Raw genomic sequence first — 139,816 nt, forward strand, 5'->3', positions numbered from 1 at the left:
CGTAACATTGCCTCAATCAATTTAATTTGTTTCCATGTGATGATCTACTTATTAAAATCAATGGTATATACTTGTACTTTACTCATGTTACTGCATACTATTGCATTTACATTTACATGATATTATATACTGTATTATCTATATATCTGGAGCAGTAGTGCTAGCAGAAACACTATATATCACTCATAAATTCATGGGATTGAAGATAACTACGTAAATTAATTTGCACCAATAAAGTAGGTGTGGATTGACAAAGTTCATCAAAGATTTGTGTAAATCATTCTTCCTCTATCCCTATGTATTTGCCCATTGAAAAAAAATGGGCCGAATTGTATTTTTTTTTTTTTTTTACCAAATACTCGTAATCTATAATTGATTATATGATTTTGTGGAATCTTATTAGATTCGTCTCATTCTATATGTTATTACTATCTAATTTTTATAATTTTTACACGTACAGGATGGAGTTACGATAAAACTGTTTTAAGATATGTCTTGAAAATCATAAAAAGTTTAAGGGGACAAATTATTAGAATATTAGGAGGTGTTTGATAGGAGGGAGTTTGGGTGGGAATGAGAATTTTTATCACAATTTACAAAAACTCGCTAGTATGGTAGGAGGGAGTTTGGGTAGAAATGGGATTTTAATTATGTCCAACAAATTTACTTCAAATGGGTAGGAATGGATTTTAATTATCATTAAGGGTAGATTTTATTTCGACATAATTAAAATCTACCCTTAATGATAAGAAAGAAAAAATATACTACGTACTTCATATTGATAAGTAAGGCTATATCAGTAAATTTGTTATATATTCTCAACTTATTCTCATGATAAGCATAGAGTGTACTGTTATTTAAATTTGAAGTAGGCAATAGACAAATTATGTCAATAGTTATAAATGCTTCATCAGAATTCATATCAAGTGTGCGTAACTTAGTTGTAAGTTGTAAGCATGACCTATTCCAACCTCGGAAACTTAATAAAGTAACTTATGTCGCTGTTTGACTTGTTCATGAAATTACTTAGAAGAGTTATGGCTAGAGTTCGATGTTTTCCCACTATTCCGTCAATTCAATCAATAATGATAATTCTAGAGTTGATATGATAGATGCTGGAACAATTTATACCTCAAATTCATTAAAATATCACAACACGTTTACATAAAAATTGCAAGTGATTTAATTGTATGTAATGAAATGTCTACTTTTGCTACCTACATGCGTTGACGCATTTTTTTTTCTTCTAAAAATTAGAGTTTTATCTTAAATTAACAAACACAAGAATTTGACTGTAACAAATTTATTTCCATGACTTTATCTTTTAGGGAGGGATTATTTGTTCATCCCCGACAGATACATAGGATGATTGTGGTTACCACTGGTACGTTCGTTGTATGCACGTTTCTGGTTGTGGAAGTACGTAGGCTGATCGGACTAGATTTGTTCCAGTCTAGTCCAGTTTTGGACCAGTGCACAACCGCCAAGTCATTTTTAAAAACAAGGCTCGGCGGAAATAGTACAATACAGTCCTCAGTCTACTACACCCTGGCCGGCATAATTAAAGTTGTAACTTTGTTGGCCCGATTTTATAAGAAGAGTATTGATAGAGCTGTCAAAAGTTGACCTGACCCAAAATATCGACTCAAACCCGATTATTAACCGACCCATCTGAATCCGAAAAAATGGTGACCCAAACCCGACCTGAAACCAACCCTAGATCCGAGTTGACCCGAGTATGTGAGACCCCGAACCCAAACATGAACCTGGATATGACCCGATCCGAATGTAACCCGTAAATTATTGACCTGAACCGAACCCGACTTGAACCGAAATTGACCCAAACCCGTTTTAACCCATCAAAACCCGAATTTAACCCGACTTGTTACTAACCTGACCTGAAGTCAACCCGAACCGTTCCTAACCCGACTCGAACCAACCTGTTACAAACCCGACCCAAAATCAACCCGACTTGTTATTGACCTGACCTAAATTCAACCCGACTTATTATTGACCCGACCCGAAGTTTACCAGGCCTATTACTAACCCGACCCAAAAATTCAACCCGATCTGTTACTAACTCGACTCGAAATCAACACGACTTGTTATTGACCCGACCTAAGTTCAACCCAAATTGTTCCTGACCCGATTTCAAATCACCTTAAATGCAATATAGACCACCTTATTATTGTTGATCAAAACATTTTGTCTAGAGAGACCAAGTCGGTCCAGGCCAGCAAAAGAAAGGAGCATCATCCTTAAATTTAAAAGTTAAATAAAATATATATTTGTTGTATATATGGTCAAAGTAGATAATTATCTTCCTAAATCATAGACTATAGTTCCCAAATATATTGTCATATATATATGATAGTCAAAGAAAATAATTAGCTTGATAAAAATGATAATTATCTATTTATAGTAAGTTGAACCAGAATATGACCTGATTTGAAAATGACCCGACCTGATTGTAACCTAGCAAATTATTGACTTGAACATAACCTGACTTGCCTCCGAGAATGACCCAACTTGAAAATGACCCGACCTGATTATAACCCGCAAATTATTGACTTGAACCGAACTCGACTTGAACTCGAGAATGACCTAACTTAAAAATGACCCGACCTGATTATAACCCGCAAATTATTGACTTGAACCGAACCCGACACAAACCCGAGAATGACCCGACCTGATCCGTAAATATTGACTTGAACCGAACCCGACTCGAACCCGAGAATTAACCTAACCCGTTTTGACTCGACCTGACCCGACCCACTCTTACCGACTCAAACCTGACCAGTTAACCCGTATTGATAGCTCTACCCGAAACCTCCAAAATTTCTCAAAAAGCGTGGATATTAACCTTCAATTTTGGAATTTTTTGACTATTTTTCACTTGAATATAAAAATCGCCGAAATGTTTACCATGGTCCCTAATACCCTCCGGGAGTCCAATTGGCTGAGTGGAACCATCCAATTTGCATTTGGACGACCAATTTACCGGTTTACAATTGCACCGATTTCATTAACTCAAGCTTACCACAAACATTTTTGACAACATATAATGATCATATAAGGATCCAAACAACATTATATGACCCCGAGATATATCCCTAAAATCTCAAAACTTTTCAAAATCGGGCCCCGAAACCTTCAAAATTTCTCAAAAAGCATGGATATATTAGCCTTCAATTTTGGAATTTTTTGACTTTTTTCGCCCGAATATAAAAATTGCCAAAATGTTTACCATTGTCCCAAATACCATCCGGGAGTCCAATTGGCTGGGTAGAACCATCCAATTTGCCTTTAAACGACCAATTTACCGGTTTACAACTTACACCGTTTTCATTAATTCAAGCTTATCACGAACATTTAAGACATTAAATAATGATCATATATGGTTCCAAACAACTTTATATGACCCGAGACGTATTCCCTAGAATTTCAAGACTTTTCGACACCGGGCCCCGAAACCTCCAAAATTTCTCAAAGAGCGTGGATATTAGCCTTCAATTTTAGAATTTTTTACTTTTATTCGCCTGGAAAAAAAAATTCCGAAAAGTTTACCATGGTCTCTAATACCCTCCCGGAGTCCAATTGGGTGGGTGGAACCATCCAATTTGCCTTTAAATGGCCAATTTACCGGTTTACAACTTGCGTCGATTTCATTAACTCAAGCCTACCACAAACATTTATGACCATGTATAATGATCATATATGGTTTCAAACGACATTATATGACCCTAAGTTATATCCCCTAAAATCTAAAGACTTTTCGATACCGGGCCCTGAAACCTTCAAAATTTCTTAAAAATCGTGGATATTACCTTCAATTTTGGGATTTTTTTAACTATTTTTCACTCGAATATAAAAATTTCTGAAATGTTTACCATGGTCCCTAATACCCTCCGAGAGTCCAATTGGCTGGGTGGAACCATCCAATTTGCCGTTAGACGACAAATTTACCGGTTTACAACTTGTACCAATTTCATTAACTCAAGCTTACCACGAACATTTTTTACCACATATAATGATCATATAAGGATCCAAACAACATTATGTGACCCCTCGATATATCCCCTAAAACCTCAAAGCTTTTCGACACCGGGTCCCGAAACCTTCAAAATTTCTCAAAAAGCGTGGATATTAGCCTTCAATTTTGGAATTTTTTGACTTTTTTCGCCCGGATATAAAAATTGCCGAAATGTTTACCATTGTCCCAAATAATCTCCGGGAGTCCAATTGACTGGGTGAAACCATCCAATTTGCCTTTAAACGACCAATTTACCGGTTTACAACTTACAATGTTTTCATTAATTCAAGCTTATCACGGACATTTATGACATCAAATAATTATCACATATGGTTCCAAACGACTTTATATGACCCGATACGTATTCCCAAGAATTTCTAGAATTTTCGACACCAGGCCCCAAAACCTCTAAAGTTTCTTAATAAGCGTGGATATTAGCCTTCCGTTTTAGAATTTTTTTTACTTTTATTTTCACGGAAATAAAATTTGTCGAAAAGTTCACAATGGTCTCTAATACCCTCCCGGAGTCCAATTGGGTGGGTGGAACCATCCAATTTACCTTTAAACGGCCAATTTACCGGTTTACAACTTACGTCGATTTCATTAACTCAAGCCTACCACAACATTTATGACAATATATAATGATCATATATGGTTCCAAACAGCATTATATGACCCTAAGATGTATCCCCTCAAAATTTCTTAAAAAGCGTGGATATTAACCTTCAATTTTGGGATTTTTTGACTATTTTTCACTCAAACATAAAAATTGCCGAAATGTTTACCATGGTCATTAATACCCTCCGAGAGTCCAATTGGGTGGTGGAACCATCCAATTTGCCGTTAGACGGCAAATTTACCGGTTTACAACTTGTACCGATTTCATTAACTCAAGCTTACCACGAACATTTTTTACCACATATATTGATCATATAAGGATCCAAACAACATTATATGACCCCGCGATATATCCCCTAAAATCTCAAAGCTTTTCGACACCGGGCCCCGAAACCTTCAAAATTTCTCAAAAAACGTGGATATTAGCCTTCAATTTTGGAATTTTTTGATTTTTTTTGCCCAGATATAAAAATTGCCGAAATGTTTACCATTGTCCCAAATACTCTCCGGGAGTCCAATTGATTGGGTGGAACCATCCAATTTTCCTTTAAACGACCAATTTATCGGTTTACAACTTACACTGTTTTCATTAATTCAAGCTTATCACGAACATTTATGACATCAAATAATGATCATATATGGTTCCAAACGACTTTACATGACCCGATACGTATTCCCAAGCATTTATAGACTTTTCGACACCAGGCCCCGAAACCTCCAAAATTTCTCAAAAAGCGTGGATAATAAGCCTTCAGTTTTAGAATTTTTCTTAATTTTATTTTCACGGAAATAAAAGTTTCCGAAAAGTTTACCATGGTCTCTAATACCCTCCCAGACTCCAATTGGGTGGGTGGAACCATCCAATTTGCTTTTTAACGGCCAACTTACCGGTTTACAACTTGCGCCGATTTTATTAACTCAAGCATCCCACAAACATTTATGACAACATATAATGATCATATTTGGTTCCAAACGACATTATACGACCCCAAGATGTATCCCCTAAAATCTAAAGACTTTTCGACACCGTGCCCCGAAACCTTCAATTTTAGATTTTTTTTTACTTTTATTTGCCAGAAAATAAAAATTGCCGAAATGTTTACCATGGTCTCTAGTATCCTTCGGGAGTCCAATTGGGTGGGTGGAACCATCCAATTTGCCTTTAAACGGCCAATTTACTATTTTACAACTTGCGTCGATTTCATTAACTCAAGCCTAACACAAACATTTATGAAAACATATATGGATCATATAAGGATCCAAACAACATTAATTATATTACCCCGAGATGTATTTCCTAAAATTCAAAAACTTTTCGATACCGGGCCCCGAAACCTTCAAAATTTCTCAAAAAGCGTAGATATAAACTTTCTATTTTGGATTTTTTTTTTTACTTTTATTCTCTCGGATATAAAAAATGTTGAAATGCTTACCATGGTTCCTAATACCCTCCAGCAATCCAATTGGGTTGGTGGAACCATCCAATTTTTCCTTTAAACGACCAATTTACCGGTTTACAACTTACACTATTTTCATTAATTCAAGTTTATCACGAACATTTAAGACATCAAATAATGATCATATATGGTTCCAAAGGACTTTATATGACCTGAGATGTACTCCCTAGAATTTCAAGAATTTTCGACACCTGTTCTCGAAACCTCCAAAATTTCTCAAAAAGCGTGGAATACTAGCCTTTAATCTTAGATTTTTTTTTACTTTTATTCGCCCGGAAAAAAAATTTCCGAAATGTTTACCATGGCTTCTAATACCTTCCGGGAGTCCGATTGGGTGGATGGAACCATCCAATTTGCCTTTAAACGGTCAATTTACCAGTTTTACAACTTGCGCCGATTGGTCGTTTAAAGGAAAATCGGATGGTTCCACCCACCCAATTGGACTCCCAGAGGGTATTAGGGACCATGGTAAACACTTCGGCAATTTTTATTTTTGGGCAAAAAAAAGTCAAAAAAAATCAAAAATTGAAGGCTAATATCCACTCTTTTTGAGAAATTTTGGAGGTTTAAGGGCCCGGTGTCGAAAAGTCTTGAAATTCTAGGGGATATATCTCGGGGTCATATAATGCCGTTTGGAACCATGTATGATCATTATTTGTTGTTATAAACGTTCGTGGTAGGCTTGAGTTCGTTAATGAAATTGGTGCAAATTGTAAACCGGTAAATTGGTCGTTTAAAGGCAAATTGGATGGTTCCACCCACCCAATTGGACTCCCGGAGAGTATTAGGGACCATGGTAAACATTTCGTCAATTTTTATTTCCGGACGAAAAAAAGTAAAAAAAATTCGAAAACTGAAATCCACAATTTTTGAGAAATTTGGAATGTTTTGAGGCCTGTGTCGAATTTTTTTGAGTTTTTAGAGGATACATCTCGGGGTCATATAATGTCGTTTGGAACTATATATGATAATTATATGTTTTCATAAATATTCGTAGTAGGCTTGAGTTAATTAAATTGGTGCAAGTTGTAAACCGGTATTGGCCGTTTAAAGGCAAATAGGATGGTTCCACCCATCCAATTGGTCTCCCAGAGAATATTAGGGTCCATGGTAAAAATTTCGGCAATTTTTATTTTTGGGCGAAAAAAAGTAAAAAATTTGAAGGCTAATATCCACACTTTTTGAGAAATTTTGTTGGTTTTGGGGCTCAGTGTCGAAAAGTCTTGAAATTCTAGGGGATATATCTTCGGGTCATATAATGCCGTTTGGAACGATATATGATCATTATTTGTTGTCATAAATCTTCGTGGTAGGCTTGAGTTAATGAAATCGATGCAAGTTGTAAACCGGTATATTGGCCATTTGAAGGCAAATTGGTTGGTTCTACCCACCCAATCGAACTACCGGAGGGTACAAGAGACCATGGTAAATACTTTGGCAATTTTTATTTCCGGGCGAAAAAAAGTTCGCTAATATCCACACTTTTTGAGAAATTTTGGTGGTTTTGGGGCCCGGTATCGAAAAGTCTTGAAATTCTAGGGGATATATCTCGGGGTCATATAATGCTGCCGTTTGGAACCATATATGATCATTATTTGTTGTCATAAATGTTCGTGGTAGGCTTGAGTTAATGAAATCAATGCAAGTTGTAAACCAGTATATTGGCCGTTTAAAGGCAAATAAGATGGTTCTACCAACCCAATTGGACTTCCAGAGGGTATTAGGGACCATGGTAAATATTTCGGCAATTTTTATTTCCGGGCGAATAAAAGTAAAAAAATTCCAAAATTGAAGCTAATATTCACGCGTTTTGAGAAATTTTGTAGGTTTCGAGGCCTGGTGTCGAAAAGTCTTTAGATTTTAGGGGATACGTCTCGGGGTCATATAATGCAGTTTGGAACCATATATAATCATTATATGTTGTCATAAATGTTTGAGGTAGGTTTGAGTTAATGAAATCGGCGCAAGTTGTAGACCGGTAAATTGGTCGTTTAAAGGCAAATTGGATGGTTTCACCCACCCAATTGGACTCCCGGAGGGTATTAGAGACCATTGTAAACATTCCAGCAATTTTTATTTCCGGGCTAATAAAAGTAAAAAAATTCCAATATTGAAGGCTAATATCCACGCTTTTTGAGAAATTTTGGAGGTTTCGTGGCCCGGTGTCGAAAAGTCTTGAAATTGTAGGGAATACATCTCGGGTCATATAAAGTCGTTTGGAATCATATATGATACCTAAAAGTATATGAATGAGCTAAACCCGCCTCCCCCCCCCCCCCTCCACCAAGGTTTCTAAACCCTATACCTTAGAGGTTTGAAGTTGGTATGGGTTTGAAACTCTTAAAATCATAAAACAAATATAAGGTATGAGTTTAAACTATTCTAAACTCATACCTTACACCTTGATTATGTGAACCAAACGCCCCCTTATTGATTTGAAACTCATCCTTACCAATTAATGAACTAACCCCACTTAATTTTTATCAAAACAAATTTAATCACCACCAAATTATAAAATAAGAACCCTTGAATTCGTGTTTTCAATATGCAACGAACAATAGTACATACATAACAATGAATAATAATTGGTTGTTGGTGTATTGGTGATTGATTGATTGAGGTTGTACTTGGTACGGAACTAGGGACTAGGGAGGATTGTGTGTTTGATTCCCTGCAACAACAATTTGGAAGGAACTGAAATCTAACCCCCTAACCCCGAATTCAGATTAACCCAATTGAAATCCACTATCACAATTTTTCATTAATGTTGGATAATTTACAAGTGGATAGATAAAGCAATCTACGAAACTGGTTATAGAAGCAAAATAAATAAATTGATTATTCTTAAACAAAAGAAAGAAATTAAACAAGTAATTAAATTTAAATTTAATTAGGGAGGTTCATCCCTAACAGATATATAGGATGATTGTGGTGGTACATTCGTAGTACGCACGTATATGGTTGTGGAAGTACATAGGCTGATCGCGGCTGATGGTATATGACTAAATTCTGCATTTAGCTATCCTGGTTGTATTAAGGTCATTGCTCTGTAGTTGCACAGCCATTTGGTAGTGCAGAGTTTTTGACTAGGCCTTTTGCTATAACAGCATCCTTCACTAATTTGAGGGAGTCAACAATATCATCACACAATTGATGAGGATCAGGTATTGCATTTTCATCAACAGCAAGAACTAATGTCATCTTGTTGATGTAACTTTGGAAGTTAATCATCACTTCCTGTAAAATATAAATGTCACCAATGTTATAAACTTACAATGGGTCTAATTTACAAATAAATACATGATCATAATTGTACTATATAAGCTACATTAATATAGGTCAGGTTCAATGAACCAAATTTATTCGTCTAGTCCGGTTTTGGACCAGTGCACAGCCGTCAGGCCATTCTAGAAGCGCTAGGCTCGGCCTATATAGTGCACTATAGTCTTCAGCCTGCTACACCCTGGCCCAATTTTTAAGACTTGGGCCAACATTAAGTTGTAACTTGGCTTTAGTACAAAAATCAGAAAACATACATCTTTACATATTTATTAGCAAGCCATGATTTAGTAATTTATTAACAAATAGAATTATAGGTTGTACAAATTGAGGTATGCAACTTACATGTGGTTGTCCATATGAAGATGGGGCAAGAAAAGCCAAAGGATGACCATAAAAGCCAATTTCCTCCATAGGTCCAACTAAATTCGAGAAGGCGATTGTTGTATGAGAATTGATTTTATCAGATAAGGCACTTGCAAGTTTTGCACCAAACAACTTCTTTACTATTTCAGCAATGAAATATGTGTAAAAGACCTCTAGTGAATTCTTCTTTCTGTCTACTGTCACCTTGGCTTCTCGGATGTAATCTAAAGGATCATCGCGCAATCCAATGGTGAACGGAAGAAGCACGTAGCCAAATGAATTACCCCATTTTGCCTCTGTATCTTTCTCCATCATATCAGCTAATGCCTACAATTTTACATGACATATACGAAAATTGACTCATTTATGTTATGTATTGTTTTTACACAAAATGTTTGAATTGTAATGTGAAGAATGCCTCACTTGTATTCCTCCGCTTGGTCGAATATTGATAAGAAGAACAGATCTAAGACGAACATGATCATTTCCATTAATTCCTGAACACAAAGCATGAAGATTAAAACATTGATCAAGCTAGTACATTATATTAAATGTTATTCATGCTTGCTAGTATTGTCTTAATCGTTCCAATTCGACCCAAGGCCAAATTTTTGCAGCCTATATACGTCTAAAGTCTAAAAATTTGGCCTAGCTAGCTCGAATTTAATTTTAAGACCATTTTGCATATAGCCCGTTAAGTAAGTTTAATCGAACTTAGCTTGAAGTATTGAACCATAGTTTTCGGGACTTACATTGGATGAATATGTAACCCTTTTTGGGCATAACATGGCCCAACACATGACCAACTAGGCAACCATAGCAATTAATATGCTTTAGCTACAACTTTCTAGCTTAAAAAAATTTGTTGTAAAAGCAAAAGGCTTACCATATTTTCTGTTAAGATAACGAGATAAACCAGCTTGTGTGATTCCTAGTGCAACATCATTGACAGTCTGTATAATTCAATGCAACAAAATTCATGTATATTAGTTGAATCTAATGAATCAAATTTGACAAAAATCGCGATTAATAAAAGATCAAATGCGAAATACATGAACTTACTCCACCAATTGCAGTCTTGACGAATTTCATATCATCAAGGCTAAACGTCTTGTAAACAAAACGCCTAGAGGTATTCACTACACTTCCTCTAGAACTACTCTTAAGAGGAGATTTGTCCTTCAAAAAAATCGAGGTTGCTACAAACATCAACACATCAATCAAGGTGTTCCAAGACAACACTAACATCCACCACAAGGCCAAAATCCATCTCCAAATGAACAACTTTGGATGTTTGTTATCATCAACATACGTTTTTTGAGCAGGAATGGTAGGCAAGGCCGTTGGATCAGAGGTCTTACGCGTTAAGGCTAACATCAAAGATATGAGGGAAGTTCCATCGCCAAGTGAATGATGAATTCGGAATATTCCAATGCCCTTGACATCTTCTGAGAGCTTAAGATGAAGGATATGGATTTCCCAAAGTGGCCTAGACTTGTCTAAGGTTGTTTTGCTAAGGTTATAAACATAGTCTTCAAGATATTTTTCAGGTGATTCTATGTTTTCAAGGTCTATTTTTGGCACTATAAAATGCTTGTCTAAGTCCACTTCTGTTCTCACCCATTTCAACTCTTCTCCTTTACTTAAATCTCCTACCTGTAGGAAAGCAAATTATTAAACATAAGATTAATTCATTGATTATCAATTCAACATATAATTAATTAATAATCAATAATGTACTAAATGGTTTGTTAATATATACTTTTCATATTATATGTTTCTTGACTAATATTAGCTATCATGTTGTTTGACTAACATTTATCAAAAAAAAACATATATCATGTGATAAAATGACTAGCTAACATCTATTAACACAATTGGTCAAATATATAGCATAAAGCATAATTAATCCTTCGGTGGATATTGGGGTTTACAACATCTATCATGTGATTAAATGAAGAAAAAGTAAACTTGGTTTATCTTTTTATTAGACATTGGCAAAGAAAAGTTATTCAAGTAAACAAAACATCATAATTGAGCAACTAAATAATACTTTATCATTAAAGCCTACTTATTTCATAAGTCATTATTCTTGTGATACCGTACAAACTTATTCCTACTTCCAAATATTGGATTATTATTAAAAGGGGATTTTTTTGGAGATACAACTTTTTATTTGTTGTTTTTAAATAAAAAAAATCTCCCCCACTCAATCTAGTATCTAAATGATCTATATAGAGAAAAGAAATAATAATAAAGAAAGAAAGAACATTTATGTAACCTTATATGTCACTTTATGGTTGGGTTGTTTGCATTTATACCACCCTATATTGGCTAAATGTCACTATTTGATTAATTTGCTCACATAAGCAACATTTATATCTCCCTTTAACCTAATTTGTCATTTTATGCATGCGTGATTTTTTCATTATTTTATTTATTTATTTATTTATTTATTATTATTATTATTAATATTATTATTATTATTATTATTATTATTATTTTTATTTATTTATTTATTTATTTATTATTATTATTGATATTATTATTATTATTATTATTATTATTATTATTATTATTAGTAAGGATACTAATAAAGCATGGTTATATATCGTATATGCATGCATGTTTATGTTTATATTATTGTTAATGCACATTAAACAGATTCACAAATATATACTACCTCGTTAATTTTTTGTTCCACTCACTTAATATTCATGTAATTTTACTACATAAAAAAATAAATAAATAAAAAGGGTTGATTTGTATATAATTTGTTACTAATATGCATGCAACAAAAAAATATATATTACGTGGTTGAAGATAATAATTGGTCAAACATATATGTTGGAGACTGCACAAAATACAAGCATATATTAAAAGGAATACATTAAAAAGAAAAAAGCATATGTAAAAGGGAAGAAGTAAATAATTACCACAATGCTAGAGAAACGAGGATGCTTGAGAAGAGTATTGGGAGTTTTGGACTTACAAAGCTCAACATCAATGGTAGTTTTGCAACCCATCATTGCTAAAATATGTATATTAAAGTTTGGTTTATGAAATATGACCGAAGATGGACTTAATGGCTCTTCTTTTTCATAATCTTCCAAATTAATTATACCTTTATTAACCTTAATTGGTTTTATCACTCCTTTTTTCCTCCTAAGAGCACCCTCCATAATCTTTTGTATTATTAATCTCTCTTCTTTGGAAGCAAAATAAGGATAAGAAGAAAAGTGTAGAAAGTAGTAATGGTAAGGTGCAACAAAGATTATGGCCTATCTTTATAGACTACAAATAAGTTGTGTGTTTGTGTGTATCTTGTGACTTACTAAAGTAAAGTTGTCATCTTTGTAATATTGTTAGCATTTATAAAAGGGGGGTTGGGAAAGTTTATATTTAAAGCTTTGGTTTGATAGAAGTTGTAGAATTGGATATTGACACTAATTTATATGATATGTTGACAAGTGTGTTGAGGAATATAAACATTGATAAAAATGAAATAAAATTTGGAGGTGCGGGGAATCGAACCCCGTGCCTCTCGCATGCGAAGCGAGCGCTCTACCATATGAGCTACACCCCCACTCTTGTTATTTGTTCTTTGTTTTAACCTCATATTAATAAATTACTGTCATTTTCAATTCTGTGAGCTAACCATTTCTGTACATTTGCTGTATGATGGTTCAGTCATCCACTAGAGCATTTAAATCTTAACAATATCGGTTTTCAGAAAAAGAAAGGAAAAAAAAAAGTTTTATTAACAACGTAATTTCCCCGAATCCTGAATACTTCAAAATTAACAAGTACATAATAAAGTTATTGTTTGTAGCAAACTATTTCTAAGAGTTTATTTTTTCAATGATTTGATTGTTTTGATAAGTTCGTTATTAAATTTGAAATAACGATGAAAAATGATCGAAACAATTTTAAATGGTCAGGGACATTATCATGTGATTGAGGTCTAATTCATTTTTTCGATTTATTAAGAATTTTGATACGATACGTTTATAGTCGTTGTACATAAATTTAATTTGGATTTGGAATTTTGATAGAGAAATCCTCATAGTCCAAACAATAAATTATAGGAAATCTTTAGAAATTGGAATTTAGATAGAGAATAGTTGTTGTACATATATTTAATTTAGATTTGGAAATTTGATAGAGAAATTCTTAGAGCCCAAAGAATAAAATCACAACATAGTATTAATCACATCATAGTGTGGATAGGTTCATCAGTCTTCAAGCCAACTTATATTAGTGGTTCGCAATATATTAATCGCAATATATTCATCAGTCTTGAAGACTGATGAAATCTCTAATATTAATGGTCCGCAATATATTAATCACATCTTCTAAAAGCAATCCTACTCTACTTTCATCTTAATCTTCTCGTAACCTACCTAATGGTATAGAATTTGTTAAAACCATCTCAATTTTTAGGTTTCCGACTATCAACTTTTTTATAAAGTCGGAATGGATTAGAAAAATCTACTACCTAATGAAGTATTTTCAGAACCTCAATATTTAGCAAATGTGGTAGTCAACCACTATAAATAAATCAATAACTTGTACAGCAGATAGATTGAGACGCTTGAACACCAACCTGTGTTATGTAGCAATTGATATCATTTTCAATCATCCCTTCCCTAACTTTTATCCCAGCATTTTACACCTGTATATATTTATATACAGAATTTAAACTTTAAAAGCGACTTAATTTATATTAATGACGCATTTAAATTAAATGGGGCACATTCACATAATCACATCAATAGGGGGTTGGGGGTCGGATGAGGGTTAGTTAAGGTTTGACGTCGACAAAAAAGAGGCACCTCACTGCATAGAATTCTGTAGAAGTTCAAGCATCAAGGATGAATAAGACATTACAACCATCAGAGCATATACACATGCTAGTAGAAATAAAATTGGGTGTGACTCGTCGTCCCCTACAATGGCCTCAATCATGGATGAGAAAACCATGCTGTATATTTCTATATGAATCAAAGAATCACATTTTTGCTACAACTAGCAATTTGGGACGCACAAAGAAAGCGATTCTGCTCAGATGTCTCCCTTACTTGGACCAGGCAATAGCATCAATCTCTGACTGCGCAGTCCTATACAACTCCAACCTCTTTCCTAAGTTGGTACGCCTCTGCATAATTGCTGGATCCTCGTCCAACATCTTACCTAATACTTTTGCCTGCAGAGAGAAAGCAACACGAGGATGATTAGATTGCCAACAAAAAAAAGCATTTCGAGGGTTTAATTTAGTGGGGAAGGGAGGGGAGGAAGGACAACAAGATAGGAAGAGATATCAATTGGGGCTAGAACACCAACCTCTTTCCCACCCAACTCCGTAAAGAAAACATCAAGCAAGCTGCGCTTTGCATCACGTACTTGACAATAAACAATTGATTTAGGAATGGAATTTCTCAATGTAGCACAAACCAAGTTGACATATGACAAGACAGTTGATCCTGTAGGAAAATCAGAATTGAGAGATTAGTATCGTCAGTATGTTAGGCAACTACCAATGTAACATTGTAAGGAATCTAAATCTTAGCTAACTGAGACCAGTACTCTTGTTGCAAGACTCAGAAAAAAAAAAAATAATAAAAAAAAAAAGAATGGCTTTCCACAAATCAACATCTTCACAGATGAATTGCATGCATCGTTAGAAACAAAGACAGTGTAATGTTGCTTACCAATCCGACGGAGATACGAATCATTGTAACGGTCAAAAATTGAATGTGTTGGGTTGCCACCCTTCTCAACATCTTGAGGAAGCTTCCGGAAAAAATCGACAGTGAGGTAACCACACTCCATATCAACAAGCTGTAAGGTTGCTCTCTTGCTTTCATCTCGCATCCTCTCTAATGACTCGGAAGCAGCATTTGCAACTTCTACTCGTAGGGAGGGGTATTGTCTTAGTTCCTAAAGTTCAAAAAGAGCGTTCATTATATATTGCCTTCAGTCACGGTCCTTTTTCTATAATAAATGTAACACATGTTTTTATTAAAAATTTAAAAATTTAAAAATAAAATAGAGGACAGATAAGACCTAGAATGCTCAGTACACATAGAACATATTCTACATTATGCCATTCCCTTATGGAGCTTCATAACCATATGCAACTAAAAATGTAACACCATGAGCTTACCGCAGTTTCACTGATAGCCTTGTGAACAAGCTCCTTCAATATTCCATGAACCTAGAGAGACAAAATGCATTCTGTCAACAATAATAAACATAGGAAGACAGAAAAGGATTAATTTGTACCCCAAAGAGATGCAAAGACAACTTTTAGTTTATAACCCCTCCCCCTCTCCCCGAAGGAGAGAGTAATTGTTAAGAATAACCAGTTTATTTCACTTGTGGTCACATATTGAAAACACTAAACACAACAATTTTTAAAAAAGGCTTAAAGACTGTACCTTAACAAAAAGTGAATTAAACTCCCTCCACTCAACTATTAAAAGACTAAAATTGAGTTTCTTGCATCTCTGTTATATGTTTCAATTGCTATTTCAATTATTACACCAAGAACAACAGACGAATTACATAAAAAATAAAATAAAATAAATAAATAAAAACCCCATACTCCTATATCTAAATTACACAGACACATACTAACTTCTAAAAACTGGTGTTTTCAAGAAGACCCCGGCCAACCTAAAGTGTTCTATCAATATATAATATTAAGAACATACCGCATCAACTGCAGCCTCAGCAGGACCTCTAATGGAACCCAAACAAGATTCAATAAGTCGCCGATAACCTTGCTCGGGAGCAATAAGATGAGGTTGATACCCATCAGCTTCTGTGATTAATTTCCTCACATTCTCCATGGAAAATTGCTTGTCAAATTGCAACCTTTTCAATGCAGCAGGAAGCTGATTATCAAACACGCCATAGATTCTGTCACCACCTGGGCGTCTGCAAAACCACAGCAAATGCAGCTTAAAGACAATGACGGAGAAAAGGAGGATGAACTGAATGACAAGCCAAACTGAAATCTATCTATCTAATGAGATGCCAAACATTCAATTGAAAGAGTTTAAGGTAACATACACCCCATCAAGATGTTCTTTAAATATCTGGTCAAATCCTCGACATATTTCCATGATCATGTATAACTTGCCCTGCAAGAGCACAAGATAGTAGAAATAATGATCAATAAACTACTTTGACCCCTTATTTATTATGCATAAACAAACTCAAAACTCAGGTAAGGATTAGAATACAGTAAACTTGTCCAAGAAAGCCAGAAACAGACAGATTTGGACATACAGGCGCTCCATATCTATTTTTTTTTTTAAAAAAGTTTCTTTCCAGCATCAGGAAAGTCTATTGTCTCTAGATGAAGTCAACATGCTGCACAAGTCCCCCTTGTCATGAATGCACCAATAAATGTTATGAGCATTCCTACTAGTAGTAAAAAGGTAGTGCAGCAAGCAAAGAGAATCTAGAGACCCATCTTCCAGTCACACTCTACAGTGACTTTTGGTGTGTGTGTGTGTGTGCGTGTAGGTGGGGTAAATATGATAACATTATTTTCATCGCATTAAGTTTGTAACACTAAAGTAACCAAATATAATAAATAAGAATGCATTAATCTGTCTTAGTATGATGTGTGTATGATATCGTGACACTTCATTTATCCAAATCTTTGACAATATCGAACATAAATTTTCATCACGTTGATTGGAGTACATAAAAGAAAACCAAAGAAAATGAAGCTTTAAAATACTTACTCCAGCATCAGTAGCAACAGGCTTCCCAAGACGACTCAACTCTGATTCTAGTTCAACAATAGTTTTGTTGATAAGAGACTGGAGGCCAGGAATACGGGATTTGATGACAGTTTCTAAATGCTGGAAGATTTGAAATTTCAGGTTAGGTACAAAAGTGGATAATAATGAATATTAAAAGGTAAAATCCATGAAATATCAACATACCTTGGACATCATCTTAGCTAAGAACTCTGAACCCATTCTATGAGCAAGATGCTTATACTCTGGGCTACTGGACCAGAATTCTCGCTCTTTACGTCGAGCAACAATCATATCGACATTTTTATTGATATCAGCCTGTGATCGATTTACAACACCCACCCATGGATACTGCAACTTGTATGATTTGCCTTCCAAAATCTAGAAAATCAAGGATATTGAGTAAGGAATAAAAATGCAGGCTTCAAGTCTCCAATTATTTGTCTTCCTTAAGGAAATATTATTAGTTTAGTGCCTTTATTAAACTCTATTCCAAAATAAGAACCATTTAATAAATGTTTACAACTAAACAATCAGCCTAACATAGAAAGTACTTACATCAACCGCATCAGTTCCTTTGTCCATAAGATCAACCTTCGTCAAAACTCCAAAAGTCCTCTCTCCTAACATATGAGAACACAGTATCAACAAGTTAAAATATTAGTTTGTATACCATTTTTGTAGATGAAGATGTTCAGCTCAAAACAATTACCCAAAATGTCAACTGCTACCCACACAACTTGTGAAACTTGCAGTTGAAGACTTCTAGTAACCACTACCACCAACCCTCAAGTAAAAAATACAAAAAACTTTTACCCAAGGACCAATACTAAGACATTATTTCCTGGACAGGAACAATAATTTCCTCACTACCCAAAACTTCTCAACAAAATCCCTATATACAACAGTGGCTTCAAAATCCGTATATGGAAATCAGGCAAGCAAGAGCTAACAATATGCTTCACAATATATTATGAAACCACATTAGATGGACAAAGAGCAGAATTATCTCACCTTTGGGATCCACTTCACGAGAAATTTTAATTGCGTCAGAAGTAGCAAGATCTTGATTTGCGGGAGAAATTGCCAAAATAATACAATTGGGCTGCAACAAAGACAATGTATCAGATATTTTGATAAACTCACAATATATAGGAAATGAAGAAACACCAAGTGGATTTTTTTTTTTTTTGGGGGGGGGGGGGGGGAGGGGGGTTGAGGGGGAGACAACTTGTAAACACATTAATCGACAGATTGTGCAGCTTCTTTTTATATTACCTTCTCAATAAAGGAGCGAACCATATTTTCAATATCTTGAACAATGCTTTCAGGTTGGCCATCTGAATCAATGAAACAACAAAAATATATACAAAGCTCATCATCATATTATTAGCAACAAGATCATAAATAAGGATAAGTGCTTCAATGAGGACAACTCACCAATAGCCACTTTGGTAAGTCCGGGAAGATCAATCAGAGTAAGATTAACAACTGCCATAAGCCAAATTGTAATTAGTACAAACTGCCTTCAACAGGAAGTTCAAATAGGTAATTATTATAAATTATAACACAAATTAATCAACAACATGCAGCAAGACGAGAAATGAAGCCCTTGGATATTCAGCACAGAAATTAATTTAAGGAAAATGTTATACATAGCCTTTAGGGCTACATATAAGCATTAAATTTACACTTGAAAATCGTAAAATGTTAAGAAATCATCAAAATATAAACACTAATAACACTGATTTAGGCGTGCTTTTGTCATGAATTCCTAATTTTATACAATTTCCAAGAGTATTTTAATGCTTATATATAGCCCTTAGGGCTACATATAACATTACCCTTAATTGAAAGCCAAAAACAAGAGAGAACAGTAATACTAATTAATTGGCAACTACTAAGCAAAGATAGCATTTAGCAAAACCGGACCAAGACTTAGCCTGTCTATGAACCAGAACGTCCAAAAACTAAAACTAGTAACTAGTTCAGCCGTTGATTATCCTCATTCCTTATTTCACAGTCAATTACATTGTACATGATAGCTCAGATCAGTCCTAAAAAACCCAAAATCAAAGAGAACATGTAGGTTCATGAATACCCAAACCATTTTAGAAAAAGGAGAAACAGAAAAATAATGCTCTCAAGTTTCAAGGATTCAACCAAGCCACCTAAAAAGTTTCGTTATAATGTTGTGTTTACTGCATGAGCTTCTTAACTTATATGTACAACTAAGCAAAGTAGTAGAATAACAAATTTTTCCTACTAGTGTTATTATTACCTTCATCTCAAAGAAATAAAAATAAAATAAAGGGCAATTCTATCTTCATATGCTAAAAAAAACCTGCTTCCCAATTATCTCAAATTATTAGAGGATACCTTGCAAAGTATAACCAAAGTGGCTTCGTCACTAGTTTTGATTGTGATCATCGTTTAAGGTAATTTCTTTTGATAAACTAGCAGATTTATATAAAGTCAACTTTTAATGGGCATACCATAAAGAGTATACATGCAAAATAAACGATAAGCATAAAATAAGGTTATTCATGCAAACAAAAAATTGTCAACGGCATTTTTAAAAAATAAAATAAAAAATCTTCTGGCACGCGATTAACCTTACACGTGTAATTACTCCTTTATATGTGAAGGAAAAGGAAATTCAAGCGGCCAAAAAAAAAAAAAGAAAAAAAAAAGATATGTCTTACCATTGGGGGAGTATATGCTTAGATGAATAGGAACACTAGAGATTGCTTTACTGCGCCCAGTCTCTCTATCAGTCTCATCCGCTATCTCCTTCCGCACAGCAGCTGAAGAGGCATTATCCAAGGTTTACATTGAAACTTTAAATAGAAAAGATAACATGAACCAAAAAAAAAATCAAATCAGTGACCGTCTATGAAAAAATAACATACCAAAATCCGTGATTCGTTTCCTTGGAAGGTGCATAAATTCTGCCCATTCTCTATTTTCTTCAACCCTGTGTAACTGTAGAACAAGAGGACGCCTAGTAACAATACCTGCATAAAACATTAGCATTAATTACAGCCAAACAAATTAAAATATGAAATAGTTAAGGAAAAATTAATTACAAAAGAACCAAAGTATCCAGAAAAAGATCTTTACCAGATCCACGAGGCAAAAAGTCCTTGCCAACAATGCTTTCCAAAACTGACGACTTCCCCGAACTCTACAAATCATCAAAACATCCCAGGGGTAAGAACATACTGTACGATATGAAGAAGAGCAAGACAGTATACTAAATTTCGACCTAGTGCATCACTCTCCGTCCATCACACTCAATTCACCTAGAGATGATCAATACTTCATCATCACTCTAAAAGCTACCTATTCTTGGAATCAACAATATAAACATACAATCTAAGCATATAATTCTCATAGTATCCACATTTCTCTTATTCCATAAAACCAAGCCCTATATCGAGCATCATCTCCAACCAGAGTGATACACACAAAGCACATCCAAGAGAATCACTAAGTGATTATCAAGAAGTAAACAGCTCTTAAAATATAAACTTTACCAACAAGCTAAACTTTTGAAGCATCCAAAGTAGAATACTCCCAGCACTTTCGACCTTACATGATCACCATTCTCTTCATTTTGGTTTGTCAACAGTTTGATTACCCTAATTTATATATTTAAATCGAAAAACACAATCACCGACTCCGCTTTAGTGGGAAACCACAATGATTCATGAAATACAAACTATTCAAATTGCTTTTCTTTCATTAAAATTAAAATAAAAAAAAAATTAAAAAAAAAACAGTTCTTATACTTGGGGAATTTCATCAATATAAGGTACACAGAGCAAATTTCTGTAAAAATGTTGAACCGCCAAGTGTCAATGTCAATGTCGGTGATGGATAAGCATCAATGCCATAGCTTAAAACACTAAATCTATAAAAAAATGGCATCAATCCAAATCACAAATCAATTAAAAAAGCTAACATCCTATCATAATACGAACACAGGAAGCTACTCCAAACTACAAATCGAACAAACATCAAATCAAAAAATCTCCATCTCTAACAATCAACGATTTAAAAAAAGATAACCCTAATTACGAAAAGCAAAACAAAATGAAAGCAAATAAGAAGTAGGATCTGAGAAGAATCGAAGATCTGAGCAATACCTGACCTCCGACGACAGCGATGGCGGGAAGAGAATCCCAAAGAGTAGGAAGAGCGCTTTCATCACCATGATCGCCGAGAGCAGTACAAGCTCTCTGAATCTTGTTAACAAGAGAAATCAAGTTCTCCATTACTGGAAATCAAAGCACCGATTAAGATCGATGTGAGATTGAATTTTAGGGTTAGGGTTTTTCAAAAATTGAGAGATCTGGGAATTTTTGAATTTGAATGAGAAAATGGGGAGAAAAGAAGAAATGAAGGAAGACGCTGAGAAAAGATTATAAGAGAAGAGAGAGAATAAAAATGAAAAATAGGAAAAATAAAAGGTGATGCAAAAAATGTTTCAAAAAAAAGTAAGATTGCGTTTGGGTTGGCTGTTATTTTTCATTTTTGGTTTGTTTTTATAAATTTTTATTTGTTGTTTTAATGGACCCACTTTTTAGTGTAAGGATGTTGGAACGGCTATATTTTGTGTGCTTGGGAACGTTTATACAGTAATAAGGTTTGGATCATTTGAATGTGAATTGGTGTTCATGGGCCCATAAATTTGAATCTTGGCAGTTGGCACAACCTTCATCTTCTTAGGGAAAGAGGTTCTTTTAGTGATTCAAAATTTCAAACTAGTGTGTGATTTGAATCTGGAGAAATCGGAGGTGTCTTTTAGTAAAGAGGTTCCTTTACCGTCCAAGATCACTTTTACTCCCTATTCTTGGTATGGAAATGGTTGAGAATCATGAAAAATACCTTGGTTTTCCAACTGTCATAGGAAGATCGAAGAAAGCGGTTTTTGCTTACATTAAGGATCGTATATGGAAAAAGTTGCAAGGGTGGGAAGAGAAGCTTCTATCGAGAGCAGGGAAGGAGGTTCTTCTCAAGTCGGTTATTCAAGCTATTCCTACATACCTCATGGGGGTGTATAAATTCCCTTCGGGTTTGATTCAAGAGATTCATGGCATGATGGCTAGATTTTGGTGGGGTTCAAATGACAAAGGTAGGAAAATCCATTGGAGGAGTTGGGAGGCTTTATGTCAACCTAAGTTCTTGGGAGGCATGGGGTTTCGAGATCTGGGAGTCTTCAATGATGCCTCCTAGGTAAGCAAGTGTGGAGGCTTGCTACAAATGAGCATTCCCTTGTCAGTCGTGTGTTCAAAGCAAAATACTTCCCTCACTCTTCTATTTTTGAGGCAGCGTTGGGACCGATTTCTAGTTATTCGTGGCAGAGCTTATGGAGTTCTAAGGCCCTTGTTAAGGAGGGAATGTTTTGGAGGGTAGGAAATGGTAATAGAATTAATATTTGGTCCGATCCTTGGTTAATAGATGATGAGAGCCGATTTGCTACCTCGGCGAGAATAGATGATGGTTGTAATATGGTTGCAGAGCTGATTGATGTGAATAGTTGTTGTTGGAAGCTTGATGCTCTTGAGAGGACATTTAATGATCGTGATAAAGTAGTTGTTCTTGCTATGGGCTTGGTGAGCGCCTTCCGGAGGATACTCTCATATGGGCTTGGTCTAAAAGCGGTTGTTACGAGGTAAAATCAGCTTATCTTTTAGGGAAGTCCTTGAATTTGGATGGCTTTGAGCAATTCTGGGTTGAACTTTGGAAAGTTGATGTTACTCCCAAGGTCCGGCATTTTTTATGGAGGTGTTGTTCGAACTCCTTGCCTACACGTGAATTATTGGAGCATAGTGTCACGTGCTGACTAATTCCCCTAGTCTTGTGCACGCTAGCCTACTAACTTCCCTCCCTCGGATGCTAGTCAAGGCTTAACCCCGAAACGCTTCAAGCAAGAATGTGCAACGAAAGCTAAGGAAAGTTGAGAACACAAGAGGATATAAATATTTTGAATGCTTTGATAGCTTGAGAGAGAGAGTGTTTACAAGTTTTTCTGAGGTGCCTCCAAATGAAGGCCAAGTCCCCTATTTATAGGGTTCCAAGCATGGCCTAGAACCTTCCCTAACCTCCTCAAATGGAGGGTTCTAGATCTAACTCTTTCTAGAGTATTCTATACATTTCTTTAGTACATTCCTTCTATATACAAGGCTCTAGAATTATCTACTTAACTCTAGATTTACAGATGATTCAAGGATGTCCTAGGAGGTTCTAGAAGCTTCCGGATGCATCTCGAGTCTCCTTGAGTATTCTGGAACCTTCCGGACTTCTCCTTCAAAATCTAACACCACCATGGTGTTCATTGGGTCTGAATATGGTGGACCCCCAAATTTGGGTTCAATCGGACTTCATTTGGGTCCCTAAATAGCCCATTATTGTGTTACTGTCACTTGGGTGTTCACTAGGGTGACAGCACAGTAGCAATATAAAGCTCTTTAGGGGGAGGGTGTGTCTGGCCTAGTCAGTGTGCACCAAGGGCATTCCCCCTGGCCACGATTGTTGCCTCCCGTCCAATGGCCCTAGTGAGGGTGGAATGTGTGGGTCGTGACATGCTCCCCCACCCAAGTCTTGACGCCCTCGTCAAGATCCCGACTCGAATGCCTCGATCTTGTCCGCAAATTGCCATAGATCTTCTTCTTTTTCCCATGTGGCCTCGCTGTCCGGGAGACCCTTCCAACGAACAAAGTATTCATTGTAGCTTGGCACACCTCGACGCCTTATGACTCTCTTTGCCTCAATGCTCTCGATGTCCCTTTCAAATGATGCTACCACGGCCGTAGGTGCCCGTTGTGACTTTCCCCTGGTCTGATCTTCTAGATCGGCATGGTAGGGCTTCAACATGCTAACATGGAACACCGGATGTATTCTCAGCTTGGGAGGTAGCTCAAGCTTATAGGAAACTTTCCCGACCTTCCTAATGATCGGGAATGGCCCTTCATACTTCCGCACTAGCCCCTTATGCACCTTGCGGAAGACTTTGAATTGGTGTGGCAAGAGCTTCACCATGACTAGGTCGCCTTCTTGAAATTCTAATGGGCGCCTGTTTTTGTCGGCCCACTTCTTCATCTTCTTAGCGGCCCTATTTAAGTAAGCCTTGGTGATGTCGAGCTGCTCGTGCCATCCCTTAGCTAATCTGTAGGCAGCGGGACTGCTACCCGTGTAGCCCGATACAACTGCTTGTGGAGTCAAGGGTTGTTGTCCCATGACTATCTCAAAGGGGCTTTGCTGGGTTGCCTCGGACCGCTGCAGATTAAAGGAGAATTGGGCAATGTCTAGGAGTTTTGCCCAATCTCGTTGGTTGGCACTCACAAAGTGCCTCAAATAGAGCTCCAACAAAGCGTTCACTCGTTCTGTCTGCCCATCCGTCTGCGGGTGGAAGCTTGTGGAGAAATGTAGACCGGACCCTAGCAACTTAAAAAGCTCCGTCCAAAATTTGGCGGTGAACCTTGGATCTCGGTCACTGATGATGCTCTTTGGCAAGCCCCAGTACTTGACCACATTCTTGAAGAATAACTTGGCGGCTTGCTCCCCTGTGCAATCCTTATGTGCCGGTATAAAAGTCCCATACTTGGAAAAGCGATCAACTACTACCATGATAGAGCCAAACCCCTCTGACTTGGGCAAGGCAGATATGAAATCCATTGAGACGCTTTCCCATGGTTTCTCTGGTATGGGCAAGGGCTCCAAGAGTCCTGCTGGCACACGCTGCTCTACCTTGTCTTGTTGGCACACAAGACAAGTCTTCACATAGGCCTCTACATCGTCCCGCATGTGAGGCCAGTAGTATACCTCCTCTAAGAGCGCCATTGTCCGCTGTATCCCAGGGTGACCAGCCCATAATGAATCATGACACTCCTTCATGATGTCCCGCCTAAGGTTGTCCCACTTAGGCACATAGGTGCGACGTCCGACGGTGTAGAGTATCCCATCCTCTATCCAGAAGCGTCGGGTCTTTCCTTCGTTAGCCAAGTCCATCAAACTCTTGGCCATAGAATCCTCCTTTAAGCCGTCCTTGATTCGATCAAGGAGGGTGCTAGCTATGCTACTCACGCTAGCAAAGATTGCCTTGCGGCTTAGAGCATCAGCAACTACATTCACCTTCCCTGGCTTATACTCCATAGCGTAGTCAAAATCAGCTAGGAAGTCTTGCCATCGAGCTTGCTTGGGGCTTAGCTTCTTTTGATTTTGGAAGTAACTTGTTGCAACATTGTCTGTATAGATGGTGAACCGACTTCCAAGCAAATAATGTCTCCAGACACGCAAGCAATGAATGATAGCTGTCATCTCCTTATCATGCACTGGATATCTCCTCTCAGTGTCATTGAGCTTACGTGACTCATAAGCCACTGGATGCCCTTCTTGCATGAGAACTCCTCCGATAGCAAAATCTGAGGCATCAGTGTGTAGCTCGAATGGCTTTGAGTAGTCGGGTAGTGCTAATACGGGCTCTTTGGTGACGGCATCTTTCAGGTCATCAAAGGCCTCTTGACATTTGTCGCTCCAACACCATTGTGCCTTCTTCTTTAGCAAGTCAGTCAATGGCGCTGCCCGTGCTGAGTAGCTCATGATGAACCGCCTGTAGTAGTTGGCGAGCCCAAGGAAAGAACGTAGTTCCGACACGTTCTTGGGCTCCTCCCATTCCCTGATGGCTTGCACCTTGTCATGCTCCATCATTATCTTTCCGGCTCTAATATGGTGTCCCAGGAATGACACCTTCTCCTGTCCGAACGAGCACTTCTCTTGCTTCACATAAAGCTCGTTCTCTCGTAAGACCTGGAACACTTGTCTCAAGTGCTCCACATGATCTTGTAAGTTGTCGCTATACACGACGATATCGTCGAGATAGACGACTACAAATTTATCAAGGAAAGGCCGAAAAATCTTATTCATTAAGGTGCAGAAAGTAGCAGGGGCGTTGGTGAGTCCAAAAGGCATCACCAAGAACTCATAAGAACCATACCTGGTCACGCATGCCGTCTTCGCCTCGTCCCCTTCGGCGATGCGCACCTGCCAATACCCCGATCGTAGGTCCAGCTTGGAGAAGTATCGTGCTTTGCCGAGTCGATCGAACAGATCGGCGACTAACGGGATTGGATACTTGTTCTTGACAGTGATCTTGTTGAGAGCCCGATAGTCGATGCACATTCGCAAGCTCCCATCATGCTTGCGCTGAAATAGGACTGGTGCTCCAAATGGTGCCTTTGAGGGCCTAATGAACCCTGCTTCCAGCAGCTCCTTCAATTGCTTCCTTAATTCCTCGAGCTCTGGTGGGGCCATACGGTATGGTGCCATGGCTGGAGGCTTGGTCCCTGGCTCCAGCTCAATCTCATGATCCACCTCCCTTCTAGGAGGTAGTCTCTTTGGTAACTCCGGAGGCATCACATCCTTATACTCTTCAAGGACTCCGGAGATTTCTGGTGGAACCTCATTCCCATGGGGCTCCTCTTCCTCCACTAATGCAGCCAAGAAAGTCTCTTGTCCCTTTTTGATCCCCCTGGACACCTGGATTGCTGAGATTGTCTTGGCTTCAACCTCTTCTCGTGTGACAGGAACGGACCATGACCCTTGATCCCTTTTGATCATAATTGACCCGTCCGCTTCAAAAGAAACGGGCCTTACTGTGTCGATGAACTCAAGTCCCAACACCAAAGAGAAGTCGTCCATATGCACGACTGTGAGATTTATGGTGCCACTCCATTGTCCCAGACAAATAGGCACCTTATGCGCCACACCAAGGATAGGAACGGGCGAGGTGTTAACCGTCTTGATCCTCCCCGGTTCCTTGGTGTACTTGATTCCCAACTTCATTGCTTCCTTCTCCGTAATGAAGTTGTGTGAGGCACCACAGTCCACGAGTGCCTTAGAAGCTCTCCCATTCACTAATGTATCAACAAACATAAGTGAGCCCTTCGGGCGAGGTAACGTGCTTACCTGGACCACTTTGGTGCTCTCCTCAGCTTTTGGGGTGGCCCGTACGCTACTAAAGAGGCGCAACGACCCCATTTGTGCATCGTCCCCCGACGATTCACCGCCCGAAGCTATGATGGCGCTGAGCTTCTGTCTCCCAGGGCAATCCCTTGCCCAGTGCGGCCCTCCGCACAAATAACAACCCCTGTTGTTGGGCTTGTCATATGATGAAGAAGACGACGATGATCCCTTTGCCTTATCCTTTTTCACCGTCTTGTTGCTATTGGTGCTGCTTCGATCAGTGGGCTTGGCTCCCCCACCTTTTCCCTTGCTGCCGTTGCTACGCCCTTCCTTCCTTGTGTCCCTGTAATCAACCAAGGACTCTGCAGCCGCGATGGCCTCAGCAAGTGTTTGAACGTTCCTCCTTTCTACTTCTTGTTGAGCCCATCGTTGCAACCCTCCAATAAAATATAAAAGTTGTGCAGGCTCCGGCAAATTATCAATTTCGAGCACGAGGGTTGTAAATTGCTTGATGTACTCCTTGATGGTGCTGCTATGCTTGAGTTCACGCAGCTTCATCATGGAGACCTTGGCTGCGTCATGCGGGCGGAATTGCTTCTTGAAATCTTCCTTGAATTGGTCCCATGTTCGGATGGAACATGAACCATTCTTGATGTCTTGTTCACGCCTTCTCCACCACAGAATGGCATCATCTCCGAGATACATAGTGACAGCATTAATCTTGGAGGCATCCTCCTCCAAGTGCACAGCCTCAAAGTATCGCTCTATGCTCCATAGGAAGTTGTCAATTTCCCGAGCATCCCTCTTTCCATGATACTTTGGAGGCTTGGGAATTTCCACCTTAGGACCGACTTGAATGGTGGCGCCCCCAGCCATCGTGGTCCTTTTTAGTGATGTGAGTTCCTCCTTGAGGAGCTCGTTCTCCTTCTTCAAAGCAAGGAGTTCCCCCGTGAACTCCTCACGCATTTTTGCCATCTCGCCCATCATCTTCTCAAAAGCCTGATCAGCGAGTGATTGAGCATCAAGGGATACCTCCTCTAGACGATCGTCTAGTTCCCCTAACTGCCCTTTGAGCGTAATGACTTCATTCTCGACCTTGCCGACAGAATCCGTCATGTCGCAAGCAGCAACTTCGGCTTTGGCCGATCTCTCATCAACTTTATTCACTCGCTTCTCAAGCTTTTGGACAGCTTGAATGAGAGCCTCAGGCGCATAGCCCTCGGTTACTTGTGAAGCACTAGCGTCCTTACCGTCCTTGCTCTTTGCCATTCTCCCTCCTTCGCTCACAACTTGCTAACAAAGCTTAACAGCACTATAGTCCCCCGCGACCGTAGCTGCTCTGATACCACGTTGTCACGTGCTGACTAATTCCCCTAGTCTTGTGCACGCTAGCCTACTAACTTCCCTCCCTCGGATGCTAGTCAAGGCTTAACCCCGAAACGCTTCAAGCAAGAATGTGCAACGAAAGCTAAGGAAAGTTGAGAACACAAGAGGATATAAATATTTTGAATGCTTTGATAGCTTGAGAGAGAGAGTGTTTACAAGTTTTTCTGAGGTGCCTCCAAATGAAGGCCAAGTCCCCTATTTATAGGGTTCCAAGCATGGCCTAGAACCTTCCCTAACCTCCTCAAATGGAGGGTTCTAGATCTAACTCTTTCTAGAGTATTCTATACATTTCTTTAGTACATTCCTTCTATATACAAGGCTCTAGAATTATCTACTTAACTCTAGATTTACAGATGATTCAAGGATGTCCTAGGAGGTTCTAGAAGCTTCCGGATGCATCTCGAGTCTCCTTGAGTATTCTGGAACCTTCCGGACTTCTCCTTCAAAATCTAACACCACCATGGTGTTCATTGGGTCTGAATATGGTGGACCCCCAAATTTGGGTTCAATCGGACTTCATTTGGGTCCCTAAATAGCCCATTATTGTGTTACTGTCACTTGGGTGTTCACTAGGGTGACAGCACAGTAGCAATATAAAGCTCTTTAGGGGGAGGGTGTGTCTGGCCTAGTCAGTGTGCACCAAGGGCATTCCCCCTGGCCACGATTGTTGCCTCCCGTCCAATGGCCCTAGTGAGGGTGGAATGTGTGGGTCGTGACAATAGGCACTTAATTGATGACTCCATCTGCCCCTGTTGCAATTCGGCTACTGAGTCCAATATCCATGTCGTGATTACTTGCCCAAGAGTGCAGCAACTCTGGGTAAACAGTGGCTGCGTGAAAGCTCTAGAGCTATGTGTGTCTGGTTCCTTTGGTGAAGTGTTGATGGCATGGGCTAAGGACCTCGAGAAGGAGATGTATCAAAAGAGATTATTTCTCACTTGGTTTATTTGGTACCGTCGAAACAAATGGGTCTTTGAGAATAATCTAGAGCCCGATGTTGCCTTGCTTCTCCGCCATAGCAGACTTGTTTGTGATTTTGGTGAGTACACGGAGAAGATTTATGGTGGAATCTTGCAACCACAAACTCCGGCAGGAAGAATGGTATGGACTCCACCTCCTCCTAATGCTATTAAACTTAATGTTGATGCATCTATTGATGAGGCAGGATGGGTGGGTTTTGGGGCCATTGCTCGTGATCACAGTGGACAGGTGCTTTTCTCGGCTGTTCGTAGAGTCAAAGCGAGATGGGATGTTTTAATTGCTGAGTGTAAGGCTGCTCTGTTTGGTCTTAAAAAGGCAAAGGAACGTGGTTTTGACAATATAATTCTTGAGTCTGACTCCTTGCAGCTCGTGTCCAAGCTAAAGAAGAGTGCTTTCTTATTTTCTGATGTGGATTGTATTTTAGAGGATATTATATCCTTAAGCTCTTGCTTTACTTCTATTATATGGTCTCATGTTAAGCGTGATAGGAATTTAATTGTCCATCACCTAGCTAGGTTAGTGCCGTTGGGTTTTGAACAATGTTGGGACTATCTTGTTCCGGACGAGGTTGCCCCGTATGTACTTTTGGATACTCTCTCAATGAATTAATGCACTAACCGTTTTCTTCTTCAAAAAAAAACAAAAAAAACTAGTGTGTGGTTCGGGCAATGCCCCGGGTTATTAGTTTGTACTTGTTTAATTTGCTAATCAAATTCGACTGTTTGGATAGTAAGACTTGTTCGTTTCGAGTTTAAGTCTTGCTATAAATATTTTTTATTTGTCAAACTCAATCATTACATAATGGAAACAGATAGTATAATAAAGACACAAATTAACTTATGTAAGTCAACTATAATTTTGTTGGATAAAAAAACAAATTTAAGAAATGGTTAAGATGGTTAGACTCTTAACTTAAGACTTGTTGGTCTTGAGTTCAAGTCTTGTTATAAGCAAAGTGACATGTTATGTTTATAATGACATGTGGCGCATATTACTAACATGTCACTTGAAAAAGGTGACACGTGGAAACCTATTTATGACAAGTATATATGAAGCAAGTATCAAGATCCAAGTTTTTATTTAAAGCGTATTATGAATAGATTTGACACAACCGAACCTTTTTGCGTTCTCTTGTGATGAAACTTGATTGAATCGGGTTAATCTTATAACGGGGGCATGTTACTATTTTTTATAGCATTACCCACATGTTACCGTATTTGATGTCATCACCACCTCACTGACATGCTATTATATTGAATTACCAATCAAATTGAAAGCAAACTACTTGAGATAGACAAATTTCAAACTACTCACTCTGTCGTACTCTAATTAATTTAGATTTCATTCATATAGATAAAATTAACTCGACTGAATACCTACAACATGTATTATAAATTTGAAAATATGCTTATTTAAAACTCGTGAGTTGGATAAGTGAAGCCAACCATTCGCTTTGGGCCAATATCAGCAAGGCAACAATTTTGCCAACTTGGGACTAGGGATGGAAATCCAGTCAGGATCTGACCTTACTCCGCCCCGATCCGAGGTAAAAAAATCTGCTCCGAGTCCGAGAAAAAAGTAATCCGAGTTCGACTCCATTAAAATTATCCGACTCCGAGTCAGAGTCGGATCCTTAAAAAAATCCGAGAAAAAAAAACAGACTCCGACTCCAATAGATAGTGGATTTTTGTGTGCGCCATGGTGGCATTTGGGTGTGGGTTGTAAGGCCCAAATAGCCCAATTTCTCAAAGTATATTAAATAAAGAAAAAAAACTCGGAGTCGGATCGGATCGGAGTTGGAGGTTGGATATTGAAATTGGAGTCGGACTTCCGGTTGTGTCGGAGTCGAATTTAGCATAATTCGCTCCAAGTCTGACCCGTTGCCATCCTGAAACTATTACAATTTACAAGGCCTTCTCTTCCAAAAATGTATTGAAAATTGGCCTTTCTACATGTTTCCAAAAGACTCCAATTCAATCTCAATCTAAGATTTGAGAAACGTGAAAAGTTTTTGGTGTAATCTAGCATATTCCTATAATCTTTATGGTGCAAAAAATGATCCCATGTTACACAAACATACAAAAGTCTAAATAATTGCCCCTTTTTATGGCTCAAGTTTCTCAAATCCTAAGCTTTTACAAACAAACAAATTCCTTTAATTTCAGCTACCAATTAGCTCAATTCTTCTCCTCACACTTGTTCTGTTTTTTTTCCTCCCTCTCAATACCTCTCGTTTTCAGTTCTTTCTCGATGAACTCTGAAACTAAGTGAAACCCAGAAAATAGGATAAAAGATTGAAGCTTTTTTTGCAGTTTTTTCTCATGAAATCTACTGCGATAAAACCCTCTATACCTTCATCTTTTAATCAAAAGCTTTTTAATCCCAAAAACAACCCATATCAAAGAGCAATTTCATTGTTTTCTTCATCAATATTCAGGGCAAAACCCCAAAAGAGAGCAATTTGTATATCATGTAAACTTCCATTTAATGACCCTCCTCATAATAGCTTCAATCATTCAACACCCTTAAACCCCTTTTCATTATTAGTTCCAATTTTACAAAGTATAAAGAATTTCACAGCAAAAATTAACTGGGTTTCATACTTAAAAGACCCAGCAATTGATGAAATTACTAGGTTTAATAACGAAAAGACACAATTTTTGCACAATGGAGGAGTTGGGATGGCTCTATTATCCGTGCAATCCACTGCTAGGGACAGATTTAGCCCCTTTATCGCAACACTAGCCGCGAATCCAACGTTTGTTAGTGGATTATTGGCGTGGTTTTTGGCGCAATCTACAAAGGTATTGCTGAATTTTTATGTGGAAAGAAGATGGAATATGAGGATGTTTTGTGCTTCAGGTGGAATGCCGTCTTCTCACTCTGCTTTGTGTACTGCTATGACTACTTCTGTTGCGCTTTGTCATGGTGTTGCTGATGCTTTGTTTCCAGTTTGTTTGGGGTTTAGTCTTATTGTTATGTATGATGCTGCTGGAGTTAGGAGACATGCTGGTATGCAAGCTCAGGTAATATGTTTAAACCATTATCCATATTTGGTTTGTTCTACTAGTACCACTAGACCACTAGTTGTAGATTGTTAGTTAATACGTTCCGGGCTATTTATTTATCATACACGTGGATGTACCTAGAAATAAATAGGTATGTAATATTGTTGCACTATGTTATCAAATTTACATCCTATGACACAATGGTTTGCTATGGTACTAGTCACTAGTCATAGACTCGTAGTTAATATGATAAATCTATCATTCACTTGTGTGTACCTATAAATGATTACTCGTAGGTGAGATCACAACCAAACGCACATCAACACTGTAGAGCTTTTCACTAAGTCCTGGTTGTCCTGTCTCCTGTGTATGACTGTTAGTTATACTTGGTTCATGAATTAGTTGTCAAATTGCTATAATCTCCCATAATTAAGGGCATGATCATTGGATTCAACTTTTTTCTCATTTCATGATAGGAATATGACATATCCTGAGTATCATTGAATGTTCAGTATTAAGGAATAATATGACCTTGCTCTACCAAACTTGCATTTATTTCCTTTCTCATCGTACTCGTATTGTTATTGAATGTACATGTAGTAATTACAAAGTATTTTTTAAGCAGTGCATAGGACCACCGGTGTGCATACATTGTTGTTCTCAAACTTATTTTTCTTCTTATTATTATTTGACAACATACAAATTTCTGTAGCTCTCTTTGCTAGTTTGCTTTGAATTGTTTTCGTCATCCCATATTCCAGTTTAAATTCTACGTATTATATTCATGGCTCTGCAATGTTCCTTTATACACAAAGCGATTGCATGATTAACATCATAACAGGTTGCACTTCTGTGCTCAATTGAGGCTAGCTCACAAATTACGAAAATTTCAGTTGCCTCAACGGGGATTTAAGGCCAACTACTTGGTGTAATGTAAGGCCAAATGCTTTAGTTTAAAGTGATGAATTGGTTGTTTATGATGCATCTAGTTAACCTTTATGGTGTGTATGACGAACTCTACTGAAAGTGATAGATTAACTGATTAACTGAAAGGTGTTATAAGCTTAAATGATGTACTCGTATTTAATATGCATGTGATCTGATTTGATCTTTCTCAAGTCTTCAATTCGAACTGCAGTTTAAGTTTCTAATGATGCATTCATTTCCTCTGTCAAAATTCTTGACCTATTTTGATACTCCGTAGTTTTTGTATTTGTTGGCACCTCAGTTAACCTATGTAAAATTGCTAATATATTGGTTCTCTATGGGATTCATTCGACTAGGTTCTGAACAAGATCATTGAGGATTTATTCCAAGGGCATCCCATCAGCGAAAAGAAGCTCAAAGAACTTCTTGGCCATACTCCATCACAGGTCTTTGCTGGAGCTCTTCTAGGTATTGTAGTGGCTTGTTTTTGTTGCCAGGGTTGTTTGGTTCCGATATGATAAACTTAAGTTGCTTCTGAATGAAATCTTCTTCGGTATGAATGTCTGGCTGCTAATGCTAAACAAGTCTTGGCAATTGGCATACAACTACTAATCACTTCACGGTGATATCATAATAAGTACTGAAGAAGCTAGGATTCATTAGTTGCTTCCTTGAACATTTGTATCAGTATACATTTTTTGTAAAAAGTAGATCATCTCAATATAATTGTTGAGATGATGGTTGCTGGTGTAATTTGATTGGTATTGTAATTTGAATAATAATGATTAAATGTATGAGTTGCAATGTTTGTTGCTATTTTTCACAAAATTATCTAATCCAATTTGGTATAATCAAATACGTACTTCACACATTTTTTTTAGGTAGGATAAACTGTCCTATCGAATAAATGTCTCACAGGTCAACCCGACCAAATTTACGAGCTAAACACTTTAAGAATACTTGTATTGGTTAACCTAAGTTGTTTATGTGTATAAGCGGGTGGGCACGCATGTGGATATATGAAAAACGGATAACAGTAATAACACAACCTTAACAGGTTATGCATCTGTCAAGTAGTCAAGTGTTTTCTTGCAAAAAACGCTCTCGACTTCTCATAAATTGCCCTTGATTTGATACATATCAAGATTTCCAAGTGACAACTAAAAAGTCAACCTTTTCAGCTGCCAACATTTTTTTTTGACGGTCTCTATCAAAGTTAGTGTGAATAATCATATATGGCGCAATTTTATTGTCTCTTCACTCCTTTTTGTTTTCTACATTTTATACTTACATAACTTCGCATTTTTAATTGAGCAGCTGTTTAGTTTCTGTGTTCATAATTTTTCTTCTGAGTTTTGGGTTTTATTCAGAAGATCGTTGTTGTTTAAACTAAAAATTAAAAATGGGTTGTGGGAATTCAAAAGACGAAATGAAATTGTCTTCGTCTGATAATTTCTCTCTCCTTGCGGCAGATACTGTTTGTGAGTATTCTATCTTTTTTCTCTTTCAATTTATTGATTTGTAATTTAATATAAGATATGTCAAATGAATGTGTATGAGATTTGATTTTTTTTTTTTTTTTGAATGCTTGAACTTTGTTACCATAATTTCTTAATTTGGGATTTATTGCATATCAAGGATTTGTTTCTATGGTTTGGATGATATAATAAAATGGGATGGCTAGTCCTCAATAGCCAAGATTTCTATCGTGCAACCGGTTGTACAATGTGCACGGTACAATAAAAGGTTATTAGTCTATTACTCGTATTTGAATGCTCAAATGAACCCTGAAATACCATTGATTTGTACAGTACAAATGGAACTTTTTGTGCTTGTCATAAATTCATAATCTATGAAACAATAATTATTTTGCTTTTAACTTCATTATTTTCTTTGTATGTTTAAACAAACAACCATGAAGGTGTGTGAGTGTGACTGAACAAAATATGATCTTATTACTCCATATTTTTTGAAAGATTTTTCTTTTTCTTTCACAAAAGTAATGTTACATGCTTCTTTTTCGGTATTTTTTTTTTTAAAGAAGCTATGCCCAAAATTACCTAACTATTTTAGAGAAAATAAATATTTATAATTTGATAATTTATTGATTGTTTTTTGTTGCAGTTACTGTGGATGAAGTGGATCTTTTATTTGACTTATTCAATAAACTCAGCAACTCTGTTGTCAAAGATGGTTTTATTCAAAAGGTATATAAATATCCTTGATGTATAAGTGATACTTAATCTGTTTTATATGGTAGCAAATGAAGAGTTGTTATGTATTATATTATTGATATATCTAAGTTACTATTGTTTTATTGTTTCTTTAAGCTAATACAATTATCAATTATGATGATCAGGAAGAACTTCAACTTGCATTATTTAAGAATAGTATGAAGAGAAGCCTTTTTCTGGACAGAGTATGTGTTTCCTTTTTGTTGTTAGATGCTGATGTCCCATATTTCATGCAAAAATTTCCGATCTATAGTTGTTCACTTGTTCTTTTTCCTTCAGTTTACATAATACTGAAGTATTTTTTGCCTTACAAGATAAGTTGAGCAGTATTTATTAAGTATGAAATCTGAAGTTATATTACTTCAGAATTCAGAAAACTGGACAACCTTTTAGCAATTTGAACTGTGGGAATATCAGTGTATGATCTGAATCACTGATTGCTAGGTTTCACGTTTCGTTTTGGAAGCTGGACTGATATATATGGTGGATTTTATTACTATCTAGGGCCTTGTATATGCTGACAAATTACTGATTCACAACTGTTTTTGTTATATGCACTTCCCGGTTTTACTGACTGTATCCCGGCCATTTGCCCCAGCCTTACTAACTCGGTTGCATACTTGCAGATGTTTGATCTCTTTGATGTCAACCAAAATGGCTGCATTGAGTTTGGAGAGTTTGTTCAATCATTGAGTGTCTTTCACCCTAGCACTCCTGACAAAGATAAAATGAAGTGTAAGCGATACCTTATATTTAAGCCTGAAGTTCCTAGATAGCTAAATAACTAGTTTTGCCAATTGTTTCCTGCTAATGAAAAGCTTCCTGGCTAGTTTTGCCAATTGTTTCCTGCTAATGAAAAGCTTCCTGGCAGATGCATTTCGGTTGTATGACCTAAGAGGAACTGGCTATATTGAACATGAAGAAGTAAGTGCATAATTTACTTCTATATATATCCTAAATGCCATTACTATCCTTGCATCAAATGTACATTGCCTTACCCTGGCCTTGTGGTATCTGAGTGGTGGTATCCATTTCGCTTAGCACAAAGAATTAAAGTCATAACACCATTAATCTTCTAGCTTGCATGAAAAGACTTCATGCTCCCCTTTCAATAATTTAAATGGGATTAAAATCTGCCCTAATCCAGGGTGAAAGGCCATGATCAATAAACCTGATGACTCAAAGCTACAATATGATTACATGTATCCACATTATTAGCTGCAGAACACTGTGAAATCATCAAAACAAATTATGTGACCTGTGAAAAGTGAGGAAACGACTTATCAGCATGTCAACACGAACAAGAAACAGAATATGGTCTAGTCAGATGTATAATTTATGCTGTTTTAACTTGTTTGAATTATAAATAAAAATTTCATGAGAAAGAGTCTGTAAGTTATATTGTTCATTTGTTCAACTGTTCATTTATATATAGGAATCTAAAGTAAAGGTTGAGTATATATTTAGGTTTCAGTGAAGCTAATTTTGTTTATTAAGGTTTGTTCAAAGTTAACTGTTTTGTTTTGGCAGTAGTAATTTAATGCCCTTGATGCAGTGATTTTGCTTCGGAGATGATTTACAATAGAGCAAAAGTGTGGAGTAGTAATTTTTTACTTTCATTCGTGCAGTTGAAAGAAATGGTGGTGGCCCTTCTGCAGGAATCAGACATGCATCTCTCAAGTGATATCGTTGAAGCCATTGTTGACACGGTATGGACTTAAAAATTAGAATTGCTTTCTTGTTATTTTTCAATCTATGAATATTGATTGGGTTGGGCAAATATGGCTGCTTTCTTTGTTACCAGACATTCAAAGAAACAGATTTAAAAGGTGACGGGAAAATCGACATGGAAGAGTGGGAAGAATATGTAGCGAAAAATCCCAAACTGCTAACTAACATGACTCTTCCCTATCTGATGTGAGGATTTGATTTGACTTGCTCTTTGAATTTCAATATCTTTTTTAGTATCTGTATTTTGTCAGCATTTCTGCACATTTGCACTTATAAGCTATTCTTTGTGCTTTCAGGGATGTTAATCTTGCTTTTCCGAGCTTTGTGATGAACAAAGAAGCTGAATGCTTAGAGAGAAAGGGACCGGAGGAATAGACACAAGTTCTTTCCTTTGACATGATTCAAAGAAGCTGCGTGTTTATTGTTTAGTTGAAGCTCGTAGGGGAATAGAATCTCTGCATAAATGCAGGGGTTAGATGTACTGGTAAGATAGCTTTCATGACTGTATGAGCAATGGTGTTGATCCATTTGCGCACTGGACTAATGGAGTAATGGCCAGATTTGTAGCAGTCTAGCAGATGATGTGCATACTGCACGGATGCGTTATATGCTATGAGGTGTGAAAATCATACTCCATAGCATCTACATACTGCTTCAATGTAAATGGAACTTTTGTATGGTAACATTCACAAACTTTTCATAAGCAACCTCGCAGTTATTAGTTATCTGAGTATTTTCAAATCTTGACAGCACAATTACTAGTACATGATCGCAAATTCAGTCTGTCAGTCAATCAGTCATCATTTGGTCTTATTGTACTTCTGTAGCTGTGGTTATTCCGTTATTTGTATCTCATACTGCACATCCTGAAATAAATTCAGGAGTTTTGAGTCCCTGATCATTGAATGCTTCCAATCTTGAGCACGGCGAGTTCACTGCTGTACAACCTTATTTGCTGTTACCATACCTTGTAAAGCTAAAATACATCGTTTTCATTTCTGCAGCTAGCTAGTGTTATAGACAAAGTAAACTTGGATATACTTACATAGATACGCTCCACCCAACTGTGACGTACACGTTCATCGCCTCCTGTATTGCAGGCTGTACGACATTTAAGATATACCCAATTATGTGGTAGAGAAAACTCTGCCTAAGGCAACTTGTTAGAAGGGAGTTCTGTCATTAGTTGAGTACCTAAAATTGACGTTGAAAGCTTGAAATGTTTATTAACAAAGGCATATAGTCAATGAAATGAAATTTGACATTTGGACTGATGTACCAAGTTGGATCTCTTCATTTCTTGAGATTTAATCTGACTTAGATATTTTTTGTCCATTTCTTTGGTGTGCTACAAGTCTTCAACAAACGACACAACGTGCAATTAACCCATAATCTTCGGTGAAGAACATTTCTTAATTATTTTTTAAGTAAAGATTATATTTTCTCTTTTGATTATTGTTCAACTACACTATAATTGTACTGCCTTTTATTTGATTATAGATTTTCTATTTTTCTTGGCTTTGATACATTGTTCAGCTTTCACATGAAGATACTTAGTACTCTTGTATGTGATACTTGGTACACAAATTTAATTCAACCCTTTTATATAAAATAAGAGTTGATATTATTTCTTTTGAAAAAAAAAACATCTTCGGTACATTATTACACGTCTTATACGTGGTTTGGAGTAATAGACGAACTAATGAAAGAGTTCCTCCGTACATAAATATTGTAGATATCCGTTTTCGACTAGCAATAAACTATAAAGAGAATCGACCCAATTCAAAAGACTTCAATACCAAACACGACTCAACTCAAAGAAATCGGACACAACTTAAGCCAAACAAACAATTAGCCACTTGTGCTAAAAGTTAAAACCTAACGTCCTTTTGCTCACTAATTATCTTAATCAAGTACATGTACTATACAAAAGTATAATTTCCTTTTTCTTAAAATTTCAAATTAATTACTTTGAAGTTAAATAATTAAAAAATAATCCCGTATTAAAAGACGGTTGAATTAATTACAGAAAATCTCACCTTTCCAGCATTTCTTATGGCCCAAGACAAAAATAAATACAAATCTCCTTTATTTTTCTTTTTAATAAAAATACAAAAAATGGGAAACAACCCAAAAAAAAAAACTCACCGTTGCCAATAAAATGCCGTGGCTCCACAAGCTTTAACCAATCAGAGCTTCCCATTAACGTGTCATTCCATAATTTTCCCAAAAACAACCACTCATAAAATAATTATAAATATTTTATTTTATTATTTTTTAATAAAAAAAAGTGTCAACGTTACGAATATTAGTTAGCTACGACTACGCGTATATATCATCCTTCTCATCACTGACGTATCCTTCCTACCCGTTGCATTTTCCCCAAATTCTACTTTTCTTCTTTTTCGCAATTTCTTCGATTAATACCTCCTTTTCATCGAAACTTCATCGATTAATTGCGATTCCTTCCTCTTTCATTCAATGATTGATTGATCTTCCTGCTTTTTAAATTTTCAATTTCTGATTTCGTTACTCCTTTTTTGGGATTCTGATTTCCCGATTTCTGCTGTACTGATGCTGGTTTTTTGATACGTTTGGGGGTTTTTGTAAGTGTGATTCTCTCCGTTTCTTTTTTTTTTTTTTTTTTTTTTTTTGTATCTATGTTCTTATAACACTGTAGATACAGAAAATTTGTTGGGGGTTATGAATCTTTAGTGTTTAATTATTTTCGATTAGTTTTCTGTATATATATAGTTTAGATTCTTGAAATTCGATTGAATTTCATAACCAGAAGGGAAAATGTCGTCGGCTGGGATTGCAGTTAGTAGAATTAGGGCGGATGATCCTGTGATTTCGCCGCGATTTTTCCACAATGCTTTTGATTTGAATTTGGATGAATCTATAATGGTTTTCTTGAGTGTTTCTGGGAATATGATACCGTTGCGTGTGTTTGAATCGGACTCGATTGAGTCTGTGAAAATGAAGATTCAAAGCTTCAAAGGGTTTGTTGCCAAATCCCAGAAATTGGTTTGTGGAGGGAGGGAATTATCTAGGAGTAATTCGTTAGTTCGCGACTATGGAGTTGCTAATGGAAATGTTCTTCACTTAGTGCTTAGGCTTTCTGACCTTCAGACTGTTAAGGTTAAGACAGAATCCGGGAAGGAGTGGACTTTCGATGTCGGGCGATACCGGGATGTTGGGTATGTTAAGAAACAGATAGCTAAGAGGGCGAAAGGTTTAGTTGAGGAGGATGATCAGGAGATTGTTTATGAAGGAGAGCCACTTAAGGATCAGCAATTAGTTGATGACATTTGCAAGCAAAATGATGCTGTGATTCATTTGCTTGTAAGGAAGTCTGCTAAGATTAGGGCGAAGCGTGTTGCCAAGAACATTGATGAGCTTTCTGTGGAAGCAACGGGGTTGGTTAAGAGGCAAGCGTATGAGGTTAAGCCGGTCGATTCAGTATTGACATCAAGTTATCTCCGTGAAAAAGACTTTGTTTTCGAGCCAGTGGTTGTCAATCAGAAAGCTGAAATACCATCAGCGATATTGGATGTTATGAAGATGACTTATGAGGGATTAGATAGTGGGAATACTCCAATCAGGTCAGCTGAAGGTTCTGGAGGGGTTTATCTTATGCAGGATTTGACTGGGTTAGAGTATGTATCTGTGTTCAAGCCCGTTGATGAGGAGCCTAAGGCGAGGAACAACCCTCATGGTATACCTGGGACCCTTGATGGTGAAGGGCTGAAAAGGGGCACTCAAGTCGGGAAAGGGGCGTTTAGGGAGGTAGCAGCTTACCTCTTGGATCATCCATTGAATGGCAGACGCAATTTCTCAGGAGAAGCACTGGGATTTGCTGGGGTTCCTCCTACAGGTTTGGTGAAATGCTTGCATAGTGGATTCAATAACCCTGATGGCTTAACTCCTAAGATGGGATCCTTGCAGAAATTCGTTAAGAACGATGGAAGCTGTGAGGATATCGGTCCTGGTTCTTTTCCTGTGGGAGAGGTGCACAAAATCTCCGTGCTTGATATAAGGCTGGCTAATGCAGACAGACATGCTGGGAATATATTGTATAGCAAGGACAAGGAGACTGGTCAGACTGTCCTGATTCCCATCGATCACGGATACTGCTTGCCGGATTATGTAAGTGCCATCGCATTCTTCCTGTTAACACTTTATTTAGTACTATGTTTTAAATATGTGTTAGCTTCATTGCTTACTGTCATGAATGGTGCTTGATAGGGAATTTAAATGGTTTAGTTCATTAGACTACATTTTATTGATTGCCTGCACTTAAGCTTATTATCATCTTCTAGGCCTACATTTTATTGATTGCCTACATTTTATTCATTTTGTTTGAAGTGTTAAGTAGAGTTTTATGTATAGAAAGCAAATTGATTGACTGTGAGTTCTGGCTTTGTGTTTTCTCTCGGATGCTTGGATGATTGCTGTCCAGCAATGGCAGATGTAAAATCTCCTTGATTTGATGCTGATAATCGTGTTTAGTTTAAGGATATCGGTGCCTTGCCAATGTGGCCAAAATTTGATCTGCTTGAAAGATGCATTAGCTGGAGCTCTGAATTTGGTCATAACTGCTTGAGTTTAGCAGATGATTTATCATATCATTTGGTTTCAACTTTTGAACAGAGGTTTTGAATTGAAACAGGCTAGTTGTCTCATGTATGAACTCTGCTTTATGTATTATAGTTAGGGATTTCTTCTGAGTATTTGCTTGTTATCTGAGTTAATTGTGTTATTAGGATCCCTGTCATTTGCAGCATATCTTCTGTAGGATAAAATCATATCTAATACCAAATTTATCTGGGACTATTACAGTTTGAAGACTGCACATTTGAATGGCTCTACTGGCCACAAGCTAAGCAACCATTCTCTGCTGAGACTGTCGAGTACATTAGGTCTTTGGATGCCGAAGAAGACATTGCTCTCCTCAAGTATTATGGATGGGATCTGCCCGTTGACAGTGCCCGCACTCTTCGCATCTCTACCATGCTGTTGAAGAAAGGGGTGGAGCTTGGGTTAACTCCATATGAAATTGGTAGCATCATGTGCAGGGTGAACATTAACAAGGAGTCGGTGCTTGAGGAAATTGTCCAAGAAGCACTGGACTCAGCACTCCCCTGCACAAGTGAAGCAGGTTTCCTCGAAACTGTGTCCGACATCATGGATCGTCGCCTTGACGAGATTTCGGGGTAGTTGATAGTGGTACATACATGTGCATAATGTTAGGTACATAAAAAGTATGCACAGATTTAATAATAGGGGTTGATAGATAGTATCTTTTTCTTTTCTAGGCTACCCTCAGTTGAAGTACATTCTTTAATTCTCATCGAGTCAGTTCCGATTTCGCCGAAGCTTGGCAACCCTCTCAGCTAGTTTTGATGAAGGTTTTCATGCTAAGGGGGTAATCTTTATCCTGTTCAGTGTTTCCCACACCATTTCTTCTATCAGATCGTATTTCATCTCATACTGCTAGTTGTATTTAGATGAATCTAACAAGATTTGTGTATGAGTTTGTATCTTTGATTGTGTGGCTTGAGTGTACTCTCAGGTGGGAGTATTGCGTACTCGTTGGCAAAAATCTTGTCGTGATTTCCAAACATCAATTATTGTGTACTAGCAAGATGAATGAAGGCTAGTCTTGTTTTTGCAGTAAAAGATGGGCCCATATTTTGACAAAGTTGTTGGGGTTTTGAAGTCATATGTAGAACAAAGATATTTAAAATGCAAGAATTTGAATGAATTCAGAAGAGAATGAATCAGTATTAATCACTAATGATATAGAATAAGAGTTACAGTGAATTTAGTCTTAAAAATCCTTAAAATGCTCTGATTTGTGCCATACTTTTGGGTTACTCAAAGGCTTGTCTCTCTCCCTAACAATGCAAGGGACGTATCAGATATTTAGATGTAATAAGATATTTATGCTTGTAATTGCTGGTCTTTTGTGAATCACGTATTGTCTGTTTGTCACAATTGATATGTTTCTAGTCTCAAACTGAGATGGATAAGTTTGTTGGGAGGCAGTTATGTACATATCTCTATCACTTTTCTATGCTTCGTCTCTCCCAAATTTTACCCCCCCCCCCTCCCCCTCCAAGCTTGTTTTAGTTTGGAGATAACTGGTTAGGGGTCGGGCCTACGAATTCAGTTAGACCCCTTTGATTAGGAGCAATATGGTTCATCATGGAAAACTTAAAACGATGAACATTGACTGGACTAGATATTGATGGGATTTATTTTGAATAGCTCGAAATTTCGACTTGTACTCGAACATGAATGGACTTGACTCAAACCAAGCTAGAACAAGGCATTATTGCAACCTTTATTTGAACAAGTGACAATCCTCACAATTCACAAATTATCAAAGTGTCTAACCCACTAGGCCACTATTGAGGTTCAAATCAAAATCAACCCACTATTCCAAAATAAAAAAGTTTTCCTAACAAAAATAGTAAAGGGAAAAGTAACATGGACATGTTTTCCAATTTCCATCAAGCAAATAGCAAGATGCCACGTGTACACCATATTGATCATCCTCATCATTCACCATGTGGGCTCCATTTCTGACTCTAGCTACCTTGTTAGCACTTAGCAAAAAAACAAAGACACTTAGTTTTAGCTAAAGAAATCAAATCACACTTCAATTTCCTCACTCTTTCTCCCCACTTTTCTCTCCCACTCTCACTTCCCCCCCCCCCCCCCCCACAAATGTGCCCCCCACCATCTCACCCTCGGCAACTTCCACAACAACCACGCCAACCTCCACCACCTCTGCCACGCCAACCACCCCAACAACCACGCCAGCCACCGCAACAACCACCATCACCACGCCAACCTCCTCAACAATCACCTTCGCCACGACAACCGCCACAACAATCACCACGACAACTACCCCAACAGCAACCGAAGCCCCCAGCTGACCTACGCCAACCACCACCACCACCACCACAATACCAACCATCACCTCAGCAGCTACCACCATACCAACCGCCGCCGCAACAACCACCACAATACCCTCAACCACCACCGCAACAACCACCATCATACGAAGAACCACCACCACCGTACCCTTACCCCTACCACCATCACCCAAGGCCGAAAAAATCAAGCTCAACCTTAGCATCTTGCTTTTTAGCAACTTCTTTCTTGATCCTTCTTACAATCGCAGCTGTAATAACTTGCTTCATTCTCTTCCGCCCACAAAACCCACAAATCTCAGTTCACACCATGAAATTCCCATCTTTTACTCTCGTCAATGGCACTGCCAACTTCACCTTCTTCCAATACGTGGCGGTTCGGAACCCGAACCGCTACTCCTTCTCTCACTATGACAGCTCCCTGCAGCTCTTCTCCTCCTCTGCAGGACCCCTTGGATTCATGTACATCCCTGCAGGAAGTATAGCTGCTGGCAGAACTCAGTTCATGTCTGCTACATTTGATGTCAAGTCTTTCCAACTCCCGCCCAATGTCGGAAACGCAGGATCCGGGCCTGTTCCTGGTTCCGGGCAGATAATGGAGCTGGAGACGAGGATGAAGTTAGTGGGAAGTGTCAAAGTGTTGAAGGTGTTTGCACATCATGTTGAAAAAGGAGCTAAGTGCAGGGTTTCAATTCAGGTTTCAGATGGGTCTGTTCTTGGCTATAATTGCTGATCGATCCCAATTCCATTCCAATCTTTCACCTTATTTTCGGCCTTTTTTTCGAATTCAAGATTAGTAACAAGTGTAAAAAAGAAGGAATTTTGTGTGTTGTAATTCTAGGATGATGATTCAGTTTTTGTCTAGGAGATCAGCAAAATTATGTACTGTAGATTTTTTTTTTTTTTTCCTTTCTGTTGGGAACTAAGTTCTGCAATGAATGTGTTGTAATGTAAAATATGAAATTTTTAATGAGTTAATGTAGTTAATATGCAACAAGATTTGATCGGAATTTCCAAACTGGTATAATTGACAATGATTGCAAATTTGCAAGTTTATCTATACAAATAAGGAAAGAATATCCTCACATCATACAAGGGCAATACTTGAGCTGATTAATTTGGTGGGCAATCTTCATCCAAGCTGTTGTTTGAGACATTATGTTGTCTCCTCGTTGGCAGACTTCAATCTAATGCTACTCGATCTCATGATAGGCACCTGGTTGTTTACAAGTCGAACCGAGTAGTCGTAGTGAGACTGGTCTTGTATCTTTGCGCCGGATGATTCCTTAGAACAACTGATGATGGTGTTATTCTGGAGGACTTTTACTTTACAAATAATGATGTATCTTCGATTCTCCATATTTAATTCAGAATGCTGACCCTGAAAATTTAAAAAGAAGAAAAAGAAAAAGTAAAAGGAAAGAGTGGTAAGTAAAGCCGAAAAGGAAATGCAATTGTGACAGAAGTACTGGAAGGAACTGAATATTCAAGCTGATGATACCTGATTTAGAAATAATTAGCTGATGTAACTTTTGAAAGACTAGTGTTCATTTTTTGCTGGGTCTCTTCCGAGCTCGCTTCTTTCTTTTTCTGGATCATCAAGTCGTTCAGTTACATGAAATTGCAGCATGTAAATAGACTATTAAAGGAAATTTCGGGAATTTTCATAGTTGATCATACAAGCTGATAAAAGGAAATCTGAATGTTACCTCTTGGTGGGTGGACTAACGCCTAAGACGCCCTTCATCAGCGAGCTTATGTCAACAGAGCGCTCTCGCATGATCTTATCATGGTACATTTTGCTTCCAATCTCAACAATCAATTCCTCGACCTCTTCGAGATGTTGATCCACATTGAGCTTTATTTCCCCTTTCCTAATTACAGTGACATCAAAGCCATTTACTTTGGCTTGCCGAAAAACATCCTGTGAAGGTAGCAAAATTGACTAACAATATTAAAATAAAGCTAATATAACAAATGTGATAATACCCCACCCCCCCTAAACACACACACACACAAACAGGTCAAACACACTATCAAAATGCTTATCCCTCCAATCCTAAGTCCCCAATGCACACAAATATATGACCTTAAGAGAGGTTGAAAAACATAAAAGCACCTGCAAAAGGGGTAAAGAAGACTTGAGGAAGAGATAAGAAACACCAAGACAATTACCTTGGGAGGTTGTGGAACAATGAATGCTTTTCCCTTGCCAAGCATCTCCAAATGAGCTTGAATTATATAACAAAAATTCTTGCAATCACTAGGGTCTTCAAAGGCAATTACATGACGCGGCTTTGGTTCGAGCTCAAGATCCACACCCATTTCTAATGAGTAAAACCCAACCCTTTGGTCTTCACCTTCATAAGTATACATTTCAATGCACTGCAAGCAGCAAAAATAATTGATTTCTCAGTGGGGATAAGCAAACCGACTGTACGATTCCAGAGCACTTCTTAAAACATCAGCAAATAACAAATGCAATAAAAAAAAAGAATCACAAATATCATCATAGACAATAGCGAGGAATGGTTTAGATTCCAAAATTAAAGGGTGTGTAACGACTCCTTGAGAAACCAATTTTCTGATAAAGGAAATGCAGGAGTAATTTCGCATGAAAAAAAAAAAAAGAGGATTAAAACTGTATACCAGCAAATGAGGAAGATCTAACCACCACAGGTAATCTTCTTCCTTCTCTTCAGCATATTCACGATACTTGCTTACTACAGCTTGTGGTCCAAACATTTCCATTTCTCTCCTTAGTTTGCTTAATTTTTTCTCTATGATCTCCTTGCCTTTCTGAGGAATTTTATCCATCAAATCAGCTGCATCTTGAATTTCTTCCTTAGTAATCCACCTATCCAAATCCTTCCCTATATCCTTCATGACAGATTTCACTTCTGGATCAGTTTCTGCATTATAGGATTCCACAAATCCACGAGACCATTTCTTTGTGTGCTTCCAATACTCTTTCCCAGACTTTTTGCCAGGTTTAACTGAGCCATCACTTGCCTCAATTACAGTCTTTGAAACTTTAGCACCTTTTTCTCTAGGTAATGACTTTGAGGGAGAAGCTTTCTGGGAAGCCTCAACACTATCCATGTATTTAGATTCATTTTCCGTTTGAAGAGATGATGTCACCTGCTGTTGACTTCTGCTATTATTCAGAAAGTCAGAAATTGTATCCAGTGGTGGACCTTTCCATTTAGGTATAACCTTTTCCGGAGGATCATATAAGCTGATACCATCTGCAAAAATTGTGAGAATGTGAGCTTGCATCCAAATTCAGACACAAACTACCCAATATTGCAATTAAGATAACACAGCAAGTCAAAATGTGATTATTTGACCTAACTTCTATGTGAAAATAAACCCAAGCTTGAATCATATCATTGAGTAAATAGACTACTGACAAAAGTTACTCTGTACTAGAATACAAATAGCATTAGTAAAGCTGTGGAAGTGGCTCCATGATAAATTGATAGCTAGGTTGAAGAATATAGTACCTGCTCCATAGTCAATATTTTCAATGTTTGAATGTAGCCAATCATGCAGAGCTGCTAACTTCTGATTCTCCTTTTCAACTTTACTTTCTAGGCCAGCATAAAACGCAACTTTATCTTCAGGATCCATAGAATGGAACGGATCCCGTCCAGCCAACTCATTTTCTCGAACTTTGAAAACAATCTCTTTCAGTTTATCATCCTGCATCCACTCTAGTTCTGTGTTATCTGTTATACACCCAAGTGTCATTAGGTCCAATTCTGTATCCTCCTGGTTATTTTTCTCTCTAGCAACATTGTAATTTTCCCTGAATCCACTGCCTATTTTCTTCACAATGGGCTCTACTTCATGAAAATTCTTTTCTAACCAGTTCTCTTTATCAGCAAACAAAGCTTCCTCCCTGTCATCTACTGATTCTAAACTACTTCCAGAACCTAGTAACGTTTCAGCAGTCTCATGATTCTTCCTGTAATCATTTTCATTGTTTATCCCTCCTAGTTGAACTTCTTCTTTCACAGAACCAGAACTAGAACCATTTAGATAATTTCCAACACCAGCAGGGACAATTATCTCGCTAGGTTTAGAGGAATTCCGTGTTTCATTGACTTCATTAAGATTGAAATTACCATTGTCATTAGACAAATACACCTTTTCCTGCAGATTGGCATCATGAAGAGCACTTTTATGACGAACACCTGCTGCCTCTGTAAATTTACTACCATTATGAGATGCATTTTGGCCAGAAGCAGGGTCTGAAATTTTACTTAAATCAGTAGGCTTAGGCATAACACCTGTTTCTACTTTTTCCAAACTTTGTTCAGTTAAAAGGGGCTTATTTGCTTCCTGACTATCATCACAAATATCATTTTCACCAGGCATAAGGTCTAATCTTCCACATGAATCACTAATAGTGTCAGTACCTGAGATTTTAACACTTGGTGGATCAAAAGCTTTGTTCTGATTCAATATACTTTCTGTCTCTAGCTTTACTCCATCAATATCAGTTGCAAAAACTTCATTTCCTTTTGCAGAGTCATACATAACTTTTGGGGCTGGGATGGTATCGAATTTCTTGTCTGCATCAAAAGTCTTCAATGCCTCGCCATCCTCTTCCAGCCTCTTGCTGTAACTATTGTCCATTCCCTCGTCTTTAGAAGCAGCTGTGGTAGGAATATCACTAGCTTCAGATCTTTTATCATTTTTCTGCAAGAGATATTCCCTAGCTTCTTTTACCGAGCGTATGATTTTTGGCTTCCTTCTCACAGGTGTTTTTTTTGGTAGATGAAGTTGGCTCCTAGAAATGAAAGACTGACTCCCTTCGGTTACGTTTGATAAATCAGAAATATCATGGCTCTGAAAAGGACTACTTATATGGCTTTTTGTGTCACCTATAATCATTCCGTTTGAATTATTATGAGGCTCCACATCCTCAATACCCTCGTATACATCTTCACTGGTGGATTTGGAATCATCGCTCTGCATTTCTTGGGGGGTGCCTGATATTTCCATCCCTGGAATTCCGTTTAGCGTACTTATTTCAGCAAAAAATTTACTTAAAAGGTTACTCATGTCACCACCAGCATGTTCTTCAAGAGCGTCTTCACTGATGTATGGCAGTACATTTGAAGCTTGTATCTCTGCTTCATCAGTCCAAATTGAATTCTCGGGTACTTCAACAGTGTCTTTCTCCACCAAATGCTCCTCATTTGGTAATTGTCCATCCAATTCACCCCCTTCGCTTGCAGAGCCTTCTCCTCTCTCAATCTCCCGTGCATGTCTTGCCATCATCTGTATCTCCTGAATCCTAACATCCACATCAACAGAAGCCATCTTTGGAGCACCTGTAACATCAAGGGCAACCAGACCGTTAGTTAACCCTTTTGCCTCCCTAATTCTATTCAACACCTCATCCTTGTCAAGACGAGGCCTTTCAGTGAGCACAGTAGGCGTGTCAGCTGGCCCTTCCAAGACTTCCACACTACCCTTCTTCACCTTCTCTTTCTCCATTCTCGACTTCATCTTTCTCCTCAACATTTCCTTCTCAAAACTCGAAATTTCCTCCTCCTTTCCTCCCAAAGTAAGCAACCTTTTGATCATCCAAACAAAGACAAAACCACAAACCACAGCAATCCCAACCCTTGAAACCTTTGTTATCGACTTTGGTTGGACAATTACACTCCTAATTCTACTAACAAAACCTGATTCTTCACCAGAAACTACAAATTTAGCAACAGAACTATTCCTTGGGATTACATTCTTCCCACCCTCTACTTCTTTAGCTAAAAGTTTAGCATATGAAATCTTTGTTTTCACTTCATCAAAATCTTCTAACTCACTTTCCTTCCTAAAATACAATGGTTCTACTCCACTCCTCTTCAAAATCTCATCCTCATCAACCAAAACTCGCTCAACTTTACCATTACCATCTTGAAAAACAGTGAAAATTGGACTAGACCCAATTCCCCAAAACTCAATATCTTTCTTATACTGATCAACCCAACCCTCCAATTTATTCCACAAAACAGATTCCCCAAATTCCCTAGAATTCCCCAAATTACTAATTTCAGAATCAATTGTTCTTTCCAATCCATCACTACTTAATTTTAAATCAGAAACTTGATTATCAACTAAATTATGGGCTGGGTCAATAATTTTTTGAGGGTTTTGACGCACCTGTGAGTTGCCACCATCATCACCAGTGAGCTTCTTCCTCAGAGAGTTCCTGCGCTTCGTGGGTCTACCAAAACGAGCAGAAATGTGAAATTTTTTGGTATTTTGGAGTGGTAAATTAGTCGAAAATGGCGGGTTTGGGAAAGATTTGAGATGGGTTTTGCGGAATTTATAAGGGGTTTTCTTGGTGAGAGTCCTGAGTGAAGATGAAGGACAGAGAAATGAGATTGAGGAAGAAAATTGGGGTTTGGGTAGAAATGAAGACGTAAGAATCTCCATTGAAAGAGAAGCTGAAGATTACATGGATAGACAGAGAGAAAGAGAAAGAGTTGAAGAGAGGAATTTGGCTTAAACCCTGGCTTAAGTCCTATTGTAGAATGTTAAATTGCTATGGATGTCCCACATTGGTCTTAGGGAGGGTTAATGTTGGGTTTTAGATAAGACAATACGTTGTCCTCTCCTCGAGCTAGCTTTGGGGGATGGCTCTTGTTGTCCAATATAATGAAGGTGACGTCGGAATTGCAGTGTTCGCCCGGGGCTAGGGGGTTCCTGCCTAGCGCAAAGCCTATGGTTGAAGAGGTGATGCCGGCATTGCAGTGTTCGCCCGGGGCTAGGCAGCCTAGCGCAAAGCCTTGTTGGTGTTTATACTGGATAATGAGCTCTCCTCCCCTTGAGCTAGCTTTTTGCATTACAATAAGAGGAGCTATCAAAATATTTTATTTTTAGTAGGGTTTTATGACATTTGAAATTGAAAAGAACATTGGACGTGAAGTTTTCAACCTTAATTCTTCAATTTTATTAATCGACAAACGACAATTTGTGTTTAATGTTAGAGTATACAAGAATTGTCTTCCAGTAACTGCTTTCCTAGAGAATCGATAATGATAGTGTTAATAATCAAAAATGAAAATAAAGAATAGTAACGGAAATGAATAGCTTGGCTGAAAAGACAGCGTAATCATGGACATCCACATAAAACAAGCTATAAGAACCTCATTTATGCAAAGCAAGAAGTTAGTTGGCGAGTCGGGCACAATCTTGGAAGCACGAAGCTCTTGACAACATGATCCAACAAGTCACAAAGTGCAAGACAGACACAGTAAAATTATTAGCCATTTTCAATGGCGAAAGTGAATTGGTTAAAACAATCTTGCAAATCGGCTACATCTAGCATGCACTCATTCCACATCAGTAATTGTACAGCACGTCTATATATACTTGGTTAACCAAATTACAATCCTGAAGAGAAGAGTAGATAGAAGGGGTCAGCAGGCAAGAGAGAAACCAACTATTAGCTACACAGATTGGGAATGCAGGCTCCACCATCAGGGTTCGGCTGCTCCTTCCATATGCGCCCAGTGACCCGCAACTTCAGTTCCTTGCGGTCTCCTCCAGAGAAGAAAAGTGCCATGTTTCTTTGTATTATAAGACCATCGTGGCTGTCCCTAACTTTTCTGTGGCTGTCTCTAACACTTCTAGGGGTTCCCTCCCATGTGATTTTGCGGCCATAGCCCCCAACTTCAAGGCTGTAGCTATAATTTCTAGCTTCCATCTCATCCCCCATGAACCGAAGAAAAGCCATATAAACAGGAGCCATGCCAAGTTGAAAAGCTTCGAAATGGAGGCAGAAATACTGACCAAAACAGTGGAACACCTAGGAAAGGGAAGAGGGAAACATGTTATTTACATTGTAGTCCAAGCAATACCTATGAAAAGCTTATATGCATTTAAGGTGTGCCCTATGTTCTCAACCTGGCTTCAAGAAATCAAACCAAAAGCAAACTCCACCATTAATATTTTAGTGGGATGAGAGAGAGGGGCAGGAGGGAGAAGGTCATGGTGTAATGTTGATTATTGATAATGGTGATGCATCATGCTGATGGTGGCTAAATTAACTTACAGTTAGCATCCATGTAGCATTTTCCACCTCGCGTGGATTAGACTTCACATAACGATGATTGAATGTACATCCAGAATGCATGTCGACCTTGTGATCATCCCTCAAATGAGCCACCAGATAAGGTATATCCCCAGTAACAGAACACTCTGATCCAGCATACGGACAATTGTATGGCCTGAAGTTACATATGGTTTCATGTTTAACTTTGCTGTAGTAGGGAAATATCTCCGGGCAACCAAGTGAAAAATATTTGCAAGGAAGCTCAAGCGATTCAGCAACTTTTTCCAATGCTAGACATCTTATATCCCCAAGTTCTTGCCGACAGGTTGGACATCGATTTTGTACACGTGTTTTACAGGTGGAACAAAGTGTATGCCCATTTCGACACTGTAGAAGTCATGATGTTAAAATTTTCATAATCAATATTCTCACATGATTAAAATTCAGAAGAAAAACAATTATAACAGGCAAACACAGCAAACCTCCCTAACAATTTTAGAATAAGAAGCAATGGGATAATTATTACAGTAATACAGTGTTTCTCAAGCAGCTATATCACCAGGGAGGGAGAGGGCGGGGGGGATCACATATGGAGAATAGCAAGCGAATAAAATGGATGTGTCATTTATTCCCTCGTGACAGGGTGGTATCGAGGAAAAATGGACAAAGAACCCCATGAGATTATGAGTGTAATGCCAATTTCTAACACGACAAACCTACAACCAGTCAACCACAGATCTCAAATGTCTAACTTCCCAGTTCCAACTCTACTTGATGAATTAGGACCACGATTAAGGCCAAATGAGATTGATAAACCTATAGAAAATCCTAGGGCATGTTCTACATACAAGACCACTTAAAAGTTCAAACCCAGAGAGTATAGCTTTGTAATTGTCCTACAAATTCAGATCATAAACAGTTTGATTAAACAATTGACAGTTTCATCCAGATGCCCATATTTTGACCAAGTTGGTGACATATTACACACATCCATACTCCAGAACTGCACAATTGCAAGAACTAATACCAATATAAGCGCGCCTATAGTAGCAGCTCATTTTGTCTTTCAGGAAACCTTTAGAGTACTAGTAAAGCACTAGTGCTCCTATATGAGTGCATCTTGATGGACTTGATCAATTAAATCATTTCACTGTCAACTCCTATACCATATTTTGTGGATTTGTTCTGGGTATCCCTTTCAGTTTGCAGCATGGGTGTCTATGTACTCAAACCATTTTCACTAAACGCCAGTGGATATAAAACCTTCTGCAGATAAACAAACTCCAGAACTTCACCAGTACCATTCAGGTCCTTCTATACCAACTCGTCTGCATCCTACAGTCTACCCTCTCCGGGAAATACTAGGCATCATGTAGTCTTTTATAGGAAGCTACCACCTCAAAGAAATCATCTTGGACAAGAGCAACTAGTCGAGCAAATAGCAACTATACACAACAAGACTTTCTCTATTCTTACCACCTTTTTTCTTCATATAGTAGCACCACAAATTCTTCAAATGTCCCAAGATTAACTTCCCAAAATGCCACTTAAAAGCCAATAATCCAAAGTCTAAATCATGCTAATTTTTGCCATATTTTACACTGCACCAGGCACCAAAAACAGAAAGCAGTATTATTAGAAATATAATGATACAACTATATATCTTACTGTTCCAAGGATCTAGAGAGCAGCTTAACTCTAGGCTACAACCAGCCATTGGCAGAGGTAGAATTTTTCAGGAAAATAATTACTTGTTTATAATAAGGCTAAATTCAATTCTCATGATATTTAGGTTCAAAATTCAAGTAAAATAACATTAAAGGGTACCAACATTTTAGCAATTTCCTTAAACTTCTTAATCCAACAAAAAATGTTATTAATTTCAATAATTAGATCCTCCAGAGTACACAGAGCCAAAACCTTACAAATCAATACATAAAAATTTTGGGCAAATTCAACACCCCAACAAAATTCACACAGTTCTACCAAACAACCGACAAACCCCACAAAATCAAACAAACCCAGATAGAAAAACTCGTGAAAAAAATGGACAAAAAAATCCCAAAAAATAATAAATCAAGGAGAAAGGATAAAAGGAAAACCTGATGAATTGGAGGGTACATAGAATTGGTACAAACAGGACATTCAAGAAGCTCATGAACACTGGTAGCAGGGTGAATGTTGGGATTAAGGACACCATTGTTGATGATGTGAGGAGCTTTTGAAGATGAAAATTGGTGATGAGGTTGATGATGATGTTGCTGTATTATTTCATCTTCATCCATATCAATGGAAGATACACACTCTATGCTATCAATATCCATTTATAATTTTCAGAAAACACCACCAAATTTGCCCAGATCACAACAACCCCACTTGAAAAAAAACTCTAAAAAATCAGAAATTGAATTTCTGGGATTGAATGTAATTGGGTTTGTGATGAAACACTCACTCTCTCACCCTCCCTCCTAAGCTCCAATGGTAGTCAGGAGTAGTTCAAAGTTTGGGAAAGAAAGAGAAAGAGAGAGAAAAAAGGGAATCCCAAAATCCCTCATTTTGCTAAAACAACCATCCTTCCTTCCTTCCATATCCCCAGGTGCTTTTTCTTTATGGGCTTCTTTGGCCCATTTCTTTGCTTCTTTCCATTTTTTTTTTTACTATTCATCTTTTTAAAAATTATTTCTACGAGTATTTGACTTTTACATTATACACCTATTAATTTATGTTTGATTAAACTTTCTTTTATTAAAGTAATATAATACTATATCCTGAGATTTTCATAATTTATTTTGTTACAATTTTTAAGAATAGACAATTAAAGATATTAATGGTCAAAGTTATGTCTGGACAAATATACCGGTCAAACTGATGTTTTTTTTTTAAAAAAAAAAGAGTAAGTACAATATGCTTAATATTTATTATAAAGTATAAACGGATGCTACATAGTTATTTCTTTTTTAAGTTGTCATTTCTCTCCATCTTTCACCTCACCGCATGTTGCATGCACCTATATCTTTCTCGCTATTAAACATTTATAAACAAATTTTGCCTAAAAGTTTATGTCAAAACCTTTGTTGCACATAATACGGAGTATGATACAAAGGTAGTATTTTGAAAAAGTCATATTTTGATTAGTGCGTGTTTAATTAACCATTGCAAAATGAAGGAAATTAAAAATTTTATGAGATTTCCATGTAATGTGGGAATTACTTTTTTTTTTTTTTAATATAATGTGGGAATTACTTTACCCACCTCCTCTTTTGTAATTCAAAAAACCTAGAAATAGTAATTTCCCAAAAACAAAGCAAACAAACAAAAGCTTCTTTTTTTTTTTAGGAAAACTAAAGCTACTTCATAGGAATTAGATGAGGGAACTAATTTCCCATACAATGTAAATTATCACAGGAAGTTAATTCCCATTGCAACCAAAGAAGAACTTAGGGCTTGTTCTCATTGACTGAACTCAGCTGAATTGAACTGAATTGAGCTGAACTGAATTGAGCTGAACTGAACTGGACTGGACTGAGCTGAGCTGGACTGAGCTGAGCTGAACTGGACTGAAATGAATATTTTATAAGAAAAGGAAATTAGGAGCTGAAATGAACTGAACTGAATTTCAACTTAAGAGAACAGGCCCTTAGTATTCAGCGTGTATTGTGGTAATGCAAGATATATATACATTGCAAAAGAAAAACTAAATTGGATTTTTCAAAAGAATTTTTTTATTAAAAAAAAAAGTATAAGAAAAATTAGTGGTATAGGATACCACTCCGACACTCCGTAACTAGTTTCAGTATTTTATTATGATAAATGGACTGCTTTAAAAAAAATTGAATATTGAGATTTTAGATGGTTGTGGTAAAAAATAAAAATAAAATTGGCTCGAAGACATCATGACTTCAAAGCATTCCACCATAAATTACCATATTAGATGAATAAAATATGGGTATTGTATAATTTTTAAGTATTAATAATATTTAGTTAGTGTTGATTATTGTCTTATTGATCTGTAGTTGAAGTTTTACATAGTAAAACTGTAAGAGTTACCAAAAAAACGTGTAACCTAAAATTCATTATATCAGACATTGTATTACTGTATTTAGTTTAAACTTATGTTAATTAACTAATAGTGGGTAAGATACTTATTTTATTTAATAATTAATCAAAAGCTTTTAGCTTTAAGATGTCAAGGAAACAAAAGCGTTCATTTCGAATATCATCACATAATAATATAACTAAACAAGAACATGAATGTGCGTGTGAATTAGGGACTTGGTCTTGAGCAGACAAATGATGCCCAAATATTTAATTAAACACGTGAAAGAAGACAAATTGTTTAGCCGACATAAAAATAATAATCATGCCCATAATTCTATACTAGTGTCTATAAAACCCAACACTTGAGACTTGAAAGTTAAGAGAAATTAGTGGGTAATTTAATTAAACTTTCATAAATTATACACTCTCATTGAAGTAGATAGATGATTAGGTATGTCGTTGGTGCAAAATTAGATCTCTCACTATTATTGACTTATTGCGTAAATTTTCTCAAATTTGATTCGGTTACATCAATTATTGTGTGCCTAATTAATGACATTTTTCCCTAAAGGTGGTGGGTTGGTAATGTTTCCATTTCATATTTGATTTTCATACTTGTTGTCACACAATAATGTTTGTTTCCATTTGGTGATGCTTAGATTTTGATCATTGTTTGCTCCTATGGTCCTACTCACGTATTGGATCATTCTTTATAATAACGGAAGCACTTGACCTCGCTCTCAATTCAGTCATAATGTGATACACTAATCATGTATGAGTCCCATGGTCTAAGTTGTACGATAAACATTAAGAGTTTGTACTTCTATTTATTAATATTCATGTGACTCGTTACAACTTGAAATTAAGATAGATACCCCGTATGTCATATTACAAAAGGGTGTTCAATAATAACACTCGGCATAAAGTGATGACTTGAGTTGGAGGTCACTTGAAGAAGTCTAGCATAAATAAACTACTCAAAATGATACAAGAATGTATCAGCTTTCACCAAGCTCAATCAATATTTTACCCAAGAATGCTTGTTATTATACTTTTATGTCTATTCCATACTTTGTAGTTAGTAAATGCTTGTTTATTTGGGCCTAATAAGCCGCCTAACTTAAGAGATAAAAGGAAATCTTTGATGAATCTTTAAGGTACTTTAATCAAGCATTGTAATTAGTGGGTCTGCACTTTTTTATACTTTGTAAAATCTTTGATGAATCCTTCACAATTCGTTTTCTCCATAATGACAAATCATAATAGCAGCAAGTTACCATACAATTTTCAAGGAAGAATAGGTTGTCATACACACTCATTAGAATAATACTTTATTCAATCTTAAGGTGAGATCATTAGTCTCAATTATACAACATATCCTTTCATATATTATACAAGTAATATACAACTAATACAAATATTCTCAATTATAAAAGGTTGTGCACTTTAAGCTATCCAACAACTAGGTACAAAAGTGTATACTACTTGAATTACAACTAATATCATAACAACATTTTTCCTTTTTTTTGGTTGATGACAACTTGGAAGAATGCTTCCCCTCTTCTTTTGATCATCATCACAGTAATTGGACTTGGACTATTGGAGTACAATCAATAGTTGATTTCAAATATAACAAGGAATTGAAAACTACTGCCAAACTGCTGCTGATATGTGACTCAAAAAACTGTCTTTTCTGTCACTTGTCACTTGCAATAAGATTGTACATTCTATTAACATGTCGCGATGTGTAAATGTAAATGACAAAATTGTGAAATGGAATTGTAGATAAGAGAACACATAATTACAAAGCTACTAACACTATCCAGAATTCCAGATTACTACTTGAGAACTGACTGTTAATGGTCTGATCTTCTCGGCTGATTGAATAACAGGCAAACGTGATAATCCAGATGTACTTTGTCAAACCCGGGTTCTATAATGTTCATGCAGAAGTGCCATCGTTTTATTAAATTAAAAAAAAAACATTGCTACCACTGATTTGGGAATGATTCTCGGTACCTGGTGTCCTCGCCTTTAGTTAGCTGCTTGACAGTTTCATCTTTTGCCCAGGAACTCAAAAGCTTCTGTGCTAATCTATCTTTTGCTGTCACTTTCTTCCGCAACATAGATGCAAGAGTTGGCCCTTTATTTTTCTTGGTAAATCTCTCTCCCGTATTTGCAGGAACAACTTCCCCAAAAGCTGCAGAACTCGAGGTTGAAGCAATTGCAGCCTCCCGAAGAACTGCATCGTTGTGTTCCCGAACCTTTGCAAGTTTAGCTTTCTTGATTGCTCGTTTATCACTTTCTTTTCTCTTTATTTCCTCTTCATCCTTCTCTCTAACATTTTTAACAGCAGTTTTAGCTAGCTGCTCTGAAGAAATGCCCAGTCCATCAATATTCAACTCTTCAGTGGAAGAATTCTGCCTTATTGATGTACCTTTATTACCTAAGGAGATGACAGATTTCCCTGCATCATCCTCAGGGTAAATTGGATTTCCTTTATCATCACGCGGTATAACTGGTCCATGAAATGGACATACTCTCAAATCTTTCCTGTGGCAAAGATTTCCATTGCGCAAAGGAGCACGACATGGCTGAACTTCAGCTTGCTCTTCTTTGTAAAGGCTTGCATGAACATTTAGTTCCGCAATTTTTTCTGATGGTATAGCAGCGTCACTATCTACTCTGCCCCAATGACCATCAATCTCTAATCCCCTCTGATTCACCAACACATCCCTCTTCTCACCCCAATTATCCAAAGAGGATCCCCAATTAACAAAGGGAGCTTCAGCTAAAAGCTTACCCCGCAAAGGATTCGAATCACCAGCACTCACTCTACGTTTCACAACATCCTTCTTCTTTGCCCCACTTTTGCTGCATTCAGGTCTTTCAGAAGCATCAGTAGCCAATACTTTACGATCAACTGGTACCACATTTATATCTTTACTTCCCTCCACAGATTCAATTTTACACTCCTCCCAAATGTCATCATCTTCCTCGCTCTCCCTGATCTTAGGAAGGGCACAACCAGATTCCTCACATTTCTTCTTCACTGCAGTAATTCGATTCCGAACATCAATGAACTCTTTCAATGCAGAATCCCTAAACCTAACATCATCAACTTCAACCCGAATAAGAACAGAAATCCATTCCTGAACCGAAACTAAATGCTTCTTCACTAACAATTTATACAGCTCCCTCAATGCATCAAAAACTACTTTATTATCACTATTCTCATGAACCTTCTCCGCTTCCTTCAATGCATCAAGCCGAAGTTGCATCAACTCAGGGTTACGCATCCCCTCAAACTCCTCCTCCTCATCATCATCCAACAGTTCCAATGCCGCATTCTCATCATTAGCCCTAGCAATCTCTAAACACTCTCCAATCTCATCAATCGTTAATTTTATCTCTTCCTTCAAAGAAGGAAACCTCTCCCTCAACGTCTCGAGCTTGTTCTTCAAAATCAACTGCGTTCTCACCTCCCTCTCCCTCCTCTCTCGCTCAACCCGAGCAGCATTCGCTTGTAAATTAGGAAATTGATACCTAAGTGTGTTCTTCAAATAATCATATCCTAACCTAAGCTGCCTATAATAAACTCCAAATGACGAATTCCACTTTTCTAAAAACTCAATCGCCTTAGCTCGTAAAACCGATGCAACAGAAGATGGAGCTGGAAGAGGTTGATTTCTTCGAAATCCAACCGATAAACTTAACAATTGATCCAAATTCTCAGTAATTAGGGTTCTAAAAAGCTTCGAACGCATAAATAACTCATCAATTATCAATAACGCAAGATACCTAATCTGCAATTTCAGAAAATTTACAAACCCTAAGTTCAAAAATTCAACAATTATAATCAAAATTATTGCAATTAGTCATGAAATTAAACCGTGAAAAAAGAAAAACCTGAGAATGCTGTCGTTTCATGAGATAAATTAGGGTTTTATAGGCGAGTTTGAGCTCAAAATCGGAGTAACGAACAACCGTTTTAATGGCTTTGAGAAGACGAGGATCAACACCAGGTTCAGTAGAATTGGTTGCTTTCTCAATCAACGCCACAACTTTTCCAGGTTCTCTCTCCTCTTGTTCGCGATCTTCCGCCATTTTTTGTTCCTGGGATTTTTTTTTCCCGGAATTTTACATGTTTTGACGATTACAATTTTTTTTTTTGTACATTTAATCTGTTTGAAGATGCTTCAGAGTTCATATCTTCATTGGGCTAAAAGTGCTTAACAATCAATCAGTTGGCTTATGGGACTTAAGGTTTATAGGCCTATGGTCTTATGGCCTTATAGGCCTATTGCCTAAGAAATTAGAATCCAAAAAGAATAACAACGAAAAATTGAACATTAAGAACATGTTCTGATTTACTGAAAACAACTGAACTGAACTGATTAGAGCTGAGCTGAAGTGAACTGAACTGAATCGTTTATGAGAGAAGAAAATTAAAACTGACCCTTAGTCATTAAGACACTCTCCTCACAAGTGAATTTCAAGAGTATCATACTATAGTAAGAAAAATTAGATATGAATATCCAATGCCGAAGTTCACAAGGATCAATGAAAAGACTAGAGCTGTCAATTCGGGTAAATAGGTCGGGTAAAAGTGGGTCGGGTCAACTCGGGTTGGGTCAATTCAAGTTAATTTCATAACCTATGCGGGTCGGTTTTGGGTCGGGTCATGCTTGACTGGGGTCACGTCGAGTCATACTTCTTATCGGGTTTGGGTCAGGTTTAGGTCGGGTAATGACATGTCGGGTTACATTCGGGCCGTGTGAATAATAGGTCGGGTTTAATTCGGGTTTTCACGGGTTAAAACGGGTTAAGATAATTCTCGTGTTCGATTCAAGTCAAAGTCAATAATTTGCGGGTTAGAATCAGGTCTAGAAATGGCAACGGATCGGATTCAAGTCGGATGTGGCTAAATCCAAATCCGATCCGTTTAGTAAACGGACCCTGGACTCGGATCCGAATCCGATCCGACTCGTAATTTTCGGATCCGAATCCGGTCCGTTTATACGGACCTCCGAAATGATCCGAATATTTTTTAAATTTTTATTTTTTGTAATGTCATATACCTATAATTGCTTGTATTGTCATACCAATTAAAGTATAAACATAACATATTTAAATTATAAACTAATTTACATAACAAAATTTTGCTACAAAACAAGCAAATAATTGTCCCAAGTTATAGAGCATATGCTTATACTCTCGGATTCGGACTCGGATCGGACTCTGTCGGACTTTGCGTAGGGTCCAAGTCCGATCCACCTCCAATTCGGATTCAGATCTATTTTATCGAATTTGGATTCGGACTAATTTTAAACGGATTCGAATTGGATTTTTTTCCTTCGGATTGGATCGGATTCGAATCGAACTCGGATTAAATTGCCATCCCTAATCAGGTCGGGTCATTCTCGGGTTTGAGTCGGGTTCGAATAAAGTCAATAATTTGCAGATTATAATCAGATCAGGTCATTTTCAAGTCGGGTCATTCTCGGGTTCAAGTCTGGTTCGGTTCAAGTTAATAATTTACGGGTTATAATAAGGTTGGGTCATTTTCAAGTCGGGTCATTATCGGATTCAATTCAGGTTATATTCAAGTCAATATTTTTGCAGGTTACAATCAGGTCGGGTCATTTCCAAGTCAGGTTATATACGGGTTCAACTAACTATAAATAGATAATTATCATTTTTATCAAGCTATTTATTTCCTTTTACTATAATATATATGGCATTATACAAGGGAACTATAGTCTATAATTTAGGAAGATATTTATCTCCTTTGACCATACAACAAATATATACTATATTTAACTGTTAAATTTGAGGATGATGCTCCTTTCTTTTGCTGGCCTGGACCGACTTGGTCTCCCTAGACAAAATGCTTTGATCAACAATAATAAAGGTGGTCTAAATTGCATTTAAGGTGATTTGAAATCTGGTCAGGAACAATTTGGGTTAAATTTAGATCGGGTCAATAACAAGTCGTGTTAATTTCGAGTCGGGTTAGAAACAGATCGGGTTGAATTTTTGGTTGGGTAAGTAATGGGTATGGTAAAATTCGGGTTGGGTCAATATAAAGTCGGGTTGAATTTGGGTCAGGTTAATAACAAGTCGGGTTGATTTCAGGTCAGGTTTGTAACAGGTTGGGTTAAATTCGAGTCGGATTACGAATGGGTCAGGTTAATAACAAGTCAGGTTGAATTCGGGTTTTGACGGGATAAAACGAGTTTGGGTCAATTTCGGTTCAAGTCAGGTTCGGTGCAAGTTAATTAAATTGGCCGTTGTAAACCGGTCAATGCAAGTTGTAAACCGGCAAATTGGCCGTTTAAAAGCAAATTGAATGGTTTCACACACCCAATTGGACTCCCGAATGATATTTGGGACCATGGTAAACATTTCGGCAATTTTTAATTTCGGATGAAAAAAAGTCAAAAAATTCCAAAATTTGAGGCTAATATCCACGCTTTTTGAGAAATTTTGGAGGTTTCAAGGTCCGGTGTTGAAAAGTCTTGGAAATTCATGGGATACATCTCGAGGTCATATAATGTCGTTTGGAACCATATATAATCATTATTTGTTTTCATAAATGTTCGTTGTAGGCTTGAATTAAAGAAATTGGTGTAGGCTGTAAACCGGTAAATTGGTCGTTGAAAGGCAAATTGGATTGTTTCACCCACCCAATTGGACTCCTGGAGGGTATTATGGACCATGGTAAATATTTCGGCAATTTTTATTTCCGGGCGAAAAAAATCAAAAAAATTCAAAATTGAAGGCTAATATCCGCGTTTTTTGAGAAATTTTAAAGGTTTCGGGTCCCGCTGTAGAAAAATCTTAATATTTTAGGGGATAAATCTCGGGGTCATATAATGTCGTTAGGAACCATATATGATCATTATATGTTGTCATAAATGTTCGTAGGAGGCTTGAGTTAATGAAATCCGTGCAAGTTGTAAGCCGGTAATTAAATTAGCTGTTTAAAGACAAATTGGATGGTTCCACCAACCCAATTGGACTCCCGGATGGTATTAGGGACCATGATAAATATTTTGGCAATTTTAATTTCCGGGCGAAAAAAAGTCAAAAAATTCCAAAATTAAAGACTAATATCCACGTTTTTTGAGAGATTCTGGCGATTTCGGGGCCTGATGTGAAAAAGTCTTGAAATTTTGGGGGATACATATCGGGGTCATATAATGTTGTTTGGAACCATATATGATCATTATTTGTTGTCATAAATGTTCGTGGTAGGCTTGAGTTAATGAAATCAGTGCAAGTTGTAAACCAGCAAATTGGTCTTTTAAAGGCAAATTGGATGGTTCCACCCCACCAATGGGACTCCCAGGCAATATTAGGGAACACTGTAAACATTTCTGCAATTTTTATTTGCGGGCGAAAAAAAGTCAAATTGAAGGCTAATTATCCACGATTTTTGAGAAATTTTCGAGGATTTGAGTCCGGTGTCGAAAAGTCTTGAAATTCTAGGGGATATATCTCGGGGTCATTTAATGTCGTTTGGAACCATATATGATCATTATTTGTTGTCATAAATGTTCGTGGTAGGCTTGAGTTAATGAAATCGGTGCAATTTATAAACCGGTAAATAGGCCGTTTTAAGGCAAATTGGATGGTTTCACCCACCCAATTGGATTTCAGGAGGGTATTAGGGGTCATGATAACATTTCGGTAATTTTAATGTTCGGGGGGAAAAAATTTCAAGGGATGTTCCAAAACCTTATTGCATTGATGAAAAATATGTTGCCACCTTCAATGATAAGTTTTTCTAACGTTGCTCTCTATCGTAAGTGCTATGAAACCCCAGTTTTGGCAATGTGAAGCTCTATAACTACGCACTATGTAGGCACCAAATTTTCCTTGCATTGGTTAACAATTTTTTCCCCAAACGTGAATATTTATTTTTCTGACAAACCAAATTGAATATTATTCTGGCCATTCTAGATTTCTAGCTCTATCTTAATTTAATTTTAATTTTAAATTTGTATCTCAATGATTCATTTATACAGTAAAATTAATCCTTCTTGGCTCTTGCCTACCATGAAACTTTTTATCTAATCTAAATTAACTTTTGTTAAAGTAGTCCATAACTTGAAAGCTGCTTTGTTATTGTGTATTGTACACTATTAACTTTTGCTAGGAGTAAATATTAAGCAATAAACATACTTTGATAGCTATCATTTCATTAACCTTTATTATATGTAGAAAATGAATAAATAAAAAGACACCCTTTTTATTATTGAAAAGGCCAAAGGGTTTAGAGTTTAGACCGTAGATTTATAATTCGTATATCTCAATTTTTAGAGGAAAGATTGTATAGTAGTGAGAGATGGAAAGAGCCTTTGAGTGTGAACAATCCATAAAAGTATTTGATTTGGGGAGTACATTGTTTCACCTTTGATAATTTGGTCATATCATCATCAAATAAAACAGTTAAAGACAAAAAAAAAAAGAGGGGGGGGGGGGAGAGATTGGAAAACTTGCTATTCCCAATATAAAAATACAATGAGTAACAAGGGTATATTTTCAACCTTTTTACATGAGAAGTAGAGTTAAACTCAAACAAATAATTAAACCATCATCAACTTAAACAGCTAAACATTCTGTTTCTGTTTAAGACTACTGTTATGATTCATAGTTCATGAAAGATTTTTTAGAATGTATTCATGTTAACAATGAACAATATTACATTCACAATTGTGATAGTGTGAAAGGCTATTTGTTAAGTTGATTAGCGTTATTTCCGCACCCACAAATTGACTTGTTCCGACCAAAAAGAGTGACCAATTTTTTTCACATGACTTGATTTCACATGAACAAAATGCCCTCACTTGTGGTGGGGCCAATAACATTTATGTATACTTTTTTTTTTGTAGGACACAAATTCCCCTTCTCATGTGAAGCATTCTAGATAGTGGCACACTAACCCAACACAAGATATCTTTTTAATTTTCCACTATTTTTTACTTGCTCCCCTTTTCCAATTACAACCACCTTTTTTTTTTTTTTTTTTTTTTTTTTTTTTATTTTTTTTTTACCTTCCTAGCATCTTTTTTTTGCTTAAACAAATAAATTAAGAAAGTAAATTAAAAAAGAAAAAAACTCAAATCAAGTACAAGCATTTGGGAGGAATCCGACCCGCCTACTAGCAACATCAAAAGAAACCCGAATACCCTGTTGTTGGATATTTCCAATAATCGACAACCCGCTCATTGTTCCCGCAAAAGCAAAGCAAAACCGACCCGACATATCAACCGGTATCAAATAATTGTTAGCAGGTAATGAAATATCCGCCCCATTGAAGTGCATTACTACCGTGGGCACCCGGACCTCGGTTTTACCTGACAAGTCGAAACACGTATCGAACAATGAGAACCCGGAGGCGGTCTTAAGAGACGATGCCCCGACTCGGAAGGCATCCCTTAAGGCAATATAAGCGGGTCGGGTTAACCGGGTAACGGACGTACCCGAGTCCAAGATAATGCCACCATTACCCGTACGGTCAATCTTGAAAAGCTCACCCGTGATACCAGGAACACGGGTCCCACCCACGCTAAACCCGAGTAACTCCACGTAGTAAAAAGTGTCTAATTTCGGGTTAGATATTAATGGGGTAAAAACAGCGTTTCGAGAAACCGCTGATGCACCGAAAACAACTGATGACGGTTTACTAGAAGCGGATCGGTCTAGTAAACAGTAGGAGAATTTGTTTCCGAACCGGTTACCGGTTTGAGAAGGAAAAGATAATTTCCCACGCCCTAAACCGAGTAAACCGGCAGCACCAACAAAAAGACCTTCATTATCATGACCACAACCAAGCGCAACGTTTGGAACCTTTGTTCTCCGAAACGTCATCGTTTCACTAGCGAACTCTCCCATGGTAAACGACCCATCACCGTATGACACCTGGTACGCGCATCTGTTGCCACGTAGAGCACATCCGGGTTGGTCCAATTGTTGGCAGATCTTGGACCGGCAAGGAATGGTCCGGAATGAACCGGATTGGACCGGGTTGAAGACTTGGTCGGTTTGATCGTAGCATCTCTTACAAGGTGAACATTGGAGCCAAACGATGTCGCTTCCAGTGTCTAGAACCATGTACATGTACCTCGGGGGTGAGCCCACGCCGAGTCGGGTGAAGTACTCACCGCTCCCTTGGGCTAACCCCGAGGTTACGGAACTGCTGAAGCCGCTCCCACCAGCGGCTCCAGCAGGAGCGCGAGGGTGGCTCGCATTCCTCCCGTGGTGGGAGCCAGCGCGGTGTCTATGCGAGACACCCTGAGCCCGGGCTAGGATAGACTCCACCCGGGCCTCATCGCGCTTGAGCTTTAAGGCAAAAAGCTCATCCTGGCTCAAATGCGGCTCTAGAGCGTCCAAATGCTCTAGCTGCAGCGCCACGGTGCTATCTAAAGAACCCGAAAGCTCGAACGATGTATCTACGGAACCGAATAGCTCCCCGTTTACTTGTAATTGGGCTGTTAGGTCCCATTCCGTGTTCGGAAGAAGGGAGGAGGGTTTAGGGAGAGGGTTGAGGAGAAGATTTTGAAGTTCAAGAGAAGAGGAGAGAGAAAAAGAGAGGAAAATAACAAAAGAGAAGAGAAGAAAAATGGTGGGTTTTCCTTCTTCCATGTTTTTTTGGAAGAAAGGTGGTGAAATGAGGGTGCAGAGATTCACATGGAGATGAAGAGTGAGCTTATAAATAAATGTGAAGCCATAACAACAAAAATAAATAAAAAAAAGTAAAAATTAAATTAATTTTTTGAAAAGAAAAGGTTTTGGAGGTATTATTATGAACTTGTTAATCGGTGCAAGTTTGTAGTACGTATCATATGTATGTTGGGTTTTGTTGTTGTAACTTGTAAGTGGTAACCCGTGTTTTTGTTTTCTTTTGTCTTAATTTGGGTGCAAATAAAATTGGATATGGATAGCTGAATTCTTATAAATTAGGTGGAGTTACAACTCATACAAGATGTTGCATTGTCTCAAACTACATGTGATTATTTTGTTTTAGTCAATGCTTATTTAGATAGTTTAATCTATCTATTCTTAATTAGATAGTTAATCTAAATCTAACTATTTTTTAACGATATTTAGCTTTGTCTCTCTATATTTGATAATAAAGATCATGTTTTCCTCCTCATTGCTAAATTGAGAGATAAGCACTCTGTAATTTTGGAGGATTGACCATAATTGATACAATTAATCTGACCTCTTTAATAGAACCGGTCCCATCAAATAATTTGAAATGGGGTTATTAAACTTATTGAACATGACATATCTTAACTTAATTTACTTAAACTAACTAACCATTAATGAGAAATTGAGAATTGATCTTAATTAATTTATACAAGTACAAACTTATGTACAAAGTAATTACTCCTACAGTCCTACCTTATATGTTAACATCACAAAATCAAAATCCTACCTTATAAGAATTGAATAATGTTTTTAAGAGAGAATGCATTACAACAATGATAAAATTCACATATTACCAAATCAAATACGAAGTGGCTAGTAGTTTGTCAAGGACATGTTATTTTCTTCTCGCCTAATAAACATAACGTATGATTTAAAAATATTCTAATGCAAGATTAATAAGATTCTATAATAAAGTCTATTCAAGATCATAATCAAACAAATTACAATAAAATAAATTTATACTAGGTACAATATAAATAGAGGTAGGGTTTTGGTTAAGGAAGAGCATGACGATTGAGGAGGATGGGTATTAGAATAATATAGAAGAAAACAAAAAACGGTACAGATAGCGGGAGTAATGTTTGGTCTGGTGAAGGTTGATATTTCAAGTAAAATTGATGAGACTGGGTGTATTGATTTTATTGTTGGTTGGGTAGATAGTACGTACAATTATCAGTCAAATTATAAATACGGAAGACTAGTAAGAGAGCATAGGAATGTGAGCTTATTAGGTTCCATAAATCTTCTCACGAACCAAGGCGTTTGTTGGTTGATAGTTATGCGGCTTGTGCCTTATTTAATGGATCTACTGCTTCACTAATCAGGTTTCTCTGGCACTCAAACTTTTGTTGCTCATTTAAAATGACTATGAGTACACCTACTACTCCCTCCGTTATATTAAAATTGTTCCTAATTAAACTTATAGCTAAGTTATTACTCCTTTAAGGGTATGTTCTCATTGATTGAACTGAGCTGAACTGAATTAAATTGAAATACATATTTTATAAGAGAAGGAAATTAGAAGATGAACTGAACAGAATTAAACTGAACTTATTAGAGCTGAACTGAACTTATTAAAGCTAAGCTGAACGAACTGAAAATAATCCTATTAGAACAGGCCTAAGATTACCCCAGCTAGACTTTACTGTTTGTGTTACACTTTTTCGCTTCTTACAATAATAAATGTATGTAGGAAAAAAAAAACCTCACATAAAGGAGTATAAGAAGTAGAATCACAATATTTTTCAAGCCTGAAATTATTGAATATTCACATAAAGACGACATTAAAATTAAAGACAATGTCATGAAAATGGCATGATATGTAACCATTACAGATTTGAAGAAGCCAAGTAGGTCGATATATGTGGGATATACGAGGTGATGAAGCAAAAGAACTTGAAGGTAGCATCTTTAGCATGTTCTCATTGATTAAAGTTGTAAGGTCACCACTTGCCACCAGTAAAGGCTAAAGTTATGAGGACATTGAGCTAAAGTTTTCCCTATTCCTTTTTTTTCCTATCAACAAGAAAGAAGATGTCCCATGCGGCCATGCGTAATATGCATTACATAGAGTTGTAATTTACGAGTACAAAGAAACGGTCACGGAATATTACCCGCCTGAAAAAATACTTAGATGGTAATACATAATATTACTCCCTTCATCTCTATTTGGTCTTCCTACGTAACTTTTTAAAACTTGCTCGCTGTATGTAAAGTAATGAGTGTATATCTTGTAAAACTCATAATTAAGCATAAATAGGGTTATTACTATAATAATTCTACGTGGCAGGCTAAGAAGTGTCTATTATTTGGGGGAAAGGGCAGCATTCCAAAATTTCCCAGAGTTGCTTTTAGCTGTAGATCACAGTGACAACAACTACTTATCGAGTGGAAAATAGAATCCTATTTTCAGGCACTATATCAAGCATGTCGTCTACGTGGAGCAATCACAGTAGGATCCATCTAAATCCGACGGCCATGAGTAATTGGCACTATTAGCCAAAGATTGGAAAAATAATGATGCAATGTAAGTGGAATAAAATCACCACTTCATCAATCTCAGAGCTAATTACGGCGTCAGGGGCTGAGGCTAGCAAAAGAGACATGATATCTGAAAATTTTAACAGAACATGTTTGGATGATTTTGCCATTATAAATATTCTTAAATTATATAGGCACTCCGTATATGTAATCCTGACCTCCCGACTAAGAATAGAAACTTAGAAAGGTATAACTAGTACTCCGTAGTAAGATACAAACCCAAATATTGCATAACATTGTGCGACACATGGTTAGTGTTTTTTGCCATAAATTTCCCCATTTCACACTGCTATATAGCAATACGAAGCATCCTATTGTAAATACATAGTCCTAAAGCTTGAAATATTGCTCCTTAGAGTAATAATGATAGACTACTAGGTGATGGATTGTTGTAAAAAATACAGTAAAGCATAAAGTTGTACAAAGTGTGATTTGTAACGAGGTCTTTAGTGACCAAATAGAATACCAACACCCCTTTTTCATAATCCTAGACAGTGACCGAGAGAGTAGGCAATATTACACAAGACAATTGGTCTTTGGTCCCCTCAAATGCAGAAAAAACTTAATGTAGGTGCTCTTAAATGGGACAAATTTACTTATCTCATTGGCAGTGAAGCATCCTAGGAATACTGCAGTAGATCAAGATAAGAAAGAGCTCATGGTCCCTGCCACTGCGCCACATAAAATTTGATTAGAGCATCAAAACCATCTCAAAGAGGTAAAGATGAGTATGCAGTCGCTACTTACTGAGAGCCTTAGCATAACAACAACTCATAGCTAGGTTTGCTTCTCAACTAAATTCGTGTGTGGACTGCAATTCTATCATCCGGGACTAACAGGGTCATTAAGTAAAAATGTGGTGTAAACTTAAGTATTAAGGTCGGGACAATGAGATTGTTATTTCCAGGTGGAAGAAGTAATAATTAAGGCCTGCCTCAGGCACACACTGTGTAAGGTAATAATGAAATGTAGATTTAGCGAGAACAAGGAGGAACCTTTCGGTGAAGATAAGGGAAGACATCCTTCCCCACTTTTCATCCTTAAGCTAATGCCAGCCTATAAAATTCACTTCAAATGTTTAAAACCTTACCTTGAATGGCTTTTTGGGGACATTGTGAGCATGTCCTCTGCTTACGTACTATACCACTAAGCTTCGTATCTCACATCATGGAGGTAAACATATAAAGTCAACACTTCATATTAAAGATGATTATAGTATTCATAAGAAACAATTACATACCAAGTGTTTCATAGCTCGTACATTATTTTAGAAAATCACAAAATACCCACAGCCTTTCCAAAAGTAACAACGGTATTTTTTATTAAATTTCTCAAAACGCCCTACAACTGCAACATATAGCATGCACATGGCATCCCAATGATGTAAGAACTAAAGGTACATAGATCCAATATGTGTGCTTCACCCACCAACACCTAAGAATACACACACTTCTGTATAAACTACCATTGTGCGATGGTAGAATCCTTGTACTAAAGCTGAGTGATGCAGAAAGAGTTGAATGATCCAACCATTGTGATGGTCCATCTTCAATTATGAATGGTGAAAACAATGTGATAATTTATTTCTGAATGTAAGGGACTATCCAAGGCTGGAAGTGGGCCTATATATGAGTACTTGAGTCTAGAGTGATAATAACATCATGCTTAAGGACCAGACCTCATCATCATACTTTGTATTTATATTAATTATTAAGTACATCTTTCTTCGTCAAATCAAAAATGCATCCATTAGGCCAGAGCTGCCTCAGAAAGTCCTAAAATCAAGTCATGTAAGAGCTAATCTAGATAAACAATGGAGGAGAGCCTCCAAGGTGCTCCAAGCCAAAGTAAGAAATCACCACCATTGACAATCCTTTGCACCTTAGTTGTCAAGCCTGACACCAATCATAGTTTACATTGGACCAAAAACTGCTCCAATAAAAATCATTTTTGAAAACTTTAATGAAACTGAAAGGTGGTGATAAACTGTGACAGATATGAAACCTCTATTCCTCATCCCTACCCTTGCTAGTGTGTCAGTCAGATATATTCCCCAATTCCTCAAATTCCAATTATCCTTTAGGAGACCCTACTCTTTCACGCATACCCCTAAATGCTTCGTGTTTGAACCTATATAAAGTTAGGCTTCTATGTCTGTGTTGTATATAAACAATCCTGTATGAAACTAGTAGTTTCAACCACAGCCACCAAGTGCATACATGCATTCAAGATCTCAATATAATGTATGAAAAGAGGGACGGCATTAAAATGCATTAGGCTAATTTTTTTTTTTTTTTTTTTTTTATAAAAAATGGACAGACAAGTTGAAATGTGCAACTGGGAACAGAGATAACATTCAGTAACCATATCTTCTAATTATATTCAGTATTATCAGCATGGAAATTTTGCTTGCAAGTTGCAGCAATATAAGCACTAAAGCAATGTCTAGTTAGTATAACTCACCTAGTTGTTGAACAGCATTACTTCTCCCTGGACCAATCCCCACTCTTCCCTCCAGTTTTAAGCTCGAGCCTCACATTTGATATTTCAATATTTTTTGAGGCAGCCTTGCACATATCATAAATGGTTAGCCCAGCAATGCTGACAGCAGTCAGAGCTTCCATCTCGACCCCAGTCTTTCCCGTTGTTGAGGCTTGTCCGTGGATATTGACACTGTAATCCCGGTGATTTAAAGTCAAATCAACATCCACATGTGACAGGCTAATGTTATGGCAAAGTGGGATAAGGTTGCTAGTTTGCTTTGCTCCTGTAATTCCTGCAATTTTGGCCACACTAAGCACATCTCCCTTGGCTAATTGGTTTGCTGACACCAAATCAAACACCTCCTTTCCCAATACAACTTTGCCACTGGCAACTGCCGTTCTTTTGGTGTTTTGTTTGGGAGAGACATCCACCATTTGTGCCTCCCCTTGCTTTCCAATATGGGTTAGTCCACATACTTTTTCAGATATTTCAGAAGTTGAAAACCGAGTATCTTGAGTTACATCTCCAGAACCACTTGAACCTAAAGGGCCTGCTGATGAAGGAGGTTCACCAAATATGTCTTCCAGTTCCTAAACTCATAAATTCGGATAAACATCACTTAGTACACTACATGAGAAAGCATCCTAAGTTAAGTATCAAAAAGGAAAATAGTATTGCTATACAAAGAAGAAAGCATAATGATGTACAAATTTATTGAACATAAATCTCATCATATCAAACTACAATTCATACCCATTAATCATCCATTGTGTCAATTAACAAACCAAAAAAATCCAAAAATCTAGACATGGGAAATTGACAGCTCAATAGGGTTTAATTATGTTATTTATGAAAACAAAACCTCCAAATGTAATCTAATTTAATCAAATCAAACATTTTCATATAAATTTAACAAAAACTCTTTAACTTTCAATACATCATTCAGTAGAATTTTCTTCAAAACTATTGCACTTAATTACAAGTTAAGCAATCCAAAGTGCAAATTTCATATAGGATCAAATATATATTTGTTTAATATGTATTGTAGTAAGCAACCATATAGGTCATTGGCATACCTTATTGAACTCCGCAATGGAGGAGGCAAGGTCATGAGTGTTCTTAGTTGATAAGAATCTTTTAGAAAGAGAAAATGTAGTAGGAAATTTTCGCAGAAGCATCACCAACTCCAATTTAAAGAAGCGCAACCTCTACAAGTCAAATCCAAACAAAGCATTACAAATATAAATAGAGACTAGTAGTACAAGTATGAAGCATATAACATAGGCATTCTATACACAATACACTAGTGGTGGTTGTTTAGCAAGCAAATACTCGATATGCGGGTTTATAACATTACACAAGGGAAGTTCACAAGTTAATCCCTATATATATATATATTTTTTTTTTTTTTTTTTTTTTCATCTTGATCAAATTATTCGTATATAGAGAAGACGCCGAGACAGGCCTTGGCCTTTGCGAAATTTCATTTGCACAGCAAAACATCATCACTTGCAATACAAAAAGTGCTCTATAAATTCTAAACTCAGCAAAATGTATAGGTTTTCACAAGTAAACATCTTTTGTCCAATAAATATAATAAGTAATCAATGGAAAATCAACCAATTACAGAAAATCAAAGTTCTATACCATAGTTCAATTTACAATTTGAATTACAACCTACAAAATCAATTTCCACAATCTAGCATTTCACAATCAGCATATGTATTTGAATAATTACCATGTATACAATCTATAATCATTTGCAAAGTAATAATCATAATCATATTTGTAATGTAAAGAGTAATTAGCAAGTAAAACAAACCCAAAATCATAATTGTGTCACAAAACAATAGTCCCCCAAATCAACACCAAGAATCATTAGACTGTATTAAAGCAAAATTAGAGAATAAGATATCAAATACAAACTTTAAAGTATTCTAACCTTTTCCGTGAAGTATAAATCGCAACAATTTAGACAGTAGAAGAATTCAGAATGGCGGCAGCAGGGTGGTTGGTATAGCGGAGCAGGGGTTACCGGCGGCTATGAGAGAAGTTGAGGGGAAAATGCTCACAAGAGTAGAAAATTGAATAACTTGGCAACTCGCATTATAAGATTGACATTTGTTTTTCAATTTTTCTTTTTTTTTTTAAAAAAAAAAAATTGTCCATTAAAAATATTTATTTTGCAAATTGTAGTTTTTTTTTTTTTAAAAAAATTGCAAATTCTATTTTCCTCGATTTGCGTGTTGAAAATATTTGTTAAAGTTCTTTAGGGTTATTTTGTTAGATTCCAAATTGAGCTTGGAATTGGAAAAAAATTAACGTATAGGCCTCGTTTTAGGGGTCGGTTTCGTTGATGTTATGTTTTTTAATGCGCAAAACGAGGTAATTCGGTTAATTTTTATAAACATTACATTAATATTTTCAATATATGTACTATCCTAGAAATGGTTATTGTAATACCCGAGATTTTAAAACCTAATTTATTATACGCTAATATTTATTTTATTAGCTTAATTAAAGTTTTGTTTCTGTTTTAACAAGAACGAATGTTTTAATCTTGAATTTTATTTTAATATTATATTATTTCAGAAGCTAATTTTAAGGAAAGTAAATTATTATTTTACAGCTTATTTCCGGTCAGTAAAATGTTTAAAGATTTGTATCAAAATATGTATTTTTACCCGAAAAAAAATGACCAAAATGCCCTTACTTATCATAAGAGACAAAATCCACCTCCTAACTTCATCCCTTTTTCACCACTAAGAAAAGAATTGATAATTTCATTTCTCACTGTTTCCTTTACCATTAGTTGCCTAATTCTTGTGATAATCTTATCACTTAATAAACTTTTATAATCTTTTCTTGTAAGCTATTGATCCTTCACCGTTAAGAAACAAAAGAGCAAAGGATAAACTTTGCTTCATTCAACTAGAAAACAAAACCCACCTCTTGCTTCTCTATTCCCCTCACGGTTAAGAGCTTTATAATACAAAGTCTAATTTTGCCTTTCCATATAATTGGTCACTCAAAACCCCATGATTATCAATTTAGCAAATCTTGATCTTATCTTCTTCTTTCTTTCAAGTTCATTCTAGCAACCATATTACTCTATATATATATAAAACGTCACCACCGTTCACTAGTGTCATTAACTCATTATATACTTTCTTTTCTCCTTTCGTAAACTTTCTTGTCAAACTAATGAAAATGGCCTTCTAAGACCCATTACCTTATTGCTTCGTATACTACTAATTAGCCCAAGGTATAAGAAGTATTGTTTCAATGTTCATATTTATTCTTTAAAGAGAAATCTTGTTATCTAGTATTGTTTTTCTTGTAATACAAAAATAATTCTTATACTTAAATTAATGATTTAGTGGAAAAACTATGACTTCTTTGAGTCATAAAGCTACGTATGGTATTACTTGTATTTAGAAATAAGTTTGTTGATTTTATACTAAAATAATTAAAGAGTATATTTTTAATCATTTTTCCTACTAATGCAATAATTTATATTTTCAAGAAGAATCGGACCTCGGAGCTCAGTGAGAACGATAGAATAAAGGCTAACAGGAAGGTTATTAGACCGTAAATCGAGGTAACGGCTATTGCTAGTACCCGCAATTCCCTTCAAAATGTGTTTATAAAAGCATGATGTCAATTTTGAAAGTTAATTATATCTCTGGATTTATTGACTTGCGGGATGATGATTGTGTTTATTAATGTACTCCAGTCTAATGATTTATATGAATGATTTTATTGATAAACGTTGTTTTATTGATCTTTGGATCTTACGAAATTATGTCATGAATCTATGAATGACTTATGTAAAAGTTACACAACATGATAAATAACAGTGAAAAACCTAGTCCGTCTGGCAGTATATGTTTACAGGTTACTTTTCGGTCATGCATGTACCCATGGGGCATTAGCCCAACTATGTCGAGCATCTGCTCTATGTTATGGGCACCGGCCCATCGCGGAAGACGTTCCGCCATGTCATACTTGCCAGCGACTAGCATGTTAATATGAACGTTATATATATATCATTATATGAATTTTATTAAATGTTTTAAGATACTCTATTCTCCCTGTTTTGTTAACTAAAATGAATTGAAATGATGTTACACTACTAGAGTAGTTCGTTACTGAGTCTTCGACTCACTCGTTTTTATGTTTTTATGTTTTAGGTACTACTGGGGATGATGGAGACGAGTAGTAGCGAGGATTTTACTTTCAGTTATCACTTAATAGTAGTTATAGTTTTAATTTGTTTAATTTGAATAGTAAGACTAAGCTACTTAGTAAAGTTTGAGATAAGATAGGATTTTCTATTATAAAAATTAAGAATAATGTTTGTTATAAATAGATTACTATGTTTTATAAATCAAGTTTGTTAATTAAGTATGTTTGTTGCCTTGTAAATCTCGTGAGGGATTTACGGCAGTGACGTCCCGACCGTGTTAGGTTAATTCCGCTGCTAAGATTATCTTAATAATTGAATTAGAGGTCGGGGTGTTACAGTTATAAACTATGTGGATATGTTTCTTAAAGGGTTAATTTAAGAATTTATATTAAATTATGTGTCATTGATGTCATTAGTGCTTGGTTAATGCTTAATTTTACTTTGTCTTACTTTAGAAATTATTGTTGTATTTACCTTTTTTTTAAGCATAATGTTGGTCAAAATTATGTGTCCAGGTGATAAATAGACAAAGATTAAAACTAGTAAACAAAAAGGGGGGAAAAATAAAAACCTTGCAAAAGTTATAGTACTATATACTTCATTACTTCGTATATTTTTAACAAGGATGTTATGAAAATAAAAAGACAAAAATTATAACTAGTAAACAAAAGGGAAAAAATAAAATAAAACCTTGCTAAAGTTGTAGTACTAAGGATAATGTCATGAAAATAAAATTAATTAACCTTCCTATATATTAGAATCCTATAGGCATAGATGTATAACCAACTCCAATGTATAAACTATAAACGAACTTAATTTGACTTAATAAAGTTGTAGGTTGATTTTATTCTTGTTTAATACTCCATAAAATCTAAGTCAAAGCCTCAAAGGGCATAATGGAAAAATCTTAAATATCTCGCTTTTTTTTTTTTCTCAATTTTCATATTCCTATTATTTTATTAGATTGTTCGATCTTAAAATATGGTTCATGCACTTTATCTATTTCCTATCCACCCTTAATTTTCTAAGCACGCATAATTTGTTTCTTAACATCTTTATAGGAGATTTATTAGAATGCCCACTAACATAGCATGATCCATGTAGCCAGCCTTAAGAAAAGCAATCATCTTGATTTGAACCATTAAAGCTTTTAGTAGAGATGATAATTAAGTAACTATTAGTACTAACAAAAGCAATCATCTTGATTTGAACCATTAAAGCTTTTAGTAGAGATGATAATTAAGTAACTATTAGTACTAACAAAAGCAATCATCTTGATTTGAACCATTAAAGCTTTTAGTAGAGATGATAATTAAGTAACTATTAGTACTAACAAAAGCAATCATCTTGATTTGAACCATTAAAGCTTTTAGTAGAGATGATAATTAAGTAACTATTAGTACTAACAAAAGCAATCATCTTGATTTGAACCATTAAAGCTTTTAGTAGAGATGATAATTAAGTAACTATTAGTACTAACTATTTTTTATTTGATGGAGTTTATAACTATAGCAATAGTTTTGCTTTGTTCATATCTTGCTGCAAAGGTCATATACCAATGGCTTAAGCTCAACTTACATACACCACACAAGCTCCCACCTGGCCCACCAAGGTGGCCCTTTTTTGGAAACCTTCTTCAATTAGGTCCACTTCCACACCGTGACTTCGCCTCCTTTTGTGAGAAATATGGACCCTTGGTCTACCTAAAGCTCGGCAATGTGGGTGCCATAACCACTAATGATCCAGAAATCATACGTGAAATATTGGTTCGACAAGATGAGGTTTTTGCCTCTCGACCACAAACATTAGCCGCAACCCACCTAGCCTATAATAGTGGCGATGTGGCCTTAGCTCCAATGGGCCCAAAATGGAAAAGAATGAGAAGGATTTGCATGGAGCACTTGCTCACGACTAAAAGACTCGAGCTCTTTGTGAATCATCGAGCTGAAGAAGCCCAACATTTGATTCAAGATGTATGGGGTCGTTCCCAAGGAAATAAGGCGGTTAACTTAAGGGATGTGTTGGGCTCATTTTCTATGAACAATGTAACTAGGATGTTGTTAGGGAAGCAATACTTTGGAGCTGGAACGGCGGGTCCACAAGAGGCCCTAGAGTTCATGCACATAACACATGAATTGTTTTGGCTATTAGGCTTGATTTACTTGGGTGATTATTTGCCAATTTGGAGGTGGGTTGATCCATATGGGTGTGAGAAGAAAATGAGAGAGATTGAGAAAAGGGTTGATGATTTTCATACCAAGATAATTGAGGAGCATAGAAGGGCAAAGAAAATAAGAGAAGATTTGGGAGTAGATGATGGAGAAATGGACTTTGTGGATGTTTTGTTGACCTTGCCTGGAGAAGATGGAAAGACACACTTGGAAGATGTGGAAATCAAAGCTCTAATCCAGGTACCCTTGCCTTAATTGAGTAAAATACAGTAGTAGATTTGATAAGTAAAATACTGTTCCATTCATACCATGGGATCTACAAACGCTAAACTTAACAATTTTTTTAAGAAGAAAAAGTAAAATATCATGTTAAAAAAAATAAAAAATAAAAATATGCAAGCATAAAAAATTGATGATGATTTTGACTTATATAGTGAAGCAAAGAGAAGTTTATTTACTATCGAAGGAAAAAGATTCTAGAAAGAAAATTTTGTTAGTGGAGTTAAATCAATGTTACCAACAACAATAACATTAATCCAAATATAATTTATCAAGATACAATTAGGAGAATTAGTTTGAATGTGTATTCTTATTGCTCGACATGGAGTACATTTATCGTAAACATCTAATTAGTTTCAAGTTCCTCATTGTATCACCGCATATTTTAAAATCATTATTCACACAATTACTTGAAAATAGGATATGATAGCTGCAGCAACAGACACATCAGCTGTGACAAACGAATGGGCAATGGCTGAAGTAATAAAGCATCCACGTGTCCTTCATAAGATCCAACAAGAACTTGACACAATTGTGGGACCCAACAGAATGGTATTAGAATCAGATCTTCCACAACTTAATTACTTGCGTTGTGTTGTACGAGAAACTTTTCGCATGCACCCAGCAGGGCCCTTCTTAATCCCACACGAATCACTACGCCCCACCACAATCAATGGCTACGACATCCCAGAAGGGACACGTGTCTTCATCAACACACATGGACTAGGGCGAAACCCTATGGTGTGGGACAATATAAAGGAATTCTATCCAGAAAGACATTGGCCGTTGGATGGGAGTAGAGTTGAGATCAGTCATGGATCTGATTTTAAGATATTACCATGTAGTGCGGGAAAGAGAAGATGTCCAGGGGCCCCACTTGGAGTAGTGTTTGTATTAATGGGATTAGCTAGGCTTTTCCATGCATTTGATTGGTTGCCACCTGATGGAATGAAGCCAGAGGAGATTGATACCAAGGAAGTTTATGGGATGACTATGCCTAAAGCTCAACCTCTAATGGCTTTGGCTAAACCAAGACTTGCCCCTCATTTCTATCTATGATACATCTTAAGAGTTGCTCTAGCAATAGCTTCGCGTGTCTTTCTTTTTTTTCTTGTAAACATATAAATATTGGCTTGGACCGACTCCTATGCTTAAAAAGGTTACACTTTGTATGAAAATGATAGTCCTATAACTTGGTACTAGTTTTTTCGATTTACTAGAAAATTGTCTATGATACTTGACAATAATGCCGCTTTTCTCACAGTGTCACTACTAAGGCCCTATCTTATCAAATCACTTGAGTTTTGATTGAAGGTATCATGTACGGAGTATTTTTTTTATCCCAAAATTAATCGGAAAAGGAGCTTCATATACACCTAGGTGTATATAACAGACGAAACAACAAAACCCGAGTTCGAATCTAGGTGGGACCTTGTTTATAAATCATAGTTTCAAAATCGTCAAACCCTTTGATATGGCAATCTCTTTGATTTCCACCATCTTTCAAACTCAAACTGAAAGTCTGAAACTAAAACCATGAAAGTACAATACTTGATCCCCTCAAACCTGAATCTCTCTCTAACCTCCTCACACTCAGCTCCTCTACTCAAAATGGACGTTGAAACCGCCGATAAAATCCACGTCACTGTCACCGACATCCTTAATTCCTCCGACAGTGATTCCCTCACTGAGAAACAAATCCGACATCTTGCCTCCCTTAAACTCAACCTCGACCTCTCCGATTTGCCCCACAAATTTTTCATCCGACAAATCATCGAATCTTTCTTACGCTCTTCCGACCATCCTCAAAACGACACCGTTTTGCCCCCTAATTTACCCTCAACCTCCATTAATGAACCCCTCAAAGAAACTCCATTACCACACTCAGAAAGTAAGCTTTTTGATTCATGTCGAGTTATTTGCAAGGTGGGTTTTTTCGTTATTTTTCATTCAATTTCTATTTTTTTTTTTTTTAATTTAGTGTAATTTTGCTTTAAACCCTAATTTTGTACCTTAGATGTTAATTCAATGTTGCATTTTAATATCTGATTATATATTATACATTTTTAATATTTAATTTTATCTTATGTTATATATATATATATATATATATATATATATATATATTTTATTATGATCATAATCCTAAATTTTGCAGAAATTAATGTTGAATTGGTGATTTATTATGCACTGTTTAATTTTATAGTAATGTTGAATGTATTGTAGTTGTCACAAAAGAGAGATTTAGCAGTGAGAAATTCAGGAGGGAGAACAGTTGTTTCAATTGGAGAGTTATCTATGAAGGATGGGAAGGCCATTCCAACCCCAAATAAATGTAATTATAAACCTCCTCTTCCATGGTAAGCTGTGTTGTGCATTAACATTCAGATTGATAAGATATTATGTTATTTATGTACATTGTTGATTTGTACAGAATTTTGTTGTGTTCTTTGTTAAAGGGAATATACTAGGTGGACTAAAGTTTGAGAATTTTGGTTATCTAGTTGGTTGTTCTGTAATGTATTCATTTAAAGAGGTCGAAAGTTTGAACCAATTATTCGAGCATCCTTTTGTTGGTTATTGAGTTTTCCATTTAAAAAGTTTTCCTGTTGAATGTGAGTGTTGAAGCTCTCTTTAATTGGGAGGATAAAGAAATGAAATTTATTGCAAATACTTGTGCCAATTTACAAGATAATGAAGTGAACTGGTTGGAACTTACGGAAGGAGGAAAGTTTTATGCCGAACTTATCTAGCATTATTATGCATTCATATCTTTTTTTGTATCTCGTTTGCTTGATTGTTAATCTATGGTTTGAGGAGTGGAGGGAGATTGCATTGTTATGGATCAAAAAGGTGTTCCATTTGTTCCAAAGTAATAGCTCGAGTGTCAAACCTAGTCGAGTTTTAACTAGAATGTCTGGAAATGGTGATTTTACATCATAATTCAGTACATAACTTGACAAAGTACCTTTCAGAGTTTGCAAAATTGACCTAAGAAGTATATTGGAAGTTTGGAACATAGGGAGTATATGTTACACAGTTCATAATAGTCTCTTGATCTTCATTATCTTTTTTATTATTACTACTATGCTATGCATGTCATTAGTTCCTGCTGTTAAGCATGTGTGGTTGATGTGGCTGTCATAGATCTCGTCCTTTCTCTTTCATCTAATTTGTGCTGATGTGTTGCTAGGCATCAACTTATTTCCTGACCAATGGTCACTTCTCCGAAAGGGCATCCCTGCAGTTGATGAAGCTATAATAGAGGCTGAATCAAAAATAAGGTTGGTCCTTTTTCGGTTTAATAATCTTTTAGATTATGAAATTGTATTTCTCCAAGGCTTTTCTTTTTAGTCTTCCTTACTGCATGTATATATGGCTGAAATGACGATTGACATGGATGTCATGATGTATTCTGTAGATCTGAACTTGAGAGTAAACAAGGTTTTGATAAGCTTGATACATCTGCATATAGAAACAAACAGAATGGTGGAGAACACTTTGGACAAAGTGGAGCTGAATCAACTAAAAAAGATGGTGCATACCATAGAACTAGACTTATGGCCGCTAGAGAACATACTCAAGATACTTCAACTGTGGCTTCTACGCCCCTAAGACTTGTACCTATTGAAGTCATTCGTTTTGATGGTAAGAATTACCAGCAATGGGCTGATCGTATGGAATTATATCTGAACCAATTGAAGGTTGCTTATGTGCTTTCTGAACCATGCCCTAGTGGGCTGGGAGTTGCAGACAAGAATATTGCACAGACTTTATCTGCTGCAGAAAGATGGATGGATGATGACCATATATGTCGTCAAAACATCTTAAACTCCCTATGTGACAATCTTTTAAGACATTATTCTGAGAAATCAGGCACTGCTAAAGATCTTTGGGAAGAACTCAAGCTTGTCTATCTTCAGGAAGAACATGGAGCTAAAGTTTCTCTGGTTAAGAAGTATATTGATTTCCAGATAACTGAAGAGAACTCGATCTTTGAGCAAGTTCACGAGTTCCATCAGATTGCGGATGCACTTATTGCTTCGGGTATGTATGTTGAGGAAAAGTTTCATATGAACGTCATCATTTCTAAGCTTCCCCCATCTTGGAAACCCTTCAGCATCCAGTTGATGAAGGAAGACAACTTACCTGTATGGATGTTGATGAATCAGCTAAAGGCAGAAGAGGAATCTCGTCAGAAAGGTCATAAAGGTAACACTCTTGTTCCTAGGGCCGACTTTCCTGTGCTTCAGCCCCACAAGAAATTCGGACCCCAGAAAATTCCAATGAAGAAGCCTGGAGTTCCTCATGCTAGTCCTGAAGCAGACGGGGTTAAGAAGTTTAAGTTCTGCAACATTTGTAAGAAGAGGGGGCATTACATGGAGCAATGTTGGTTCCGGAAAACTGAAGGGATGGATAATGCAAATGTAAAGGATAGTGTCACTTCTACAAATGTTGTTGTTGGGAGCAATGGGGCAGACAAAGATGGAGCTGTAGGTGATAGTACTAATTAGGTACCTCGCTCTCCTCCTTAAACTCAAAATTATACTAATTATTCGTAATTAAATCATCATGTCTTTTGTGAACCATGCCAATGATTGGACTAGTGGAAAGGTTTTGCTGGCTAGGTAGGAATATGTAAAGAACCCTGAGGCAAGGGACAGAATATGGTGCGATGATCTTAGATTGTCTTATATGAAGTAATTTTTTGCTTTCATTACTAGCTCTTGGCGGGTATTATTGATTTGTAAATTTTTGATGGATCAATAATTTTACAAAAAGCCAAATAGAAAGCGAGATTTTATTAAATTATTATAAACCTAATACATAATCAATTTATAATCCGCAACAATTTGATGAAACCAAAAGAAATAGCATCCAACTGGTGAAAATCATTAATTTTCTTTCTCAAAGGATCTATCTCCCCTACCCTCTCCTTGATCTTATTTCCGCAAGTGGTAGCAGCATTTATGGCTGCACTTACCCTTGCACTTGTTGCTGTGTCAAAGTCTCCTGCTTTTATAGCCTCAAGACCTGCTTCTAGATCACCAGGAACTCTCGAGTAGATGCCCTGGCAATCTTCCAATACATTTTCTCCTATAGGACCGGTTATGTTGAGATTTAGGATCGTGCCAATGGTTGAATTAATGGCTTTGGCACTTGTTATACTCAACTTAAAGGAGATTGTAGCTAGTTGTGGGGCAGTTGATGTGAGGCTGCGAGGATCCGACCCAAGTGTTGATATGCAGGATTCGTAAGTGACATTTATCGGGTCAGCTTCAGAGATGTCCTTGCAGACAGGGAGTAAAAGGCTGGTTAAAGCAGCAGTTGTAAGTAAGCAACAGAGTACACTCATGACAAAGACATGAAAGATGTTTTTATTCATATTTGTTGGTGCTTTTAATCTGTGAACGGCTGTAGGCTGGCGCTGGAAATTGTTCTTTTTTGCGATTTTGCTCCCTTTTTTTTTTGTTCATGTATGCTATTGAAAATTTTTCGTCAAAGCTATATGGAGGTTATAGGGTGTTCTTGGGTCATACAAGAGTCAAATAGAAACGTATAACAATAATAACATGCACATTTTTATTCATGCATCATGAAACAAGCAAAAGAAACGTTATATTATGAAAATGTTAACACTAAAAAGCCTTTGCATGAGGGAAGACTGATGACCAAAGCCTGTGCTACATTATAATCAAAACACCTCATGACAATCATGACCTTAACATGAGAAAGTTTCGGGTTTATTACAACAAAATTTATTTCGAACCGAGAAAGTTTCGGGTTTATGACAATCAATCTAATGTGTAATACACCATGAATTATTAATTATTCATACAAAAACGTTTTAAGAATTATTTTTTCAAGATGACAGTAAAGGCAAGAAAAATATCAGCTAGCTTAAAATACTCAGAATTCTCCTTAGTTAAAGGAGACGCTTCTCCTTCCTTCTCCTTAAATGTATCCTCACAATCTGGACCGCTATCCATGGCTGCACTTATTCGTACATTAGCTGTCGATAGATCCTTACCCTTCAAAGCATCAAGCCCCTCTTGCAGATCACTCTGAGCATCCGAATACAGGTCTGAACAAGTTCCCAACGCGCTCTTGGCAAATGGGCTCAACTTAGGGTCTTTCCGGAGTTTAGCAATGGTTGTTATAATGGATTGTGCCTTAGATGAACTTAACTTAAAGGATATCTCTACTAATTCATCAATGGTTGGATTTGTGCTCCGACGATACGATGTCAATGCCTTGACACAGAAATCATAATTGATATTTTTTGGGTCGGATTTTGAGATTTTCATGCAAGTATCCGGTATAAGGTTAAGGTTTGTAGCTTTTGCTTGGGAAAAAGTTAAACAACCGATGAATACTACTAGAGACATAACGTAACACTCCATTTTTTTTTATTTTTTTTTTTATTTTTTTATTTTTAAGTTCTTTGAAAAAGGTGAACAAAGAAAATTAAGATCTAAGTATTACTAGGAAAATGGTGGTTTAAATAGAGGAAGAGTGTTCTAAAATCCAAATTAAGTTAGTGTACGATAATTAAGGTGGGAATCACACATATATGGTTATTATTCAATGCACTTCTTTATTCCAAGACATTTAAGCTCAATCATTGTTGTAAAAATGTAAAATATTACGTCCGTTTTCAATTCATACCATATAAACCAATCAATGTGATCACATTATATAAATGTATTCTATAATCCACTCATCCTCCATGTTTTTAGTTAATCGTTTTGACCTATGATATGATTGAAATTAGAATGATATTTCTTTTTTCATCTTTTTCTTTGAGCACAATTTCCTTGAAGTCTTTCGGTTTTGACCTCATCACTAATCAAAAAGGTAAAAGTTTAAAAACAATATAGTGTATTGTTTACAAGTTTAAAAGTCGTCCTTTTAAATGTTACACCTTCACATAATATTTAACATAAAAACTATCGGAGAAGCCAAACCTTTTATTAGAGGTGTCATTTTTGGGGACTATTTTGTCATAAAATCGTGTTAAATTAATTAATACTAGTCGGTTATATTGTAATTAGAGCTGTCAATTCGGGTAAATGGGTCGGGTAAGAGTGGGTCGTGTCAACTCGGGTCAGGTCAATTCGGATTAATTCCATAACCTATGCGGGTCGGGTTTGGGTTGGGTCATATATGCTTGAGTCAGGTCACGTCGAGTCATACTTCTTGTCGGGTTTGGGTCGATTTTAGGTCGGGTTACATTCGGGTCGGGTAAATAATAGGTCGGGTTTAATTCGGCTTTTCACGGGTTAAAGCGGGTTAGGGTAATTCTCGGGTTCGAGTCGGGTTCAGTTCAAGTCGATAATTTGCGGATTAGAATCAGGTAGGGTCATTGTTGGGTTCGGTTCAAGTCAATAATTTGCGGATTATAATCAGGTCGGATCATTCTCGGCTTCAAGTCCGGTTCGGTTCAAGTCAATAATTTGCGGATTATAATCAGGTCGGGTCATTCTCGGTTTCAAGTCCGGTTCGGTTCAAGTCAATAATTTGCGGGTTATGATCAAGTTGGGTCATTTCCAAGTTAGGTCATTCTCGGATTCAAGTCAGGTTATGTTCAAGTTAATAATTTGTAGGTTACAATCAAGTCGGGTCATTTCTAAGTCAGGTCATATTTGGATTCAACTAATTATAAATAGATAATTATCATTTTTATCAATCCAATTATTTTCCTTGACTATAATATATATGACAATATACTAGGGAACTATAGTTTATAATTTAGGAAGATAATTATCTCATTTGACCATACAACAAATATATACTATATTTAACTCTTAAATTTGAGGATGATGCTCCTTTCTTTTGCTGGCCTGAACCGACTTGATCTCCCTAGACAAAATGCTTTGATCACCAATAATAAGGTGGTCTAAATTGCATTTAAGGTGATTTGAAATCGAGTCAAGAACAATTTGGGTTTAATTTAGGTCGGGTTAGTAACAAATCGGGTTGAATTTTTGGGTTGGGTAAGTAGTAGGTCTGGTAAAATTCGGGTCGGGTTTATAACAAGTCGGGTTGAATTTGGGTCAGGTAAATAACAAGTCGGGTTGATTTCGGGTCGGGTTTGTAACAGGTTGGGTTAAATTTGGGTCGGGTTAGGAACAGGTCAGGCTGAATTCAGGTCGGGTTAGTAACAAGTCTGGTTAAACTCGGGTTTTGACGGGTTAAAACGGGTCAGGGTCAATTTTGGTTCAAGTCGAGTTCAGTGCAAGTTAATTAGATTGGTCGTTGTAAACCGGTAAATTGGTCGTTTAACATCCAATTGGATGGTTCCACACACCCAATTGGACTCCCGTAGAATATTAAGGATCATGGTAAACATTTTGGCAATTTTTATTTCCAAAGAAAAAAAGTCAAAAAAAAATATTCCAAAATTGAAGGTAAATATCCACGCTTTTTTAGAAATTTTGGAGGATTCGGGGACCGGTGTCGAAAAACCTTGAAATGTTAGGGAATACATCTTGGGGTCCTATAATGACGTTTGGAACCATATATGATCATTATATATTGTCATAAATGTTTGTGGTAGGCTTGATTTAATGAAATCGGTGCAAGTTACAAACCGGTAAATAAGTCGTTTAAAGGCAAATTGGATGGTTGCACCCATGCAACTGGACTCCCGAAATGTATTAGGAACCATGGTAAACATTTCGGCAATATCCCCGTTTTTTGAGAAATTTTGGAGGTTTCGGGGACCAGTGTAGAAAAGTCTTGATATTTTAGGGGATACATCTCGGGGTCATATAATGTTGTTTGAAACCATATATGATCATTATATGTTGTCTTAAATGTTTGTAGTATGCTTTAGTTAATGAAATTCATGCAAGTTGTAAACCGGTAAATTGGTCGTTTAAAGGCAAATTGGATGGTTCCACCTACTCAATTAGACTCCCGGAGGATATTAGGGACCATGGTAAACATTTTGGCAATTTTTATTTTCGGGCTAAAAAAAGTTTAAAAAAAATTCCAAAATTGAAGACTAATATCCACATTTTTTGAGAAATTTTTTGAAGTTTCGGACCCGGTGTCGAAAGTCTTGAAATTTTAGGGGATACATCTCGGAGCCATATAATGTCGTTTGGAACCATATATGATCATTATTTGTTGTCATAAATGTTTGTGGTAAGCTTAAGTTAATGAAATCGGTGCAAGTTGTAAACCTGTAAATTGGTCGTTTAAAGGCAAATTGGATGGTTCCACCCCCCCAATGGGACTCCCGGACTGTATTAGAGATCATGGTAAACATTTCGACAATTTTTATTTTCGGGCAAAAAAAGTCAAAAATTACAAAATTGAATGCTAATATCCACGATTTTTGAGAAATTTTGGAGGATTCAGAGCCCGGTGTCGAAAAGTCTTGAAATTATAGGGGAAATATCTCGGGGTCATATAATGCCGTTTTGAGCCATTTATGATCATTATATGTTGCCATCAATGTTCGTGGTAGGCTTGATTTAATGAAATCGGTGCAAGTTGTAAACCGGTAAATTGGTCGTTTAAAGGCAAATTGGATGGTTCAACCCACCCAATTGGACTCCCGGAGAGTATAAGGGACCATGATAAAAATTTCGGCAATTTTTATTTTCGGGCGAAAAAAGTAAAAAAATCCCAAAATTGAAGGATCCATGTTTTTTGAGAAATTTTGGAGGTTTCGGGGCATGGTGTCGAAAAGCCTTGAGATTCTAGAGAATACATCTTGTGGTCATATAATGACGTTTAGAACCATATATGATCATTATATGTTGTCATAAATGTTCGTAATAGGCTTGATTTAATGAAATCAGTGCAAGTTATAAACCGGTAAGTAGGTCGTTTAAAGGTAAATTGGATGGTTGCACCCACCCAATTGGACTCCGAACATTTCAGCAATTATTATTTCCGGGCGAAAAAAGTCTAAAAAATCCAAAAATAAAGGCTAATATCCACGTTTTTTGAGAAATTTTGGAGGTTCGGGACCCGGTTTCGAAATGCCTCGAGATTCTAAGGAATACATCTTAAGGTCATATAATGTCGTTTGGAACCATATATGATCATTATTTGTTGTTATAAATGTTTGTGGTAAGCTTGAATTAATGAAATCGGTGCAAGTTGTAAACCGGTAAATTGGTCGTTTAAAGGCAAATTCGATGGTTCCACCCACCCAATTTGACTATCGGAAGGTATTAGGGACAATGGTAAACATTTTGACAAATTTTATTTTCAGGCGAAAAAAAAAAGCAAAAATTTCCAAAATTGAAGGTTAATGTCCCGCTTTTTGAGAAAATTTGGAGGTTTTGAGCCCCGGTGTCGAAAAGTCTTGAGATTTTGGGGAATACATTGGAGGTCATATAATTTTGTTTGGAACCATATATGATCATTATATATTGTCATAGATGTTCGTGGTAGGCTTGAGTTAATGAAATCGGTGCAAGTTGTAAACCGATAAATTGGTCGTTTAAAGACAAATTGGATGGTTCCACCTAGCCAATTGACTCCTGAAGGGTATTAGGGACCATGGTAAATAATTCGGGAATTTTTGTTTTTGAGCGAAAAAAAGTCAAAAAAGTTCCAAAATTGAAGGCTACGAATCCTAAGATCCACGTTTTTGAGAAATTTTGCAGATTTCGAGGGCCCGGTGTCGAAAAGCTTTTAAATTTTAGGGGATACATCTCGGGGTTATATAATGTCGTTTTGAACCATTTATGATCATTATATGTTGTCATAAATGTTCGTGGTAGGCTTGATTTAATGAAATCGGTGCAAGTTGAAAATCGACAAATTGGTTGTTTAAAGGAAAATTGGATTGTTCCGCCCACCCAGTTGGACTCTCGGGGGAGTATTAGGGACCATGGTAAACATTTTGGCAATTTTTAATTCTGGGCGAATAAAGTTCAAAAAATTTTAAAATTAAAGGTTAATATCCACGCTTTTTGACAAATTTTTGTAGTTTCGGGACCTCGTGTTGAAAAAGCTTGAGGTTTTACTCGGGGTCATATAATGTCGTTTGGAACCATATAAGATCATTATATGTTGTCATAAATGTTCGTGGTAGGCTTAAATCAATGAAATCGGTGCAAGTTGTAATTCGGTAAATTGGCCGTTTAAAGTCAAATTGGATGGTTCCACCCACCCAATTGGACTCCCACCGGGTATAAGGGACCATGGTAAAAATTTATGCAATTTTTATTTCCGGGTGAAAAAAGTCAATAAAAATTCCAAAATTGAAGACTAATATCCACGTTTTTTGAGAAATTTTGATGGTTTTGGGTAAAGCTGACAGTTCGGTAAACGGGTCGGGTTTGGTTCGGTAAGAGCGGGTCGGGTCAATTCAGATTAATTCCATAACTTATGCGGGTCGGGTTTGGGTTGGGTCATGCTTTAGTCGGGTTACGTCGGGTCATACTTCTTATCAGGATTGGGCCGGGTTACATTCGAGTCGGGTGAACAATAGGTCGGGTTTAATTCGGGTTTTCACGGGTTAAAACGGATTAGGGTAATTCTCGGGTTTGAGTCGGGTTCGGTTGAAGTCGATAATTTGTGAGTAATAATCAGGTCGGGTCATTCTTGGGTTTGAGTCGGGTTTAATTTAAGTTAATAATTTGTGAGTTATAATCAGGTCGGGTCATTCTCGGGTTTAAGTCGGGTTTGTAACAGGTTGGGTTAAATTCAGGTCGGGTTAGTAACAAGTCGGGTTTTGACGGGTTAAAACGGGTTTGGGTCAATTTCGGTTCAAGTCGAGTTCGGTACAGGTCAATAATTTACGGGTTACATTCGGGTCGGGTCATCTCCAGGTCAGTTCATATTTGGGTTCGGGTCTCACATACTCGGGTCAATTCGGGTCTAGAGTTTGTTTCAGGTTGGGTATGGATCACCATTTTTTCGGGTTCAAATGGGTCACTTAATAATCGGGTTTGAGTCGGTATTTCAGGTCGGGTCAATTTTTGACAGCTCTAATTGTAATCTCTAAAATAATGAATATAATTTGAGAAAAATAATATAAATATGTTATTTAAAATCCAGAAATTAATAAAGTTTAGATAGGCCATCCAGAAATTAAGATTATTATGCATTTATGCTAAATGATTAATTAGTTCGTTCCCTTTAATAAATCGGCAAAACCAAGTGCAATGGAAGACAATTGAAAAAAATCACCATTCTCTTGTGTCAAAGGAGATTGCGCAGAGAGAAACTATTGCCCCTTACCAGGTATAGGCCCCCTGTCCAATACCCTAATAAAAAAGTAATATTTGCAAATTAAAAAAAAAGATAAAATAAAATTGGGGGTAAAATGAAAAAGGGTTGGGTAAAAAAAAAGGAGGAGAGAGAAGTTACTTTCCCCCATTTAGTTGTTGCTCTTCCCGTGAAAAATCAGTCGATCGACGCCGGTGGTGTAGCTGAAGGTAGCTCAGAGAGGGGAATTTGGCTAGAACTTCCACCTAAATTTGGAAATCCACCTTAATCGGGGTAAATAGTTGGGTAAACCATTTCTCCATGAAAAAAACATTAGAGGATTAGATGGAGTTCTCAAAAATGGCATCATAATTAGTGGCTATTCACCCAAGATCTGGAGGAGATTCCAAATATGGTGGCTATTGATCGAAAATCTCGAGGGAAAGTTGAGCTCCCTTGTGGAACGAAATTAAGCGCAAAGCTCTGATCTATTTCCATGGAATTTGCCAGCGTTTGTAGATAATATACAAATCAGGTAGGATGATTATTCATCTAAGCTTTGGATGTTTGGGGTTGAAGTCGACGACGAAAATTATTTGGCAGTCATAACTATTATTGATTTTACATAGTTATTGTTAATTGTTATATTGTTATTTTTTATTAGTATACTGTTATTTTTATTAGTATACTGTTATTGGCTGATTAGTATAATTAAAAAGTTATTTTATTTATCTGTAAATCAGGGTTTATATGCTTTCTGTTTTTTTGGAAATTTCATGGGTTTGATTTAAATGTTATCGTTTTATAACTTGGTTTAGGTTAAGTTTGTACTGTTATTGTTAATTAATAAACTGTTATTGTTGATTGTATACTACTACTATTGATTTGTATACAGTTATTGGACATCCGATAGTGGTGGTGGTAAGGCGGTGCAATAATCTAACCATCATGTAATTGATGAAGAAGATGATGATGATGATAATGGTGTTTTCTTTGGTTTTGGTGGTGGTGTTAATGGAGGAAAGCGACAATGACAGATTGACAACACTGGCGGTATCTTTTCCAAAAGTATGAGAGAGAAACTACTTTTTATTATTGTCAACTCATGTGGTAACTATTAATGAAGTTTCTATCCAATATATGTTGAATGACAAATATACCCCCAGGTATTGGGCATGAGAGTCCCTACCTGGTAGTGGTCCATCATGCCTCATTGCGCAAACTTATTTTGACAAGCAGTAGGGTTATTATGTGCAGCACTTGCTTTATTACTAGCTGTCAAATAATCCCCACTTGTAAAAGCCGTTAAACCGTCTTGTAAATTCTTTTTAGCATTCGTATAAATCTCAGTACATGCCTTCAAGCCCTCTTTTGTCGACGGGTCGGTTTTTGGATCGTTGACAATGGTGTCAATTTTTGAAAGTATGGACGTGGTGTTGGATATGGCCATTTGTAACGCGATGGTTCCAAGTTGTGCAACGGTTGTGTTAGCACTCTTTGGATCCGACTCGAGTACTTTTACACAAGTGTGGTACTTGACATTTGCATCATAATGTATGATTTTTTCGCAACTATTTGAAATAACATTAGCAGCATTGATCAAAGAAAGAATGGTAAAAATTATAGTGAGGAAGAAAAATATTGGTAGCTTGGAAAATGGACTGTTGGAATGCATTTTTTTGAAATTTGCCAAGGAATATATGAAATGTGTATATTTATTTTATATTGTTTGATAGATTGGATCAGCAACATAGTCACATTACTTATATAGGTGGGTATGCGTACCTTTGTATGGATTGCAGACCTTTGCGGTCATAACTGGTAACTTACACTTTATTGACACCAAAGCATCAAATCAAGGTGGATATTTTTTATTTATGGCAACAAATTGTACAAGATACATGTTGCAAAAAGAAAATAAAAACCAAAACAAAACAAAAATCATATAAGATGGAAGTTAAAAAAACACACAAATCATACAGGATCACCGTAGAAGTTTTCTTGTTAAAAAAAAATCATACTAGGTTAAAAAAAATACACACACAAATCATACAAGATAGGAGTTAATTTTATCCGTATGGTAATATATCATCCTATAGAGTATGTATCCCCGCTGATATTATAAGTCATGAGTATTGATATTACTATTGTTGCTTGATTTCATAGGCAAGAAAGCCTAATATTTTTTTCACTGTGTTTAATAAAAAAAAACTAACAAATATGAAATTAAAAAATCACAGTGTTTTATATCACGAGTACTACATTCATTTATTTTTTGTTATATCCCGAATTTTGGCATTATTCACATATTTGACTCTAACCAGTGCCGGAGACTTATACATTAGTAGAAAAAAAAAACAATCATGTGAAATTTCCTTAGAATTGTTTAACTACATAAGTTCCAAATACGTAGTATCTTTTTAAAATTTTTTTTTTTATATTTATAGATGGCTAAAGAAATTTGTACTTCATCTTTATTTAGGGTGCTTACAAAAACATAAAGAGTACTCTCTATTTATCTACGGGAAAAATACAAAAAGGAAATATGTATTTTGATGAAGATTGTATAACATACCTTCCCTTTAAAAAAAATGTGTATAACATACCTCTAAACAGTTTGGGCTAAGTTAAGTTCATTTGCAAGCAAAGTCCCACATCGGAACAAAACAAGAAAACTAACTCTACGGAGCGATACATAAACATTTCTTCAATGACAGAGAACTCATACCTTTCTCGGCCTTTTGGCTAAGATCAAGTGTAGTATCTGTTCTTATCAGTTTAATATCTGATACGTGGGCCAATGGCCCACAACGATATTAAATTTATTTTTTAAGGGGGAAGTCCCATCACAGTAGCTTGCTACTGGGGTCTTCAAGCGTCGCCCATGCGTTGCACTATTGCACGGGCCTGGCGCATCCCACCAATCCTCAGTGAAATTTTTACAGTAAATAATGATCATAGTAATGATGCATTTGATTAGATTAGAATAATTGTTTAATTTACATTGTTTTGAGTACTTGAGCTTAGAGCATGTAATCCTATTACTTAGACAGTTAGACCTTATATTACATCTGAGCTTAATTACTGTGATTAGAGAGAGGCTTTGACCGCGACATAGTGACAATTGCCTTGTGAAGCAACGTTAAAACCATTTTGATCTAGAAAGAAGAAGCATTAAAACCATTTTGATCTAGAAAGAAGAAGCAAAATATTTTCGTTATGGTTTGCAGATAGATTTGAGTTTGAGATACGGAATGCTCATGGTTTGCACGATTTTGAGAGCTACTTTCTGTAAATTGGTGAGCAAACTTGTGTATACATGCAAAGGATTAGAGGAAATTAACATGAGCTAAGCTAGGAAGGACATGTGATTTCATATTTTGATTTAATGTGGGATTTTACCACTGTGCTGCATTATAGTCCAGACTGATTTTTATCATATGCTACAAAAATTGAAGCAAAGACAATTGAGATCACGACACTGGAAAGAACAATGTTTCCAGTACAATGTCTCATCTGCTCTGCCTTGCTTATTATGTTTTTTCGATGTTGCATTGTAAGTCATGTAACTTGGTATAATTAAGGAAATGGACAATCTACCACCAAACATGAAACAAATGGCTCATAGTAGTTGGCTCTCTATTGAAAGCAGGGATTTTGTAAGAAAGGCAGAATACATTACGTGGGTACACTTACATCAATGATGGAAGCTTGTACTCGGTTCCTTATGAACATGATGTTGTACGACTTGTTCCCGTTACCAGGTGAGATATAAGTTAAATGATATACGGAGTAGAACATAGCATATGAATGATGAAATTGACTAAGAATATGTATCCCACATCGAAATAAGAAGGCATAACTACCGGAAGCGAAAGATTAAAAAGAAAAGCAAAGCCACTGGATAATATACTTACCTGGACGGGGTCAATGGGCGATCAAGAAGGCCCATGGCCTAGGGTGATGGCCTCCATTGCACTTCGGAAGCGCATCAGCCTAAGATCTCCCCAACGGGGAGAGTCTACGTCATAATTTGTGATAGCTGGGGCCTGCGTTCGCGCGGCCCCTGTCTAATTCTACTCTTTAAATTTCATGGCTTAATGGTAAGAATTGCGCATTGATTATAGTCTTGGTAATGGTAATTAGTTGACTCGGCTTAGTTTAATTTTATTTTAATATGTTTACTATTTTTTTCTAGTTGGTAAGCTATTTTGGGGTGACTTAAAGTTTTATAAACTCACGTTGCAAGCTCGTTAGGCGTTGGACTGCATACGAAGCAACTACAGGTCTACATTGTTAATGAAATTCGCTGTTTGTTGACCTTCTAAGAACACTTAGGACGACATTGTTGGTAATTAAACTAAATTAATGGTAAAATAGAATTGGGATTTTTAATGTAGCATGTACTTTATTTGATCTTATTATTACTAATGAAAATACGAGTTTTTTTTTTGACAGGAAAAAAAAAAAGCGTTTAATTGTATGAAATACTTTCTCCGTTTTCTTTTACTTGCAACACACCTTTTAGGCACGCAATTTTAGGAGATGATTAGTGAGGGTAAACGAGCTATTTTATCAATATAATTTGTACACGAAGATTAGAATAGGGTTAAGTATCATTTGTAAAAATTATAATGAATAATTTATCCGTTTACATTACATAAACCCGACCTCAAAACACGTGCCACAATGCTGTGTTGCAAGTAAAAAAAACGGAGGAAGTATAAGATAACGCCAATAATTAATGTGAAGTGACAAAGATAATTATAGACAGCAAGAATTACTTCAACAAGGATCTCATTTTATAAGAATTCTTTTGAAAGTAATTCCATGGATACTACATTACAAATATCATGTTCAGTTTGAAAGAAAATATTTCCAATTTCCAATTCTAATTTCAGAGCAATACTATTTTTTATTCCAAAAACAATTAAAAAAGCGTGGACGGCAGGATTCGAACCTGCGCGGGCAAAGCCCACATGATTTCTAGTCATGCCCGATAACCACTCCGGCACGTCCACCTTATTTGTTATTTTGAAGTCAATTATTTTATTTATCCCTTTTTTTTTTATTCTCTGTTTATCAAGAAATAAATGTCGTTATTTTGGCCTTGTATGATCAAGGAAACTTCATTTTGATAGTAATTCAGAAATTCTGCTAGCTTCCAACAAGAAGAATACATTTGAATGCTCAAATATAATGAAATGAGGAAAGTTCATATGAAGTAAATTAGCCAAGTACAAGTAATTTTTTATGGGTCCATATATCTATACTTTTTTTTGATAAGATAAGATATAGCAAATTAACGTATATGGGAATATAGTGAAATGGGGTATCATATTTTTCATATTCAAATAATTCATATTTTCTGATGCCATCAATCTTTTTCTTATATTGTACAAGTATTTCATAGATTGAAATCCTATATTCCCTCATTGCCGTTCTTAGATTTGTTATTTTCACTTATTTTAGAGTTAATAGGTTCGAATAAAACTTATAAGAAAAGTTCATATAAGCTAGTGCAAAATATGAGTGAAAAAAATAAATCTTTTTAAATTTTTTTTGATGCCATCATTCTTTTTCTTATATTCTGTAAGTATTTTATAGATGAAATCCTATATTCCCTCGTTGGCTCATTGCTGTTCTTAGATTATGTTACTTCCACTTATTTTAGAGTTAATAGGTTCAGATAAAACATATAAGAAAAGTTGAAATGAGCTCAAGTATAAAATATGTGATTGGAAAAAAAAAAAGTTATTAAAATTTGTAATTTTTTTTTTTTTTTAAAGTTAAGATATAAGAAGTAGTTCATAAAATTGGCAAAAGTAAAAGTGTTACAAATAATTCACAACTGTTAAACATGTACTCCATTGAATACATACATAGTTTATTTAATTTATCATGGTAATTATTAATGATTTCAATTTTTTTGATTTTGATGATCAGAAGTTCCATGACTTAACTAAAATAAAGTACAGTTGTAAGCCAAACTTTGCAAGCCCAATTACCAGTATAATATGGCCTTCAACTATCGAAATGGGCTCCATACAAAGCTGATAACAATGTAACAAAGAGAATCCTAAAGGAAAAGAGTTAATTGAGTGGTCTCTAGGTTTCTATAAAGGGGTACTATACTAATTACTAGTATGATGTTATTAGCGTACTTAACAGTAATATTCCCCATCAAAGCTTACTTAACATACGACTTATTCGAAGCCCCTTTATCTTTTAACTCCCTTTTTCTTCCCGAAATATCAGACACAATCATCGTTGTATGATCAACACGTTAGGATAATTTCACTTTTAACCTTTAGTAAAAATGATTTATATTCTTGACTCTTTTTTAGAGATAACGGAGTTGTATATTCTCTACTCCATCCCACGTTAGGAATAAATCTTTGTACTAGTTTAATTTACGCATAATATTGTCATGATTTATATGGTTAGTAACATGATGCTTAATAATATACCAAGCAAGCTAATTATTTCTTTCAATACGTCAAGCATTAACGCCATCACCTTAACACGATTAACATGATTTGTGGACCCCTATATAAACGTGTCTTTCATATATAGCTTCAACTATAATTATAATTTAACTGTTACTTATTAAAACAGAATTTAATGGGTTCATAAACATGAATTTATTTCAGTCTGAAAATCACCAAAAGAGAGTTGGACATATTGACCAAATTGGTTGTGTTAATGGCCCCCTCCAAAAAAAAAAAAAGGGTAGAAATAGTGGGGCAAATAAAAGTATCAAAGACAAGTCGTAGATGGGTGTCACATTAATCGCGTACAATTTTCTTTAATTAGACAAAAAACTTTATAATTCACTTGGGGTAAAACTTAAAAGGAATATTGTTGTTAGTACTTTGATCGAGTATGAGCCAAGTTCAATCTGCTTTTTGGAAGGTAAATTGTAAGATAAAAATTTTATGTCCTAGATGTTGTCCCAATAACTTGAGTGTGAAGTCCGGTAATTTCTACATGAATAACAACCTTAAATTAAGATCAAATAATTCAATTGTCACCTCTGCGGCTCTGCCTATATGGCTAAACACGTTGCACATAAGTACAAGAACATAATTGTAAGATGAAAATTGGAATAGCGTCCACAAGATGTTATAGTGTGGTATAGTAGAGCCAACAGGCCCATCACACACCCAGTAAGCTAAAGAAATACAACATTGAAAATGGAAGGACAATTCCCATTTTTGCAGGTAAACAAAATTGGATAGACAACGCATTCATTGATTTCAATTTGGAATGGTATTAACTAGACATATTTTCATGACATTATATGGGAGGTAGCGTAACACATTTTATTTATTTGCTTGATCGCGAAACACATAATTATTTGTTTGTGAAAAGGGGCAATAATTATTAGAAAATTTGACAAGAATGATAAAAAATTTAGTCCTTAAAACAAAAATAATCTCTAGATTTAACATATTCAAGTTCATCACACTATCAAATAATTGAAACGATAGATAACAAGAATTCAATTATTAAACAAAGTTAATTTATTTAAGCTTATTTTGTCTTAAAACACAATAAGTTCAAATAAGATTAACAGAGCGGACCAGAGGCACGGACTTAAACGAAGCTCAAATAGAGTGTAATACTTTAATGATAACAACAAATTACCAACTACCCACCCAAAGAAGAAAAGGGCACAATATAGGAGTGCTAATTTATACAGTCAAAATTAGGTAATGTACATGTACAAACTTTTCCCTTTTAATTAATTCCATATAAGATAAGATTTAGAATAAATCTCTCTCTCACACACAAAAAAGGCAAGCATATAATAGCATGATCCCCATTTCCCTATTTAATATCCAACCTTTAGTTAGTTGAACCCCATAAACATCATGTGAAAATACTCACTTTATTGAGTAAAATCAACAAGGGTATTTTATATGGTTTTTATCATTTAATCAATCAATTTCATGTTCACGAAAACACAAAGAAAAACTAGGACCCATATAAACAGGGTCCAAGATATTTATGGGTCCCATTTTTCAAGTAGAATCTGAGGAAAAGAAAATTAAGGAGGAAAAAAAATAATAAAAAAATTTGATGATTAAAATAAGAATTTTCTTAAGTTACTATGATGATATTAATAACATTTGACATAACAAACACAGCAACAGCAACGTGAAATGAATTGCATAATTTGGGTGCTTTTGAAAAGAAAGGAGTTTATAAACAACTGATACAAGTAATTATTGATTCCAGCCAAGATTTCTGTAGCTCAATTTCGGATTTCATGTGTTTATGTTAAACGTGTGTTCGTTTCCTGACCAATGGTTATCCGACAACCGCGACAAGTTTAAATACGAGCAGTGTATAATGAACATGGCAATTTGAAAAGTCTGTTTAGTTATAAGTTTATAACATACCTTTCATAAATTGCAACCTTACCTTAATTGTAACATGTGATAATGAAGATCATCAATTCATCATAGCGACTGGAACTAGGCACTGCCGCACTGGCATATTGGCATTGTCGCGCTAGGGAGGTTTCCGTACTCTGTATGTTATTCCGTAGGTCATATGTTACCATTCGGAGAGGATCCTCTTCCGTAGCTCTAACATGGTCCAGTCAGTCGATTGAGAGACTGGACCATCTCTGCTAAGGGAGAGGATCTCATTGGTTACTGTCTGCGTGCATAACTACTGGAAAACACAAACATTTCTTTCCAAACTTTCAATAGGAATTGAACAATTTCAACAATTTAAAAAGGCAAAGGAGTGCTGAGAAAGGAAATATGATAAACTGATTATGAGATACAAAACTCATGAACTATTTAGGAAGATATTGAACTTACACAATTAATTCACCTTGCTAAAATACTTCAATATGACAAAATATGTATAACTATGAACAGAACAAAAACAAATTTGCGACGACTCTATTGCTGTCAATTGCTGTTATTCTACTTCTAATGGACATTTTTTGCACCACCTATTCCTCTTTAACTCGTCCTTGCTGCAAAATCAAAACCTCTGCAGAAGTCATCCAATGGATTCTTTTCCTCTACTTTACTATCCAATTACACCCTACTAATTAAGAGAAAACTACATGCTCCTATTCACCAGTTGATGGAGGAGCTTGCAAAGACTTTGAATCATGCGAAAACGCTGCCAACACCTTTTCCTTAGTCAGTGGTTCGGAACCCTGAGACTTTATAACAAAAGTATGAAACACGGTATCTGTACCTGCAGCAAGTTTTGAATCAACAACGTTGATCTCCGAGTCTTTGAATGCCCGGATAATTCTGGCCACAGGATGAGAATCCAGCGGACAGCTTACTTTTATCACGACCTCGTCATGCAAAGCCTGAAGTTCTACTTCAGGAGCTTGTCCTTGCACCTCTGCAACAGAGTTGGCTTCCGTACCAGATGTCTCTCTTGAAGTGCTGTTATGCTTCTCTCTTTCTGCTTCCATATCTTTAAGCTTTTTCTGCAACTCGGTGATATAAGAAATAGCATCTCCGAGCAACGAGGCTTTATCCATCTTGGATATGTTAGGGACAACAGCTCTCAATGCATAAAACCGCTGATTCAGTTTTTCCCTCCGTTGTCTTTCTGCCTCAACATGATTAAGTGGCTCTTCTCTGCCATTGGCCGGCTTGCGCCCTCTTTTACGAGGCTTTCTATCATCTGAAGGGCCTGATCTATCATCTCTACCAGACACTTCAGGGTCTGAATGCTCCGACTCAGCACTACCTGGCTGAGAAGCCACTGTAGGCCTAGAGGTTGCCCCTGTAAAATCGATTTCCATTTGGGCCGGCTTTTGCTGGTGAAACTGGTTAAGCCGGTACTCACTTCGTATGCCATTCACATACTCCTGAAGCCTCGTGTTCTGAGGGCTATAAAGCTCCGTCGCAGTCGCATGTTTTACACCAGGAATGTTAGCCCAATTCGTACATTGAACTGATTGAATACCGTTATTCCTGGGGCTTTGGCCTGTAAAAGAAAGCTTATTCCCATTGGCATAGCCATCCCAATGTCTATCTTCCATCCTTTTAACAGCAAGTTTCTCCCTGAAGGGAGGGCGAACTGTGGTATTTAGATTCTGCCCAAAAATTTTATGAACCCCATCTACACCACGATCAACAAGCCTTGCATTCGAAAAAGGACCAGATACTGGTGCAGGGGCAGTAGTAGGAACAGAAGCAGGAGGAGCAGATGCAGGGGCAGGAGCAGGAGGAGGAACAGACACGGGAAGAGGAGCAGGAGCAGGTGCAGGGGCAGAAGTAGGAGCAGACACAGGAGGAGGTAATGGAGAATTAAGAGGAACAGGATCTTCTTCCTCTATCTTATGGACAACCATAGGGAAAATCGAAGTTGGTTTAGGACGAACCACGGGAGCAGGAGGAGGTGAAAATGCATACTTCAACGCCTTGAGTACATTGTGGTTCTCACCAATCGCCCTTACTGACCCCAATTCCACAACACCAGACTCAGTAGGAATCAAGATAACAGTCTGAATCCCAGCAGACTTAGCCAGAAACGACCGAACACAATAATCAGATTTGGCCCTCAACAAATCCGACTCCCACACATGCTTCCCGGAAGCAAAACAACTCCCCGGTCCTCCTTCGCCTCGAGGAAACGAGAAGTACATGGACACCAAAAAGAACATCTCCATATCAGTAACCCTATCCAACCTACAAGCCAAGTTATCATCATCAGAGCCTCCAAACAATGTGTTCAACTTCTGAAGTACCCTTTTCCTAATCTTCTGGTGAGATTCATCCTCAAGCCGAAAATTCAATAACCGGGTAGCTTCCGATTCTTCCCCTTCCCTCGGCTCCCTACAATAACCATCCCCCCAGCTCAGAACCACCTCCCCCGATTTCGCCCTCGAAATTTGCCAGAAAAACCCATAATTCCAACTAAAATTAGAGGCATTTGGCCTCTCAACAAGATCAGATAACTTATTCTGGATATTCTCATTGTTCTCAAGACTCACCAAAGAAGTCTCAGCCGTAAATGGACTTGATATCAGGTAATCAAAAGCTCGAGTACCCAATATAGAGGCGATCATTGCTTTATCTTCTTCATTCCACACTACCCCTCCTCCCATACCCAGTTCAATATTTCTCATTTCTTTAATTTAATCCCTAATTTTATTATCCCCTTTTAATTTTACTAAAACCCCAATTCAAATCTCCAACAGCAAAGTCAAAAACCCTAAATTACAAACAAATGCCCACCACTTCATTTCTACCCCTTTAATATTTCTATATATAGTACAAACAAATCCGTCAAAATTCAATTAACAAAGTACCCACTTATTCTCAGATCTTATAGATTTCCTTTTTCAAATTACCCAGAAATAGTCAATCAAACATCAATGATACAACAACAAAAAAAGATGAAAACTTCAAAAAAAAGTACAATATTTCAAAAATAGATGAATACAAACCAGGCAGCTTGAGAGAAGATTTAGAGAGAGAAAATGAGTTTCTGGGCAGCACACCCAACAGTGGAGGATTCCAAATACAGCAAAAGCTCAGAAATTAAATTGAGATTTTCCCCAGAAAATGACAACAATCTCTCAAATTTGAGAAGAATTTATTGAAGAGAAGAAGCTTTATTTGTTTAATTTTTTTAGGAAAGAAAAAAAAAAACACTTAGATTGAGAAATGAGGGTGGGAGGAGAGAGAGACGAAGGGGGCGATATTAGAGAGCTCTCTTTTCTCTCTCTGTCTTTCTTCACTTTCTCTCTCTTTCTAAACTTACCAATCTCGTGCCACTAACTATAGTTCCTATTTCTATGGTTAACATGCTAACTATGGTTTATTTTGGGATGCTGTTTTTTTTTTTTTTTTTTTTTTTTTATGGGATAGATTTGTTGTTGTACTTCGAGGTAAAGTTTATTGTTTATTACAGTACGGATTAGTAGAGTACATAACTCTTTTCCTTTTGGAATGATTGACAGTATATTTAGTACGTAGCTTGATTTTGATCAGCATATATGTCAATGCATAATTGTAACCAATAATATTTGTTATTATGTATTATTAAAAAGTATAAAAGCTTGATCTAATGAAACTAATCCAAAAATATATTACATGACAATATATGTCATAAATAAATTGATAAAAAAAAAAGAAGTCATAATAAACATATAAATAGTGCAAAAGTCAAAGTGTTGTAATTATTACAACAAAAGAGGGAGTACTATTTAAAAATACACATTACATTAGTAAAATATTATAAAAAGTTGATACAATTAATACGGAATACTAATTTAATAGCACTTTACCTAATATAATTAAAACTCGTGATATATGGTTAAAGTTAATAGATATTACATAAAGTCAAATCGTATCTATTATTTTGAAACGGAAGTGATAGTTGTCAAATAAATAAGAAGTTGCACATCTTAATTTCCACTTTCACAAAATGGAGAAAGTTACCTGTCTAAATTCAGTGTTTTTAATTTGTAAAACTCCCTGTAAGAATCGTAACCTACTATGCATTTTAAATATGAGTATTAAATGATTGGAAGTACTCCACTGCCTAGGATACATACCACATCACTTCACAATGAGATGTAATAACAATTTAACACACTAAACATGTTTTAAATTTTTATGCAACCCAACACATCAGTATTCTTTTCTAAACAACTTACATCTCATGCTTTGCATGATTTAACAACCACTAGTAGTTGCCTTGTACTTATGTGATTATTAGTCAGCCATTAATCATGTTTTTTTTTTCATTCAATGGAAAATTCAATTAAGCATACACAATAAGGTCGTATTGAAACTGCCAAATCTTAACACCCTTGCTAATTGTTGTTACAGCACAAAATATTTTACCATCTTATATTAGTAATCCGTACTAAATAATTAGTGCTATAAATAAATTGAATAAGTTAAAAAAAAAAAATACTAATGTTAGTTTGTAAAACAATGTTGACTGACAAAACCCTTATTGATTATCAACAGTGACGCGGGCCCGCGGCTGGGCGAGTGGACAATGTGAAATTAAGTAAATAGTGTGTGTGGGTTGGATGTTATTTGTCTAACTATAGAAAGTGGGGTTTTCCTAAATTAGGAATGCATAGGTATAAACTTCTCCACGTCGATCAAATCCTGCCTCTAAATTCAATCTACTACGGAGTATATATGGAACTCAAACCCATTTGCCCCTTTATAAAAATTATACATACATGTGAAATACGGAGTACTATTATATTCTAGTGTTAAATGCAGAACTCGTTAGAGTAACCTTTTATTGTACAATCAGTCACACAATATTTTTATTATATGTTTATAGGAGGAGTTTAAGAAAAGAAAATTTTAAAAGGTTGTAACATATACATGGTATCATCGATTGTACAGTGAATAATTAATTATCTGGTAGCAAATTCTCTGTTGTATTGCAATTTAACAGTAAAATTTCAATAAAATATACTACTGATAATTGATAACATACTAAGGGCCTGAATTTCCTTCTCTTATTAAATATTCATTTCAATTCAGTTCAGTTCAGTTCAGCTGAATTCAGTAAATGAGAACAGGCCATAAGTACTAACTTTGTTGGATTTGTTTTATCATTATTCATACGAAAATGAAGATATCACGTTTTAAGATTCATTTTAGTTAAAAGTCAAATAAAGCAATCATCAAATAACAAGAAAGTGGTTTCAGTCCGTATACATATGGGAGTAATATTTTTAAATGTGTCACATGTAAGTATCTAGAAATCAGTCCAATAAAAGGCAGGACGGATAATAATAATAATAATTTATTTATTTATTTTAAAAGGGAAGGCCTCGAACTTGGTTATGCAACTTTTTTTTTTTTTTTGGTCCATATGAGGAACAAGTCCAAGAAAGAAACAGAAACAAAAGAACAGAAAAGCAAAATAAAAGCAACCCTATGGAGGAATTAAGCGTGGGAAAGATATTCCCCTAGCATCCTCACTTATAATACTACTAAGACCAAACGGAATATAATTAAAAATGACTAAATATGTGTCTAACAAGACTCCGCGGTTGGCCAACCAATCCGCCGCTCGATTCCCTTCTCTGTAGATATGATTAACCTTGATTTCCCAGTTAGCATCCCTTAGCTTCGAAAGGCAGTGATTTATATCATGAGCATTCGCTCCACTACCTGCTTCTCCATTACGCATGAGTTGAACACAAGCTAAGTTGTCTAGTTGAATTTCGAGATGTTTAATCTGGAGGTTTTGAGCAAGGTCTAGAACCCTAGCAAGAGCTAGAATCTCAGCACGAAAAGCATTGCAATGTCCAAAATTAGCAGCAAAAGCCGAAATGAATCGACCCTAGTGATCTCTAATTATTCCACCCCCACCTGCAGGACAAGTATTTTTTTAATGGTATTAACAAGTATTGCCACCGGTTAACCGGTGGCAATAATGCCCATAAAAAAATAAAATTGCATTTATTTCACTTAAATTGTAGTAGAAACTATATATATATGTAAAATACATAAAAACACATATATATTCATCAGTATCTAGTAATTGTACACTTTTTAAGAGTGAAAAAACTAAATTAATAACTACAACTAAATTACTCATACAACAATTCCAACTTAAAAGAACTAAATTAATCAAATTACACAAGACTAAAATTCCAACATTAAAATCAAAAAAAAAAAATTACAATAAAAAACCAAAAAAAAAAATTACAACATTAAAATTAAAAAATAACCCATATAACACCTAAATCAATAATCCAGCATCTTTATTCTTCGATTTAACATCTACATCTAAATCAATATACTTGCATCAAACAAAAAAAATCGATTAAATAAAATAAATAAGCTGCGAAATAAAAATAAAACCAGACCAGTATGCATGGTACCCATAAATCGATTTAAATCGGTTAAATAAACCCAGAAAAAACACACAAAAATATAAACAAAACCCAGAAATTAAACAAAAACCCAGAAAAATAACCCAGAAAACTAAAACCCAAAAAAAAAAGAAAAAAAAAAACAGAAAAAAAATTTAAACAAAATTCCCAGAAATTAGTGAAAACCCGAGAATTAAATCGAACTAAATAAAAAAATCGAACTAAAAAAAAAACAAATTGATTTTCACGAACTCAAAAAAAAAAAACCATAATTAAATCGAATGAACCCAGAAGGAGATCGACTTAGAATCGATTAAAATCAATTAAAAATCGAATTAAAATCGATGAAAACACTCAAAAAATCCAAAATCGACTAATTAACCCAGGAAAATCAATAACTAGTAATGAAACAAAAACCTAGAAGAAAACCCAGGAAAAAAAAATTAAACAAAAATAAAAACAAAATCCCAGAAATAAGTTAAAAAACCGAGGAAAAAAACAAGAAATTGATTCACGAACTCAAAAAACAAAAACCCAGAATTAATTGATTAAAATCGATTAAAAACCAAATTAAAATCGATTAAGAAACTCAAACAATTCCAAAAACGATTAATTAAACCCAGAAAATCAATCAATTAAACCCAACAAAATCCGATTAATTAACCAAGAAAAATCGATTTTAAACACAAACCTCGTGCATGTCTTCGTGGTGCATGTCTTTGTGGTTTATTGGTGATGGGAGACGAAGGAGAAGAGGGAGAAGGAGACGAGCAAGAGAACAGAGCAGTCGAATTGAAAGAGAAATAAGAGAGGGGAGAGAAAGAGAGAGAAAGAGGAGAGGGGAGAGCAGGAGAGAGAAAGAGGACAGGGGAGAGCAAGAGAGAGAAAGAACGGCTGAGAGGGAAATGAGGTAGGGTTTGGGGTTTATAAGGGGGGCGTTTTTTTTTTAATTGATTATTGCCACGGGTTCAAACCGGTGGCCTTTACCATTTATGCCACCGGTTCAGTTTGAACCAGTGGCAATGTGAATTAGCCTATCCCGCCCATTTTTTAAGCCACCGGTTTTCAAAAATCGATGGCCATAGAACGGTGCCTTTTTGTATTTTTCTACTAGTGGAATGTGCTATTTAATTCATCAGGGAACCCCTTACCCTCTAATATTGGAATGATTGTAGCATATACATTATTAGCTACAATATCCCAATTTTTTTGATAAAAAAGGGCTTGAAATCCATCGGGGCTCGGGGCTTTAAGAGCACTCATCTCCTTAATAACACTGTCAATTTCCATCTTTGAATATGGTCTACAAAGAAAATTCCAGTCATGCGCCAAGAGTTCGGGAAATACATCACAAGGAATATCCAAAAACTCTGGTTCTCCTTCCTCAGTGAAAAGAGTAGAGAAATATTCTACTATATGATTTTGAATATCCCCTTTATCTTGAATCCATACCCCGTTATTATCTTTAAGAGCCACTATTTTGTTCCTCCATCTTCTGACAATGGTACTTAAGTGGAAGAATGTAGTGTTACGATCACCATCCTTTAACCAATCAATACGAGATTTTTGATACCAAAGAGTCTCCTCTCTACTCAAAATTTCATCAAGTTCTCTTCTAAGCTTTGCTTCCAATTTTAATAAGCCCCTATCAACCCGAGTAGCTAGAATTTTCTGCACTCCACCAATACAAGCAAGCAATGACCTTTTCTGCTTGAAAATATTCCCAAATACTTCACGATTCCAGTTTTGCAAATCGCTAGAGAGTTTAGAAAGAGCAGGCATGAGGGGTCTGTTTTCTTCCCATTTGTCTTTGACAAAATTCTGGAATTTTTCGTGTAAGAGCCAGGATGCTTGAAATTTGAATGGACGGTGAAGAGATTGGAGGGGAGAGAATCCATTCGGAGAAATAAATATTGGGAAATGATCCGAGTAAACTGCCGATAGATGTTTCATGGAATCCTTCTCAAATCCTCAAAGCCCAATGTTCATTTCATAGTGCTCGATCTAGCCGACCACTCCTCCTTGTTTCAGGATTTAAACCACGCGCCCAAGTATGAGCTGCTCCGGAGAATTCAACCTCTAATAAGTCCATATCCTCAATCCACGCATTAAATTTTTTAGACCTTCTCGTGGTTTTGGAACAGGAACTATTTCTTTCGGAAGGGAACCTTGTATCATTAAAGTCACCAGCCAACATCCAAGGTTTGTTATGAGAAGTCGCAAACTTCTTAAGATCCTCCCACAATTCCCTTCTTTTCAATGGATCAGGGCTCGCATAAATAGCCGAAAAATACCAAGGAGTAGCGCCCACTCTAGATATTTCCATTGTAATATGTTGATTATGTTTTATGATGGGGCTTACAGTGACAAACTCAGGCCGCCAGTACACCCAAATTCCACCGCGAAAACCCATGGCATCAACTCTTGAATGGCCAGAATAACCGAGAATGGAAGAAATCTTAAGAGCTTGATCCCCTCCCATGTGCGTTTCTACCAACACAAGTACATTAGGCTAGTTAGCCCTAACTAAGTCCTTCAACGAAGAGATAAAATTATTATTCCCTGCACCTTGCACATTCCATACTAAGCAGGTTATAGGTAAAGAGTCCGGAGCCAAATTAGGTAGTCTTTCTTCCATAAAAACAGGGATAGAAGTAAGAGTGGTCATGTAAGCTTGACTTAACAGCCTAATCAATTGATTAATTTCATTGGTTGGTTTCATTGTCATCACCAAGTCCGGGGGATCCGAGATTGGGGGTAGGAATGAATCCATCTGGACTTCGAGTACATGAATCAGGGGGTTCGTGGTTACGAGGTATGGTTGCTCCAGCACCTGTCCCATACACAGAATCTTCTCCAGAGGTACCGTAAGCTTGATTGGGAATGGAGTTTGAGACATGGGATATAGAGTTGTCTAGCTCAGGAAGAACTTGAGAGGGCTTGCTGTTGGCCTGTGGTGTGATTAAATTGGCTTGAGGCTGTGCTTCTTGATTTAGCTTAAATAGAAAGGGTGAATTTTCTTTTCCTGTATTTGAAGACTTGCCACAAGTAGAAGCAGGGACTCTTACATTAGCATCAATTTCTTTAAGAGGGGCGTTGGTATTCTGTGAGGATTTTACTCCTTTTTCTTGATAAACTTTGGGGAGATTTTTCCTCTGTTTTGACTTGAGTTGATTGGAGTTGATATTTTTTGCCTTTACAAAAGATTGTGTTCTATCAGTTGGTTGCAATCTTTGAAAAAAACCTCCCAAGTTTATCGTACTAGGAATATTTCCATCCATATCACTCTCAATATTATCTAAATCCTCTGTTACCATATTTTTTTTCCTTATTTCCCTCAACTTCTGCCTCCTCTTGATTTTGAAGAACCAAAAATCTCGAGCCAATCCCCGGATTATTGTCAACAATATTTGTAGGAATATTGTTTCCGTTTTTACCCCCTTCCATCGAATTTGAATTCCCTGCCACCTTCACACCACCCAAATTGGTTGTGCCACCACCAGAACCACCCTTATCCACTTTTGGATTTCTTTTTCTCATTGGTTTTTTAACTAACATCCAAGATCCAAAATCTCCAGTCTCCTCTGGTTTATGAGATTGATTGTGAAGCGGGTTCTCATGAATTATCATCTCACCTTCTGTATTAGCAATCTCATTGGTATGACAAGCATCCTCTGAATGACCTAATTTTCCATACCTAAAACAGACCATTTTGATTCCTTCATATTGCACTCGCCATATCCGACCTTTCAACTAGAATTTTGACAATAAAGGCTTGGTTAAGTCAATCTCAACACTTAGACGAGTAAACTGGCCTCGTTCCGCTTGTGCAGTTGTTTTGCCAACTCTCAGCACTTTTCCAATTTTAGAACCAATTTTGCTCAGGAAATTTATGTCAAAATATTCCACAGGAAGGTTAGGAATACGCACCCAAGCGGTCAACACCGTAATCGGGGTTTCATCAGGGACAAAATTAGGAATCCATTTTCGAATGGTTAAATAATTATCATCGAGGAAACAAGGTCCCTGAGTGAGCACATAGGAATAATCCGCTTGATTTGTAAATCTTGCAATATAATAATTGCAGCCAAAATCAGTTAGCGAAAGCTCCCCTCTAATGTTCCATTTTATCTTGAGTCTGCGCATTAAACTCATGTATCCTAATTTTCCACTGAACATTTTAATTATTAGGGAATCCTTCCAAGGTTTACGCAACCTTCTTTTCTCCTCCTTAGGATAATTGGATGACAGGACACCGTTCATCATTTTGAATTTCATCAGGGATTTCTTCATCATCAGATATCTATTCATCCTCCTCTTCATCAATTATATTGATATCATGTGAATATACCTCAGCCTGTTTATCCCTTTGCATGATATCTCTGAACGACATGGATCCTCCAGGTTGGATGATTTTCTGATTCAATTGGGGAGGAACCAGAGGATTTCCATTACCCCTATTCATTCCATTTTCAGCATCTGCCATTTCCTCATCATCTCCATTAGATGGATTAGGAATAGAATTTGTACTTTTACGTTTTGGTTTTTTGTTTGATCGGATCAATTGATCCTGTTCTTCAGTATAATTTTGGGTTTCATCGAGTTTTTTTGTGTTTTCCATGGTGAGAACTTTTCCGTACTCCATATAACACTATAATTGTATATTGGTTATGCAACTTATGCTTGTGAACCACTTCATTTCTTCAAACAAGTTGGAGACCGAGACTTGGTGCGCAGCTGTTTAGTTAATGGGCTCTCAATCTTCCATAGATATTATTCCCATGTGGAGATGGTTTGGAGATTCTTATTCTTTTTTTTTTTTTTTTTTTTTTTTCTCACTATTTTCTTATTTATTAAAAATATTTATATTATTTATCCCATATCCAAGAAACATATGCTTATCAAGCCACCCTAGTTTCAACTCATTCATAAGATTTTTTATTTTTATTTTATTTATTTATTTATTTTACATATAATACCAGGATCTAGTGTATGGCTTTGCACGCAATATATATCTAAACAGTAACAAGTTTGTTATTTTTTTATTATTAGATAGATAAAATACATCAAAATTAATCTCTTAGTTTTATTTACATTAGTTTGAAATTAATTATTGCACTAATCAAACTACTTCTTTCATTTATTTCAGTTTATATTACAATTAACATAAAGTATGTGAGTATTAAAATAGTCAACAAATTGTATTATACCTAAAACAGAGGAAGTATATGTAATACAGAGTAAATGGTAAAAGTTGTATTAGAATATTGTATGTATATTCTGCCCGTTGTAGAAATAAGCTAATAAGTAATACGGAGTATTATGAACAAAACAAATAAATACTTGTATGTCATAATAATTAATTGATGACAACATTTATTGATAAGTTTTCTCAATGTAACACCTACCTTTACTTTTATTGTTGAAACAATTTCCCTTTGAAATAATAATGGAATATTCTTGGCTTTAGATTTAGGTATTCATCATAAAATATAGAGGATGAGACAATTAAAACATGAGTTTAGTTAAAAGGACTTTGTCAAAAAATGCTTAAAAGTTGACCAACATGGTGGACATTACTATATTATCTCTTCAAATTATTGAAGATTGGTTGTGATTGCCATGATTAACATTTTATATTGATCAATTCTATAAAGAGTTATACTTTGCATGTATATATGTTATGTATGTAACACAATTAGTTATACTTTAACATCTTATATATAATTATACAATTAATGTTTGTAAAATTGTAAAAATAAGAACATATTCATGATTTACTTGAATAAATCAAAGAGTTATTTAATTTTAAAGATTGTATGTCACAGTTAACTTTTGAAAAAACTGTAACTTTCACAATCATTTTTATACAATGTTGAAAACTAGTTGGTGATATAGAGTAATACACTGTATATTTCTCAGATTTAAAGATCCGAGTGATAAGAGAGGAAGAGCTAATAAGAAAATTCTTGACTTAAAAAGTATACCATGGTAAAGTTATTTTATTTATAACATGCTGGTAGTACTGTAATTAAGCTAATCTAGAGGAACCAACCAAAAAAAAAAAAAAAAAAATACAAACAAGAAGCAGATTAAAAAAATCCCATATCGAACGGAAGTTCCGAGAAGTATATGTTGGAATCTTTGACTGGCCAGTATTTAATCGACGGCTTAGATTGCTTTACAATTTAGCGATTAGTATTATAATTGGCATTAATTATTGAGACCAGCAGTCGCCAAACACCCATGCACTATTCATCACGTTGATTAGCTGGAATAATATCCCAATTTTATGCTATATTTGGTTGCTTTCCATGTTTAGTAATGAGTTGCTTATCATAATTAATTCATTTAGTTTGAGGATTTTAACTTCTATTTGGTACGAGTACATTGTCATCATCTACCATGACCATTGATTGGCTTAATTATTTAGAAATTAAAATAAACATCACCTTAATATAATGCAAAATTCAAACCCTATGATATAGATATTCAAGGTCTATTTATAATTAAAACAAAGTGAAATGGTCAATATTATAAATGTAGAGATAAATTTATATATAAATAAAGAAAAAAAAAATGTGGTTTAATACAATTATTCATACTCATAAAAATGTGTACTTTCAGCTAAAGTTGTGATTTTACTTTACATATTTCTTTTGAAATATTAAATTAGATAGGTCACCAATCAACATCTCATGAATTAGTAATGACATATTGTGTGAAATGAAAAATATAAGAGGTAGACCACATAATAAACTTGGTCCAATATAAAATAACAAAGTTATCAAAGTGATATTTAAAGTGTGTTTTATTCACTAAATTACTGGTATACAAAATATAAAAGATGTCTAAATTTTAAACGTTTAAAAAACCTAGGAGGTATATACGGAGTATTAGTATTTATACTCGTACTCCGCAGTACCAGAATGATACGGGGTACGGGAGCAGTAACATTATAATTGTGCGCTGCATATGCCTAAGAAAAAGTAGAATTTGATCAGAAGTCAGAAGCCAGAAGTGACGAGAATTCCGTAGCCTCGTATCAATTTCATCAACCTAAATTAAAAAAACTACTTTACTGCTAAATTTTTTAACCAACCCCATTATTAAATTAAATAAAAATAAAATAAGGTTTTAATTTCATCAACAATGAAAGGTTGCACGGAGGCCTTTTAAAGGGAGGTTTGATAGGTACTTGTATATACATATCAAGGGGTATTTGAGACATTTTGTATGAAATTTACCCATCTCTCTCCTCCTTTTCTCTTACCCTCACGTGCTGGATTTAAGTGTACCACTGGGTGATTAATAGTATCACTAGATGATCAAATAGTATCATTGAACATTCAGTGGTACTATATATTCATTCAATGGTACTATATATTCATTTAGTAGTACCAACTACGCATAGAAATAATATAACTACATATTCAATGATATTATATAAGTTTTTAGTGGTACATTTAAAAATTGGTCCCACTTGTTAATCTCTCTCCTCCTTTCTCTCACCCCCATGTGCTTACAATACTTTTTAATATTTTAAGATTTGATATGTATTTTCATTAGTACTTCCTCAAGTTGCACGTGGTAGCGCGGCAAATCCTGAGCCACGTGTTTCTAAAAACCAGTGACTATCGCACACGTGTCGTATATAAAACATTTAATATTAAGATTAATTCGGTCATGTACTTCCTATTATTACAAACTACAGTACAAAAATATTGAAGATAATAATATTTTAATGGCACGTCAAGAAATAAATAGAAAAATAATAATAATGGAGCTCGTGACGAGCACGTGAAGGGTGGAGGAACTGGCGGCATTCGGCAGAAGAAAGATGAAGAGAACCAAAGAACGTGACTACCATTTAATTTTATAAAAGCAACGCAACTCTTTCTTGTAACGTGTTAGGCGTGTTTCAGTCTTTTTCTTCTTTTTTCCTTCCTGTATGTGTACAAATTCTACCCTACTACTTAGGTCACCTTGACGATTATTATTTTACGGATTACTCGACAAAATTGATTGAGTATAAAATATATTGCAGTCCTTAATCAACTTAAACTTCTACAAATAGGTGATACCAAATATAAATTATAAATGGCATAACTCCAAACTTTTCAATCAAGAAGCAGAGGGCAGATGTATGAACTGATAAGTAATGACGTAATACTAATTCTGTACAATCTAACTGCTTAATTAAAGGCCAAATCACTTGAGTCACACGGGATTTGGTTTCAGACTCAGTTTTTTGTCAACTTATTTTAATTTGTGCCACTTCTTATTCCGCACGGTTTACCCGTGCACCGTTTACACATACAAACATAGAAAACAGTTTTATGAAACCAAGTACTTATAATAACAACAACGCGGTTGTACCATCTTTTTTAGATGGGACTTGTAACTATAATCTCCTCATTTTCAATTACCATTAATACAAACTATGTTATTCTTATGACACTATGGTCAATGGTTGCTTTAATTTATGACGGCAAATGAAAAATATGAAACTTTTTATGAGCAATTGTATCATACTATGTACATACGCTGATAAATTTTTATTTTTATGGTGGAATGATGTAAAGGAATACTTCCTTCATTTCTAAATATTTTGAATTTTATTTTGATTATATACTTGTTAACGTAAGGTCTGTTTACATTTACTGAACTGAACTGAACTGGTTGGAGCTGAACCGAACTGAAATGAGCTGAAATGAATATTTTATGAGAGTTGGAAATTAAGAGCTAAATTGAACCGAACTGATTGGAGCTAAACTAAACTGAAATTAAGGGTCTGTTCACTTCAACTTAATTTCAGCTCAACTCTAATCAGTTCAGTTCACCTCGATTTAGTAAATGTGAACAGACCCTAAGCTGAAGTGAACATGTCTGTAGATTACGTTCTCATGATTTATTATTATTATGGGAACATATATATAGACTATGAATATAAGAGTAATAGTAAAAAGTAAATCAAATGAGGAATAAAGTATGAAAGGAATTAACGAAATCCTTAAAACTCAAAAAAGAATGAATTAAAAGAAAACAAGGAATATATAACTCAAAGATTTGATGGGAGTTGAACATTACAAGTGTAAAGTTATGTTGATTAATTTATTTTAATGATAAACGATGATACTTGACTTGTGCAATCTTCAATCATATGGAGTATTTTGAAGGATGCATGGTAATTCGAGGTTGATTTGGTGGAATGACAATATTTTTTTTTTGTTTTTTTTTTAAAAAAAGGAAGAAAGAAGCTGATATAAATAGTTTGATTATATTCTTTATTTTTTTAAAGCTAAAGTCAATGTATAATAAAGTATTGGAATATGGATTAAACACCACTTTGGTATAAAGATTATATATATGTGTCAAAACTTGAAATTTTTTAGGGGTGTTGCTCACGAAAGTAGTCACTGTCATTTGAAAGGATGGTGGTGCTACAAATTTAGCCAAACACAATGCATTAAAATCTTAAATAGTTAACAAATTCATTCATATTTATTAAACACATTTGTTTAATAAACACTTCTTTTGTTTTTTTTTTAAAAAACTTACAATGTTTTGATTTTTGCTTTTTTTTTTTTTTTTTTTTTTTTACATATTATAATTGGACATTTTTTTTGTATCTTCAAAAAAAAAAAAAAAAAAAAATCGTTAACACGTAGAATAATATAATTAGTTTCATCTCGGGTCTACTTTTATAATTTTATTTATAATTGATAACAGAAGTTGATAATTACATTGTATTATTTCATTTTAATATTATCTTAAAATAAAATGAGAGGTAAAACACAAGGAGAAGTTGGGGCATGTCGACGTGAAGTGCATTATTCTTGAGAATGGACCACACTGTTCACGTGGTGGTAGGGCTGTTAGGATAATTTCATGTTTGCTATTCAAAAGTCACACCATACATAATACCCCATACCCTCAAGCCTAGCACGAGGAAACTTGTGTGCACATTATTTTTGTATTTTTTTGAAAATTTTAACACCAAAAATATCTTCATTGAAAAGGCATATACTTATATATTTTGTCAAAAAAAAAAAGAAAAAAACCGTGTTAATGTTTTGAGTATTATTTTAAAAAAATATATTGATGTTTTAATTTTTATTGATCTTATTGTTATGCTCGTTCTATTTTTTCAAACTTTTGTAATATAAAATGGATTACTAAAAATTGTTAGATATTAATATGTAATTAGTTACTTCCTTCATCCCTTAATTAGATTCCTAATTCTAGCATTTATTCCTTACATTATGAGAGAAGTAGGAATCTAATTAAGAGACGAAGGGAGTACTAATTTTGTTGTTCTCAAACTCAGTAAGAATGTTTTTACAAAGTTGAATAAACATTAAATAAGTACGTGTGAAATATTATCAATGTATGAATGATTATAAGGGGTAATATGTTCCAATACAGATTTTTGTATGTGAATTTATAGTAATACAGTTTCATTTCATTGTTTTCTTTAAACCCCTTATTTTGGATGTTGAAATTTCTTTTAATTTGTGCCTAGATTTAAGGGCACAATGATGTTTGGTACATACATAAAAATTGCTACTGTAATAAAATGACTTCATAGGAGTTACCCAATGATTAACATGAAAGGTGCATGTGGGAACACGAACACAATTTTTCAAGCACTTGTCTATATATAATAAGTATTTTTTTTTAAAAAAAATTCTATTATTATACGGAGTATATGTTTGAAAGTCCATGGAATTTTGCTAGATTGGTCAAGAGACTTTCAAATATTCTAACCAAGACTCTAACCATTTCATACATTATTATTCTATATTTAGATTTATGCTACAATTCTACAATACCCATTATCTCTCCTTTGAAAGTAATCAGAAGAACCATATCTTTAAAGGCCTTGAAGTAATTGATTCTTTCATGAAAATTTGTAAATTTTTCATTTTGAGACATCAATTGATGAAAGACCAGAGAGGGGGATTCATATATAGTATACCCTGACGTAAGGTGCATTTATGAATATTTTTGAAAAAAATAAAAAATGTGGTGCACCTTGCACCTGGATGTATACAACAATTTTTAATACTCCGTACTATTTAATCCCTAACAATCGTAAGGAAATTTCTTGAGAAATATCACTACATAGAAATAGTAAGAAAAAATGGACTTATATCCAGAATATAGAGAGTACAATTGCATACAAATAAAGTGGATGAGCGATAAATTAATGATACATGTATTTCTCCATCATAGTTAATGTGTAAATGTATTCTAAATCTAGATATGATTCAGAAGAGTATTGAACGACCCTATGTCTATTGGGCATCATAAGATACAAATTGTCATGTTGTATATATAACCATATGGAAACATGGAGTGATGGAGTAGACAATTTATATCGATTGTCTACATTTCCAAGATGCGTGTAACACTATAAGAGTATAACACTATAATAGACCATTGATTTAACGACTCTTCTTTATAATTTTATAGATAGAATTTTTTTATTAAATTTTCCCCTTCAAGTGTAATTATCATAAACCTTAAAGTTCTTAAGCTACAAATTATCTAAATTTTGAAAATTGAAAACACATTTGACATTACTTTTAAGTTAATTCCTATAGATATCGAAGCTAAATGGATCTATTTACAGGCCCAAGTTGAATAATTACATTTGGGTTACTGGACTAATGGACTCCCATATTCAAAATACCGCTGCTTGTGTTTTTAGGCCCAATAAATGAAGTCACATTTCATAGAGGAAAACACAATCCTGGACTTCCATACTTTTTAGTAGTGAGTATGATCAATCATTTATTCAGTATTCATGGATAAAAACACCACACGGTGATGAATTTGCTAAAACCACAAATTCACCAAACTAGCTACTACTATTAGGAGTAAGCTATATAACCCGTGAATCCATGAGATTAACTAGATTTGTCTAAACTTATTTGAACTAATGTTAACATATTTGATCATCATATAATTATGAACTTCTCAAAGCTTATTTAAATTGCAGATGATCATAACTAAATGATAGAGTATAAAACATATTCCTGGGCCTCAACCATTAGTTTAAGCTTTTGGTTGAGATGGTCCTCTTACATAGTATCAGAGCCAGCGTGACACAAAGGTCACGGGTTCGAATCTCATCCGCCCCTCCTTCAAAGTGGAACTAATTCGCACAAGGTATGTGTGGGCCTGTGTTGCATCCACATTTCAAGCCCAAAAAGCCTTTCATGTGATGGGGAGTGATAGAGTATAAAACATATTCTTGGGCCTCAACCATTAGTTTAAGCTTTTGGTTGAGATGATCCTCTTACACTAAATAACCTTTATTAACCATTACAACCCATCCCGAGCTTATTTTTACTTAATTGGACTAAAATGGACCTCAAAGCAATTCAAGACCAACTTGATGTTTCAAACTAAATAAATATAGATTGTAACATTTTACCTTGCCCTCAACTTCATTAAATTTTTTTTTTTTTTTTTTGGGTCCATATGAGGAACAAGTCCAAGAAAGAAACAGAAACAAAAGAACAGAAAAGCAAAATAAAAGCAACCCTATGGAGGAATTAAGCGTGGGAAAGATATTCCCCTAGCATCCTCACTTATAATACTACTAAGACCAAACGGAATATAATTAAAAATGACTAAATCTGTGTCTAACAAGACTCCGCGGTTGGCCAACCAATCCGTCGCTCGATTCCCTTCTCTGTAGATATGATTAACCTTGATTTCCCAGTTAGCATCCCTTAGCTTCGAAAGGCAGTGATTTATATCATGAGCATTCGCACCACTACCTGCTTCTCCATTACGCATGAGTTGAACACAAGCTAAGTTGTCTAGTTGAATTTCGACATGTTTAATATGGAGGTTTTGAGCAAGGTCTAGACCCCTAGCAAGAGCTAGAATCTCAGCACAAAAAGCATTGCAATGTCCAAAAATTAGCAGCAAAAGCCGAAATGAATCGACCCTAGTGATCTCTAATTATTCCACCCCCACCTGCAGGACCAGGAGTCCCCTTAGCAGCCCCATCGCAGTTGAGCACATACCATCCCAAGGAAGGAGAATTCCATGCTATATCACATTGTTGCTTTTGAGTTGTACTCGAGTTGTCACCTAGGATTTGCTTCATATTGCTGCGACGAGTTTCATCAAATCTGATGTGCAAGAATGCATTAATATCAAGAGGGAGGTCTTCCTTTCTGTCAAAAACATAACTATTTCTCCACCTCCATAACCACCAAACAGTGATACCAAATTTCATATCCCGATCATCAATTTCCCCAACAAAGGAATTTTTCAGATTTTTTGTAATCCAATCCTTCAGTGTACCACGAAAGAACTGAGTTTGTTGGATGGGATTGAGCAATTTTTTCCATATTATCTTGGCTATTGGGAAATCACGAAGGATATGTAGTGTACTCTCTTTAGGGTGATCACAAATGTAGCACTTTGGATTCTTTTCCAAGTTGCGCTTGTATCTATTCAAATTACCCATCACTCTGTCATGACAGGCCAACCATAAGAATGCACGGATTCTCTGTTGAACCGGAGCATGCCATATTAAATCCCAGCATTCCTCATCAAAAACATCAGTCTCATGGCGCATTATACTCATGGCAGACTTAATTGAAAATTTGCCTTTGGAATTACCTTTCCAATAGATTAAACCACCAATGTTTGGGTCTTGTCTAACCTCATGGTTTCTGATTAATTTGAGAACATCTTGGCTAAGATAAGGAGCAAAGACAGTCCATTTCCAACCGCATCCTTCCTCCCACATCTCTTGTACTGTCGCGCCCAATATGTCCTCAGGAATCGGTTGAGAAGCAATATCACTAAGGGGTTTATCAGTCACCCACTTATGGTCCCAAAACAAGGTGTTTGTTCCATTTCCAATAGCAATTTGCGTACCTTCTCCTAGCAGTTTGGCGTTGTCCGTAATACCCCTCCAAACATTCGACACACAAGCCTTAGGGACGAACATATCGACGTCACAACGCCCTTTACAATACTTAGCCCGCAACACTCTAGACCAAAGAGAATTAGGCTCAGTGAGCACACGCCACCCCAATTTCGTGAGAAATGCAGAGTTAGCCTGTTTTGCCGAGTATATGCCTAAACCATCAACATTCTTCGGTTTTTGTAGCACCTCCCAAGATAAGAGATGAACCTTGCGTTTCTCTTCATCCCCTCCCCATATGAATCTCCTCGTTTTCTTATCGATGTCTTCACAGATCGATCGAGGAATCTTCGCGGTTTGCATCGAATAAAGAGACATGGTTGAGAGAGTAGACTTTGTCAGAGTAATTCTGCCTGCTAGGGATAAATATTTGGATTTCCAACCTGCTAGGCGGCGGTCTATCTTCTCGCAAAGATGACTAAAAGTCTCTTTAGTAACCCTGCTTGTGAGCGTAGGCATTCCTAGGTAAAGACCAAGGTCCGATGTAGCTTCCATTCCAAGGGCAGTGCTAATGTCTCCCTGTACATCTATCCCAACGTTTTTAGAGAAGAAAACGCGGGACTTAGATAAGCTAACTTTCTGTCCTGATGCATTACAAAATCGATGCAAACAAGTGTGAATAACCTAAGCTTGGTCGATAGAGGCTTCCGCAAAAAGCACTATATCGTCTGCAAAAAACAAGTTCGAGAGGAGGGGGCCATCTCTACTAGCTCGGATGGGTTTCCAGTGACCATTAGCAATTGATGACTCAATTAGTTGGTAAAATCGTTCCATACACATCAAAAAGAGATAGGGAGAAAGCGGGTCGCCTTGGCGGACTCCCCTACTTGGCTTAAAATTTTGAGATGGTTCCCCATTCCAAAGCACTTGAAGTGAAGCCGTTGAAATACATTCCATGATTACATCAATCATTGTGATGGGTAGGTTCATTTGGATTAAATTATCTCTAATAAAAGACCAACGAAGCCGATCGTAAGCCTTTTCAAAGTCTATTTTAATCGCCATGAGACCTTTTGATCCTTGTTTTCGACCCATGGTGTGGAGAACCTCTTGCATTATAACAATATTATCAGTGATTTGGCGACCCAGGACAAAACTAGATTGAGTGTTGGAAATCAATTTGGGAAGAACAGGCTTCAACCTATTGATAATCACTTTGGTGATGATTTTGTAAGCCACATTGCAAAATCCTATTGGACGAAATTGTGAAGCTAACTCAGGACGTTCCACCTTTGGTAAAAGAGCTATGAATGTGCTATTTAATTCATCAGGGAACCCCTTACCCTCTAATACTGGAATGATTGTAGCATATACATTATTAGCTACAATATCCCAATTTTTTTTGATAAAAAAGGGCTTGAAATCCATTGGGGCTCGGGGCTTTAAGAGCACTCATCTCCTTAATAACACTGTCAATTTCCATCTTTGAATATGGTCTACAAAGAAAATTCCAGTCATGCGCCAAGAGTTCGGAAAATACATCACAAGGAATATCCAAAAACTCTGTTTCTCCTTCCTCAGTGAAAAAAGTAGAGAAATATTCTACTATATGATTTTAAATATCCCCTTTATCTTGAATCCATACCCCGTTATTATCTTTAAGAGCCACTATTTTGTTCCTCCATCTTCTGACAATGGTACTTAAGTGGAAGAACGTAGTGTTACGATCACCATCCTTTAACCAATCAATACGAGATTTTTGATACCAAAGAGTCTCCTCTCTACTCAAAATTTCATCAAGTTTTCTTCTAAGCTTTGCTTCCAATTTTAATAAGCCCCTATCAACCCGAGTAGCTAGAATTTTCTGCACTCCACCAATACGAGCAAGCAATGACCTTTTCTGCTTGAAAATATTCCCAAATACTTCACGATTCCAGTTTTGCAAATCGCTAGAGAGTTTAGAAAGAGCAGGCATGAGGGGACTGTTTTCTTCCCATTTGTCTTTGACAAAATTCTGGAATTTTTCGTGTAAGAGCCAGGATGCTTGAAATTTGAATGGACGGTGAAGAGATTGGAGGGGAGCGAATCCATTCGGAGAAATAAATATTGGGCAATGATCCGAGTAAACTGCCGATATATGTTTCATGGAAGCCTTCTCAAATCTCAAAGCCCAATGTTCATTGCATAGTGCTCGATCTAGCCGACCACTCCTCCTTGTTTCAGGATTTAAACCACGCGCCCAAGTATGAGCTGCTCCGGAGAATTCAACCTCTAATAAGTCCATATCCTCAATCCACGCATTAAATTTTTCAGACCTTCTCGTGGTTTCGAAACAGGAACTATTTCTTTCGGAAGGGAACCTTGTATCATTAAAGTCACCAGCCAGCATCCAAGGTTTGTTATGAGAAGTCGCAAACTTCTTAAGATCCTCCCACAATTCCCTTCTTTTCAATGGGTCAGGGCTCGCATAAATAGCCTAAAAATACCAAGGAGTAGCGCCCACTCTAGATATTTCCATTGTAATATGTTGATTATGTTTTATGATGGGGCTTACAGTGACAAACTCAGGCCGCCAGTACACCCAAATTCCACCGCTAAAACCCATGGCATCAACTCTTGAATGACCAGAATAACCGAGAATGGAAGAAAATCTTAAGAGCTTGATCCCCTCCCATGTGCGTTTCTACCAACACAAGTACATTAGGCTGGTTAGCCCTAACTAAGTCCTTCAACGAAGAGATAAAATTATTATTCCCTGCACCTTGCACATTCCATACTAAGCAGGTGATAGGTAAAGAGTCCGGAGCCAAATTAGGTAGTCTTTCTTCCATAGAAACAGGGATAGAAGTAAGAGTGGTCATGTAAGCTTGACTTAACAGCCTAATCAATCAATTAATTTCATTGGTTGGTTTCATTGTCACCACCAAGTTCGGGGGATCCGAGATTGGGGGTAGGAATGAATCCATCTGGACTTCGAGTACATGAATCAAGGGGTTCGTGGTTACGAGGTATGGTTGCTCCATCACCTGTCCCACACACAGAATCTTCTCCAGAGGTACCGTAAGCTTGATTGGGAATGGAGTTTGAGACATGGGATATAGAGTTGTCTAGCTCATGAAGAACTTGAGAGGGCTTGCTATTGGCCTGTGGTGTGATTAAATTGGCTTGAGGCTGTGCTTCTTGATTTAGCTTAAACAGAAAGGGTGAATTTTCTTTTCCTGTATTTGAAGACTTGCCACAAGTGGAAGCAGGGACTCTTACATTAGCATCAATTTCTTTAAGAGGGGCGTTGGTATTCTGTGAGGATTTTACTCCTTTTTCTTGATAAACTTTGGGGAGATTTTTCCTCTGTTTTGACTTGAGTTGATTGGAGTTGATATTTTTTGCCTTTGCAAAAGATTGTGTTCTATCAGTTGGTTGCAATCTTTGAAAAAAACCTCCCAAGTTTATCGTACTAGGAATATTTCCATCCATATCACTCTCAATATTATCTAAATCCTCTGTTACCATATTTTTTTCCTTATTTCCCTCAACTTCTGCCTCCTCTTTATTTTGAAGAACCGAAAATCTCGAGCCAATCCCCGGATTATTGTCAACAATATTTGTAGGAATATTGTTTCCGTTTTTACCCCCTTCCATCGAATTTGAATTCCCTGCCACCTTCACACCACCCAAATTGGTTGTGCCACCACCAGAACCACCCTTATCCACTTTTGGATTTCTTTTTCTCATTGGTTTTTAACTAACATCCAAGATCCAAAATCTCCAGTCTCCTCTGGTTTATGAGTGATATACAAGTTTTATACATATATCTTCCCAACTTTTCATTACGTTTTTGCATGGTTTTGGGCTCTTTTGAGCCATTTCCCGCTAACAATCTCCTCTCTAGTGTGTTCGGTGTATTTTTATAAGTTTTACAGGAATTTGGAGTTTTCCGGACAATTCGGACATGTTTAGAGCAATTTGGAGATGTTAGTGGACGAGGACGTATAAGCAAGCTAAACAACGAACCAAGACTAAGGAGAAAGGAGGAAGAAAAGCAGCAATTATAGCTGTGCCCGACCGGGTTAGGCATGCCCGGTCAGATCGGGCGTAATAGAGGAAGTCAGGCTAATGGCAGTCAAAGCAATCATCTGAATTTGGCAATCTGTGCCACGCGCCCGATCGGGCAACCCATGCCCGGTCAGACCGGGCGCATGGTAGAAGAAGCTTGACATTGCTACGAAGCTCAAGAGAAGGCAGCAGGATGATTTTGGTCTCGCGCCCGATCGGGCTCAACCTGCCCGGTTGGACCGGGCGAAGAAGAACTCCAGCGGAAGCAATTTTAGCAACTTTAATCCTAAGTGCCCGATCGGGCAGGCACAACCCGGTTGGACCGGGCACAGTTATGCGACACTCCGTATTATTATTTTCTTATTTTTAGGTCATTAAGGGTATAAATACCCCTTGTAATCTTCATTAGAAAGAAGTTTTAGTTTTCCATTATTCCTCTTTCTCTCTCTAGAATTCTAATTTATCATTTTGAAGCAATTTTAAATACTTGCACAAGATTTGAGCATTGTTCTTCAACAATTTAATTCCTTTCAATTAAAGAATCCTTGGTATTCACTTCTACTTCATTCTCTTTCAATTATAATTGCTTTTCAATTATGTTTTCCATATTTATGATTGTTATTGTTTCTTTCAATATGTGTGAGTAGATTTTCTATTCCAAGATCTAGGGTAACCCAATTATGATTGATGCATGAATTAAAACTTTAAATTCTCTAATGACTTTTACAATTGCTATGCTAATTTGATTGTGATTATGTCAATACTAGGTTAGACGTAATCTTAGTATTGTGATTATTCCATTGTTTCTATCACAACGAGAGTTGGATTTAAACGGATTTGAGTAGATCAATTTAGGGTTTGATTTTCAACATGAGAATAGTTGGGTTGATGATTGGGAAGTGAGAGTAATGTGTTTAATGTCTCTAATATTCATGATACCATGAGAATAGGCTTGATTGTATGTTAGGGAAGCCATTGATACTCGAGAGAGGTCCTTGGTATTGATTAGGGTTTACTTTTCCCCGTTCAATTGGAATTGTATGTTAGGGGTAGAAATATAATTGCATCATTCGTAATTGTGGTGATACTTGATCTTGGATGTTTTAATTATTTGATTTCTTCATATTCTTTAGTTTATTTTCGAATTTTCCATACAATAGTTCTTTAGTTAATCGATCATTGTTGAATTCTGCTTAGTAATTACTTGAGCCTAAATAGTTATTGGTGAACCATAGTCTCTTGGGATTCGACCCTTACTTGCCAGTTTACATAGTAGTGGTTATTTAGGTTATTTTTGCTAGGTACGCGACACGCCTATCAAATTTTGGCGCCGTTGCCGGGGACTAACGGTTTCATTAGATTATTTGTGATTCGTTTTTGCTGGGCTTATTTCGTTGCTTCGGCTATTTTCTCTTGTGTTTTTTGATACTCTTTCTCTAGTTTTCTTGTTGCATGCCCACACGAAGCTCAGGTTCGGAAGATCTAGTACCTTTTGGTTCTGAAATCGAAGCAACCGCAAGAAGACGGGCAGGTAGAAGAAGAAGGAGAAATCAAACCAGTAGAAACATGGTAGACCAACCAACGAAATCCCTTCTGGAGTACGGTATTCCTGATACGACTACCGGAATCCTTTCTAGCATCGTAAGACCACCTGTGACGGCTCAGCACTTCGAACTCAAGCCGCAATTCATCCAGTTCATCTCCAATGATTCATTTGCAGGGCTATCATATGATTGCCCAGTAAGTCATATTGATAGCTTTTTGGAGAAATGTGATACCATGAAGATGAATGGTGTTACAGACGATGCTCTTAGACTTCGCCTTTTTCCTTTTTCATTACGGGATAGGGCGAAGGAATGGCTGAGAGATGAAGGTTCTGGCTCATTTGACACATGGGACAAATTGGTGAAGGCTTTCCTAGTCAAGTTCTTGGGACAGGAAAAGACTGCAAGGTTGAGAAACGAGTTATCCACTTTCAGGCAGTCAGATGATGATTCCCTATATGACACATGGAGGAGATTCAAGCGTTTGCAGAGACAATGCCCTCACCATGGTATTCCTAAATGGATGTTGATCCAAACTTTCTACAATGGCCTAACTCATGAGTTCTGAATCTACATTGATGCTGCATCTGGGGGCTCTCTCTTGACAAAGAACCCCACTGAAGCAAAGGAGCTTATAGAGAAGATGGCAGCCAACGATAATTATCATCCAGGAGGCCGAAACACTGTGAAAAAGGGAGGTAAACTTGATGTTGATGCCTTAACTATGCTAACCAGTTCTGTGCAAGCACTAACAAGCAGGTTTGATAAGTTCCAAGCTGGAACCTCTACTAGCCCACAGGAGTTGTGTCAATTGTGTAATGTGCAGGGTCATATTGCACCAGATTGCCCGCAGATTTCGCAGAATACAGAGGAGATGTCAATCGAGTAGGCCAATGCTTTCTACTCCTCTAACCCCAAAAGGCCCTATGACCCCTATTCCAACACCTATAATGAAGGATGGAAACACCATCCTAACTTTTCATACAAGAATACCCAAGCACAGCAAAATCCACCTCAACCCAACAACTACAACCAACCACCACCCGGCTTCCAACAAAGACCACCCAGCACCCAACAACCAATGCAACCACAACCTCAGAAATCTAGCCTTGAGGTGACGTTAGAGAGCTTTATAACCGCAACAAATAGTGCCATCCAACACCAAAATAGCTCTATCCAACAGTTGCAGGCCCAGAGTAAACTCATGGAAAACCAGATAAGCCAACTTGCCAATCAAGTTAGCCAATCTTTAAAGATTCCAGGAACTTTTCCGGGCCAGACAGAACAACCTCAAAAAGGCCAAATGAATGTTGTTACCCTGAGGAGTGGAAAGCAATTGGAAGATCCTCCTACCAAGGAGCCATCAAAGGAGGTCGTTGAAGAAGCAGGTGCAAGTGAGAAGGAAGTTGACAACTCTAAGGTCGAGGATGAATCAAAGGAAGAACCACCAAAGCCACTTTCTCCGTATGTGCCCAAGGTTCCTTTTCCTCAAAGGTTAGCCCAAGCTAAACTTGAGAAAAAGTTCAGTAAGTTTCTTAATATTCTTAAAAAGCTTCATATTAATATTCCATTTTTAGACGCCATATCTGAGATGCCTTCTTATGCAAAATTCTTAAAAGATATGCTATCTAACAAGAAAAAGTTAGAAGAGAATACTACAGTTGCTTTGAATGCAGAGTGCAGTGCTATTTTGCAGAACACTCTCCCTAAGAAATTAGGAGATCCAGATAGCTATTTGATTCCAGTGAAGCTTGGAGATATCAAAATTAACAGGGCATTGTGTGATCTAGGTGCAAGTGTAAGCCTCATGCCACTGTCCATATGCAAGAAGCTGCAAATGGGTGAGCTCAAACCCACACGCATATCCCTGCAACTTGCAGACAGGTCAGTGAAGTTTCCTTTGGGTGTACTTGAGGATGTACCTCTTCGCGTAGGTAAGTTTTTCATACCTTGTGATTTTGTTGTGATGGAGATGGATGAAGATGTGAATGTTCCAATTATACTTGGTAGACCTTTCTTAGCTACTGCAGGTGCAATTATTGATATGAAGAAAGGTAAGATTACTTTTGAAGTAGGTGATGAGAAATTGGAATACTCACTTTTGAATGTCATGGGTGCTCCTTCTATGGGAGACACTGTTTGTCAGGTTGATGTGCTCGATGAGCTGCAGAATGAGAAACTTCCCTTGAATCAGAATGATGATGCTCTTGAACAAGTGCTATTAGGGAAGGAAGATGATGATGGAAATTGGGAGTCAAGAGAGTATGTCAGGCTGTTTGAAGAAGCAAAGGCCGATCTGAACATGAATCCAATCAGAGAGACATTGAGTGTAATGAGTATTGGGGAGAGTTCTAAGCCTCCCGAGGTAGAGTTGAAACCCCTCCCCTCTAACTTAAAGTATGCATATCTTGGTCCAAACAATTCATATCCTGTTATTGTTAATGCTGAACTCAAGGACACAGAATTGGAGCAATTGCTCAATGTTCTGAAAACATATAAAAGTGTTATTGGGTACACCATTGATGATATCAAGGGTATTAATCCTTTTTTTTGTATGCATAAGATCATTCTTGAAAACGATCATGCCTTTTCTGTAGAACCTCAGAGAAGACTTAATCCAAATATGATGGAGGTAGTGAAAAAAGAGGTTCTTAAATTGCTTGCTGCAGGAATAATCTACCCTATCTCTGATAGTAAGTGGGTTATCCCTATACAAGTAGTACCAAAGAAGGGAGGTATGACCGTTGTCAAAAATGAGAAGGGTGAGCCAGTCGCCACTAGGACTGTTACAAGGTGGCGAATGTGTATAGATTATAGAAAATTGAATAAAGCCACCCTGAAAGATCATTTTCCCCTACCCTTTATTGATCAAATGCTTGAAAGGTTGGCAAAGCATTCCTTTTTCTGTTACTTGGATGGATATTCTGGTTTCTTTCAAATTCCCATTCGTCCCTGTGACCAGGAAAAGACTACTTTCACATGTCCATATGGCACCTTTGCATATCGCACGATGCCATTTGGACTATGTAATGCCCCTGCCACCTTTCAGAGATGTATGATGGCAATTTTCTCAGGACTCATAGAAAACTCTATGGAAGTCTTTATGGATGACTTCTCCGTTTATGGAACAACCTTCGATGTATGCCTTGCAAATTTGAAGAAGGTGCTCCAAAGATGTAAAGAGGTCAATTTAATCTTAAACTGGGAAAAATGCCATTTTATGGTACAACAAGGTATTATTTTAGGCCATGTTGTATCCAATAAGGGTATTGAAGTAGACAGAGCTAAAATAGAGGTCATAGAGCGCTTACCACCACCAAACTCTGTAAAAGGAGTTCGAAGTTTCCTTGGACATGTAGGTTTTTATCGTCGTTTTATCAAGGATTTTTCGAAAATTGCTCGACCTCTAACTGAGCTCTTGGCCAAGGATGTACCTTTTGTTTTTTCTGATGCTTGTCTTAAAGCTTTTAACAGGTTAAAGGAAGCCTTGATATCTGCTCCTGTCATGCAACCCCCAGATTGGAGTCTGCCGTTCGAAATCATGTGCGATGCTAGTGATTATGCGGTAGGAGCCGTGTTGGGGCAAAGGAAGGAGAAGAAGCTTCATGCAATATACTATACTAGAAAAACTTTGAGTTTTACTCAAATGAATTATGCCACGACAGAAAAAGAAATGCTAGCAGTAATATATGCAATTGACAAGTTTCACTCTTATTTGGTAGGTTCTAAGGTCATCATTCATACAGATCATGCAGCATTGAGATAATTGATGACCAAAACCCATGCCAAGCCTAGGTTGATTCGATGGATTCTTCAACTACAGGATTATGACATCGAAATCAAGGATACCAAGGGAACGAAGAATGTTGTTGCAGACCATCTTTCCCGTCTTATCCTTGACCCTGAGAATGGAGATGAAGTTCCTTTTGATGATTCTTTTCCTGCAGAGCACTTATTAGTTTTATTACAGACTGAATCACCTTGTTTTGCTGACTTGGCTAATTTCCTCTCTACAGGTACAATGCCTCATGGCTACTCCTCTCAACAGAGGAAGAAATTCCTTTCTGAGGCAAGGAGATATTTCTGGGATGATCCGTTCCTGTACAAACAATGCGCAGATTCTATGATTCGAAGATGCATTCCAGAAATTGAGGTAAATTATATAATTTCTCATTGCCATGACTTACCTTGTGGTGGACATGCAGGCCCCTCGAAGACAATTGCAAATATCTTGCAATGCGGATTTTATTGGCCTACTATGTTCAAGGATACATATGCCTATGTCACGGCTTGCGATAGATGTCAACGAACGGGCACAATTTCTAAGAAGAACGAGATGCCACTTAACAACATACTCGAGGTCGAGTTGTTTGATGTGTGGGGGATAGATTTCATGGGTCCGTTTCCCTCTTCCTATGGCAACAATTATATCTTGCTAGCCATTGATTATGTCTCAAAGTGGGTGGAAGCAATTGCTACTCCAACCAACGATGCTCGTGTGGTAAGTAAGTTTTTCAAGAAAGTTATTTTCCCTCGTTTTGGTTTACCACGTGTGTTGATTAGTGACAGGGGAACACATTTTCTGGAGCATCGATTTGAGGCGATGTTGAAGAAATATGGAGTGCAACATAAGCTTGGAATTGGCTACCACCCACAGACTAGTGGCCAAGTTGAAGTATCAAATCGAGAGATCAAGTCCATCATCAAAAAAACTGTTGCACGAACAAGAAAGGACTGGTCTGTCAAGCTAGATGATGCACTTTGGGCGTACCGAACGACCTTCAAAACGCCAATCGGAACAACCCCATATAGGCTTGTCTATGGAAAAGCGTGCCATCTTCCCGTCGAGCTAGAACACCGAGCATTCTGGGCCATAAAAAGCTTGAATTTTGATGCCAAAGCAGCGGGAGAGAATAGATTGTTACAACTTAATGAATTAGATGAGCTTCGTCTCGAAGCCTATGAGAATTCGAGGTTGTATAAAGAGAAAACAAAAAGGTGGCATGACAAAAACCTTGTGAGAAGAGAGTTCAAAGAAGGGGATCAAGTCCTTCTTTTCAACTCTAGGTTGAGACTATTCCCAGGTAAGCTTCGGTCTAGGTGGTCAGGGCCATTCAAGATTAGAAAAGTTTTCCCCTACGGCACTATCGAGTTGGAGAACACAAGAGGGGAACCCTTCAAGGTCAATGGACAGAGAATGAAGCATTACCGAGTCGGTGTTCCCATCGGTGAGGGGGTGGACATCACACTCTCATCCCCATCACAAAACTCTTGAGAATTATTATGGTCAAGCTAAAGACCTTAAAAACAAGCGCTTTTCGGGAGGCAACCCGTTTTTCTTTTAATTCCCCCCGTTTTTCAATTAATTTCTCTTTTTTTTTTATGAAGTTTTGTGTGTGTCTTTTATCTTCAGAGAATATCAGCATATAGGAAAAGTGGGACGCCGAGAAAGTTCAGCAAAAGTGGAAGAATAAGGTTTTCACTCTCCGCCCGATCAGACCGGGCAGTGTCCGCCCGATCGGGCGCGAGAGACGAGATTGGAAGAAAGAAGAGCGAAGCAGGGATTACTCTCCGCCCGACCAGACCGGGCAAGATAAGCCCGATCGGGCGCGAGAGCATCTGTTGGTACGGCTACATTGGCTGCGTACTCTACCCCCCACGCTCGATCAGGCCGGGCAGTGAGTGCCTGATCGGGCACAGGAGGTTAAGGCCTCACCAAATTTTCTAAAAAAAAAAAAAAGAAAAGGGTTTTGCCCGATCAGATCGGGCTATGCCAGCCCGATCGGGCGCGAGTACTTCAGGAATAAGCAGCAGCAGCAGAACATGAGAAACCTTTTACGCCCGATCAGACCGGGCAGCACCCGCCCGATCGGGCGCGAAGATTAACCTGCGAAATCCAGCCATCAAAAAACCCGATTTTCCCCTTTCTTTTCTCATTCCTTCTTTCATCTTCAACCCTCTTCCACTTTTTCTCTCTCTAAAAACCCCCAAATTCCCAACACCTTAACTCCCCACTTCTACAAAAACCACCATAAATCCCCACTCAAAACACAAAATTCCTTCATCCTTCATCTTCCTCATCCATTCCTAACATCCACAACAACCTTTTCCACTCAAAATTCCACCTTCTCAGAAACTCTAGAGAGAGAAAGCTCCAAGTTCATCATCCATAGCATCCTTCTTTACAAGGAAACAGAGTAGGGCGGCTCAAGCACAACCGCAACTAGATTTGGAGAGCATTCCGGAATATCCTAACATCCACTTCGTCGCCGAGTTCCCAAACCAGAAAACGAGGTTGCTTGAACTTCGACACCGTAAGGTAATTCCTACTCGGTTTATAGACCGAGCCTTTCTCTCTAGGTTAGGTATTGACAATGAATGCCGTACATTATTTGCTAAACTTGGCATGACTCAGTTATTTAATATGATTCACTACACATTTGAAGACATTACTTTAGAATTTCTTAGCTCATTTGATGTAGTGAAAGGTAAGGATGGCCTAGTGACGCATGTAGTGTACAGATTGTTGAACAGGTCACACCGTCTCACTCTAGACGGTTTCGGTAGAAAATTCGGACTCCCTTCTACAGGTTTAATTGTACAACCCGACAGTTTCACATCAGGGGAATTATGGTTGGCTATGACAGGGGAAAACATTGACTCAATGCAACATGCCCGAGCCAACAAAATACACCAACCAGTTCTTAGGTTTTGGACTAGGTCTTCAGGATGGACCATTTCCGGTAGGATAGAGCCGAACAACGTTAGAGCAGATGAGGTGGCTATTCTAGGTAGCTACCTTAGGCTCGGGGACGAGGGACAGGAATTTAAGATGAACATTGCCCACTTCTTTGCCCTTCACCTTAGGAAACAGGGGGCAACTTTCACGGCCCTCAAACCCAATGGCGATCGGACTAACATTCCGATTGTTTTAGGAGGCCTAGTCACCCATCTTGCGGTTAAGGAGGGCTTTATAGAAGCCCAAAACCGCCCAGTACCAGGACCTATCACCCTAGACCAGCAATACCTCACCACCACCGGCTGGTTGTCGGTGAAATACGGTAGCTATAGGTGGCTTTTAGATAGGAGTACTAGGCGGTCCATATCCTTGCCTGCCCCTGAGCTTACCAGGATTCAGCCTTTCCAGCCCTCCTACCTACTCCACGCCCCTGGCGATGGCCCTCCTCCCGCTGCACCCACTAGGACATACCATAGGAGAGAGCGTGCCAGTCAGCCTTCTACCTCCACTGATGCACCACCTCCCCCTACCGGTCATGAGGCTATCATAGCCGGAATACAGGACCTTAGGCTAGGCCAGGAGCAGATTAGGCTAGAGCAGCAGTCCTTAGCCGGCCGAGTCCAGACTTTAGAGATTGACATACGTCAATCTATGCTTCCTGTATATGATTTTTTCTGCAGGCAGGGTCATATCTCGAGGGATGCTACCCATCCCTCGTGGTATACCTATCCTAGTATTACTGACATTGCAGGTAGCAGTGGAGCAGCCGGAGGAGTAGGATATGACGATGGTGGAGATGATGGAGATGACGATGGTGGAAATGATGGTGATGACGATGGAGATGACGATGATGGTGATGGGACTGAGATCGAGTTTGAGTGAGAACTCCGACATCTCCTACTTCCCACTTGCTGCAATGAGGACATTGCCAAGTGCAGCTTGGGGGAAGTTATTTGTACATAGTAGCCCTGGTATGTTCTCTGAGCTTTTCTTATTGCTTTTATTTGCTTTAATAGGTTAGTTTAATTGCTCAAAATAATTCAAAAAAAAATTTAAATTAAAAAAAAAATATATACGAAGAGAATCATGATAATTAATAGCCATTGAACTGCTTCCCTGTGCCCCTATCCTAAATAATAAAAAGGTTTTGATTTAATGTTGATTGACGACTTGCATTGTAGTCCGAAAGATCATGATTTGACCTTGAATTTGTTGATCCCTAGTAGGAGTCAAGGTTATTTAACTATGTATGATTCAGGAGCTTGACTGTGTTAACCGTGAGGCTTGAGCCTTATATATTCATTCTTGTGTGTTTAGTTCCTGGTGTAGCATTGATCTTAGTTTTAACTTTAGACTCTTAGTAGTATGTCGTAATGCATTGCATGTGCACATTGAAATGACGAAGGCCATGTTCATTAGGTAGCCTCCAGACAAAATTAGAACATCAGTTCCCTTCTTGCTTACCCATGTTGTAGCTTGACTATATTTTTCATAAACTCCACAAAAATTACCCCTTAGCCCCAATTGGATTACTTTTCCCAAGTCTAGCTTGGGGGAGCTATTTTATGCGGTATTTTTGCGTGATTCTGTTTTAAGTTGCAATTGATGCGAAAATATTGAAAAGAAAAGGAAGAAGAAGAGAAAAAGTGAGAAAAGGAGGTTTGATTGAATTACTTGAAAAAAAAAAGTAACATTTCTTGAAAAAGAAAGAGAGAAATAAAGAAAAGAAAGAAAAATATTTGGAAAAAGTTTCAAATGAAAAATTTGTTGGATTGAAATAAAAAAATAAAAAAAATAAAAAAAAAAATAAATAAAAAAAAATAAAGAAATGAAGCAAACAAGTAAAACAAGGTTGAAGAGTTGAGAATGTAGGTGGATGAGATGATGGTTGTGTTTTCATTGTAATTGGGTTTGTGTTTCATTGATCGAAGTTGATTACCTTTTTATCACAACTTTTCATTACGTTTTTGCATGGTTTTGGGCTCTTTCGAGCCATTTCCCGCTAACAATCTCCTCTCTAGTGTGTTCGGTGTATTTTTATAAGTTTTACAGGAATTTGGAGTTTTCCGGACAATTCGAACATGTTTAGAGCAATTTGGAGATGTTAGTGGACGAGGACGTATAAGCAAGCTAAACAACGAACCAAGACTAAGGAGAAAGGAGGAAGAAAAGCAGCAATTATAGCTGTGCCCGACCGGGTTAGGCATGCCCGGTCAGATCGGGCGTAATAGAGGAAGTCGGGCTAATGGCAGTCAAAGCAATCATCTGAATTTGGCAATCTGTGCCACGCGCCCGATCGGGCAACCCATGCCCGGTCAGACCGGGCGCATGGTAGAAGAAGCTTGACATTGCTACGAAGCTCAAGAGAAGGCAGCAGGATGATTTTGGTCTCGCGCCCGATCGGGCTCAACGTGCCCGGTTGGACCGGGCGAAGAAGAACTCCAGCGGAAGCAATTTTAGCAACTTTAATCCTAAGTGCCCGATCGAGCAGGCACAGCCCGGTTGGACCGGGCACAGTTATGCGACACTCCGTATTATTATTTTCTTATTTTTAGGTCATTAAGGGTATAAATACCCCTTGTAATCTTCATTAGAAAGAAGTTTTAGTTTTCCATTATTCCTCTTTCTCTCTCTAGAATTCTAATTTATCATTTTGAAGCAATTTTAATTCCTTGCACAAGATTTGAGCATTGTTCTTCAACAATTTAATTCCTTTCAATTGAAGAATCCTTGGTATTCACTTCTACTTCATTCTCTTTCAATTATAATTGCTTTTCAATTATGTTTTCCATATTTATGATTGTTATTGTTTCTTTCAATATGTGTGAGTAGATTTTCTATTCCAAGATCTAGGGTAGCCCAATTATGATTGATGCATGAATTAAAACTTTAAATTCTCTAATGACTTTTACAATTGCTATGCTAATTTGATTGTGATTATGCCAATACTAGGTTAGACGTAATCTTAGTATTGTGATTATTCCATTGTTTCTATCACAACGAGAGTTGGATTTAAACGGATTTGAGTAGATCAATTTAGGGTTTGATTTTCAACATGAGAATAGTTGGGTTGATGATTGGGAAGTGAGAGTAATGTGTTTAATGTCTCTAATATGCATGATACCATGAGAATAGGCTTGATTGTATGTTAGGGAAGCCATTGATACTCGAAAGAGGTCCTTGGTATTGATTAGGGTTTACTTTTCCCCGTTCAATTGGAATTGTATGTTAGGGGTAGAAATATAATTGCATCATTCGTAATTGTGGTGATACTTGATCTTGGATGTTTTAATTATTTGATTTCTTCATATTCTTTAGTTTATTTTCGAATTTTCCATACAATAGTTCTTTAGTTAATCGATCATTGTTGAATTCTGCTTAGTAATTACTTGAGCCTAAATAGTTATTGGTGAACCATAGTCTCTTGGGATTCGACCCTTACTTGCCAGTCTACATAGTAGTGGTTAGTTAGGTTATTTTTGCTAGGTACGCGACACGCCTATCAATGAGATCGATTGTTAAGCGGGTTCTCATGAATTATCATCCCACCTTCTGTATTAACAATCTCACTGGTATGACAAGCATCCTCTGAATGACCTAATTTTCCACACCTAAAACAGACCATTTTGATTCCTTCATATTGCACTCGCCATATCCGACCTTTTAACCAGAATTTTGACAATAAAGGCTTGGTTAGGTCAATCTCAACACTTAGACGAGTAAACTGGCCTCGTTCCGCTTGTGCAGTTGTTTTGCCAACTCTCAGCACTTTCCGAATTTTAGAACCAATTTTGCTCAGGAAATTTATGTCAAAATATTCCACAAGAAGGTTAGGAATACGCACCCAAGCAGTCAACATCATAATCGGGGTTTCATCAGGGACAAAATTAGGAATCCATTTTCGAATGGTTAAATAATTATCATTGAGGAGCCAAGGTCCCTGAGTGAGCACATAGGAATAATCCGCTTGATTTGTAAATCTTGCAATATAATAATTGCAGCCAAAATCAGTTAGCGAAAGCTCCCCTCTAATGTTCCATTTTATCTTGAGTCTGCGCATTAAACTCATGTATCCTAATTTTTCACTGAACATTTTAATTATTAGGGAATCCTTCCAAGGTTTACGCAGCCTTCTTTTCTCCTCCTTAGATAATTGGATGACAGGACACCGTTCATCATTTTGAATTTCATCAGGGATTTCTTCATCATCAGATATCTCTTCATCCTCCTCTTCATCAATTATATTGATCTCATGTGAATATACCTCAGCCTGTTTATCCCTTTGCATGATATCTCTGAACGACATGGATCCTCCAGGTTGGATGATTTTCTGATTCAATTGGGGAGGAACCAGAGGATTCCCATTACCCCTATTCATTCCATTTTTAGCATCTGCCATTTCCTCATCATCTCCATTAGATGGATTAGGAATAGAATGTGTGCTTTTACGTTTTGGTTTTTTGTTTGATCGGATCAATTGATCCTGTTCTTCAGTAGAATTTTGGGTTTCATCGAGTTTTTTTGTGTTTTCCATAGAGAGAACTTTTCCGTACTCCGTATAACACAAATGGTAGTGCTATTATAACACAACTTCATTAAATTTGTGGTTGTCACAAAAAAATAAAATAAAATTGTGGAACATTAAAATCATTAATGCGTCCTCTAATTTGTCTCTCGTTCGCATGTCTATTGTGTATGGCTAAGTCATTAAGCGTGGAAAGGTCATATCCATTTTATTAAAGCATTACTCGTAGTAAATGGACCAACTACATTCCTCTAACTCATACGTACTCAAAGTATTTTCCATTTGACTTTTTTCTAACACTTAATGCTTAATTGGATGAGAATGGACCTTAACATTATCTATACGCCAACTACTTGGTTAATGGTTATACACTACTATGTTTTAATTTACAAACTAGGTTTTAATACTTTCTTTTTGAGTTAATTACATTTATTTTTTGTAATTACTTTTATTAATCAATATCTAGGATGGTAAAGTATTAACAAATGATTTTTTAAACAGAGTAACAGACTAACACAACTAAGAACTACTCCGTATGTATAGAATATCTTTAGATATGATGGTATGTCTCTCAATTTTAAAGTGCAAAATAATGCTACTCGTAGTTGAGCATATAACATTTAATTTGTTACAGTAATATTGATGATAATTCCACATAATATCTTGGTTAATGAAAATGTTTAACGCGTGCTATATATATAGATGTTGTAGTCATAAGCCAACTACTCGTACTTATTAACCGTAGACAAAATATAATTGTAAATGTCAACATAAATATATTAATCTACTGTACAAATAAGAATACTTTAGTACTGCTCCAATAATATGGTAATGTTACAATATAAACAACAAAAAGCGATGATTATTCAACATAGATGAATAGTATAAGATACGGATAAGATATTGGAATTCAACCTTCACATCGACTATCATAATTTTCAACCATGTGACCTCATAAGTTCTAAAAAAGGGAAAAACTTCAAATTAAACTTCTGAATATAATAACTTTGTCCGAGTTTGTCCCACTTGGTTTACCAAAGTTTAGCCCCAACTGCATCCGGATCCAACCCAGGTTACACACCTTGACTATACTCTCTAAGGTGGGTAGGGCTGTACACAGTTTGGTCTAGATCGTAACCAAATCAGACCAAATCGCATTTTAGCGGTTTGGTTTGGTTTGCGGTTTGAAAAAATACGGTTTGGTTTCGATTTTTTGGGAAATACGGTTTGCGGTTTGGTTTGGTTTTTCAAAAATTATAAACCAAACCAAACCATAAACCAGTAAACCGCATTTTAATATTTAAATAATTTTAAATAAATTAAAATAGTTATTATATATTATAAAAAAAAAATAAAAAAAAAAATGAAAAATCATTCGAAGACTAAACGGTCAGTATACTACTATACTCTATACTCAATCTCAAAATTATTTTTTTGGACAAATGTATTATGTTTTTTTCCACTGTTAATTTGTTATGTATTATTTTTATTATGTGTTATTATGTTAGCACTTAGCACTTGATTAGTTGGTTGTTATTTTTATTAAAAATTTGTAGTAGAATTTAATCCTTTGGCTAATTATTTGAACTTTATTATAAATTTATTAATATTTGACAATTTTTAGGAAAAAATGCCGTCTCATCATAAACCGCAAACCAAACCGCATTATTACGGTTTGGTTTGGTTTGGTTTCAATACTAATATGGTTTGATTTGGTTTGGAAAATTGACCAAACCGTATTTTACGGTTTGGTTTGGTTTAGACTCAAACCACACCAAACCAGACCATGTTCACCCCTAAAGGTGGGTGAGTTTCTCAACAAGAGTTTTTGCATTCGGTGAGACTCGAACTCGAGACCTCCCTTGAGAGGCGTTAAGTTGCTTATTACCACTTGAACCAACTCTTGTTGGTTTTGAATAAGTGAATATAATATCTTATCACAAATGAAAGAGTCAAATCTGCTCAAATCTATATAAAAAAATAATAATAATAATTTAAATAACAACATGTGAAATTAAGAAATATATATATAAGCTCGTGAACGAAAAACTTTAAAGAAGAATTACCTAGAACTATTAGCAACATATGAAATACTCTCTAAGAAAATTGAATAAATTGTCTAAAAAGCACAGTTGCTATATGATATATAAATTGTGTAAAAGGAAAAAAAGGAATGATCAAGAATATTTGAAATCTGAAAGCAAACCTAAAATATCACTCTTAGGATATTCTTGTTGCTCTAGCTATGATTAATTACCAATAACATAAGCACACCAATAAAAAAGCATTTTCTCTAATCACTCAAACTTAATAAGTGGGTGTCAAGTCCTAATTGCAGCTTCAAAAGATTATGCTAATTTAATTTCTAACTAACACCAGTAATTAAGTGAAAAGCAGCCTTAACTACCAATACATTCATCACTTACTTAGCTTTTGATTGTAATTAAATTAAATAAATTAGAATTGAGAGAAATCATCATAGACCTTAACCTTTTTTTAATGTCCTTTTTATTTATTCCCTTCTTAGTTTCAAAATCTACTTTTAATTTCATAAATTAAATTACTTTTAGTAGTCTAATTATTAGGCCGATTGTTGACATAAATAATTATCATGAATTTTTTACAATTTTCTTTTCAATTCGTTTCATTAATAAATCCATCTAAATCAAGTTTAGTGATCCTTTAGTGAAAAGTAACATTATGTTTTATTAAGAGTTTTAAGATTTTGTTCCATTATGCTTCATTACCAAGAAGATTATTATTATTACTCTGTTTTATTATTATATTTATTACGGAGTATTATTATTAT

The 139,816-nt window shown here is 36.5% G+C and overlaps 22 protein-coding genes and 2 non-coding genes across 28 annotated transcripts; 9 read left to right on the forward strand and 15 right to left on the reverse strand.

The window, feature by feature from the left end:
• Positions 1–8,843: 8,843 nt before the first annotated feature.
• On the reverse strand, positions 8,844–13,172 carry LOC110714505 (O-acyltransferase WSD1-like). Its single transcript, XM_021893036.1, has 6 exons — positions 12,690–13,172; positions 10,816–11,409; positions 10,640–10,706; positions 10,177–10,250; positions 9,733–10,080; positions 8,844–9,345 (listed from the first exon to the last, which is right to left on the reverse strand). Exons 1-6 carry the CDS (start codon positions 12,933–12,935, stop codon positions 9,148–9,150), a joined length of 1,527 nt encoding a protein of 508 aa, XP_021748728.1. The 5' UTR covers positions 12,936–13,172; the 3' UTR covers positions 8,844–9,147.
• Positions 13,173–13,266: 94 nt separating this feature from the next.
• TRNAA-CGC lies at positions 13,267–13,339 on the reverse strand. Its single transcript has one exon. It is a non-coding gene; the product is annotated as a tRNA-Ala (tRNA).
• A 1,231-nt stretch (positions 13,340–14,570) lies between these two features.
• Positions 14,571–21,963, reverse strand: LOC110714504 (dynamin-related protein 5A-like). Its single transcript, XM_021893035.1, has 16 exons — positions 21,683–21,963; positions 20,655–20,718; positions 20,444–20,548; positions 20,237–20,338; positions 18,972–19,022; positions 18,810–18,871; positions 18,546–18,636; positions 18,090–18,154; positions 17,718–17,912; positions 17,514–17,633; positions 16,831–16,901; positions 16,470–16,695; positions 15,920–15,970; positions 15,465–15,693; positions 15,097–15,236; positions 14,571–14,959 (listed from the first exon to the last, which is right to left on the reverse strand). Exons 1-16 carry the CDS (start codon positions 21,809–21,811, stop codon positions 14,831–14,833), a joined length of 1,830 nt encoding a protein of 609 aa, XP_021748727.1. The 5' UTR covers positions 21,812–21,963; the 3' UTR covers positions 14,571–14,830.
• Positions 21,964–22,400: 437 nt separating this feature from the next.
• Positions 22,401–23,215, forward strand: LOC110714363. Its single transcript, XM_021892870.1, has 2 exons — positions 22,401–22,671; positions 22,773–23,215. Exons 1-2 carry the CDS (start codon positions 22,401–22,403, stop codon positions 23,213–23,215), a joined length of 714 nt encoding a protein of 237 aa, XP_021748562.1.
• A 6,352-nt stretch (positions 23,216–29,567) lies between these two features.
• On the forward strand, positions 29,568–30,476 carry LOC110714367. The gene has a single exon (XM_021892875.1). The coding sequence runs from the start codon at positions 29,568–29,570 to the stop codon at positions 30,474–30,476; it is 909 nt and encodes a 302-aa protein (XP_021748567.1).
• A 1,374-nt stretch (positions 30,477–31,850) lies between these two features.
• LOC110714392 lies at positions 31,851–34,634 on the forward strand. The gene is made up of 2 exons (XM_021892899.1): positions 31,851–32,893; positions 34,159–34,634. The coding sequence occupies exons 1-2, from the start codon at positions 32,189–32,191 to the stop codon at positions 34,318–34,320; spliced, it is 867 nt and encodes a 288-aa protein (XP_021748591.1). The 5' UTR covers positions 31,851–32,188; the 3' UTR covers positions 34,321–34,634.
• A 329-nt stretch (positions 34,635–34,963) lies between these two features.
• Positions 34,964–38,508, forward strand: LOC110714444 (calcineurin B-like protein 4). 2 transcript variants are annotated; one of them, XM_021892957.1, is made up of 8 exons: positions 34,971–35,283; positions 35,927–36,009; positions 36,162–36,221; positions 36,663–36,771; positions 36,908–36,960; positions 37,665–37,745; positions 37,841–37,953; positions 38,064–38,508. In XM_021892957.1, exons 1-8 carry the CDS (start codon positions 35,205–35,207, stop codon positions 38,140–38,142), a joined length of 657 nt encoding a protein of 218 aa, XP_021748649.1. In that variant the 5' UTR covers positions 34,971–35,204; the 3' UTR covers positions 38,143–38,508. The 2 variants fall into 2 exon arrangements, with proteins under 2 accessions (XP_021748650.1, XP_021748649.1); XM_021892958.1 differs by lacking the exon at positions 36,162–36,221 and having other exon boundaries at positions 34,964–35,283.
• A 1,599-nt stretch (positions 38,509–40,107) lies between these two features.
• Positions 40,108–43,475, forward strand: LOC110714429 (phosphatidylinositol 4-kinase gamma 4-like). Its single transcript, XM_021892940.1, has 2 exons — positions 40,108–41,916; positions 42,610–43,475. The coding sequence occupies exons 1-2, from the start codon at positions 40,567–40,569 to the stop codon at positions 42,985–42,987; spliced, it is 1,728 nt and encodes a 575-aa protein (XP_021748632.1). The 5' UTR covers positions 40,108–40,566; the 3' UTR covers positions 42,988–43,475.
• A 673-nt stretch (positions 43,476–44,148) lies between these two features.
• Positions 44,149–45,684, forward strand: LOC110714430 (proline-rich receptor-like protein kinase PERK13). Its single transcript, XM_021892941.1, has one exon. The coding sequence runs from the start codon at positions 44,503–44,505 to the stop codon at positions 45,442–45,444; it is 942 nt and encodes a 313-aa protein (XP_021748633.1). The 5' UTR covers positions 44,149–44,502; the 3' UTR covers positions 45,445–45,684.
• Positions 45,685–45,710: 26 nt separating this feature from the next.
• On the reverse strand, positions 45,711–51,559 carry LOC110714428. Its single transcript, XM_021892939.1, has 6 exons — positions 48,218–51,559; positions 47,361–47,959; positions 46,887–47,096; positions 46,421–46,635; positions 46,213–46,301; positions 45,711–46,092 (listed from the first exon to the last, which is right to left on the reverse strand). Exons 1-5 carry the CDS (start codon positions 51,162–51,164, stop codon positions 46,259–46,261), a joined length of 4,014 nt encoding a protein of 1,337 aa, XP_021748631.1. The 5' UTR covers positions 51,165–51,559; the 3' UTR covers positions 45,711–46,092; positions 46,213–46,258.
• Positions 51,560–51,858: 299 nt separating this feature from the next.
• Positions 51,859–55,390, reverse strand: LOC110714137 (E3 ubiquitin-protein ligase SINAT5-like). The gene is made up of 3 exons (XM_021892611.1): positions 54,888–55,390; positions 52,786–53,172; positions 51,859–52,539 (listed from the first exon to the last, which is right to left on the reverse strand). The coding sequence occupies exons 1-3, from the start codon at positions 55,107–55,109 to the stop codon at positions 52,177–52,179; spliced, it is 972 nt and encodes a 323-aa protein (XP_021748303.1). The 5' UTR covers positions 55,110–55,390; the 3' UTR covers positions 51,859–52,176.
• A 2,735-nt stretch (positions 55,391–58,125) lies between these two features.
• LOC110714026 (UV-stimulated scaffold protein A homolog) lies at positions 58,126–61,046 on the reverse strand. Its single transcript, XM_021892485.1, has 2 exons — positions 60,733–61,046; positions 58,126–60,629 (listed from the first exon to the last, which is right to left on the reverse strand). Exons 1-2 carry the CDS (start codon positions 60,928–60,930, stop codon positions 58,812–58,814), a joined length of 2,016 nt encoding a protein of 671 aa, XP_021748177.1. The 5' UTR covers positions 60,931–61,046; the 3' UTR covers positions 58,126–58,811.
• A 4,285-nt stretch (positions 61,047–65,331) lies between these two features.
• On the reverse strand, positions 65,332–67,752 carry LOC110714499 (aspartyl protease family protein 2-like). Its single transcript, XM_021893029.1, has one exon. The coding sequence runs from the start codon at positions 67,474–67,476 to the stop codon at positions 65,956–65,958; it is 1,521 nt and encodes a 506-aa protein (XP_021748721.1). The 5' UTR covers positions 67,477–67,752; the 3' UTR covers positions 65,332–65,955.
• A 1,313-nt stretch (positions 67,753–69,065) lies between these two features.
• Positions 69,066–74,690, reverse strand: LOC110714500 (cyclic pyranopterin monophosphate synthase-like). Of its 2 annotated transcripts, none has more exons than XM_021893030.1 (4): positions 74,513–74,689; positions 73,647–73,778; positions 72,550–73,160; positions 69,066–70,757 (listed from the first exon to the last, which is right to left on the reverse strand). In XM_021893030.1, exons 2-3 carry the CDS (start codon positions 73,746–73,748, stop codon positions 72,567–72,569), a joined length of 696 nt encoding a protein of 231 aa, XP_021748722.1. In that variant the 5' UTR covers positions 73,749–73,778; positions 74,513–74,689; the 3' UTR covers positions 69,066–70,757; positions 72,550–72,566. The 2 variants fall into 2 exon arrangements, with proteins under 2 accessions (XP_021748722.1, XP_021748723.1); XM_021893031.1 differs by lacking the exon at positions 69,066–70,757 and adding an exon at positions 71,281–71,981 and having other exon boundaries at positions 74,513–74,690.
• Positions 74,691–75,302: 612 nt separating this feature from the next.
• Positions 75,303–80,411, forward strand: LOC110713969 (cytochrome P450 703A2-like). Of its 2 annotated transcripts, none has more exons than XM_021892422.1 (4): positions 75,303–75,835; positions 76,097–76,171; positions 76,764–79,170; positions 79,630–80,411. In XM_021892422.1, exons 3-4 carry the CDS (start codon positions 78,253–78,255, stop codon positions 80,266–80,268), a joined length of 1,557 nt encoding a protein of 518 aa, XP_021748114.1. In that variant the 5' UTR covers positions 75,303–75,835; positions 76,097–76,171; positions 76,764–78,252; the 3' UTR covers positions 80,269–80,411. The 2 variants fall into 2 exon arrangements, with proteins under 2 accessions (XP_021748114.1, XP_021748115.1); XM_021892423.1 differs by having other exon boundaries at positions 76,100–76,171.
• A 147-nt stretch (positions 80,412–80,558) lies between these two features.
• Positions 80,559–83,932, forward strand: LOC110713968. Of its 2 annotated transcripts, none has more exons than XM_021892420.1 (4): positions 80,559–81,135; positions 81,436–81,544; positions 82,403–82,493; positions 82,631–83,932. In XM_021892420.1, exons 1-4 carry the CDS (start codon positions 80,746–80,748, stop codon positions 83,721–83,723), a joined length of 1,683 nt encoding a protein of 560 aa, XP_021748112.1. In that variant the 5' UTR covers positions 80,559–80,745; the 3' UTR covers positions 83,724–83,932. The 2 variants fall into 2 exon arrangements, with proteins under 2 accessions (XP_021748112.1, XP_021748113.1); XM_021892421.1 differs by having other exon boundaries at positions 81,046–81,135; positions 81,436–81,569.
• A 101-nt stretch (positions 83,933–84,033) lies between these two features.
• Positions 84,034–84,616, reverse strand: LOC110713970 (putative invertase inhibitor). The gene has a single exon (XM_021892424.1). It carries the CDS (start codon positions 84,593–84,595, stop codon positions 84,041–84,043), a length of 555 nt encoding a protein of 184 aa, XP_021748116.1. The 5' UTR covers positions 84,596–84,616; the 3' UTR covers positions 84,034–84,040.
• Positions 84,617–85,047: 431 nt separating this feature from the next.
• Positions 85,048–85,869, reverse strand: LOC110713971 (putative invertase inhibitor). The gene has a single exon (XM_021892425.1). The coding sequence runs from the start codon at positions 85,611–85,613 to the stop codon at positions 85,065–85,067; it is 549 nt and encodes a 182-aa protein (XP_021748117.1). The 5' UTR covers positions 85,614–85,869; the 3' UTR covers positions 85,048–85,064.
• Positions 85,870–96,328: 10,459 nt separating this feature from the next.
• On the reverse strand, positions 96,329–96,410 carry TRNAS-AGA. The gene has a single exon. It is a non-coding gene; the product is annotated as a tRNA-Ser (tRNA).
• A 3,806-nt stretch (positions 96,411–100,216) lies between these two features.
• On the reverse strand, positions 100,217–103,208 carry LOC110714617 (transcription factor bHLH13-like). Its single transcript, XM_021893163.1, has one exon. It carries the CDS (start codon positions 102,509–102,511, stop codon positions 100,487–100,489), a length of 2,025 nt encoding a protein of 674 aa, XP_021748855.1. The 5' UTR covers positions 102,512–103,208; the 3' UTR covers positions 100,217–100,486.
• Positions 103,209–108,236: 5,028 nt separating this feature from the next.
• On the reverse strand, positions 108,237–108,728 carry LOC110714368. The gene has a single exon (XM_021892876.1). The coding sequence runs from the start codon at positions 108,726–108,728 to the stop codon at positions 108,237–108,239; it is 492 nt and encodes a 163-aa protein (XP_021748568.1).
• Positions 108,729–121,761: 13,033 nt separating this feature from the next.
• LOC110714370 lies at positions 121,762–123,007 on the reverse strand. Its single transcript, XM_021892877.1, has 3 exons — positions 122,924–123,007; positions 122,701–122,829; positions 121,762–122,622 (listed from the first exon to the last, which is right to left on the reverse strand). The coding sequence occupies exons 1-3, from the start codon at positions 123,005–123,007 to the stop codon at positions 121,762–121,764; spliced, it is 1,074 nt and encodes a 357-aa protein (XP_021748569.1).
• A 3,817-nt stretch (positions 123,008–126,824) lies between these two features.
• Positions 126,825–129,509, forward strand: LOC110714371. Its single transcript, XM_021892878.1, has 2 exons — positions 126,825–128,277; positions 128,818–129,509. The coding sequence occupies exons 1-2, from the start codon at positions 126,825–126,827 to the stop codon at positions 129,507–129,509; spliced, it is 2,145 nt and encodes a 714-aa protein (XP_021748570.1).
• Positions 129,510–135,984: 6,475 nt separating this feature from the next.
• Positions 135,985–137,016, reverse strand: LOC110714372. Its single transcript, XM_021892879.1, has one exon. It carries the CDS (start codon positions 137,014–137,016, stop codon positions 135,985–135,987), a length of 1,032 nt encoding a protein of 343 aa, XP_021748571.1.
• Between the last annotated feature and the right edge of the window lie 2,800 nt (positions 137,017–139,816).

This window comes from Chenopodium quinoa, unplaced genomic scaffold (assembly GCF_001683475.1).
Source record: "Chenopodium quinoa cultivar QQ74 unplaced genomic scaffold, ASM168347v1, whole genome shotgun sequence".
NCBI lineage: Eukaryota > Viridiplantae > Streptophyta > Magnoliopsida > Caryophyllales > Amaranthaceae > Chenopodium > Chenopodium quinoa.

What these genes read in the sequence shown, in the direction of transcription:
- LOC110713969 (XM_021892422.1), top strand. Translation starts at nt 78,253, where the DNA reads ATGGAGTTTATAACTATAGCAATAGTTTTGCTTTGTTCATATCTTGCT. An exon ending in AAATCAAAGCTCTAATCCAG is followed by an intron (nt 79,171 to 79,629) that starts GTACCCTTGCCT and finishes ACTTGAAAATAG; the next exon opens with GATATGATAGCTGCAGCAAC.
- LOC110713971 (XM_021892425.1), bottom strand. Translation starts at nt 85,613, where the DNA reads ATGGAGTGTTACGTTATGTCTCTAGTAGTATTCATCGGTTGTTTAACT.
- LOC110714505 (XM_021893036.1), bottom strand. Translation starts at nt 12,935, where the DNA reads ATGGAGGGTGCTCTTAGGAGGAAAAAAGGAGTGATAAAACCAATTAAG. An exon ending in TTATCTTAACAGAAAATATG is followed by an intron (nt 10,251 to 10,639) that starts GTAAGCCTTTTG and finishes CTTTGTGTTCAG; the next exon opens with GAATTAATGGAAATGATCAT. An exon ending in GACCAAGCGGAGGAATACAA is followed by an intron (nt 10,081 to 10,176) that starts GTGAGGCATTCT and finishes GTAAAATTGTAG; the next exon opens with GCATTAGCTGATATGATGGA.
- LOC110714444 (XM_021892957.1), top strand. Translation starts at nt 35,205, where the DNA reads ATGGGTTGTGGGAATTCAAAAGACGAAATGAAATTGTCTTCGTCTGAT. An exon ending in AAGATGGTTTTATTCAAAAG is followed by an intron (nt 36,010 to 36,161) that starts GTATATAAATAT and finishes TATGATGATCAG; the next exon opens with GAAGAACTTCAACTTGCATT. An exon ending in TTGAAGCCATTGTTGACACG is followed by an intron (nt 37,746 to 37,840) that starts GTATGGACTTAA and finishes CTTTGTTACCAG; the next exon opens with ACATTCAAAGAAACAGATTT.
- LOC110714430 (XM_021892941.1), top strand. Translation starts at nt 44,503, where the DNA reads ATGTGCCCCCCACCATCTCACCCTCGGCAACTTCCACAACAACCACGC.
- LOC110714372 (XM_021892879.1), bottom strand. Translation starts at nt 137,016, where the DNA reads ATGGAAAACACAAAAAAACTCGATGAAACCCAAAATTCTACTGAAGAA.
- LOC110714137 (XM_021892611.1), bottom strand. Translation starts at nt 55,109, where the DNA reads ATGGATATTGATAGCATAGAGTGTGTATCTTCCATTGATATGGATGAA. An exon ending in TGTACCCTCCAATTCATCAG is followed by an intron (nt 53,173 to 54,887) that starts GTTTTCCTTTTA and finishes TGACTTCTACAG; the next exon opens with TGTCGAAATGGGCATACACT. An exon ending in ATGCTACATGGATGCTAACT is followed by an intron (nt 52,540 to 52,785) that starts GTAAGTTAATTT and finishes TCCCTTTCCTAG; the next exon opens with GTGTTCCACTGTTTTGGTCA.
- LOC110714370 (XM_021892877.1), bottom strand. Translation starts at nt 123,007, where the DNA reads ATGACCACTCTTACTTCTATCCCTGTTTCTATGGAAGAAAGACTACCT. An exon ending in CTTTACCTATCACCTGCTTA is followed by an intron (nt 122,830 to 122,923) that starts GTATGGAATGTG and finishes TTGTGTTGGTAG; the next exon opens with AAACGCACATGGGAGGGGAT. An exon ending in GGCGGCCTGAGTTTGTCACT is followed by an intron (nt 122,623 to 122,700) that starts GTAAGCCCCATC and finishes TGGTATTTTTAG; the next exon opens with GCTATTTATGCGAGCCCTGA.
- LOC110714429 (XM_021892940.1), top strand. Translation starts at nt 40,567, where the DNA reads ATGTCGTCGGCTGGGATTGCAGTTAGTAGAATTAGGGCGGATGATCCT. An exon ending in GATACTGCTTGCCGGATTAT is followed by an intron (nt 41,917 to 42,609) that starts GTAAGTGCCATC and finishes GGACTATTACAG; the next exon opens with TTTGAAGACTGCACATTTGA.
- LOC110713968 (XM_021892420.1), top strand. Translation starts at nt 80,746, where the DNA reads ATGAAAGTACAATACTTGATCCCCTCAAACCTGAATCTCTCTCTAACC. An exon ending in CATGTCGAGTTATTTGCAAG is followed by an intron (nt 81,136 to 81,435) that starts GTGGGTTTTTTC and finishes AATGTATTGTAG; the next exon opens with TTGTCACAAAAGAGAGATTT. An exon ending in CATTCCAACCCCAAATAAAT is followed by an intron (nt 81,545 to 82,402) that starts GTAATTATAAAC and finishes ATGTGTTGCTAG; the next exon opens with GCATCAACTTATTTCCTGAC.
- LOC110714499 (XM_021893029.1), bottom strand. Translation starts at nt 67,476, where the DNA reads ATGGAAGAAGGAAAACCCACCATTTTTCTTCTCTTCTCTTTTGTTATT.
- LOC110714392 (XM_021892899.1), top strand. Translation starts at nt 32,189, where the DNA reads ATGAAATCTACTGCGATAAAACCCTCTATACCTTCATCTTTTAATCAA. An exon ending in ATGCTGGTATGCAAGCTCAG is followed by an intron (nt 32,894 to 34,158) that starts GTAATATGTTTA and finishes TCATTCGACTAG; the next exon opens with GTTCTGAACAAGATCATTGA.
- LOC110714617 (XM_021893163.1), bottom strand. Translation starts at nt 102,511, where the DNA reads ATGAGAAATATTGAACTGGGTATGGGAGGAGGGGTAGTGTGGAATGAA.
- LOC110714367 (XM_021892875.1), top strand. Translation starts at nt 29,568, where the DNA reads ATGGCCCTAGTGAGGGTGGAATGTGTGGGTCGTGACAATAGGCACTTA.
- LOC110714026 (XM_021892485.1), bottom strand. Translation starts at nt 60,930, where the DNA reads ATGGCGGAAGATCGCGAACAAGAGGAGAGAGAACCTGGAAAAGTTGTG. An exon ending in TGAAACGACAGCATTCTCAG is followed by an intron (nt 60,630 to 60,732) that starts GTTTTTCTTTTT and finishes CTGAAATTGCAG; the next exon opens with ATTAGGTATCTTGCGTTATT.
- LOC110714500 (XM_021893030.1), bottom strand. Translation starts at nt 73,748, where the DNA reads ATGCTTCTGCGAAAATTTCCTACTACATTTTCTCTTTCTAAAAGATTC. An exon ending in CCATTGCGGAGTTCAATAAG is followed by an intron (nt 73,161 to 73,646) that starts GTATGCCAATGA and finishes TTATGAGTTTAG; the next exon opens with GAACTGGAAGACATATTTGG.
- LOC110714363 (XM_021892870.1), top strand. Translation starts at nt 22,401, where the DNA reads ATGGTTGAGAATCATGAAAAATACCTTGGTTTTCCAACTGTCATAGGA. An exon ending in GTGGGGTTCAAATGACAAAG is followed by an intron (nt 22,672 to 22,772) that starts GTAGGAAAATCC and finishes GATGCCTCCTAG; the next exon opens with GTAAGCAAGTGTGGAGGCTT.
- LOC110714368 (XM_021892876.1), bottom strand. Translation starts at nt 108,728, where the DNA reads ATGGGAGGGGATCAAGCTCTTAAGATTTCTTCCATTCTCGGTTATTCT.
- LOC110713970 (XM_021892424.1), bottom strand. Translation starts at nt 84,595, where the DNA reads ATGAATAAAAACATCTTTCATGTCTTTGTCATGAGTGTACTCTGTTGC.
- LOC110714371 (XM_021892878.1), top strand. Translation starts at nt 126,825, where the DNA reads ATGCAACCACAACCTCAGAAATCTAGCCTTGAGGTGACGTTAGAGAGC. An exon ending in CACCATTGATGATATCAAGG is followed by an intron (nt 128,278 to 128,817) that starts GTATTAATCCTT and finishes CAATTTTCTCAG; the next exon opens with GACTCATAGAAAACTCTATG.
- LOC110714504 (XM_021893035.1), bottom strand. Translation starts at nt 21,811, where the DNA reads ATGGAGAACTTGATTTCTCTTGTTAACAAGATTCAGAGAGCTTGTACT. An exon ending in AAGGAACTGATGCGGTTGAT is followed by an intron (nt 17,913 to 18,089) that starts GTAAGTACTTTC and finishes TTGATTTTCTAG; the next exon opens with ATTTTGGAAGGCAAATCATA. An exon ending in CGGAGTTGGGTGGGAAAGAG is followed by an intron (nt 14,960 to 15,096) that starts GTTGGTGTTCTA and finishes TTCTCTCTGCAG; the next exon opens with GCAAAAGTATTAGGTAAGAT.
- LOC110714428 (XM_021892939.1), bottom strand. Translation starts at nt 51,164, where the DNA reads ATGGAGATTCTTACGTCTTCATTTCTACCCAAACCCCAATTTTCTTCC. An exon ending in TAGATCTTCCTCATTTGCTG is followed by an intron (nt 47,097 to 47,360) that starts GTATACAGTTTT and finishes TGCTGCTTGCAG; the next exon opens with TGCATTGAAATGTATACTTA. An exon ending in TTGTTCCACAACCTCCCAAG is followed by an intron (nt 46,636 to 46,886) that starts GTAATTGTCTTG and finishes CTACCTTCACAG; the next exon opens with GATGTTTTTCGGCAAGCCAA.